The 144179-nt window shown below is 40.2% G+C and overlaps 2 protein-coding genes across 2 annotated transcripts in view; both read left to right on the plus strand.

The window, feature by feature from the left end:
• Positions 1–19468: 19468 nt before the first annotated feature.
• lamc3 (laminin, gamma 3) lies at positions 19469–114976 on the plus strand. Its single transcript, XM_056404170.1, has 28 exons — positions 19469–20050; positions 27520–27824; positions 42566–42696; positions 44479–44645; positions 59919–60107; positions 61150–61267; positions 65786–65884; positions 66777–66913; positions 67207–67326; positions 75595–75793; positions 86089–86198; positions 88772–88999; positions 99961–100149; positions 100423–100668; positions 101831–101984; positions 102094–102236; positions 102406–102584; positions 104570–104750; positions 105966–106198; positions 107209–107285; positions 107623–107757; positions 109547–109766; positions 110275–110421; positions 111173–111275; positions 111794–111996; positions 112756–112896; positions 113005–113104; positions 113653–114976. Exons 1-28 carry the CDS (start codon positions 19663–19665, stop codon positions 113913–113915), a joined length of 4905 nt encoding a protein of 1634 aa, XP_056260145.1. The 5' UTR covers positions 19469–19662; the 3' UTR covers positions 113916–114976.
• A 20854-nt stretch (positions 114977–135830) lies between these two features.
• Positions 135831–144179, plus strand: part of aif1l (allograft inflammatory factor 1-like) — a 12936-nt gene continuing 4587 nt past the window's right edge. Inside the window, exons 1-5 of the mRNA XM_056404105.1 lie at positions 135831–135984; positions 136156–136217; positions 138803–138869; positions 142906–142947; positions 144063–144179. The exon at positions 144063–144179 is cut by the window's right edge and continues 49 nt beyond it. Coding sequence (XP_056260080.1) covers positions 135960–135984; positions 136156–136217; positions 138803–138869; positions 142906–142947; positions 144063–144179 — 313 coding nt within the window. The 5' untranslated portion in view covers positions 135831–135959. The remainder of the gene's footprint in view (positions 135985–136155; positions 136218–138802; positions 138870–142905; positions 142948–144062) is intronic.

Genomic DNA, 144179 nt, shown 5'->3' on the forward strand with positions numbered 1-144179 from the left:
ATAGTAATGCTTTTAGTTTTGCAGCGTTTTCCAAAGTTTAGGGTAAATTGAAATTTTGACAGGATGATTGTAACAGAGGAAAAGTCAGGGTATCACAAAGGTTATTAGAACACATCCTGACGAAGGCATGAATTTATGTTCCAAATTTCACACCAATCCATCCAGTAAATAAGAATAAATAGATAGAAAATCAATGAGGGTGGCATTACAGGAAAGGCAGGGGATCACTAAAGTCAGTAGGGTTCATCTTCTGGGGATTATGTCTGTAAAAATAATTTTCATGGCAATCTATCCAGTAGTTAAGATATTTCAGTCTGAGCCACAGTGGCCTGCTGGCATTCTCAGAGTCATGCTGCTAGTGAAACTAAAACATACACTCTCCATAAAGAGGGCTAAAAAAAAAAGTGCATTTTGAAATTAAATTAAATTAAACCTAATACTTCATTACTTTCTGAACAAAATGAGAGTAGAGAGAGAGTGAGAGAGAGAGAGAGAGGAGAGAGAGTAATATTTCATAATGAGCCGTTATAATAATTTATTATCCAATTTATTGTTTATGGTGTATATATACACTCTATGCTTTATATTAATTAATGTTATTAATTCATTATGTCTTATAAATTATAATTAATCTTTGCACAGGTGGTATTTAATACATGGATACTGAATTAAAATGGCCCTGAAAGTCTATTTACATATATTTTAAATCATGTTCAGACTGGCGGCCAACCAAATGTAATTTTAGTCATATCTGGACCGGACATTGATATGACATCTGGATAGAAAAAACAATGTAATTCATTTTAAATGTATACAGATGTGTCTCAGCTCGAACGCTCAAATTCTTACACTGATGACACATCCAGTGTGCAGTTAGCTGTGACGGTGTATGAAACATGGCTGCTTCTCTTCTGTTTCTAATGTCATCCAGTGCAATTAATATTTCCACGGCGAAACGTACAAAAGGACGCATCATAGATAGATGTGCCTTACAGTGTTACCACAGCAACAAATGTAGATGACATGGACATTGCCTTGACACACAATTCAGCTTGATTGCTTGAAAATTACAGTGCAGACAGTCAGTCGTAAAGGTCAAATTTGAGAAACAAATTGGATTTGCCAGGAACAAATGGACACTTTATCTCATATTCATGCCACCATATAAAGAAAAAGTGTCATGTGAGCCACTGTAAAGTGTTTATTGTTATACTGCTATAATGAATCTACTAGTCAGCATGTGTTTTTGAAGCATTGCAGCAAGACCTGTAAACCTTCACCCTACAACATCAGCTTCAACATATCCAGACAGCCGCACATATAGAGCTCACTAATCAAACCTCTGATGATGAGAATGTGTAAGATTTGTTAAATATGTGGCGGTCCACATCAAGTGCATGCAACCTGGCTGTAAAGAAGACAAATTAGCTGGCAAAAGGTGATCCTGAATATCATTACCCATTTAACTTAATGGTACCTCTTTATTATTCGTGTTGTATTTACCACAGTGTGAAACTTATGTCTGACTAATCCTGTGGGCACTCTTGCTGCAATTAGGGCTGACAATATTATTTTGAAGAAGGTGTCAAATGGCCATGCATTTTCTTGCAACAGGACAGTGAGAAACATTTCATGTGTGAACTCTATCCAAATAGTCATCTATCAAAGTCATTGGGGGTGGGTGGGGGGGGGGGGCAATCACCAAAAGGGCACTTCTGTATGGATTTTGTGCAGTAATGGAAGGAAACTGGCTAATGAATCTCAATGACTTGCAATTACAGCTGCTGTAGTTACATGCCAGAATCTGCCGAGCATGTCGAGGAGAGAGGCCGGCTGCTGTTGCTGCAGCGGGACTCCTTCCCCAGGTGCTGTGCTACGCTGTGTGGGGAGGCTGTTATTGATTTCCCTGGAAACAGCTTCTTTATTAAAAAAACCACATCTCAACCATCTGGTATAAAGATCCTAGAGGTGTCCATACAAACTCAGTGAAAATTTAATCAGCAGTGTCAGTCCAAAGTGACTGCACTTACCCTCTGAATGTAACGTGTATTATTTATTCATGCATGCTCCACCGCAGTCATCCTGCTGACCTTTAAATTACTATCCCCTTGATCACTTCATGTGAATACGCTCAGCTGACACCCAAAAAATATGATTCAGCATCACACAATACTGTTACCTCATAAAGCACTGACTTAACTGTGGATGTTTATCAAGGTCATTCACTGCCAACAGAAACAAATGTGACATGTTGCTTTTATTCACTCGATACCTTATTTTTGTCACTGTAAAAGCACAAACATGCCTATACGGATTACAACATGGACCAGCAGCATTGTGATTTAAAGAAAATCCTTCAACATGCACACATTTCCATGTGCACAAACATTCACATGCCGAGGACACTGACATATCAGATGGGGTTTAAATAAGGGTTGGAGTTTATACCATATCTGCGGAAAACAGCACCTGGACTAATTATTTGGTGTGTCAATGCTACAGCCGACCACACGCTCATACATCAAAGAATGTCATCCTATACTGAGTCTCTGCTCATTAATATCCACCAAGTATGAAACAGCCAAGCCCAGCCTGGATCAGTAACGAGGCCAAAAACTGTCATTTGACCAAGACTGTGGGCGTTCTCTCGCAAAATCACAGCCATTATATTTAATCTGTAATATATATTTGCTTATGGTAAGGCAGACACACATTAAATTGGTCTGTTGCCATGGAAGCAAGTGAAGCTAAATTTTCTCACAGATGCAAGCTAAGCTGGAGGCCAAGCAAAAATGCTTCAACAATATCACCTTAAAATTAATGGTTTGAATGCTTTTCAATGCTTTTAATGTACTTAATTGATTGCATGATGAACTCTATTGATTTCATTTCATTTGAGTTGCAATTTTTATTATACACTGTTGCTCATAAAGTTGGAATAAAATATTTTTTACCTCTTTCCATGAAATGATCGTGACAATATGATTTATTCTTGACAGATAAAGTGTATATCTTCTCAAAACTTTAGTAGTCAATCTCTTCCAAACATATCACAATGAAAATGAAACCATAATGAAACCACAATTAAACAGAAAACTAAATTATTCCAACTTTATGGGCAACAGTATATATATATTATATTATATTAGGTTTATTTAATAAATCTATCTTTTTAAATTAAATCTATTTCTTTAAATTAACCAATCTCTCCTATATATCACATTAAATACAATTTATGAAAATTGCTACTATCTGTTCTGGAAAGACTGTACAGGTCAATGTCTTAACTGGGCATTGTGGGTAATGACGTTTTAATTATCACAGTAGGCTATGCAAGATAAAAAAGACTAGTAGATAGTGAACTTATTGCTGAAGCATAACGTTAGTGTCTGTGAGTGACATATGTTTCCCCGCTCTAGAGCGTAGGGTTTAACCAGCGGTCATTCACACCTGGAAACCAGAATAAATTATCAACATGTGGTTTCAAAACCACAGAATAAAAACCAAGCCAGTCAGAAAAAATCTGTAAAATAAGTTTGAACTTTATCTTGCCTCTATTTATTTACTAATGCATTTAAATAGTGACATTTATAGGTACAATCAAAGCACACATACCAACGTTTCTGTCATCGGCAGTTTGAGTTAGCCGAGCTTACAGGCAGCGAGGAACAGAGCAAAGACATAGGAAGGGTTTAGTGAAATGGAAATCCAGATAAAGCTAGTGAAATGACTGAAAAAGGTCAGAGGGAGAAGCTGAGGGAATGAGAACAAGAATGAGAGAGAGAAAAAAAGAGCAATGAAAGAAAGATTCACCAGGATCTGCACTGGCCCAGCAGCAGCTGTCACTAGACTTGTGCCACTCCCCACAGCGCCACAACTGAGCCCAACGAGGAATAATGAGCTTTAGAAATCCACAAAGGTCACTCACTGCAAAGTTCTCCCTCCTCAGTCCAGCCCAATCAGAAATGCCACCACTAGAGCTCAAAAAGAAAATTCTATAGTTAAGAGAAAAAAAATAAATAATGAAATAAAGATGGAGAAAAGCAGAGCCAAGCACTCTAAAGAAGATCTTCACCTTTATCTGACAACCTGAGAGCAGAGGAGCCGTGGGGGGGCTACAGCAGGAGATGAGAGAATTAAAGAGGCAAAGAAAGAAAGGAAGGAAAGAAAAAGGCGGAGAGGAAAGCAAAACATTAAGGATGATACGGGGAGATTGTGTACTAAAAGGAGGGCAGAAATTGTTGAACTGAGACAGTATAAGGCTTTGGTGGTGGGGCAGAGAGAGAAATGATAGGATTGGAATCATTAGAGGGAGAGCGGGGCAAGAGTGAAAATATGCTATAAAGCCTTAGTGTGTGAAAGAGAGCAATATCAGTGAGGAAACACCGAGCTTCTTTAATCCTGGGTAAGTGTTCTGTCCTTCCACTCCTTTACCTCCTCGTCCTCAGTGGGGATGGGGGAAGAAATAAGAGAGAGGAATGAATATATTATCTCTGTCCTGCAATATATCATTCAGGAACATATGGCACTTAATTGTCTCACTTGAACTTTACAACAGTTGAACTATTCAGCACTATCATAATGCACTACATTTTAAAGCCCCAATATGCAATTAATATGGAGCTGTTTCTGCCCAACTGTCAGTGGCCCACATGGCCTGAATTCCAATTGCAGCTAATGGTTCACATTTAAGTTCCTAATACCTGGGCTGCAACAGCAAAGAAAGAATGTGTGGACACATTTTCACATTTTGCATTATTAGGCGAGTTAAGGTTTGAAGAGCTAGGTGCTCCCAGAAACTCATCCGGGAATCATTTTCAAAAATGAATAAAAACTGTGGGATAAAGAGATAAATCACATGACACGTTCAACACAGCCGAAATGATCCATTCAATTCAAAGAAGTAGTTTGACATTTTGATAAATATGCATATTTGCTTCCTTGCTGAGAGTTACCACTCTCATGACTAAATACTGTAGGAAGCTACAGTCAGCAAGTATTAGCTTAGCATAAAGGCTGGAAGCAGGGGGAGGTAGCTAATCTAGTTCAGAGCTGAAACTAAAAATATGCATCTGCACTTATGCATAATTTTAAGCCTTAATGAAATTTAAACAGACTAGTAACATTAACATCCCCCTCTGACTCCACTCTTTCCGAAGCTATTGAAATTAGCCACTGTATACGTCAACTAAAGTATTATTGTTTGGGAGAAATCTGACACGTCCAAAATGACCGCCATGTTTGTGTTGATTGGAAACTCTAGGCAAAGACCAGTGACAGCCCAGTGAGCAGTGCATTTGTCCAGTCGAGTATAGGAGGGGTGCATGTTGATAACTGGACGAAGAAGAGAAATGTCAATTATCTATTGTGCTGCCCACTTGAGATGTTTGTCTCAGGATAAGTCATCCATGGCGCTGCCTTGGCACAGTGAGGGAAGCAAACATAGTAGATGGCTTTCCTCTATGAGGCTCAATACAGTACTCCACGGCAGCAATTCTTTAAACTTCTGATACTACTCATGTAGGTTAGAAAGTTGCACAATAGAGCTGCACTCCACAGTGCAACGAGTTTATTCCCACATGTATAGGCTAACTTTTCTGCATGTGTTACTTCAACATAGTAATGTTTGTTGTACCTATGATGAATCCAATGCAATTTGGCTCCCTCTCCCACACGTCTTTTATAAACTAGATGAAATGTAGACAAAGCAAATGTTACGTAATGTACACATGTAATCTCCTCATGAAGAAACTGTCTCTAAACAAACAGAACAACTGCAAGTGCCAACTGCATATTAGTGTGTAAAGGTAAAAATAGTCATAGTCACAGTGGGAGGAAGAAGAAATGTGCTGTCTCCTCACATTTGACGTCAAGTATGACATCAGCATTAGATAAGATTGGATGAGCTAACTTGCCTCAAGTGTGACTTTGCTCCTCTGCCTCCTCCTGAGAGTGTTGTACCTGGTTATCAGTTGACTCACTGTGTACATAGTTAGGGTGAGTAGTGGCTAGTAACATATTTCAATCCCACCTTGGACTGTGCAGTACGGATTTCATATTGTCCACAGTTTTTTCATTATTTAACATTTTGAACTAAATAAATAAACACGTAAAAGAGCTGCTCGGAAGAATGTGCCATATAACTCACTCAGTCAGAAGTGTCAGCACATACTGTAAATAAAGATGATTTGTTTAACATTTTTATTATGCTGCTTAATGAGACACCTGTCTGGACTTTCACTATTAAATTAATTAGCAATCTTACCAGAAGGCCAAATTAAGTAGACAAATTGGACTGTAACTAACAACAACTGATTTCATATGAAATGAATTTTTGGATCTTTTACTGTTGAAAGCATTCGCTTCATCCTCAGCACTGAAACACACAGTGTTCAGCAGTTTCTCACCATTGTCTCTGCAATTAATGGGTATCTATTACACCTTGTAAAGTTGAAGTGAGCTTAAAGTCGAGTCAATCCACAGACAGACAGCATGGCATTGGAGGGAGCCAACATCATGCAAATGTAAGTCAGATTTGAGAATGTTTTTGACAATATAAGCATTTAGGAGAGACATTCAGCATATTTTCTTCCTAGCTTGCTTATATAAATGCTAGCAAGCAGGACGCAAATAGTTTTGTGTTTGTACCAAAGATACAGTAAGTACAGCCATTGCTCTTTTGCAGGCAGAGTAGGGACAGCTGTCTTTCTGGGGGCTGCTGCGACCAAAACACTAAAGCTAGAGTATTCTTTTATGAAGAGACAGCGTCAGTGAAAGACTGGCACCACTCTTGCTTCTCCCAAGTGACGAGGACAGGATTTTCATCCAGATTTTCCATATTGTAATTTTGACATTTTGGTCAATTATGTAAATACATCATCTATTGCATATTTGTCTGTCCTGGAAAAGGGATGCCTCCTCTGTTGCTCTTCCTGAGGTTACCTTCCATTTTTTTCCCCATTAAAGGGGTCTTGGGGTCCGTTTAAATTCCCCCGAAAATTCGGTACAATAGTATCTGATTGGGCCTCAAGTGCATTGTCTGTCTCAGCATTCTGGAATTAAAAATTCTCACTTGCATATATATTTTTTGGCCTGAGAATGCAGTTGCACAAACATCTGTGCCTTCGTTTTTTGACTGAATTGATTGACACTAACTCGAATCCCTTGTGAAGGAAAAAATAATCAGTCAGTCAGTCAGTCAGTCTCAGTTTCTCCGGGGTAATGCTGGGGATGTGCTTACCATGGTCACTCTGCAATACTTTGGATGAGTAAATTACACACAGAAAAAAGACATAATTTACATAAGAGGTTAAGTCTTGAATGACAGAAAAGGTGAGGGTAAACAAGCTGATTAGTTAGAAAGAGACTGATGAAGTGAGGGAGTGGAGAGTATAGAGGGGTGGAATAATAATGAATTAGATGGCCAAGTATAAGGATGCACACTGATATATGCTGCGGCATGTACTGTCCTCCAGTTGAGTTCAGGATGACTTTTTCCTATGGTACACTGCTGCATCCCTAATGATTCAAACTACAGAAGTGCTTAGATCATCATAAGTGTGCTTTACACAACACACTCATCCAAAGTTTGCACCAGTTAAAAACACCCGCGACACCCACGACACCCACAGACTACATGAGTCGACACAATGCTGACATACAGGTTTAAAAAAGAGCCCCTTTGAGCTGGGCCGTAAAATATCAGCATATGAAATGAATAATCTAAGATATTGTCTTTATTTTTAACTTGTAGATCTTAAATAACCTAAGGCAGAAACAAGAAAGTGAGTTCTTCCTAGTAAAACAGAGAAGTGGTTGGGTTTGTGATAACTTTGCTTATAAATTATGGTTATACAAATTGGTGACAAATCTGTCTTAGTAAAAACATTATGTGCCACCAAAACAGCTTAATTTCACCTCAGTGATTCTGCATCTCTATGGGCTGGATGAACACCAGTCCAAATGATATTCCCACATTAGGTGTATGGATGATGGTGGTGGAGAGCGCTAAACCAGCTCATGGAGCTACTCCAGAGAGTTTCCCCTCAATCAATGCACTTTATTTTAATTCTTGGAGACATGTTTGCTTGTTTAAAGATTTGGGAGGTCACCATAGAGCATATGTAAATTCTGTTTCTGTGTGGGTTGCCAGGTTAAAAGTTCCTCCTTGTTGATTTTTTGTTAACCTTTATTTATTCTGGAAGTCTCCTTGAGATCAAGATCTCTTTTCCAAGAAAGACCAGGGAACGAATTATATTCCCTTCAGATCACATCCTTAGATTAGTCAGGCAGATAAAATAACTGATTAAAACTATCATAAATAAATAACATCAACAAGTACAATTTAGGAAGTGTTAAGAGCAATGAGAGCATCTGACTTCAAGATATTGAGCTTTTCATTTCACTAGTTGTATATAGTTGTATATTATTTTTTTCTGTATATAAAGGAGAAAAAACATTTGTTTTAGATGTTTATTATGACTCAGTCACAAGTCAGAATTGATGGTTTCTGCTTTTTAAACATTTAGTATTTTTGAAATTTAGAACATGTCTTAATTAGGCCATCAAAGGCAAACTGTAACCTGGAGAAGGCCTGATTTGTGCTGAAGTCATAGAAGATGGTATGATTAGCATAAACATGAACATTATAGTGCTGAAAAAACAAACAAACAAACAAATACTAGATATAGACTAAATAACACAGGAACCAATACTGATACTTGAGGGACACCTCTATCACTGTTTCTGGGGCTTTTTGAAATTGCGAGAAATCTAAATGCAGGTAAAGAGACTTTTTTTATGGATAATATGTCAGCTTCAGAAAATTCTGCTCATTAAAATGTGTGAGCTTTCATTTCGGAATAAGTGATGGTAGTGATAGTTGTGTTAATTGCTTGGTTCCTCTTCATTTTCCTAGTATTTGTGACACAAACTACCTTGATGCAGTTGCTGCTAGATTTAGCAAATTGTTTCATATTTGGTGTGGTTGAATCAGAAATCAGCCAAGACAGATTTATTCATTTTCAAACTGAGCTTGGCTGAGATGCTGTAGAGCCAGTTGAACTTAAGGTCACCTACAACTCCAAGATGCAAACGTTTACCATAAAGTTCTGATCTCTTCCAGAGAATCACTAATTGCACAGTTGGGGAAGGGATTAATACCAGTAAATGTGATGTGGGTATCCCCCACAGCACATTCGTCCAGATCATGTAGCCACATTCATTAGGCACTGAGGAAGACTACAGTAAGATACAATAAAGTAGTTCTTTACATAAATCAATGCCCCACCTTCTTTGCCTTTCCTGTCATATACGAACAACTATATTTATATCTCAGTGTAACATGGGCATTGAACCAGAGTTCTCTGAGGATTCAAATATCTTGTGCAGTTTAACACATGAACCCAGTAATTTCACACATGCATTTAAAAAAATACAATGACCCTCAGTGGTATATATTTTCTTTCAGCATCATTGATGCCATCACAGAGTGCAGGGTGAAGTCATGTGCAGTATTCAGAAGAGGTGATATCTAACTACATACAGTGCAAAACTGAATTGGAATAACATTTCTGCCAAGTGTTCCCGGGGTCAAACTAAATCACAGAGAATAAATCAGTTCTCACTATGATTGTGTGATTTTTCTTCAGTGCCCTCACAAAGTACTGTATGAATGATGCAACTGTTTTTATACTATACATGTGGAGGCTATGCTGTTACAGTGCTTGTTCCTGTCAGTTGATATGGGATAAAAGTTCTGTTTGAGCAAGAGAATACATGGAAAGGTGGAAATATATTCAGATATATTCATGTAAATGTTGGGAGCTGTGCAGGAAGGACTGGTCAGAAAAATTAGAAAAGTTTTATTTCAGTTAAATGCAAAGTGGGCCAGTTATTGCAAACACACAATTACACATCACGTATGCACGTGCACATTCCCATAGACACACACATTAGTTCAACTGTAAAAAAGGAGAGAGCAGACATGTTCAGTGAGATTACACCAGCATGCAGGAACATCTGCATGAATTATCACCTTGGAGCTATTCATCACACCCAGAGCACTTCCAAAATACACTGTATTTGTAACACAACACACAGACAAAGACACACCGCATACATAACTACACACACATTTTCTTTCCCTAAGCAGGGAGGGAAGGAAGAAGAGACTGGAGATGTGCGGAGACCAAACCATTTCAGGTCAACCATGTAGCACAAAATTTCTACATTTGAGAAAAATGGCACCGTTATGTGAAGGAAAAGAGGAAAATTAGCAAGTGGACACCACAGTGCTTAGCCTCGGGAGTGATCACAGCCACCACACTGAGATAAGCCTCAGAGAGGTCAATAAGGAAAAACCATTAGCTGACAAATGGCCACCACTGTAATGTCATTATAAACTAGGCCTATGGGAATCAGAGGGCGAATATCAACACACATGAAAAGGAGTAACAACAGCCTCAACATTAAAACGAATGCTTCTCCACTGATAATCCCATACTTTTACTCTGAAATGATCATTAAGTTGCACTACTGAGATGTAAATGGGACATTTTGGTCATTCCAGTGCTTTCATTTATGTTTCTAAGCTCTAATCCTCCACACTTTTCAGGCTCAGAGCTCAGGCATTCTCACTTAGGGGAAGGTTGGCCATTTGGATAAGGCCTGCATTAGGCAAAATGATTTCCTCCTCTCACTTTCTGTGTCTTTTTCATCTCTGGCTTATGTCATAATAGCACCAGGTGAGACACATAGAGTACTGAAAAACAACACTGCCACTTCCATGGCCTTGTTTACACATACACACATTCACCCACTTCAGTGATGGCCCTGATACAGGATTAATGTTGTCATTTGCACCTATTGTTCACACTCCCCCCGCCTCTTCTCCATCCGTATGTCCTGTCCCCCTGTGTTGCAGTTTTCTCTGTAGCCTGTGGCCTTCCACAATCCCCACCTCCTCCCACCCCGCTTCCTCCCCTCCCTCCCTCCCTCCACTGACTTTTAAATGAGCAGAACACCAATGGATATATCACTAACTCCATTAAGCACACACTGTTAGCCTTATGGTGCAGTCTAGTGTGTGAGTATGTGCCTTGTGTGTTTGTACGCACACATGTGCGTGCATGCATATTGTATATAGTGAGAAATGGGGAGAAGGAGGGAAAAGGGCAAAGACTGGAGGTAAGGAGTGTGCAATGGTGTGTTTTAACTGCGTGTGTGGGCGGGCTGCGGTCACGTACCACTGAGGTCAAATTTGCAAAGATTGAACATAAACGCCCTCATTCCTCTTTCCCATTCATCTACAGTGGAATAGCCATTAAATCAGTGACCTGGTCTCCCCGCCTGCATATGTGTATGAGCCTATATGTGTGTAAATAATGCATGTGGACATGTGGGAGCACAAACACAAATCTCAAATGATGTAAATTATTACATGAAAGACAAGCAGAGACAAAAGAGGCCCAGACAGAGATAAGCCCTATTGAATCAAATGTGCAACATATGATTTACAGAATAACTCAAAACAGCCCTAAGATCTGGCTTTTAAGCATGAATGAATCATGTTTATCTGTCACAATAGGCACTCCCCACATTTATGGTTGCGGTACTGGATGATAATCACTTTCACATGTTTTTGCTTTTTCTCCCAGGAATTCTTGCATAGCGCCTGCAGATACTTGCAGAAGAAGCTTTAACAGTGTGGATCTGCAGCAACAATGTTAAAAGTCGCACTATTCCTTCCTCGATTTCTCCATGTGTCACAAATAATTAGTGCCACCACCTGAGTCTCAGTGGTGTCTGCTGCAGTCTGATGTGATGGAGAATGCACTCTGGATAAGTGTTGCTATAGGTGGAATAGAGAGATTCAGTTCACTTACTCAGACATGATGACAGGTTTACAAGGCTCTATAGATGTATATTTTGTTTGTTGCGACTATTTTTCTCCCTTTTTAGCCCCACCTCCAAATTGAATTTTAAAATTTTTAACAAGATAATCAAACTCTTTTTGTGCAAAAAAAATCTCTTCAGACAAATTATTATTCCAACCAGAGTGTTTGTATATGACATAAATAATGTATGGAGGGGGTCTTTAAATGATGGAACAGCAACTCAATCACTCATCTTCGACTTTTCCCCTCACCCCATCCTTTCCTTTGCTCTACTCCCCTTTATCCCCTCCATACTTTCTAGGAAAATAGTTTAGTGGTAATGAGGAAGGGGAGGAAATAAGGAATATAGAAAATGAGCTTTGGGATGATGCATTAAAAGTTGTTTGTCTCCTTCTTTGTCTCCAAAACCTGTTTGGCCCCACAGCCAGTCACACAAATGCGAGGGCAGAACACTGCTTCCACTTACAAACCAACTCAAGCACAAAGCAGCTATGTCCAATAATGGGAGGTGCAAATTAAAAGTGCAAATTGCAGTGTAAAAATCTCAGAGTCAAATTTAAATGTAAAACTTGAAGCCGGGGTACGTGGAGCATTCTAATGAAGCCATTGAAGGGGATTAATATGCTGGGTAATTGCTGGATCTCTTTTTTCTCTCTAAAGCCCTTTTTTAATCAACAGCCCACTAATTACTAAACCTAGGGATGTTATGAATAAAAAGCTGTTGGTTTCAAGAAGATGGGTGGACAGAGAGATAAGAAAATATGCTCTTCCCTGCTATCCATTCTGACAATGTGTGTTTTTGATATTACAATGACGGAAGGAATCGCTGGAGGATGCGAGAGCAATGGGCGAAGCCGCAAATTCTTGGCCTCTGACAACAGCTCAGACACAATAAATATCCACAATCCCTGCTTTGTTACAGGGCCTGTGTCCTGCTCCAGGTCCCCTAAATCTCTGAAAAGATTTCTCCCCTAATGGCACCCCTGTGCAGGGGTGTCATATTACCACGTTTGCAGGTCTCATGAAACTTTGAAACAGTTTTGGAGAACAGTCTCTAAATCGATCTGTTTATTCCGCTCAGTGTTCCCAATGCTGGAATGGCAGATTCATTTCATATCAGCCTTGGACACTGACAAATCACCCTGGAAGGAAGACACAATGTGGACTAACACTATATAGAGCAGAAAGGTGCCGTGAGTTATACTGGGCAGCTCAGGAGGCCTCTCCATTATTTCCCATTGACGATGCCCTTCCAACATTTGAATGGCCACAAACTGTTCCTTGTAAATCATTAGTGCAGAAGTCTTTTTATAGAGCTCGTTAGATACACTCAGCTGTAGACAAGCTGTGTTTGAGTCAGAAAGGACAAAAATATATAAGACCAGTATACTTAAAGTAAAAGATAATTATGACTATTATAACCTGTGTGTCATGGTTTCTAAAATAACTTTCTCGTTCTACTTTTACAGCTGAACCTCAGTGGCATGAATAACAAACCACTCCTTTCATTTCAGAACCTGCTTCCCTCATCTGTGTATTCCCAACCCAAGCCCAGCGATAATCAATCACCTTTTACACCTGTAAGGTAAGTTATGTGAAAAATGTAATCAATTATTCATAACATCAGCCCACACATAACTAGAAGTGGAAGTAAGAAGTCACTTTGCTATTAAGAATAGTTTCATTGAGTTTCATGGTCACAACTTTAAGGTTTGCTCTCTTTTTCAAGGCTAAGTGATTCCATCATCTGTTAAATGCAGTGAACACGTCACCACTTTGTTTGGTGCTGATTTTCACCGTCCTCACTTCATTAGTACATTCATTCGCCAGCTGATTCATGCTGTCCCGTTTAATTCAGTACAAAACGTGCCTTTTACGATCGCTGTTTATAAGGTTAATAGCACAGCAGGCAACAGTTTATGACGCAAACCATGAAAGTTTCTGTGCCTTCTGTGGTCTTCTCATAAGCTTTCAGCAAGGAAGTAATGTAAAACTGTGCTGATCTTAGAGTCACCAGTGGTTTCTGTCACCAGTAATGTGAGCTCCACTGCTAAAAGCTACTGATTCGGACAATGATGATTCAGTTCAGTTTAAATATTTGGTGTTAAAGATTTCTCTGTGCGTGCACTGCACACGTTTACACATGTCACATGTTCTGCATTATTAAACCCTATCACACTGGAGAACAGGACATTATGGTTTGACGGCGCTTTGGAAGTATTTACCGACTGTCAACACCTAGTTTAACCTCAGCTTTTGTGACTAACCACAGCAGCTCTCCAGAGAAGTCTGTGTAAAGCTGCAGCATGCACAAAACAAAGAACATGTAAATACAATGGCACTGGAGTTGAAGGGAGTCACAATTCTTGTTACCAGGGGGAGTCACATTTCTCCTCTGTTGGTAGCTAGTCTTTCATCTCCTGTGTCAAGCTAACGCAGATAGATGAAACTGATATCAACCCTTTATCAAACTCCTGCTAGGACAGTAAATAAACAGACCCCCAGATTGTTTATGTAACAGAACATGACTGTAATGTAGGTTATTAATCCCCAATATACTGTATATACACTCCCTCAGTTTGTCTGCCCTCGGCCACATAAACTGTTCGACTCCTCTTCCTCTGTCAAATGAGTCTGCATTTGAATCCAGCTTAAGTTTTCTTGAACCACTGTCTCTTTGTCTGGTTTGTGCTAAAATGGCGATGTGATTTTTTTTTTTCACTGGAATCGCTACAGAGCTTTTAGTACCACCACTCCGTAAGCTGATCCAAGTGCTGCTCATCCCTGCACACCCAGAGGATCACCACCATCCTCACCAGTCGAATCCAAAACAGCAAATAACACAAGTCACTTCAACACTAAAATCATTCACACTGCAGTTACATTTCCTTAAACAGCAGTGACAGAAACGTTATCTGTTATAATGGTCCAATTTTAGCATTTTTTTAAGCCTGCCCACACTTGTTTACTTAGCTTGCAGCTGGTCTCCTCTCACATTCACATCATATCGGAGGAAGCAGAAGCATGGACTTCTCATTGTGACAGCTTGAAAGCATTCCTGTGTTTTGCTCATTTGAACACCCACATCAGAAATCATTTTTATGTATGAGTTTTATGTATGAAATCAAATCTAAATGAACTAGACATCTTTTGATTATTTGGCTGAGAGTGAACATGACAGATGATTGTGACTTTGCTTTGACTGCCAACGTTTTTTTGATTCCCTGTACTCCTGGTAACAGGCATCCATTATTTTTCATGCCAAACGACGTTATTCTCAAAAGTAATGTCCATTCACCCATTTGTTACAGCTTTCGTTATTAACTTCAGTTATGTGATTATGTGTGCAGTCACTGCCATATATTGAAGTTTGTGGCTTAATGGGAGTCTAGACTCGGTAGACTACGCCCGTGGCCATTACGGTCTGTGTCATCTCTGTGGTAATAATGTCGTGGGGGAAAAGTGATGACATTAGCTCATGGTGACAATATTTACTTTATGTTTCCAAAAAGATAATGGCATCAAGATAATTTACTCTCATGCAAGTTGAGTCTGGAGGAAAGATGCTTAAAATCCAGAGGTGGGGGGTGGAGGATCCAAAAAAGTCCATAAAACTTCTCCACCTGCTGGTCGACAGAAGCACCGCACCACCATTAGCTCCAAATACAGAGATTAATTATTTTTTGGTCATGTGAAAACCACGTCATTATACTTATAAACATGTACTAGATAAAATGAAAAGTCTGTATTTCATGACCAATATTGCAAACTGCGTGTTGCATAGTTTACTGTATGTTCACTGGGAAGATCTTAGCTTTGTATGTAGCAATATTTTGACCAAAAATCACACGGCATAAACAGGGTTGTTATACATAAATGTAATACGGTTTTGTCAGGCAAGAGGAGACTTTCATAAAGGAGCGTGATGGCAGGAAATTTTTGTGACGACGTGGCGGTTGTGCAGCGCTCATTAGTTTGTCAGGTAACGCGTTCCCTGTGGGGATGTGGCAGCCGCCTCCTGCATTGCTAAGTGAAGCGCTGACAGCTGTGACATCAAATCACTGTTTGAAAGCGTAACTCATCGCTACGACATTGTGTCATCATAAAAAGGAGGCCATACCTGCAAGTCTCGGTGCAACAAGCTTCACATTGTGACAGCCAGCTGCACCAATCTGCAGCATGAAAGAGGTAGGTGGCAGGTGGGGGGCTAAAGGATCTGTGGCATTGAGAGAGGGGGAGACAAGAATGAGAGGTAAGATGCACAGGGAATAGGAGCAGAGGATGTGGGAGGGCAGAGTAGAGTTTGAAGTATTACATGGAACAGGGGAATGAAGACATGAGAGGAAAGGAAAACAAAGGACAGGGGGGAAAAAAGCACTGGCAGAAACAGAAGGGGTTAAAGCGCTGAAAACAGATGGATGAGAAGAAATCTGTCTGAAGTTTGAACAGGCAGATTTCTCTAATCTCATCTATAACAAACTCCATTTGAAATTAATATTCTACCCATATTCACATTCAGTTGCAAAAATGGCGGGACCAGCATATCATGACAGTCTAACGCTTCGCCCGATCACAGGCTTCGGCAGGGATTCAAAAGGAGCTGGCTGTGATCTGGTAAACACAGATCAATGCCAAATCTCAGCTAAACCATCCAGATGGTGCCAGTGCATTGTGTTTCCTTAAATGCTCCAAACAGAGATTTATCAATTTGCACCGTGACATTGTGATGTCTACCTGCTTGGTACTGAAAAGAAAGTGACAAGAGAGTGTTTTCTAAAGCAAAACTACAAATTCCTAGGTGATACAACTGTGACACTGATTCAGAAGAAGTGCAACTACAAGATGTACTCCTCTGCTGTTATGTCCTACAGCTTGTATTTGACATGTGACTTTCAAAGAGAACACGTTTTTTATGAAGTCAGCACAGTGAATTTGACAAGCTGAGACTCATGCTCCAAGTGTGCGGTCTATCTTCTAGGAAAGCGTGTGGTTGGCTCGTCTGAATGGTTACAATACAGTAGGGGGTGTCAGGCAATACCTTTGGGTACTTTGCAGAACCCCCCCACACACACACACACCCCACCCCCGTTTCAGCACGTTCACTGCTGAGCTCATTCAGTCAAGTCAAATAATGGCCACAGTTTTGAAGTCAAGAATACAACTCCTCGTGTATACAGAACTTTTATTTAAGACTTTGATTTTCCAGTTCTCCAGCTTGTCATGTGTGTCACAAGTAAAGTCAAACACATTATTCTCTGCAGATGAATTTGAAGTATCATCCTGATTTGAAAAACCTAGACAGGCAAAATCATCTGCAGCAGTTAAAACATTGACCCACATCTCCCAGTTCCTTCAAAATGTTTCTTTGGTCAGTACATACAATGCTGTATTTGCATATTGTTCAAACATGTTGTTGCCCCATGCAACAGTTGTGTGCCCAAGTAGCACCAGAAGGTATTTTAGAACTCACACACAAAACATGGCATACAGGTGGTAAAATAACAAACCTGCTTGATGAATAAAAGTCTGTTTACAGAGGCATTAGATTCTTCATCATAATGCCTGATCCACATCCAGCCAAAGAGATTTGAAGCCAGGCCTGCTCTCATCCAAAGCCAGCAGAGGATTTCACTGCAAATTGATGTGGTCCCTTTTACAATGTCCCTTCCTGAGCACTGATAGAGCCCCAATAAATCAAGGCAATCACAAGGAGATGTTGGAAAGGCTTTGCAGTAAATCCCGCTGGGATCATAAATGTACAGCATCTAAATGTGTCTGTCCACACTACCTGTCCCTCTATTCTGCCTTCTCATCACTTTTTTGTTGTTGTTCTTTCATTTCTTCGTCTCCTCCTTGATTTCAGACACTCACATGTCAACATTGATCCTATCATTATTTTATTTCCTAATGCGCGCTATCACTTTAAATGTTCACTAGCTCGTTGGATTATTCTGCCAAACTTCTAATGGAAACCAGAAACAGCAAAGTCATTCATAGAAAGAGGATTAGAGCGCACAATATTACACATCATTGGTTCTGGCTCTCCACAACCACTTGTTGCACTTGTCACTTGTGGGACTCATTCCACTTTGACACTGCGTTTGGTGCAGTGCACAGATTTATGGAGCAAGCACATTCAAGAAGCCACGTAGCAAATCTGAGTTCACTACAGGGTGTCATTATTTTGTAAACATATGCATATCTCGTCAACTTAACTTTGCTGGCAATGGAAAAATTAGACTATTAACCACAACTGAGCCTGTATTATACATTATACATTCTGTATGTCCAGTCATCAATGTTTCGATGTGCACAGACAATACAGCCGTAGTTTGCAATGTGTTTCTCACTGAAACTGCAAAAGGTAACTGTGGAGCCTTGTACTTGTTCTCAAGAGTCCAGCACCTGGCACAAAAGGCACGCAGTGGCCTTCAGACTCAGCTTTTCATGCTCAGTTCTGCATTTTTAGATTTGACTCTACTTCTGTCAGTCTATTCAAGCTGCTAGCATAACAACTACCGTGTTACCAAGTGTATTCTGGATGCTACATCACGTCTGCTGTTGTTAATGGGAACGGTGATCATGAATGTAGTGGAGGATATGCACTTCATCTGCTGTGTATTTGTAGTATAGAGATTGCACATCCTTTATCACCTGACATGAATTTTATGTCAGGTTTATGATACAGCATCATGATGTGCATACTGCCTAAATGAAAATGAAGCTGAGACAATTTGTTAAACAATTAATCAACAGAAAAATCAATCTCTATACACTGTAATATTTGATTAAGCGTCCAAGTCATTTTCAATAGCAAAGATGCCAAAAGAGGAGTAAAGTGAAGATGTAGTTTTAGCACAAAAAGTCTGACGTTGCTAAAATTTTTAAGTTTATATTAGTGAATGCAATGACTTACAGTTACTTGTCATAGCTGTGCCATATTCAATTCATCACTGGATGAGCTACAAAGGACCCCAAGCAGTCAAGAAGAATTACAGTGACAGAGACTTTTCATGAAAAGCTGAAAAAGCAGTGCAGTTCTTTCACTGCTCTATTTTTACAAATAAATTGTTCCTTTAGATCACAGAGCTCCCCTGAGCGACACCCACTCATGGAGATGACCTGTGCCTGCTGAAATATTCCAGACAGTTTTAGCACCTCTAGCCTTCACTGTGAATCACCACAGTCAGCATTTACCAGGATGTCCTGCTGTGGGGCCAACTGCCAAGTACATTTAACACCATATCCATGATATTGTGTGTTCCTATAAGTGGGGAATGCAGGTGTTTTGGTACTCACTACCTGGATGCCCAGAGGTGTAGTGACCTCGCTGCTGCATCATTTAAACTCGTTGACGAATGTGTTTTTCCCGTCAAAGGAGATTCTTTTAACCAAGTTTGCTTCACATCTGAAGCTAATGGTGGTGCGGTGCTTCTGTCGACCAGCAGGTGGAGAAGTTTTATGGACTTTTTTGGATCCTCCACCCCCCACCCGTCCCTCCTCTGTCTGCCTCATGTTGCCCCCTGATGAAAGGAGTTCCTGCACAAACTTCATTCCACTCCACATAGGGAGAACACATGTTGGAGGCTTAACATAGGCAGAGCAGAGAGAGCAGAGGAACAAAGCTCTCAGACTGGATTTATTTTCTGTTCTTGGATTACTTCTCCCAAGTCAGGTTCTTCATGTGTTTGCATCTCTGCATCAAAGTATATGAGTGTGAGAGTTTCTGTGTGAAGTGTAAATGTGATTGTAACTGCTTGTAGACATGGATACATCCTTTGCTGTGACATCCTTTCTCCTGGCCTTTCAACTCTCTTTTCATCCGCACTGCCACCTCCTTGTTTGGGCCGCAATGGACTCCTGCTACGATGAGGAGGGTGTCCCAAGCCGTTGCATGCCCAGGTTCGAAAACGTCGCCTTCAATCGCACTGTGGAGGTATCAAATGTGTGCGGCTCCCCACCTGAGGACTACTGCATGCAGACAGGCTCAACACGCTCGTGCCACTACTGCAACACGCTGGTTCCAGAGCTGAGCCACAATGCCAGCCTACTGACAGACTTCAACAGGAATGAGGAGCCCACATGGTGGCAGAGCCAGTCCATGTACTATGGGATCCAGCACCCCAATTCTGTCAATCTCACCCTCCACCTGGGTAAGAACACAGCAGAACATCCTTAATTCAGCCCCCGGAATTCATCAGTTTGATCTCAGTCAAGTAGAGTATGTGTGTGTTCAGGGTTCAAACATGGTCTCTATTCTTATAATGTTATTATTTCTTTTTAAAGTGCAGGAAAGCTTTTCATATGCACTGCATCTGTCCAGGAATAGAATATGAATATCAGCAATAGATTCCACTGAATGCAGATGGTTTCCATGGTGGAGGAATTTAAGTGTCATCAGGTTTTCCACTTTTATTTTCTGTGACAGAATACTCTGTTTTGTGTACTGCAGGACCATTGATAGTGAAACCTTTAATGCAAAACAGATGTCCAGCTCTGAGCTGTCTTCATACAAAAAAAAGAAATCTTTTCTTTGGCCCAGACATGGCTTATGTGTGAGTGCATAGCCACAAGGGCATGTCTGAGAATTTGGTTGGATTTAGAGGGGATGAGGAGGACACACAGTTGCATCTAACATGCCCAGATAGCAAGGGAGTGATGGCCCATATTTACTTTTATGCAGCCCACATACTGCCATGGAGCAGTGGAGACAAACCCATCCAAATCTGGCTGCACAATACAGTCACAACTCCAACTGATGAGGCTTTTTTTGTTTTTTTTGGTATGATTTGTGCTGGAGCTTGACAAGAATACAGCCACAACACACAGCCATCATAGAAACCTGTCTCCAGCATGATTGATGCTACACTATGGCCACAAATCAACCTTTTATATCACATGGCAAATTCAAACATTGGTCTTTTGCTACAAGCTCAATTCACTGTTCTCTTTTCAGCAATCACAAGGTTTTACTACAACAACTACACTGTACAACTGACTTTAAATGACACAGAAGCTGCTACATATTTCCAGAGAAATTCCAGGTAATAAGCAGCCGACAACCTGCAGAAAAGCTCCAAGTTTGGCAGGAATATGTCGATGATAAGGAAAGGAGGTCCAACTGAAGTTAGTTAGACATTTACATAAAATGCATTTGGAATTTAGAAGATACAGTTATTTTACACAGTGGTAAATTTCTTTAACCCCCACAGCCAGAGTCATTTTGGCATAGCCAGGTACTTGGTCAGCAGACCTACTGTCACTTGAAATTATGCTCATCTTCCCTTCACTTAGAAGAGAGTTTTCACAGAACATTTGGAAAGAAATCCCTTGTAGTCAAACACCTTCAGTTATTACAGTTACTGTCAAAGTCAATTGTAATCAAAAAAATACAGGTGCATTTTCTAAAAGAATAAAGAGATAGCACTTGAAAGGCTTGGCCAAGTCTTACTTTTATGCAAGTAAAACATTTATGTCACCTATCCCGTGTTAAGGACAAAGACAGGTTGAGGCTGTTAAGTTCACACAACATCATTTTCAGGGAGTTAGGGGTCAGTCATAGTAAAATGAGAAAACTACCAGCTTTAAACTTCACTTGATTTGTGCTGGGAATTGAACCTCAGTCTCCACAGTTCAAAGCAATAACCATGCACCACTTTTACCACACTGCATTATTTCAAACCTAGTAAGACAATTTTAAGGATTTCCTCCTTCACACACACTTTTCCTTTGAGAAAATGCATTCGCCTCACTTTTTGTGCACTGCGTACATATTTGCATTTGAAGACATTCCTCATTTTACAAAATTTTATGAGATCAGCTTGAGCCATTAGCATCATTATCCCATTACCATGCTGTGGGAAACTGCTGAAATAACTAACAGAGCACATTTTTCACTTTAACTGAATTAAATCGTGGCGATTAATGTTACAAAGAATTAATACAAGTCTTTCTATGAAATTACCTTTTCCACTTCCATTTATTTGCTGAGCTGTGTTTGGCTGGGTATGTTCTGGTGTGTGTATGTGTGTGTTCGTAACAGAGGGTTTCTTTTCGACAAGGGGCCCCCTGCAAGACTATTGCTCTGGGACCCCTTTATTATTGAAATACATTTCATTAATATTTTTTTGTAAAGAAGTTGATGTTTAATAAATTGGATTTATTCTCAGTTTGAAGAGGCTGAAAACAGCAGTTTCCTTGCTGTTTACTCTGTCTTGTCTTTCCTTTTATCCACAGTCCTCTTCTCTGGCTTGGCAAAAGACAAATAGCATAATGTCTAAATACTGAATATAGCACCGAATCAAGACAAGTCAGCGGTGACTTTCCCGTATTGTGCCAGAGGCAGATTGCTACCAAAACAGCACACCCACAACGAATGAACCTACACAGCCAACAATTACTGCTCTATTTAATCTTATAAAAGAAATAATACATTTTAGGAAATATGCTTATTGGTTTTCTTGACAAGAATAAAATAAGATGATCGTATTGAATGATAAATTGACTGTTTTGAAAATGAATATGGAGCTAGTGATTGAGAGACATATGGTATGTAAATCAACTTCCAAAGAGTTGACACTTGCTGGAGCAGAGGTAATCCATCACAGCGAACAGTATTAACTCCTTCATTTTCTCAAAGTTATGTGACTGTGTGGTAATAGAATTGAAAGTTGGTTGATATAAATAAATCTGAAAAGTGGTGCGTTCATGTGCTGGTGGAAAACTGAAATAGGGAAACAAGCAGGAATTTTCCCCCAGCTTCTGATTAACTGCCCAATTTTGTCCATAGGTTTGAATGTGAGGGAAGATCTGTTAACACTGAGGTAGAGCGGTGACTTGTCAGGTCCCCCTGATTTCATGCAGTTTGTGCTGGAATATACTTCAATCCTCCCTGCTTCGTACGTAAGTAAGTGGATTATAAAATTAGTTGGTACATTGAGAATCTTTGTCAACCCTCTCCAGCAGTAGACATAGGCCACATCTAGGGACAAATTTAATTGCCAGCTTGTTTATAGTTTTTTTGCAGAACTCAGTTGAATTCAACACAAATGAAAAGGGTTTCAACGTTGTTTTTTTTAAGATAACCTTAACCCTGCAATAACTAGTTTTGGCCACACGGTGCAGCGAAAACGAGCTGCAAACGCAACACGGACGTATTATCGCCTTAAAAAGTTGACTTGGCGAACTTGTCAGCAAGCAGCAGACACCGGAGCAACATCGTCTTTCATTTGGAGTCAAGTTTCCGGCGACCCTGGCGGATGTAAGCCCACATTCCCCTCCTAGCTCTGTTCTGTAGCTCCAGCATCCCCCCGAGGGAAATACCTAGCTGTTAGCTGCTAAATGCTAACGCTGTGGTGATGATGGCGAGGGTGAACCAAGTTGAAAATTGAAAACGAAAACAATTAGCTTAAAGGTGCTATAAAGCTCAGCAGAGCGGAGGGAAACTTCAGAGACGAGTTATAATTCTCGGTGGGTTTGTCAGTATGAGTAATTTGATCCATTGTTATTATGAAAATATTGATTATAGCCTCTTGAACTGTGGTCAGAATTACCTTCTGTATCCTCTGTGGAAATACAGCACTTAAAGTAAAGAGAGGATGCTCTCAGTTTTATTTATCAACTTCACACATAGTGCAGCAGACAGAATCGAGTAAGTATTTGGTTTGACTACCAAATGTCAATTAATTAAAAGCTTTAAAACAGCAGCCAGTCTCCTAGTACACCTGTACATAGTTTTTCAAGGTACTTGGGAGAACTCCCCACAGTTCTTCTGTGGATTTAGTCTGTTTCAGTATCTTCTATCTCGTTGTGTAACCCCAGTCTGACTCCATGATGTTGAGATCAGGGGTCTGTGGGAGGCCAGATCATCTGCTGCAGGACTCCTTGTTCTACTTGTCACTGGAGATGGATCTGTAAGTCTCTGACTTTATGTTTGGGCCGGTTGTCCCACTGCAGAATAATTCTGGGGCCGGTCAGATGCCTCTCCTGATGGTAGTGCTATCATCTCAACAGATAAAATACCTAAAACCTTTGCTCAGTACTGTGTGTGTGTGTGTGTGTGTGTGTGTGTGTGTGTGTGTGTGTGTGTTTGACTTCCAGGAATCAGTCAAGCAAGGCAGCCCTTGCTCAAAACCAGAAATTTTCTTGACAGGTCAGATCTCCTCCCTCTTCCTCTGGTCCTCTAGGTGGATAGTGGGTGCACCCCCATCAAAAAGCCCAGCTTCAAAGGAACAAGAGGCAGGGACAAAATGATGACAGAAGTTGAAAATGTCAGCACTTTGACCACAGATGAACTGTTATATCACGTGCTATGAAAGCAGGAAGTGCCTCCGTTAAATGTAGAATATTGATTTCCAATAGCGAGCAGATGTCTGGCTGTGTTTTGAGGCTTTGTTGTTTATAATCTCCGGCGAGTTTTTTTCTCCTGGAGAAAGGTGCCAGTGATTCTGCTGCTGCTGCTGCTGCTGCAGAGGTATGTCTTGTGTTGTCTGGAGGGTTTGTTGTTCTTCCAAGAAAACCGAACACCCACAAGCCTGTCTCACTCAGACTAAATTGACCTTTGCTCCTTTTCTGCGCTACTCCTAAACACGTGTTTTTCTAAACCCTGTGCCGTCTGATTATCATACCTGGGCTTAGTATTCCTAAAAGAAGCATTGTAATGTTTTCATACCACTTCATTTCATGTAACTGAAAACCCCTAAGTGTTATATGTGTGTCATCCTTATGGTCCATATGAAAGCTCTGCGATCCATCTGGGTTGCTGGTGGGGGGTGCCTTCGACAGTACTGTTTTCTTTTGCCTCTCCAAACATAACAAGCTCTCTCTGAAGGGAATACAGGCAAATGCTGGGATGATAAACAGAGCAGTAGGATGCTGGGACACATATTGCAGCCAGGTCAGAATGGGTCTGTGGAAGAGTAGAAAGATGAGGGGGAGTCGGGCTGCTTCAAGGGGAGTAAACAAAACATAATGAGGAAGAAGGGGGAGAAAAAGAAAAAACTAGAGAATGCTGGGTGGTTTACTGGTGAGGAATTGGGGTCAGGTTTTTCCCACAAAGACTTGGTAGACAAACACACAGACACACACACATTCAAACAGCACACATTGATGTCTACAGCTGGTTCTCATTCAGCACCGTCAAAGAAAAGCAACATCCTGTCTCCGATGTAAAACAATGATAAAGTCTGCCACAGTCGGCATGACGCTCTCACAGCCGGATTATCGGTTTGCATGTGAGACACGGTTCTCTGTAAGAGAGCAAGAATTCATTTTTAAACTTTGAGACATAGTGAGATTAGAGGAGATAAATCCACTCATCTGTGTGTTTGCTGATCACAAATATCTCAGTTTGAAATAAACAGATTGTAAATATTGAGTCTACAGTCCTTGTGGTGAGTTTAGTCTGAGCCTGTCTCAGTCTGGGCGGACGAGAGCAGCTGTGTTAAGGTGACATGGATGACTCAGAGCGGGTCAGACGCTGTACTTCTGCAGCTCCCAGCCTCTTGCTCTTAAAGTGCTCCGTGTCCAAACAGTCCTTTTTTATTACCGCGTCTGTGCATGATGTGAACAGCTTTGCTTTGAGTTGTGATGTCACAAAATTCTGGCTCAGCCCTGTAAAGTCACACAGGGCTGTTTTTACTGGGTTTCCAAACTTGTCTTTAATTTTCGCAGCTCAAACAGAGACTGCCTCTTCGAACTGAGCTTTCCAAACTGTGAAAATGAATGTGTGAATTCTATCTTGAGGGCAAATTTTCTCTTTTAGGCAGGTTCTTGTTGTATGTTACTTTGCTTTGTTAAAATCTAGTAGCTGAATCCCCGTCTGTTGTTCCTATATTAAACTGTGCTCTCCTGAAAGAGAACGAGTCACGAATCATTAAACATTATGCATAAAAAACATACAAATATCTTCTGCAATTAGTCTGCAGCTCGTCACAGGGGATATCCAACAAATGTTTCATCTTCTGCTTCTTTTATGTGTTTTGCCTTAGTCTCAGCAGGGCTGAGCTCACCTCACGCAGGGAGTAAATGAAAGCTAAATGATCTTAGGGCTCCTAAAGGAAGGATACCATTAGAGTTTGCTGTAGAGACAAGAGACAGAGATGCCTGTTTCTGACTTGGCAGAGAAAAAGCAACAGATGTCATTATGGCAGTACCAGAGGATGGCATCCCTCTATGAATGTGCAGAGGGGCTGAGACTTGGTATCTAATGATGTAGAAAAAAAAAAAAAATCCCCACGAGCATTGCATTGAAGAAGCCTGTTAAAGAGAGTTTCTACATGTTACCTCTGGTATTTGCTTCTCAATATGACTTCAGTTTGTGTCTGCTCAGTTAATCCCTTTTTCAAGATGCACAACATTTGGCAGATTCTGAATGTGCGCCTGTGCTCAGGAAGTGTAACTCTGCAAGTGTCTTTGATACAGCTCCAAGATTATTGTTTGTAGTGTCCACAGTGAGTAAACAATGGGTGGAAATGACACCACTCAATCATCAAGCAGCATCAATTCTCTATTTGCCTTGAGATTAAGGAAGATGTCAACTTTCTTACAAAATCAAACCCAGATGCTCCAGTTTTCTACACAGGAAGCATTGTGTTGAAAAATCAAGCCATCTGAATATACAATCTGCCATCTTTCCTGTTCTTCTTCTCAGTTAATTTAACATGGGCAATCCTGTCTCATATTTCCCGTATAAAATGGACATATACAGCTAAATTGCAACGACAGAAATTGAGGATATTGTGTTAATTTACATAATAACAGTTAATAAATGTAGCAATTCATTAATTAGAAAAAAAATGAACATAATCCAGATGGTCATTATGTTTCCTAAAAAATGTGCGTGCACAAGTTGTATAGAAACATAATTTCTAGGAGACAGGTTTGTCCCGGGAGACTCGTGACTGCACAAAAAGTATTTTACAGACATTTCTTCTGTAACAGTGCAACACCAATTACACCACAACTTAGTCTGATCTGCTAAATCCCCCCCCAACTCCAACCCAAATGGAAATCCTCATTTGCTCCATATCCTGCAGATGCACCGATTGTGCTCTGAATCCCATTTTGCTTTTTCACAGATTGAAGTCAAATCACTGTTTTAGGGGGCACACAAATCTATGAAAAGTCTTTCTTCTCTTCCTCTCCGTTTCTCCTTGTGCCCCCAAACAGCCGATGAACCGCTAAAACCTCACCTTAGGTTGCTTTCCTATCACGCCTCAAATGTTGCATCAGCCCGTGTTTTACAGGCGCCTTTCCCTTTTGTGAGTTAATATAAGAAAAGAGACTTTTTTTGACTCTTTCCCTTTGACCTATGTTTCACTTCTGGGGTCCATTATGATCTGGATAATGAGGAAATAATCCTGGGTATTCTTCTACTCCTGCAGGAATGACATTCATTTACCCTGCATAGAGGCACAGGAAATTAAGCCTATCCCCCATTGTTTTCCTTCTTTCTATAATGCAATTATGTCAGTTTTTTTTCTTAGGCTCCTGGGCCCTCACCCCACAGTATTTGTCTCTTACATAAGCAGCCCTGATCTAACTGTAGACTACAATGGATGCAGTTCTAACAGTAATTGTTTCAGTGATTCCATTCAGAGCTAATCATGTCTGTTTTCCACAGGGAAGGCCTTTGATATAACCTATGTACGACTGAAATTCTACACCAGTCGGCCAGAGAGCTTCGCCATCTACAAGCGCACAGAGGAGGATGGGCCCTGGTTGCCGTACCAATATTACAGCGCATCTTGTAGCAAGACCTACGGGAAGGATGCTAAGGGCTACATTCGCCCAGGAGATGATGAAAGGGCTGCTTTATGCACAGATGAGTTCAGTGACATCTCCCCCCTCAGTGGCGGAAACGTAGCCTTCTCCACCCTGGAGGGACGGCCCAGCGCGTACAACTTTGACCAAAGCATGGTGCTGCAGGTGAGGCCACATTTCGTTGTGTATTTTGTGTGATTTCTTTCTTTTTTTTTTCTTTCTTTCTTTTCTGTCCACATATTAAGGTTGATGTCGTTCCACTTTCATCTGTTAAGAGACTTTGCAGAAGCTGCCACAATCTCCACTGATACAGATTTTGACTGCAAATGAAAAAAAACGTTAACAAAAAAAGAAAAGAGAAATGGAGTAAAAAAAAAAAAAAAAACATCTTAGAAGAGACAAATGTTTTATATAGATTAAAGATGAAAAAAATTGAACTGTTTACTTTTTTTTAATGCCTGTTGCTTGTGTCTTTTCTTCACGATAATCTATAATGGATGTTAGATCCTGCTAGTGTTGACCTTTTACTATATTTTTTTTTAAAAACCATCTGGAAAAGGATTGTGTCTCAGTTTGACAATGTGAAAAACTTTCTTCAAAAAACAGTGATTATATACCAATAGACACACGGGCTAATGTTTGTAAGTTTGTAACTGCATGTAATTCTTCCTGGTCAAACCCCTCGCTAACATTTTTACACAAACAAACATATTGTAGCCATACAGATATATACACATGACTTTTTCAAAGCCGCTGAAGGGAATCTAATGTTATGTTTAGCTCTGATTAACATTGATGAAGTCTTGAGAGGGCTGTGCTGAATTAATGGCAGCCTCTTGAGGGTGAGTCTGGGCACAATAAAGCATGGCTAAAACTGAGTAAATAAAGCACTTAATGCAGCCACTCCTTCCCCTTTGACAGCGCTGTGAGTAGGCACACACGCATCCGTCCATGCATGTGCTCTGCCTGCATCGCTACTTAAGCTGGAAAACTCTTCGAGACTTCACTAATTATTAATAATTACTGAGAGCGTCTTTACTGTTGTGTGTGTGTGTGTGTGTGTGTGTGTGTGTGTGTGTGTGTGTGTGTGTGTCTGTCTGTGTGTGTGTGTGTGTGTGTATATATATCTGCCATATCGGGAAATTACTTACTATATGCAGGTCTCAGTTTTGCCTACAGCATCTTTTAATGGACCAAAACTATAAACAGAACCTTGTCATGACAGTTTAGGTAGGTTGGCTAATTAGAGCAGAGATTCTACAGGACCATCTACTGAAGAAGATATGTCATGATGCAAAATACATTAATAATAAGTAATACCTCCACATCTGAGCAGATGAAACACGTGTGTATGTGGCCAGAAATAGTAGATCAGGATATGAAATTTTGATTATCCATTTTCATTGAGTGAGGAAACGTAGTTACAGCAGATTTTCAGTCACAAAACTAAATCTATATCAATATTTAGTCACTTGCTGATGCTTCATTTTCTTCACTTCAACCAAATTTGTAGGAGAGTTGAAAGATTTTATGTTTATATGCTAATTATACTAATTTGATTTGCCAAGTGCTTTTAGAAGGAAATGTAATTTCTAAGTGGATTATATTCAGTGCCACCTTTTTCTCTCTTTTTCTTTTTTTAAGGTTTTTTTTGGCGGTTTTATGCCTTTATTTGATATGGAAAGTGGTGAGAGACAGGAAATAGAGTGGGACAGACATGCAGTAGAGGTGAACCAGGGCCCTGCTGCTGAGGTCTCAGTATGCCCATATGGTATATGCCCAAACCACTCGGCCACTGGGGCCATCTGCTTGTACCACACATACCTTTTAGTGTAGAGGATGTATTGTGGGCCGCAGAGTACAGGACCTTGGCACTGGATTGGAGATTGGGGTCCACCCCTGCATGCAGTTAGGTTTAGGCAACACGGGTTAGTTAAATACTGATGGCCTGTTTTGTGCCTCACCGTGGAATTAATAATATGTAACCACAACATAAATTTTTCCTTGACCTTCACTTGAGTACTTTAAGTGCCTATACATAATCATAAAAATGCTGTTGCCATGTCGCTGTCAATCAAAGTGGTGGCAGCAGCAATAACACAGTAAAACTAGTCTTTTATAGCACCAAACATAAATGACCCCAGCAGGAGAAACGTGATGAACAGAATTCATTCAGAATCTAATTTATTGTCTCGTAGTAGAAGTCCCACACCCGCCCCCATAATCAGATCCACAGGATGTGGACAACATCCCGGCCTCCCACTGGCCCAGTGTTTTCATTCTGCATTTTTATTCTTTTCACTGTCCCTTACACTTTCTGCATCATGCTATTTTTATTCCCCTGTCTCTACAACAACAACAACAACAACAACAACAGCACAAATCCCTACCCTCTAGTGGACATACATCTTTTCCAATTATTTAAGAGGTTTATGCTGCAATGGTCAGTTCACACTTGCCATAAGCAAAATTATACAACGATAATGACAACACATTCTCCCGTCTGACCTCTCTCCTAAAATATTGTGTAGAAAAAGGTCTGGAAATGCAAGATGACTACCTCTGTAAGGGAAGCTGTCCTCCTCAACATCATTAAATTAGAGGAGTAAGGATGTCTTTTGGAGGATATGTGGAGGATATGCGGTATAACCCTGCATAACCATAACCCGCTCCCACCTCTATTAAAGAAGACATCTTCCCAAACTTAATAACATAAGAATGAGGGAATTTTTTTTTGAGAATATGCAATGCTCATTCTGCCAGTATATTTGCTGTTTAGTGTATATGACTGTTCTAAATCAATTTAAAGTCGATTTAGCTATAACAAACCCAAACCCCAATATATCTTCCCAGCTCTCTTTATGTTTTGAAACTCGTCTGTGAAACATGTTGTGTTTCAAATCTCTGAATAGGATATGCAGTGAAAAACTGCTGAAGCCTGACTCCAGCACAGAAATGGCTTTTTGTTTGCCAAGGCTGGCATTTGAATAATGTTTGATTCATTCCCCTAAAGAAAACATATTTAATTTGTGAATAAAAGGCTGTTTTTATAAAGGATAGACTGTGAAATTATTAATAAAAGTAACCTAAAGCTTCAAATAATGACTTTTTTTGAAATATAGTGTACATCAACTGATTCTAACAGTTTGTAAATGAGAAGGATTTATTTTGACTCCATCATTGTTTCGTATAACTCTTAAAGCTGATTTTCAAAGGAAACCAGTGTGATGCAACTGACAAGCCCTTACAGCTGCGTATGGTACCTCTGCCTGCACAAATACCTATACCCCACCCCCCTCCCACCCTAACACACACACGCACTCTGTGCCGGATGCTCATAAAAACCCCCCCCTCTTCAACCACAGCACTTTAAGTGGGTGACATATCTGCAACCTCCCGCAGAGCAGAAAGAGGAGGCAGCCTTCCCCAAGAGTGATCCCATTTTAAACTGGGATGGAGGATGGAGGAAAAGACAGAAGTGGTGAAGCCACATCAGCTCTCAAGCATATGCTAAGCTGCACTGAGCAGGAGGATAAAGACATTTTCTCCTCATCTCTGCTATGCGAGGTCCCCATGCATCTGCAAGCAAGTGAAAATAGAAATAAAATGCACTATTGGATTAGCTTTAGCGCTGCTGTGAGTTGGACACATTGTGTGGCAGGCTGCTGTCAGTAAGACGACATACAGCGGCATGAAAGAGGAATCTGCACGCAGGACTGGATTTGGCTCCTGAGCTCCAAGTCCAGAGATTCTTCTCCATCTGTCTCGCAAGGACAACAAAGACAGGAGAGTGAATTTGAAAAAAAACAAACCTATTTTTGTGGCTTAACAATAGCCACACACTTGAAAAAAATACCTCTCTGGAAGTCTCCACAAGCACTGAGATCTTCTCTCTCCACCCCATTATTCTCTGATTCATCCCTTTTTGTCCTGCTCAGTGTGTATTACTTTGCTTCACCTCCTGCGCTGGTGGTTCTACATTTTTTGCATGAGAGCAGTTTTAAAGTGCTTACAAGAAAAGGTAGCTACAGCCCCAGTTTTCTAGTTCAGAGATTATTCAACTCCTTTTCTGATTAATCTCTTCACACTAGCCCTTTACCGCTGTGCTATTTCAGCCCCTCTGTCTCTCTCTTATATAAATGTGGACGCTGGCAGGCTGGGACAATAGCTAGCTAGAGTCTAGGTTTGTAGGACATACCGGATTGAGCCTGGTCTGCTGAAATTTTTCTGAAGAGGAGCATTATGTTTTGTAGTTGGAAACACATGCTCCTTGCATGAACAGAGTTTTTTCTCCTCTCCATGAAAGGATTATGTGGGATTAAGGAATTAAGGCACTAAGGATTATGTGAAGGAGGCATGGCAAGAAACAGGTAGCCTGAGAGTCAACAATAACATGATCGGAAGAAAGGGCACTGTGGTCAGGATGGTCGACACTTGGCTTAATCTTTAATGACCCCGGGTTCAGTTACAATTCATGGAAGGAAAAGAGGAGAAAAAATATTCTTTTAGCAAATTTATTTTATTTTTCACGTCAAAAAACTTTCTTATCTTTATCAGTGAGTTAAACTGAAGTTTTCTTACCTGCTTTTGTTCATATGTTAATTTCGTCACTTTTCCACATCAAAACTGTTCAATTTTCAACTCAGTGGAGGGGGCATGTGATTCCTTTGTGTTCACAACACATTGATTTCATCCCATTTTTAGGCTGTGAGTTGTACAGTCTTGTGATGAGGTACAGTCACTTTGTGAGGTGCTTGTGTTTTTTTCACTCTACCTTGTAAGGTGTTAGAACACATCAGGTGTTACATTCATTTTGCAAAGAAAAAGAGCTTGTTTGAATATTCTCTGAATGTTCACCAAATTTTAGTCACACTGGTGGAGTTGCTCCACAGATGTTGGTTAGTTGTTCCACTACTTTGGTCCAGACTGAAATATCTCAATGACTATTGGACAGATGGGTGTGAAATTTTATGCAGACATTCATGGTTCCCAGATGATGTCTCCAAAGGGTTTTAGTAATCCCCTGACTTTTCTTCTAGTGCCACCATGAGGCTGGCATTTGTGTTTTAGAGTGAAATGTCTCAACTATTTGCTGAATTGTCATGAAATTTAAATGCAACCCTTGCTGGATGAATTGTATTATTGTATTGTATTGTATTGTATTAACTTAAACTTTTGCTTAAGCACCATTTTCAGGCCAAAACTTTAGCTTTTGACCAAATACCTGAAACTACCATTCATATATACTTTTGTTTAGTACTAATCACCAAAAGTTAGCATGCTGACATGCTAAACTAACACTCAACAAGTGAAACATACATATATCAGCAAGTAGTCATTGTAACAGTGGGCTTGTTAGCTACAGTGGCTGGTGACTATGGTGGCCCCTAAGGACAAAAATGAACAAGAGTGAAAGCACAAACAATAAGGGAAACCAAACTGACACATTTTCAATAGAAATAGGGAAAACACATGCAACAAGAATTGCTACACCAGAAGTGCTCTGGGACGTAAGGGGGGAGTTATGGGCTCAATTTGGATAAGCAGCAGTGTTCCAGAAAATTGTGTGTGTCCGTCGGGTTTTTTATAATCTAACCAAACCATTTATTAAGTTTGGATGTTTCTGGTGAGAAAGCAACCATTTACATTTCAAGGATGTGGTCAGTTTACCCAAATAATGTCTGTTTGGAAATTTTTTCCAATGTTGATGAAGATGTGAGCACCCTTTCAAGGCACTCAAGGACACCTTACAGTAAAAAAATTGTAGCAGTTTCTTAATTTGGAGCATGTTTCCCATAATATGATCTCCCTCTTGTTTGTTTGTGCTTTGTCCTAATCAGCCACAGTAGTAGACTCTGTAGTCTTGTTGCAGCAAGAATTACACAAGGATCCTGTACATGTGGACTCCACTGCTGAACTTTTGACCGAACAGTCTGATTTAACATAATGAAAAATAAAGTAAATAAACAATAATAAATAAATAAATTAAATAGAACATAAAAACATTGCTAAAATTAAATTAAATTGTGTTCCGATTTGAATCAAGTTATTCTTGACCCTTTATTTAATCTCACTGATAACGAGCCTCTGAGAACAGCAGTGTGTTTCCAGTAAAAACCCATATGACTAAATCTTTTGAACTGTTTTTTTTTTTTTACATTTCAAAAGACTCATCCAAAAAGTCCTCAGTCTATTTATTTGGAGAGCTTGATTCCCAGGCGCGACCGTTGTCTGTTCCTCAGTCTACATATCTGTGATCATTCCTGCTGCCTGATGTATGTGGGACCATTGTGACCAGCTGAATGGAAAAATCAATCGATTAATCCATTGTTCAGTGTGTGAGGAAAAGCTCTACAGTATTCAGTGTGGAAAAAAACCCCAACTAGGTCGGTATACATATGTCAGTCAGTTCTGGCTTATTCTACACTGTTGTGTAGGTGTTGCTTCCCTCTCCTGTAGACACCCTTTATTATCTGTCCCAGAGAAGCAAATCTTCCCTGAGAAAAATGGTAAAATAAGATTACATAAAATACTATCATGAAGTGTTAGTGAAGAAATATTTATTTTCTGTGTATGAATTAATTAAGAGCTCTATCAAAACTCCCTGTCACATTTCATACAATCAGATGTGAAAACTTGCTTTTACATGTAAAATAATTATGTATTGAGAAATAAATCAAATTTGGAGTGAAGTAAAGGTTAACACTGATGTTACATAATATAATGTTAATTATCTTGGAAAACTCATTATTATTGAATAAATGGCCTCTGCTTCGGAAACCAAATAATAAAAAAGAAAGCGTTTTACACAAAACAACAAAATAGTTGGTAAGTAAGCTATTATATAATGTTCCATCTACTGAATAAAAATAATCACATCTTCATCCTTACTGCTAAATAGTTGTTGTCACTGCAGGTGTGCAGCTTTCATTTCAACAACTAAGGCTTCTAATTGACGTGCAAAAATACACAAGCTGAGTCTTTCACTTTTTCCTTTTTTACTTACCTGTCAACATTTTGAAAACAGCTTAAATACCAGGGGATATTGTAATGTCTCATTAACCTATTGAACCTTTAGATATTTTTGTCTTCATGCAAAGGCCATGCAAAAAACATCAGGCCTTTGTAAGGGTGCGTGACTGGCCTTTATTTACATTGAAGCCTGACTACTAATGGTGCTGCTGGCTGTATTTCAGTATGTTTTGGTTGACATCGACCGACTGATTGTAAAGCTGTGGGGGATCAATATAAGCCAAGAATACATAGATTGGGTGGCAAATCTCTCAACAGAGCTGCCAAACACCCTCTCTCCTTCGCTCCACCACTCCCTCTCGGCCTTCCTCTTAAACAACAAGATGAGAAGACCCATAATTGACTGTGATCTCTTCTCCCATTAGAATAAAAGGCGGATCAATTGCACCATTTCTTTCATTAAATCTCTCATTCCCCCTCTATTTTAAGGGTGATGGGACAGATGGGTATAGTGAGCACAGACAAAAACACATCAGCCATCCTCTTTGATGCACAAAACAAAGTGAGGGGAATGCAAAAGAGTATTCGTTTTCCACACAGTGAATCTTAACAATAAACGATGAGGCATACTCTTCTTTAATGGTGACATACTAGTTCCTGCTTGAGCTACAAATACTAGAAAAACAAGAAGACAGGCAACGTGAAACAAAGCAGTGGGGATGAGAGCAGCACTCAAAAATATCATTCCCACAACAGCACTACTTATTGAATATGAGATGAAGGGGATAAAAAGGAGGGAGGGGAGGGCACCAGGGAGGAAAGTACATACCAGCTATTTGTTTTAGATAATAAAGGAACCCCTTGCATAAATCCAAAAAAAGCTTTTCCCCCTGTACTGTAAATAGTTAAGAGTTTACTTTATGTCACCAGGATAATTCTCTCAGTATCAGTGCTGCTTTTCAGGGAGTCCTGGATACACACAGTATATTAGAAACAAACAATGAAATAATAAGGCACATAAACACATCAAACAGACGGCACAGTCTGTTGATCGAGTGTACTGGTGACCACATATTAGTTTCCATTTGAAAGCCTGTAGACTAGTTTGTTCTTTTCTGTTCCTGCTTCTCCACCATCTCACCCTCTTTGCTAACCTTGTGTGACTAATAGGGGCTGGTAGCGAAGGCCACCTGAACAGTTCTGTCAGGTATAGGGGAGGCAGTGTGATACCACTGTCACTCTGTTGATCACTCACTGAACCTGATCTAACTTTATTCTTTTATTCTGCAGTAGTGTTGGGAGCCAGGCTGTTCCATGGTAATCTTAGCAAGGAGAAGTGCATTGTATAAGATGATGAGGATGATGAGGATGATTTTCTTGATTACAAGTGCCTTTGCTCTACTTATTGCAGTCAAACCAGCAACCAACTTTTTTTTGATGGACCTTGGTCTTATCTAGCTTCCACCGTAGGCAATGATCAGACATAAGTATGCAAACGAAAAGCTTGGAGATATTAATCCCATGGCTAAATGTCAAGGAGTTCCTGGTGCTTCAAAAAAAAAATTAAAAAGCCCAAAGAGCATGGATTTTGGTTTTGTGGGATTAGGAATAGCTCATTAACTTTAAACCTACACTTTCTGTATCTTGCACTAGGGTTTGCTGACATTTGTCTGTCATTTTCTCTGAGGAGTAAAGAATCAGCATACATATGGATTCTGCACTTTGTCAGTTGTGTAAATCCAAATTGTAAGCGTCCAGGCACAGTTCCTTGAGGCATGTTGGAACTGTCATGGTGCAAGGCTGGACAGGGCATTTTGAAAGTGAAAATACTGATGTCTTGTTTACTGTTTAAAAAAGTCAAGGAATAATGGAGAAGGGACTTTTTGTCTCTTTGAGGCTGATTTAATATTTTAGACCACTGAAGCAACAACAAAACTCAATATGATTATACTTCCTTATGCAGGTGGTATTGGCTGACTGTGAAGAGGCTAATATGGGATAAAGGTAATAAATGGAGGATAAGTGACACATTTTTAGCACATTCATGAATCTCTTCTACTTTCAGTCAGCCACGTGTGATGACCTCTCATTGTTGTTATTGTGAGTCAACCTTTTTTCATGTCAAACCGTGGTAAAAGAGCTGGAGAGAACACTCTGTGATACTCTGCAGAAATATAATACTAGGTGACTTGGATTGAACTCTTTTATTCCTCAGAATGCAAACCCTGAAGAGCTCTTGCACAAGCGGAAGAGAAGCCGGAAAGATTTCAGCGTTTTGATTGTAATCAGTGATTGGCTTCTATGAAAACGCAGCTATAAAACAAGCCTTAATCTCTGATATTGTGAATGCCGTTGCTTAGGCAGAAAGGTTTTTCATAAAGTTGATATAATCAGAGTAAATGCCCCAGGCACTTTCTGCACAATTTGTTTTTTCAGAGTTGTTTGTAGCAATATTGCATTTCTCTAGACATGAGCAGTGATCCAGCTAATGCAGTAAAATCATACCTCGGAGGTACATATGAGGCCTCAGTCAACCATATTTTGTGTGACTGTCAATGTTTCCTTGGGTTTTTTTTTTTCCGTCAGACCATCAGAACATTTCAACCAGTGACAGTTTATGTGACCACAGACAAGGGATGCATTTTAAATTCAACATCAGCATCAATGAATAGTCTTGAAGAAGTCTTGATGCACGTACAGTACATTATATAAAACCAACCACTTCTCTGATAAACACACGTTTGCTGCAGTGACAGATAATTGTGTTCAAAGATCACTTAAGGAAATTTTTATTTCTAGACTTCACATATCAATTGGCATTTCTTGCAGTGAGGGAAAGACTGGGCATTTGTGTCAGGGGTTAAAACCCCACTCTTTACACACAGATTGTCAACAGAGCATAAAATGATCCCTGTTCCTCTCTGTGGGATGTCAGTGTGCCATTTCCTCTGCATATGGCTCATACAGAGCTATGCATATTTTATGAGGCTTAAAACAGGAATTGCATCCTGCCTGTTTTATTAGCATTTTAATCCCTTTGCAGATTTGCTACTTGTGCCTCAGTCTGAGGAGCGCATACTTTCAATGTAGAGACTTCACACGCTTCATCTGCTGCTTTTAAAATATATCTCCTTGTCATTTTGTGAGGTCAAAGCAAAATTACATTGGAAAAAAAAAAAAAAACCCAGACAACTGGTGACACTTAAATGTGCAGGTGTTTTTGTCTCTCATGTCTATGTCATCTGCATAAATATAGTGTTCTGTGTTATACTAGTGATCTAATGCATTGTATTTTCACTGCCAAATGATTTTGATTTGGAATAAACAACAGTCACCTTGTAACGTGGCATTTGGATGTTTTCTCTAAAGTAATGGCTTACTTCAAAGAGGGCTCTGTTGTCAAGTTTGTAAAAGCTCTCTTTTTTCAATAATCAGAGAGAAGATGAAAGCTGCTGTATGAATTCAAATTTAATTTGTTCAGTCATCCATTAAAACGGTTTGTCTGTCTCCCCTGCCACCAGTCCATCCTCTCACTCTCTCTCGCTCCGTCTCTCTCTCACTTTCTCTCTAGAAATCTGTGTGGCAAATTGCAGCTCCAGCATTGAATGACAATGAGTAAAAGGGGGAAAAATACATATTGAGGGCACAGTGAACTTAAGCAATTATATTAAAAAGTTATTAACTTTGGAATGAGGGACACAGCTCTCTTTCCCGTCACTGCCTACAGCCGGAGGCTTCAGAGTTCAGGAAAACGCACTGAAACAGAGAGAGGAGAGGGGAGAAGGGAAGGAGACAGACGGGGGAAAGAGACGAGGGAGAATTTAGAGGTGAGGGTGAAGGTTTATGAGCCCCTGAGCAGAGACGACCTCTAAAACAGTGTTTGATATGATCAAAAACTTTGTCGTGTGTGACTTGATATATGTCCATGTGCGTGTGAATGCACTCATTTGATCATTTGGCCGTTATTGTCTGAAGCAAAGGACTGGCTTGTTGCCACTCTCAACGCCTCTGCCTATCCCTAAGTCAGCATCATTGTAGCATTGTGAACCCAAATTCCAAGGGAGTGAGAATCAAAGTTAATTAAGCTTTTGCTGTGGTTTGCACAAATAATAAGTAATGAGCTGACTACTAATTAACCCTAAGAAACTACTTCCTTTCAGTGCAGTAAGTGATATTTGGAACTATGTCTGCTTTTCCTTACACAATTAGCACTGTTCTACCAAGCATAACTAATAGCTGTTCCATATGATAATGGTCTTGTACTGTATGATAAATGAAAGGGAGTGTTTGCGTTTACGGCGTGTGAGAATTTTGAAATGCTAACAATGCATTTAAAACATTTTATCATCTATGTGTGTGTTAAAGCACGAGAGGTGGATGCAGTACGGCAATGCAGTACTGGTGGCCGCAAGGTCGCCTCATTAGCAGAGACATGAATCTCATGCATTTTAACTGTAATGATCGTCAGTTTGTGTTAATCATTTATTTAATAATTTAGCAAAAGGGCAGGTCATGTCCGTTATGTCCTTTACTTGTTATGTATTGAAAACATTGAATTTCAGTTTAAATTTGATCAAGTAAAAAAATGAAAAAAGTTCTGTAGCTTAGAGACAGACTATACAATAAATACATAAAATACAATAGAACACATAAAAACAAAAATATCTATTTTAAGAGCACTTTATTAACAGATGTGGCTGTTAACGTATTTATTTACGCGGCTCAAGAGATAGAAATGTCCCATTTTGGTCCAGACTGAATGAATTACCATGAATCTTTTATAAATTGCACTTTTTGTACTGAACCGCCTTGATGACGCTGCTAATTTCATTGTATGTTGCTCTGCTCTGCACGATGACAATAAACAGAATTGAATTGAATTGAACTGAATTTTCTGCAGACAGTCATGGTTCCCACAGGTTGAATCCTACTGATTTTAGGGATCCCCTGGCTTTTCCTCTTGGTGCATCCTCTTGCTTTGTTGTGACCACTACTGGAAAGTTAAATCATGATATCTTTTTCCCTCTTCATTTCCTCAACCTTGCTACCCCCCTTTTTACCATAATTTGTTACCCTGTAGCTGTGTTTCCCACCTCAAACTTCGTAGCCGCTCTCATAAACCATGGATCCTGTCACATCCAGATAGCTTAACACAAAATGAAAAAAATGAGCATCTAACTGCAGTACATCAGGGTCATTTACTGTTGTCCAAACCCCATTAGCCAGTAGACCCATGTCAAGGAGGGTCAAAGTCGATAAGCAAGTGCTAGAACAATAGCCAAGTACAGCCAACTGCACTCAATTCTGCAACACTGTAGTTACGGTAAATACAAAATAGCAGCTCTATAGCCTTCAATGGGCTGCCAAGGCACAGAACTGTCTGGAAAATCCTGAAGTGCACTTTAGCCAGAGGGAGAGTGTACAGGTAAAGCTGGCACAGAGAGAGAAAGGAAAATAAAGAGGAAAGCTATAAGTTAAAGTGAGAGGGCATTTCGAGTAAGAAGACTAAAGGTGGGATGAGTTAGAGCTGCAGAACAGACAAGATTTTGCTGAGAGAGAGCCACCAGTTGGCCTAGATAAATTGAAAAAAAAAAAATCTTTCCTTACAAAGATCTATTAATTAGATATTCCTATACACTGGGCCACTGATTGCACATTGCCCACTCTGCTCTGAAAAGTCTTCTTATTAGACTTCACCGACAAAGCTAACCAACAGGTGGCACTGAGGGCAAGTAGTCATGCTGACACTGTCCATGTAAGTGTTAAACCAATCAGGAACATGTGTAACATATTCACACCAGATGTTCCAATAAGGGGCTATGACCTCTTGATGCCCCAGCAGTATGCCTCTTGGAAGCGCAGGCACAGACCACGCAGGTGGTCTGAATCCCAAGACCCTCTCCTTTGAAACAGGAGGATGGCGGTCTTGCTGACAGATCAAAAAAGCCCCTAGGAAGCACCTCATCTTCTCCAACTAAGTTACTAACTCAGTTCTAAAGTTTTACAGCAGTGCTGCTCAGGCTATTTTAAGCAGAGTGAGATCATGTTAGGTACCTGTGAAGAAACCCTCAGAGGGCTCAGCTGTGTCATCTTTGTTATATTTCTTGCTACTAACCAATTAAGCCATTTTCCTCACTTGCCAGCAAAGAGTAAAAGTCTCTTACATGGTAACTGCAATGATGCTGAAGAATGAAAGTGGTGTTACATTTGCTCATTGGGCACTATATATATATTAGGTTATGGTACTGATCTGAAAGGACAATAGCAGCTAGCAACTTCATAAATTACAGAGGGCTACATTGTTTTCTGTCCTTTCTCTACAGTATGAAAATCAGCAGACATTTAAAACTAGTTTGAGATGTGTAATCTATTTGAAGTTTCTGCTTTAGCTGTGGTCATTGCATGATAATGCAATAGTCAGCAGGGACTGTTTTGAAAGTTTTGTGTATTGTGTTTGTCTTGTTCAGCTCTGACTCAAGAGCACAAGCTGCAAAACCATGACCTTTCTATTCATGTTTCTTGTTCTTTGTGTCTTTCTTACAACAGCCGTGTTTGTTTATTTCTTGGACATGAATAAAGCAATAAGCAAGCAAAGCAAACCAGCAGTTAATGTTGAAGTATCCCTAACTGCATCATTTCAGTTTCCCTGCTTTCAACTGCGTTTCCACTTTAACAGCAGTAACTTTTACAAAACATAAAAAGGACAATTTATTCGCTGTGATAAATTGCCTGTCTGAAGCGAGTTATCTGCCTGGACGGAGGAAAATCAGTCTGAAACAGAACTTAGTATCAGGGAATCACCAAAATCAGTAGGATTAGTCCTCTAGAGGAACATGAATGACTGAAAATGCCATCATCTTGAGCCATACCATTAACATGGCAATGATATAGTGTAGCATGTATGTTAACAAGGTAAAGTATACATGATTTGTACATTTATATTTAAATAGGCAGAAGCCAGTCTTACCCGATAGGTGGTATCTGAGCTACAAAAACAAACTATAGCGCCTGAGAAAACCACGACTGAATGAACTCATCACACATGTTTTTAGTCTGAGGCCCATCCGCTCTAGTCTCTTTCTCTCCCATTGCCACACTTCAAAGACACCTCTGGGGAGAATCTTCAAAACGTACAGCATTACAAGCTTTTGCAGGACTGCCACAGAGTCCCAAACCAGCCAAGAAACAGACAGAAAGTTTCTCTCCAGCTATTTGTTTTAAAGTTGGTTCACAGGTAAGAGATTCCTCATGTCATTTGTTCTCCCTTTACCTGGCCTCGCTTTTATCTTCCACCCACTATTGCGCTTCCCGTTTGCTTTTCCTCTGTTTGTGTTATCCCTCTTCACTTTCTTCTCCCACTTTTCATCCTGTCTTTACCTTTGCAGTGGGCTCAAACAGAGGAGCTTAAATCATATCAGGGATAGGAGCTTTGCCAAGTGCCATCCATTATACTGAAGCAGTGCTGCAGTGTTGTCTCTTTTCTCATGTTTTTTTCATATTTTGGCTTTTGTCTCCATTAATCCCCTTCTTTCCTCACCCCTCTCTCTGACATTAACTCAATTTCCTATACCATACTCATTATCTCCCCATTACATCTGCTCCCTCCCCTGCCATTACACCATCACCCCGGTCTCCTTTCCCTTGAACCACCAACTCTCCACTCCGACTTTTTCATTTCTTTGCTGTGTCAAATTTTGCCTTCTTTACAAATCCTTGCTTCTCTGGTCTCTCTTCATTAATGCCCACTTTCTGATCGCGTCCTTACTTCCTGTCTCCTTCCCTCTGTCTCCAAGAGCGACAGCAGCCAACACACTGCCCTCCTATGGTTCGCTTTCATTCCAATTTTTTAAAGTGACTGACATCAAAAGGTGTTTTCCAACATCCCTCTAACCATGTTGGTCCTTTCTTCCTCCCGACCTTTTTCTCTTTTCCAGGAATGGGTGACAGCCACTGACCTGCTCATCTCTTTGGACAGGCTCAACACCTTTGGAGACGAGTTCTTCAAGGATGCCAAAGTGTTGCGCTCGTACTTCTATGCCATCTCTGATTTCTCTGTGGGTGGCAGGTAAGAGGCTCTAGAAAATGTGACCTTCAGGGCAATGCCACCCTGCATAGGAAACAACCTTTCTGAAATGTTAAAAATGAATCATTTTAGAGTTTGACCTTGAGATTTGTCCCATGAGAATGTGGTTGAGCCGAAAAGTAAAAAGCTCAAAAGCTTTGTGGTGTCCAAGGCTACTTTTTTATGATACATTCAGTGAACATTTTGTGCTTGCAATGAATAGTTTGTGGATGCTATATATTCAAAATAAAATGTCCTTGTTTTGTTGATAGAAAACATTTTAAGGTAGGAATCGTCTTACCGTCGAAATATATTTGATAGTGAACATTTGCTCTATGTAAAAATAGTCGTTAGACAGACAGCTGTTTGCAGAACTGATAAAAAAAGCACCTTGCTTCCTGTCAGGCTGCCATCAGATAGGGTAAACGGAGATATTCCTCTGTCCTCCTTCCACTTCTTTTGGTGTATAACTCAAAGTAATGAGAGAAGACGTGGCGCCAAAGGCCAGGCTGCACCTTAGCGCTGCAGATAGAAGTGGACAATTAAGCAGTTGAGATGAAGCCTTCAGAAAGAATATAAACTTGATCTGACATCTGTCATAAACACTTAGGATCACTGCAGCGGCATGACAAATTACCCATCAATGTCACAGCACCTGGGGAAGAGACCCACATGTCAACATGTTAGCTTTGTACCAGTGCTTTCTGTGCGAGTACACATGCCTTCACACCTTAGTGCTGCATCGCACCAATTCAACCAGTCTTGGTCAATGAGGTTGTGGAAGGCTCCTTGTGATTTTCTGCAGCAAATCAATGCTACTATAACCCGAGGTGGAAATAAATGTGCTGGAGTTATGGTGACAACAATCAACACATATGAAAATTGCTGTTTATGCATCTCTTTCCTTGTGGTGTAACAAGAGGACTCAACATAATGCACATCACTATTTTTGCACTGCACATATGCTACCTGTACAGCTCAGGTCAACTCCCTCGTAACATACGGAGTTATAATTATCACTGAGCGGCTCAAGTCTACTCGAGCACGGAGAGATCTGATGCGTGGATTCAAAACTATACTAGGTTGTTGTCGTCTTGATGACAACAGAAATAACTAGGTCTGAGCCTCAGGCAAGCGGCATACATCTGGATGCGGGACAGCTGGCTAAATTTGACAGAGCCTGCCACTCAGCGTCCCTGTCCCCTGTCACTGCCACTCGACGGAGCCGGCGACACTGCCAGGAAGCAGTGCACACCCAGTGAGGCAGAGCTGCCACCGTGCTTCATAGGGAATGATAGGCTTTCCACATGCAGAGGAAAAGGAGATTAGCACTTCTCAAGAAATCTTGTTGTGAAAATGGAACTTTATAGATGTGGATACACAAAAAAGAGATTTATATCAGTAAATACGTGCCTGTATAGATTTGATACACATGCGCGTATTAATACTCATAAAGATCTTGTATATGCTTGTTGCTGCTTCTTATAGTCTGGGGCAGTGTGAGCGTATTAGCACTGACAGCACAGATGAATAGTGCAGTTGTTGAAGGGGAATGAAAACCCCACCTCATCTCAGGCCATGTTTATGTCTGTGAAAGATAATAGGAAGTGACAACTCCTTACAGTGGAAATACCTTCTCACTTTACCCTCTACTCCGCCTTCTACTCCATCCACTGTGTGCATAAGCATGTCTACAGTCGAGTCAGCGAGGAGAAGAGAGAGAGTGTATATAGGAAAAGTTGTACTTGCAGCCTTTACATAACTATCTGTCGATGTTTCCCTTAGGTGTAAGTGTCACGGTCACGCCAGCGAATGCGTTGAGGGGGAACATGGTGGCCTGGTCTGTTCATGCCAACATCACACAGTGGGAGCAGACTGCCAGAGATGTCACCCCTTTTACCAGGACAGACCCTGGGCCAGGGCCACTGGGGACTCCGCCAACGAGTGTCTGAGTGAGTAGCCTGCCTCTAGGCCGCTGTCACAAACCCATCAGGTGCAGCCTTCTATAAAATCCACAGGGCAGTGCTGAATTCAAGTGACAATCTCAGGCTGCTGAAGGTCCCGAAACATCCATCAGTGCACCACCTTTCATCAGTCCCTTAAAATTTTGATTTCCTCACGTGCAGCTTTTACATTAGCTGCATGAGTGCGTGGATTCTACACTCCCACCACTGTGGAAGAAAAGATTACAGTCTGAGAAACAGCATGGTAGTCAAGTGTTTATAGAAACTGATTCTCAATATGCTGTAAATTAAATGTTATTGTATTATGTTGAACTCTGCCTCGCACAGCATTTTAACTATTTATCACCCACCACATCTCAGTTATCCCTTTTTTAAGCAGAAACAAGCAGTAATGAAATTACCTGTGCGGCTGCACTGCAGTGTATAGCCGCTAAATATGTTCATAAGCATTGGTTATAACAGCTCACCGGGAGATGTGCGTGTGCGTGTGTGGACTGTATGTAAACCTGCTCGTATTAACATATGTTTGTGCTTCTGTATGTGTGAATTAGTATGAGCATTATCAGGTTGGGCTCATCACACTGTGCACTTTTACTGAATGCTTTCGAGGATGAAATGTAATTGGCTGAGGGATGAAAACTATAAAGGAGAGTGGCTTGCAAATTGTTTTTTTTTTTTGTTGTTTTTTTTTTTTTTTGCTGAATTCTATTAAGCAGCAAGCTTGTTTTAATTACTCTTACTCATGGTTCCAAGCAGATGGCGTCTTAAATAGAGTACTGTTCCCAGCTTAATCAATGCAGTATATTAATAAATAAATATACGCCATATAAAAGAGACACGGAATGTGGAAGCGTTAAAATGAATGCACAGTGTAATTGCACATCTCTATCTTGCATGGAGCTCATTCTGCCACACCAACCTTTTATATTTCTGCCATCATAATATTCTCCCTGTGTTTGGGTAAACCATTTTGACAAAGACATAATTTTATTTGCTGATGATTACAATCAGCAAATCTGCAAGAGGGTAATTAAATACATTCAGCATACCAAGTGGTAAAATATAAACTAAATTAAAACTTTGCATGTGTGTTGATATGTAAAATTTTAACTAAATATGTACAACTAAACAGCAGAAATGGAGTTGTTTTGATGTTTCAAAACAAACTACGGTAATAATCTATGCTTTGTTCGCCAGTCTATGTTCATGACACACAAACAGTTGTGTCCTGTCAGTTATGGCTGGTCAGTCAGCACAAAGGTTAGAAATGTTTTGATCACTTTTACCCCAACATGAGATTTTTAGACAGTTTCATGAATCAGTTTAGATAAAAGGCTTTTAGGATAACTACCTTAAAAATACTACCATAACCACAAAGGAAAAAATCTTTTAAAATCTCAAGAATTAGCTTTCTAAAATTGTCTCAAATCATCTATGTACTTAATTTGGCAAAATGATTCTTTCAAATCTTCCTTCTACTTTTAAAAAATCAAGTATTTTTGCTGCATAAAAACTGCAAACATTACATACACATTCTGTCATTTTTGTGACTACAGAGATGTGACACAATGTCAAGATGGTCCCGCCTCTTACGGAAGAGATGCCTTCATGGTAACAAATACGGGCTGAGCTGTCAGCACTAAAGTCTGTTGAAATGTTTGTGGGCTTGAAGGGGCCATCCATTAGTTGTACCAGAGCTCAAAAGTTGGGGGGCTGCAGCAGCTCCATATCCAGTGTGTGAAACTGCTTTTGCTGCGTGTAATTTCAGACTGCAATGAAATAAGGGAAAACGCATAAGGTGCGTTTTCGGAATATGCAAAATAGGCCTAATTGAATAGGAGGAACATGATATCTGGCTTTGCAGGAACTCAGGGAAAAGTTTTAAGTTTACTACATACAGCACAAACATATGTGTGTTGTATTTAATTACCTCCACCAAGGAGGTTATATTTTCACCTGTGTCTGTTTGTTTATCAGCAGGATGACACAAAAATTACTGAGCCAATTTGCAGCAAACTTGGTGGGGGGATGGGGCGTGGGCCAGGGAAGAACCTGTTACATTTTCGGGCAGATCAAGATCGTTTACTATGAATATGACCTTTTTTCGCTTAAGTCTGGTATACGTTGTTTGACACTGGCCTTGGCTGAGGTCTGCGTGCTCTGAGTGCCTTTCTAGTTGTTGATATATTTGCTTAGTTTGCTGTTTATATAGCCTATATTGTATCCACCTGCCATTGTATACTGTACTATAGCAGCTGATTTTGTTTTGTTATGATTCAGTTTTGACCCGGAAAAATCCTGGAGCCATAGAAAATAAACACAGGCAGACAGGTCTCATGTGACACATACCTCTTGTGTTTAATTATTTGGTCTGTAACCCAGCGGCTGAGGAAGACTGGTAATTGCAATTTAAAAAAAAAAAAAAAAAAAAAGAGCTTAATACTGTAGTTTTACTTGCTATGTGCTAATAATTCTAGTTTTATATATGTACATTAGTGATGGTCGCACACTTACACCATTTCTGATGCTTTTTAATCCTAGTCTATTTTTACAACACGATGCTGCTAGTCTGTCGAAGTTTTAAAATGCTTGAATTTTAACACATCAAACAATGAAATACATTGAAACACAATACAAATGCCTTTTCTTCATTTGTTTTAATTCAAGTCTTTCACACCACGTTTTACCATGTGGCTTCTCTTTCCAATCGTGCCTCCTTTCCCTGGAAATATTCAGCAGCAGTAGCAAGTAATATGTATTTATTTAGTCATTGTGATTAACTTGAGGTGATTCTTCAAGTGCTGGCAACAAGATAACACCTCATACTGTGTTTTTTTTTTTTTTTTTCATTCTCCGCTCCCCTGGTAATCTCAAAGATCAAACGCGTGAGATTAGAATTGGTGTAACAAGTATCTAGAGTGAAAAAATATATTGCTTCTCTTGTAGCATGACCTTTTGCTTTTTTATAAAGCTATGTATAAACACCATTAACACAGCTTTGAAGTACAAGAAAAAAAAAAGTAGAACTTTAGTATTACTAATGCTATGTCATTTTCTTAATGGACATGGTCAGCACGCACAGACCGTTTAAGAGTTGCACATTGACATATGGTTATCTGAGGATAGGCGGGATTTCACTTAGACACGATTTTAAAATGAGAAATCTCCAGCACACTGTGTCGCTTACTGCTGGGATTTATCTTTATGATATTGTTAGACCAGTATCCAAAAGTATGAGCATATTTTTTTTAAGTGAAGCATTCCCCATATTCGCCCTCTCCCTTCTCCTTCTCCTTCTCCTTCTCCTTCTCCTTCCCTTCTCTCTGTTCAGTATTAACTAGTGCCCAGTTAACCGGACAGTGGAGCTGAAAGCATCTTAGCGGAACATTAAAAAACAAAATGAGTCGCACTGCCGTGTCTCTCGCTGTCATGGTGTAGTGCTGCCCTCTGTTTCCATCACCCCTCTCTACGTGCATCACAGTTAGTTGTGGGAATACAGTCATTTTAAAACAAGACTCGGTGTGTAAAGTTCACAGCCTGCCAAACTGTCCTGGCTGTGAAGCAGCTAGAAAAACCAAAAAGAAAATAAAGTGCAGTGAGATGACTGAAGAAAAGCCAGTCGACTTGGGGCCTTCTTGACTGATGCATCAACTCATCGACTTTCAAATGACACCTCTAAACGTATTGATTATGGAGCTTGAAAAGTGCTAGAAGGTGCATTTTGGTACCTTTGGACAGAGCCAGCCTAGCTGTTTCAGTCAGCCAGGTGCTGACTGTAGCTTCATATTTAGCATACATGAGAGTGGTGTCAGTCGTCTCATCTAGCTCTGAAGAAAGCAAACAAGCAAATATATTCAGTAGTGATGATAAATAATTTTTTCACATAAAAATGCAGTACACAGACAAACCTAATATAACAAAAATATCAATCCTGATAAAACATAATTGTAAGCGTTATAATATTCTAAACCTTTTTACTCGAGCACAGTACAGCAGCAACAGTTGAGACAACACAACAACAACCTGACAGAGATATTCTAGTTATGTAGGCTATATGGTGCACTCATGCAAATAAGCACCTAATTCACAAACACTTTGCAGCATTGGCTCCAATCATTGTGGCGCAAAGGAGATATTTTTGAAAGACAAAACACGTGCACTGCAATTATGTTGGCTACTTATGATGACTGCTGCCACTGCTGATAGAGGCCGACAATTTCCAACAAATCTGGCAAAAATTATAATGATGACGATGTCTCTCTTTCAAGCAAATAATTATTTAGCGGGGAGAATAAACTATATCAGACTCATGACCTTTGGAGGGTTAGAAACCTCAACAATATGAAAATTAAGATAAAACCTGAACTTTACAAAATAAAAAGAAAGTGATTTATTTCTGCATTGATGTCTTTTGCTCCTTTAACTTGAGGATTGAAAACTTACTACTCAAATTAGTAGCCTTCTCTTTCACATAATTAACCCACATCATCATTTTACATACGTTCAGCTTAGAAAATCCAGCTGCAGAACACTGTTTGAAAAATGGCGTTTTATCTCAGTCAATGCAGTGTGTGTTTGAATATTTATAACTGTATGCAACTGATATGACTCAAGCATCACATTTCTCAGTTGGCGAGTGACAATCTACATCAACCAGAATGCCTGAAATAGCAGTGAACAAGCACAGCAATTCAAACATGTTGAAGGGGACTTATTATGCTTTTCTGAGTTTTCCCTTACTTATAGTCATTATATAGGTTTTTGTGCATGTAAATGGTCACCAGAGTCACGACGCTGGACACAACCCAAGTTTTTCCTTTGTATGAAGCGCCTCGTTGGAGTTCCAGACATTACTTACTGGTCCTATTGACATCAATTCATCTCTTGGTGCAGCCCACCTGCAAGCATGACATGCCCTGCAAGCTTGGCATGCCCCTATAAAGCACAGCACATAACTGCTTATAATGAAGAGTTTTCTTTAGTTTTGTATCCATGCCGAAAAGACAGTGTTCTCAATTGTCTGGAGTAAATCTACTTCATTTTTTCCACGGTTCTCCACTGCTCCAAACATTACAGCGTGAGCTCAGCACTTCGAGGAAGACAGTTAGACACTTAATTTTCACAACGAGTATTTCTTTAGTTCACACTTAATGTGGCCGAACAGGGGACTAAGGCTCACAGCCTTTCAGTCTGCATTATCGTTGTGGATCTGTGATGTTTAACCACGTTACCGCGACCTGATCACGTTAGTCAGAAGCAGCAAAGCAAAGATATACATGCCCAATCATTTGTAACTATTGACAAGCTACAGTATACCTCGTTAGCTTTGATAAATTATCCACAGTTTAACCGCTCAGTTCGTTTTTCAGTTAATCTTTTAATTAATTGAGATGTACAAGCATCCTAAACCAGTAGGAAGTGAAGCAGACTGTCTGTCTGTTCCTCCGTTATTTATATTCCTTTAGTCCGGAAGTGTCCACACATAAAAAATCAAAAAGGTTTCTCATAAAAGTATTCCAAGTAAATGATATTGTTATCTGTGAAGTCGTTGCAGACTGTCCAGCGTCTTCTTCCTTCCGGCTGCAGGACGGTGGGTCCGCTTGTTTTCTGCTCCAGCCCAGCTTGTGAAGGTGGATGAAAATGGCCATAATAGGTCCTCTTTAATGTAAAACCCACTGGTGACACTTGATGGAATATGTCAGCATAATGTCTTGTTCAATGAGGCAAATTAATATAGTCCTCCTGTATGCAGTGCTCTCTTTAAAGATAGAGAAGATGGTTCCATCATATTCTTTTACTAAATACCATCTGACAGCAACATTTTAACCATTTTCTATTATTAATGTGGAATCTTGGACTGTTTCCTGATAGACATTCAAATAAGTGGTTGGTTGACAGCAAAACAGGATATGCTTCTGTCTTCCAGATTAATTTTTTTTATAAACACCACTGATATCCCATTGAGTATCCTGGCCTTTAAAAAACAAGATGTGTCTTAATTGCAATTCTTGTAATTTAAGAAATAGCTATATATAGACTTGAAAGACTACTTCAGATTTATAGCTTATTTCAAAGAGCAAAAAGCTGTTGTGAAATGATTATAAACTTTACATGAGTTTACATGAGTGTTTTGGTGTCTGAGTGTTTTTATTTGTAATTTCCCTCAGTCAAGGTTGTTTGTCTAAACTTGATATCGGACTGCTTTGTTTGCTTGCTGTTTGCTATGTGGTCTTAAAATAGGTGTGGAGAAATATGCAAAGGGTTGAGCGGGAGTTTGCTGTTTGTGTGTGTGTGTGTGTGTGTGTGTGTGTGTGTGTGTGTGTGTGTGATGTGTGTAATGGGATGTCATTCTCATCAAGATTCTCCCCCTCTGAGACTGAAATCATTTATAGCCCGAGCAGGTTGCTGCAGGTCTTCATAATTTTTGTTGTTTGTTTGATGTTGTCATCGGCGTTGCCTGAGGCTGTTCCAGTAGGTAGACACTTTAAATCCTTTCTTGCCACTGATTTAAGGTTGAAGGCTGCAGTTGTAGATGGGAGGCTGTGATCATTTTCTTGAATATCAGTAGTACGGTTCGTAATACTGTAGATAAATCAGATACTTATCATCTAAGCCTCCTGGCAGTACTCCTACTATGACATATGATAGATATAGAAGTAGATTTAAGCCTAAAATCTGTTTAATCTCCTCTTGTGTTTGTTTGTTATGCTTCTCTGCCGGCAACAGCAAGGGCCAGAGGCGTTATTTTGTTGGGTTGTTGTCCATCCGTCTGTCTGTCTGTCCGTCAGTCCGTCCTTCCATCCCATTCCCGTGAACGCCGTGTCTCAGGAAGGTCTTAAGGGAATTTCTTCAAATTTGGCAACGTTCACTTTAGGGACGAACTGACTGAGGCCAAGGTCACTGTGACCTCACGACTGTCCTGTTGTAGAATGCCTGGAGGGAAATTCATCACATCTGGCACACACGTCCACTTGGGCTCAAGGATGAACTGAATTGAATTCAATCAAAGATCAATCAAATATCAAAGAAACATGAAAAAATTTGTGGTGACCCCCACCCCCACCATATTCATGCAAAGGTTTCCAACGTAAAGCCAGCATCTTTTTAGGAGAATATGTCTATTCAAACATGTTAATTTTAATGGATCAGTATCATTTAAGAGTCACATATCAGGAGACCATGATACAGTTACATCCGGATTAAGATTAGTTTAATCAGATTAAGTAGCGCAAACCTCAACCGAAAAAAGCCTCACATCCTTGCATTCTCAATACAAAGTGTAGCTTGTTTCAAAGGAAAAGAGGAATAAATCAAATCTTGCAGTGTATGTGGAAAAAATTTATTTTGGTATTAATGATGTGCAGTGGTCTGTAATTGCCCCATTTAGTAGTGTCCTCATTAGGTTTGGGCAACTCAGCAATTACAGCAGGATTCATGTCACTGAAAAAGATCTATGAATCATGGCTAAAAAAGCTCCACCCAAAAAGTGAGATAAAACTCTGGGGGAATCCCATACCAACCTTGCCTTTTTTTCATTCCAGCTGTAGCATTTGTCGGTTCAGTCAGAGCGATCGGTTCTCCAAGGCGCTCAGCATTCTCTTGAGTGAGAGCGTGAAGTTTTAGGCCTTGAAATACAGATTCACATTTTGCTCTATTTAATTGTATTTCAGACCTGTAGAACTCAGAACAAAATGTGCGGAACTCTGCGTTTTTAGGAGCAGTTAAGTAACTTTTGCTTTGAGCTAGTAGCTGTGATATTTTTCACATTTCTACAAACTCAGAGCAAGAGGCCGACTAGGTTTTTGATCCACGTAAAATAATCATTTCTTCCAGTCCTATGGATTTGGAATTCAGCTCTTGTTCTTGTAGGTTATTCAGGTTCACTCTGGCTGTATCGATTTCCTTGTTCCTAACATCAGTAAAACCCACCCTTCACTGATCATGCTCTAACTTTTGCAAATCATCCTCAAGTGTGTTTATTTTGCCCAGTTGTTCGATTAAGGTGAGAAGCAAAGGAAATTGTTTTGCTTCTAACAAATCCTTTAATTGCACCGCATAGGACTCAAGGATCCTCTACTGATTTGAGATAAACACTTAAAAAAAGTATTTCTGAAATTTTCACAATAATAAACATAAGTTATTGTTTTTGAGTAACACAGTGTTAAAGTTATAGCCCTGGTAGGAACATCAGCTTGAGTTAACTGTAAAATAATGACACAATGGTCAGATGAAGCATTAGGAAAAATCACAGCAGAGTGAATCTGAGGAAATAAAGTCAGCTCAGCACACTTTTTGAAGTGGAACACTATGCAACTCTAAACCCAGGTCGATCGCCTAAGCATAGATCACAGAGCATGACAGATGTTTGCAATATTAATTAAACAGCCACGGTAACAATGGCACTAGAAGCTGTCTTGCCTAAAATCAGGTTTTGTGCCAGATCATTCATCACCTTATTCTTCTGACAAGACTGCTAATTGCTAACGGCTAATTAGGTCTTGGGAGGGTCTTAGGATATTGAACATTTTCCTCTTGATACTTTTTTGGTTCGTGAAATTTATTGGCATAAAGATCTATACGTTTTTTCTGTTTCTACCCTCAGCGTGCTTAGAAATCCAAACATTTTGATCATTTCGATTTTGAAATATATCTGAAGTAGTGGACAACTTATCATTGCATTGCATTTCCACCTAAGTATGTGCAGAGCAGAGCAGAGTGGTGTAAATTGAAAATCTGCTGCTTTCCTCCCAAAATGCAAATTGACACCTGTCAACATCCTTCCACTTCATTTCCTACCGAGTCTTTTCCGCATTTCAACTGCTCTCCATGTAGTGGAGTCTGCTCTGTGTGAAGTCAGGACAGAAAAGTGTACTGTGGGAGACAAAGGCTTTATTTACTGAGTATAATCAATGATCCATTTACATGGTAAAGGGACTGCACCTATATATTCCCAGACAAAATGCTTAGCAATTTGCCTCTCATTCAAAGGTACCACCAACCCTATGACCCACTCTATGCACTGTGCCACAGCTGCTCTATTATCATTATTTACTTTATATTTAAACAATATATTGTTTGGTACTTTAGGTAGCTAATTGTGACTTTGTGACAATCTCCATAAAATAGAGCTGCAACCATAGGGAAATGTGTTTAGTAGACGAATGTGATAAGAATAGACAAAAGCATAAAAATTCTTCACTATAAAAACTCGTAGCGTACTGGACTTTATTTTTTCTATTCAGATCATTTAAATGATGAGCTGAATCAACGTCCGCTAAGCATTCATTAAATGCATCAAACCAAGTTAATTGAGAAACAGTGTCAGTGTCTTATTAGCATACTTCCCATCATGCATTGTATTTGGATTAAGATGCTCTTTCTTCCTGTTTGATCAGTGTTACATGATAGAGGGTTGTCTCTTTTTATTCTCATATTAACGATGATTTTCTCTGAAGTCACTGTGAGCAGCCAGATGTTGTATCCTTGTCACACTGGTGTGGCTTCTAACGACAGCAGAAGCTGTTGTGATTATGTAAACATATGAATAAATGACCCCGATACTCCCACAAACCTGTGCTAATGACAGTAGCTGTGTATGTAAGCATGTAGTGCCTGTCAATACGACCGAGTAGTTGCCAATCTTTTTGTTCTATTAAAGCTGGAAAAAAAACATTAAAGATCAGAAAAATATATGAAATGACAAGCCCCAGTTCTGTGTACATCACTGTCTTGCACATTCCTTCAGCATGAGTGGAGAGGAGATCGCAAGAATCATACAATTATCTGGTGTTACTCTGGTGTTGTAAACAATGTTGTTGGACAACTGAGCTGAGGTTTGCAAATGCTGGGTTTTTTGAAGACCAAAAAAAAAGATCTTAACCTAAAAGGCTGAAAAATGTGTGAGGCAGGTAGAGGTCAGATGTGTTTGTAACGCTACAATAAAGGTCGTACAGATATATGTGCAGCATAGTCCCTCATAGAATGGTTTCTTATCACTGCTGATGTTCTACTCTCCTTGCTAGTCCGACATCTCATTCGTCTGGCAAATTAGATGTAAAAATGAGAAATCATTGTGCCTGCAGGGGTTGTGCTCCCCGTCTGCAACGTGTTCTGCAACACTACTAAGAAACTATTCATATACAGGGCATAAGACAATAGGATGTTGGATTGCATCACCTCGGAGGTGAAGCAGCAAATCCGGCTTGACCTCGCAAAACCACGCCTCGCTGCTGGAAGACGCCTGATGCAGAGTTCAGTGAATTTGTCAGCATAATTCAATCAGGCAAACTTAGTGTTGCTTAATTTGTAACTGATGTTATTTTCTCTTCAATCTAACAGCTTTCATTGACCACTAAACTTGCACAGGTCCAGGCTTTTTGCTAGCTTTTTTTTTTCATTGTTACATTATTATGGACATGAACTGAATTCCATATTTTGTTGTTATTTCTGTTGTTATCTAATTTACATTATGTTCTTTTCACGTTTGACATTGTGTCATACAAGAAAGAAAGAATGTAGTCATTCAGGAAGTATTTGCATCAGAGTAGTTGATTTCCTTTGATCAAACATCTTGTAGCACTCAGTTTGATGCTGAAGGATAAGAGTTGGATAACCAAAATGTTTCGCACACAGCTGACTTGAATGTGCCTTGGGGGGATGGGGGTCTGCAATCTCAGGGTTATTATCCATCTTCAGCTAATTAAACTAGCCTGACTTTTACTGCAGGCAACAAAATATTATTGTGTTCACTCTGGGTTCGAAGCGGCTGTACGCTGTTAAAACCACTGGAGATAAAGAGGAACATGACTGTCACTGTATGCCCAGGCTAATCTTTTATAAGACAAAGCCCCAAGGAGCAATATGAGGGCAATGTCCACGCCTAAATGGGCATGGTATGCAAATGGGAAAAGTCCTCGGAAGCCCTCAGCAGGAGTCTGAAGTGCTGCAGGACCGGCCCCCCCAAGAGATGTTAGTGCCACTGGCTCATAGTCCATCCCTTTTTATGCAGGAAGTTTTTCTGTATTTGAGACATCCACTGAGAGTAAAGTTGGTCAGACTCTAATGAAGGTTTATTCATATAGTTTAAGATGGAGGCTGACCTTGGTCTTTACTTTCTTGACTTACAGTACTGGTCACTGTTACCAAATAAACCACGTGTATGGCATGAGATAATGAATTTGTGACTATTCATACCAGACAGGTTGTCACCATTAACACCAATCCTGTCTCCTAGAAATCACATTACTGATCATACAAATTTGTTTTTCCAAATATTTTATGAGAAAATCTAATTGCTGCCTGTATTATGTTCTGTGGCAGTGTCATTTTGAGAGGAGGAAATGCCACCTTGTTTTAGGCTCCTGCATGCAGGTCATAGGGATGAGGTTGGAGAGGATGGAGGGTGCACAAGGTTCTGGACTTCAATACTGGAGACCAGGGTTTGCATCTTGAGTCCCGCATGTGGTTAGGTTTGGTTAAGGTTAGGGAAAGACTGCAGTTTTGGTTAAATGTTGATGAAGTAAACAAGTCCTGTCTTGCGCTTCAAGTCACTTTTGACTTTTTCAATATTTAACCAAGCGGTTACCTCCATTGCTGAAAAATGAAGTGCCGAAAACTGCAGTTCCTTAAATGGTTACTTGAGGCTGACTCCAACAGCGAGTCAGTCCCCATAGACTCCCATGTTAAAATGCTCAACTTTTACATGAGCGTATGCTTGCCACAAACCAACATGCACCGAAGCCTCGGCTACACACACCTCCACACCCCTCTTAGCCTATTTTTTGGATTCACTGGGTGTTATGCGATCACTGCCAAGATGGCGAGAGAGGAGCAGCCCACCCTGAGATTCAAAACCGCTCTTCAATAACCTATGGGTGACGTCACAAAGGCTATTCCCATTTGTCTATTTACAGTCTTGTATTTTTCTAACCTTAACCAAGTGTTGTGAGTGCCTGTAACCATAAAAACCTTAACTATTTTGGTTCCATACAAATCACCCTTACACCATACGAGACCTTGTGTAAAGGTATGTTCTTTTTCACTTTAGCATACAGTGTAACTACAAACATGTTCCTGTGTCTTTGTAATTAAGAAACATAGCATGTATGGTTGACAAGGCTACAGCTCACCACCAGTGTACCCTTTTAGTTTTAAGTATTCTGAATCATCCAAAAATGTATTAGGCATAGTGTTTGAGGAGGCGTCTCCATCAATCACAGAAGAGAGGCCCCTCTTGAGTATTATACTGAGTGTGGAGCTAAGTCAGCCTTCTTACTTGCATGAAGCCTCCACAGTGGCAGTTATCCACAAGTTGTGTGGTCACCGGGACAGGGTCGAGGAAAGCAGCATGTGGAAGAGGTGGTTGTGGGCGGACAAACCTATAAATATGGTCAAGATGGCCGAACACGTGCTATGCAAAGCTGTGTAGTGGTCCTTGTGTTAAACCTGTTGAAATACGGCTTTAAGTGATTTGCTCTGTCTCACTTCCACTCACTGGATGTGTGCAATGCTTGTGGCAGTCTTCATCCCACATACATATACCACCTTTAAACTGCTCTGCTGCTCTTAGTAATCGCATCTTAACCGAGATGGAAAACAAGCTGCAGCACTGTAACATGCTTATGATAGTGTGTTTAATGGTTTGATGTGTTTTCATTCAAGCTAGGAGGTTGACACAAGCCAATATGGCATAAACATCAAAGGCTTGTAATGTACATCACAACCTAAAAAAAAAATGCATATCTATGTATATATTAAAAATACATATAAAACATAGTTGGGATTGATTTGTTTTTTAATTCAACCAAATTGAATACCTAAATTAAAAAAAGCTTTATAAAAGTCAGGTACTGAAACACGAGCAGCAAGTAATTAAGACATCAGCAAACATAAATTTAAACTTGCTGAGAGGGATCAGAAACCAGATGTTCAATTTGCTCTGAAGCTCATTTAAGGATGATGAACCATAATTAAACAAACTCATTTGCCCACTTCAGTTCACACATGAAGTAACTTTCGACATAACCCATTGAAAGACCCGAAGTTACAAGCATGAAACATAATTTTCAGATAATTGTTAACTTTTAGGATGGACATCATATGTTCCCTCAGGATAACAGTATACGTCATGGATTTCATCATATTTTATGAGATGTTGTAAGAATCAACATGAATTTGCACCATTAAAGGAAATGCAGAGGCTCAGGCGGTTGTTGACATTTCTGCTACCTGGCTAACAGCTAGCCTGACCAGCAGTGGCAGCACAGCTAGCTGAAATGATAAAGACAGAGTGGATGGGAGCTGAAAAGTAGAGCCGACTGGTTGTCTATGTGCTCTAGTTCCCCGCCAGTGGCGATCAGAGTCATGCTGTAGCGCCTTTCTATGTGGAGTGTCAGGTTTTGTCAGATTCTGTTGCCCCATGGGTAGAGGGACGGCAGATGTGATAACAAGGGACTCAGCATTTGTCAAATGATGCATGTTGTGTTCAGAAGGCTATTCCTAGCAGTGGCTGGTTCCTGCAGTGTATTCTCTTTTCATCCATCACACCTACAATTTCAGGATGGATGCTTAAAGTTGCACCAATCGATATTTTCATATCAGCAATGGGTCAGATTACCATGTGTAATGTGAAAGGAATTGCTCGTATTGAAAAACCCACAGGGAATCATCACACGATTCCACGGTTCTCCTAAGCTCCCCTGAGCTGTTTAGTAAATTTTAGCTCATTGTCTTAGTTTTAGGGCACATGACTTTATTGTTTTGGTTGACTCTCACTGCTCCTGTCAGCATCACATTCAGATGCAGAGTGCAGCTGTTTTCAGTGAAAAAGCGATAAACCCACTGTGCACAGTGCTCAACAAGTTACTTGAAAAATGAATTACTAATTGCAAACCACACTCTCTCACTGTGCTACCACAAAAAAGCCCTAAAAATATGCCTTAAAAAAAAAGCCTTGGATGAAAATCAATTTTTTAACATTAACATGTCCATATGGTGTTTTTTTTATATAATGCAAGACATATCATGAGTGAGATAAGCAGTCAGAGTATTTCCACCTTGGAGCTATACAGAGAGTGAGAGTTTGCATTAGCACAGCCACTAACAGCCACTGCCAGTTGCAAGCTAACAAACAAAGGATGCTAGCTGTGCTAACCCCAGTTTTTATTTCTACTTTTTATTTGGGAAAACCATGTTAAACAAAACACTGTTAATAGCAGAGTACTTTTACATGGTTGAAAACATGCCTGCAGAGGAACCTTAACCACGAACAGCTTAGTTCTGGTAACTCTTGTCGGTGTCTCATTACCGTAACATGTTACTGTTACACTGCTGCCCAGGTCCTAACGGCAGACAGAAAAAGTTAGTGACTGTCTGGTGAACACAGTGGAGCATTTAGCAGCTGAAAGGCCAGATATTTCCCTCAGAAGATGGTAGAGATCAAAAGGAGAGCTAGAAGAAAGTGAATATTGGACTTAGATTCATCAGGTTACATGATTCCATGTAAATGCTAATGCTGTTTTATGTCTGATGGATGTGCAAATAGGCAATTGTTTGCTAACGGGTTAGCCATAGGGGGAGTGTAATTACAAAGGTTGCGGAGAATGTGTGAACCCGTAATTACTCATTAGAATTTCAGTTATGCAAAATTAGTTGAAGCCAAATGAAACACATAACTCTCTTAAGATTTTCACCACCGATCTCAAGTCTGTACATTAGGTTTTAAAGCAACTGGTGATCATTTTTTATCTTTCAAATAAGGTGAACCCTGTTGAGACTCTTTATTAACAGGAAGGAATAATCATATAGTTATTGCCAGCACAGCAGACAGCTTGATTCATAATAAAATGGGCAATTTCACCTAAATCCCCCCTCAGGGTAACTGGTAAACTAAGGAGGGATTTGATGTGAGGGGTATGAGAGCTGTGATGGTGTGTTATCAGCTGAGTAATTTGCTCTTGTATAAACATGAATTACTGTTATCTAAGTGCCCCCTGACAGCCGATTGGCTCCTCATTAGGCCTGTGTGAAATGAGATTAGCAACGAGCCTCTAAATTATGATCCAATCCCAGAACGCATAATCTCTCACACATATACCCTCCCTCCGTCTCTCCCCTTTGTCTATTTCTGTCTTCTCGCTTTTTACCCCGTTGCCTCTTCTGCCTGCTTTCCCCCCACGGCTGTGCTCTTTCCTCTTTCTCCACGTCTCTCCTCACTTGACCTCTTGCTCTTTCTCTCTCTTGCTCTCCTTCCCTCGCTCATAGAGTGTAACTGCAGTGGGAGATCTGACGAGTGCGTGTTTGACATGGAGCAGTACCGCAGCACTGGCAGTGGGGGGCGCTGTGTGAGCTGCAGAGACAACACTGACGGGCCCCATTGTGAGCGCTGCAGAGAGAGCCACTACAGGAAATCTCCGGAGGAGCCCTGCCTTCCCTGCAGCTGCAACATCAATGGTAAACTGCAGACACAGAACCCTTAATTGTTTTGATAATAATTTAAGAACCCTAATTATAATCCACGCCAACGTCATTACTCACTACTTTTGTCTTCCCTGGTATGAGCAAATTTAATTATGGCTAAATTGGAATGCTGTATTGGCACAATATGGCACCATAAGCAAGATTTAGCTACAGACTAAAAAGACTCCAAAGATTAATTGTTGCAAATTTTATGGCCAAATGTTTTTAAATCATTAATAACTCTGTATTAATATTTAGTCTAACTCATCGACTACTCAACTTGCCAAACCTTGCCTAAAAGTAGAATCTTTTCTAATTCATTATTTATACAATCTTGTTCCTCTCATGTCTTGCGCATCTCATCAGATTTATCCTCGGTTTAGCTTCCCAAATGACCATTAAAGAAATCCATGACTTTACTCAGCCCCGCTGTTGTAAATTGATCCAGTTGACTCACTGAGTGTTATCAGTGAAGAGGCTCATTCTTGTTCATTAAACACAGTCTAATTTTAGGTGAAGGGACATTAAATGTTTGGCCTCCTAATTACACCATCCTCAGTGTAAAGAGAGAGAACCAGAGGGAGAAATGAACAAATATACATAGTTATCTTTTCTTCTGACTTTCCCTAAATAGTGTAAGGTGATTGCACAGAGCTGTTGGAGTCCATTATATTGATCAAAGGTTATAGCCGACTCCATCAGCCTTCCATTTTCTCTCATGTCCGCAACGCCCCAGCTGGTCTTTTCTCTCCATTAACTAAAGCTACAGTATGTCAGCTACAGTATGGTTGAAAGGTAATAAACTAAGCTTTTTCAACAGGAATCCAGTACCAGGCGTTCAGTTATTCCCGCAATGACAAATTATTAATGATATATTGACCCATTTTGTATAATTTACCAATAACACTTCATTGGTTCTGAGATTTTCCATTTTCTTGAAAATAGTCCTCCTTTTGTCCTCCTTCCCTTTGTGTACCCCTTTCATTCTCTGTTCTTCTGTCTTCCTCCTCCATGATCCATCTGCTGTCCCTTTTAGGCTCAGTGAGTCTGCAGTGTGATGTAGAGGGAAGGTGTGCGTGTCGAGTTGGCGTGACAGGGGAGAAGTGTGACACGTGTCGGGCTGGCTTTCACTCGCTTGGTCCTGGTGGCTGCAGGTGAGCAACACGCATAGTCATAAACACAGATACACAGACATGTTGACACGCAGGACACACAAAACTTAGAAAATAACAGATTTAAAAATGAACTAAATAGACAAACGAAAAGGAAAAAGATATAAGTAGTCCAGATAAACAGACAGACATTGTTGAATAAATTAGCTGTTTTGCAGTACCCATCTAACTTCCCCAAGCCTGAATTTATCAAACTACAAAGCAGCTGTAAACAAGAGGATTCTCATTTCTCAATGTGACGCCACTGTGAATTAGTGGCCTTCTTATCTGTGGGCACCAGGATGCGCCAAATACAGTATCAAACTGCTAACAACTGTTCTAACAATACAGACTGCTGTAATTTTCCACATGGAAACATGAATTGTGGGTAAATCAACATTTTTGATTTAATTAAGATTTCAGCAAACATTTCAAGCTAACTCACAACAGAGTATTTTATTTCATCTCTAAAATTCCTATATGTTGTTCTTCTCTGCTTCTTTTACACATAATGCACATATTTGCTGAGTTCTTCAGTCAATATCATCTCCTTACTTCAATTATCCATGAGATTCCTCTTATCTGACAAGATAGCAGGACAGTGTTGATGTTCACCCAATCAGATCAATCACCATTGCTCCATAACACTTTTTATTTGTATGTATTTAATGAAGCAGGCTTGATGTAATTATTTGAAGTCTTATTTATATTACGTAAATCCGTATTGTTTGCATTTAATTTCTAATGCATTCTACAGGTATAAGTGTTAAACGTTCAGGGGAATCCACGAGTTCACAATAGTAATTGGTTGGTTATGTGAAATACATATTCACGATAGCCAAATATTATATAAAGACAAAGTTAAATAAAAGTTTTAGCCATGGATCGATGACTGTGTGCTGTGTGTAATGTGAGAGGGATCGCTTGTTGTGACAAACCCACAGAGAATGTTCCCCTCAACTCGACAGAGCTTTTCTGTGCCTTTCAGCTGATTGTTTTGGTTTTATGTGTTCTAGCTCCATCCTGCTGCTGTCGTTATACCCTGCAGACAGCAGAGCGATGAGGTTAGCCACCAGGTGTACATTGTGGAGCATTTAGCAGCTAAAGAATCATTAACTTGCCTCAGGAGCTGGTAGAAAACTAAAACAGAGCTGAAAGGAGAGTGATTATTTGACTTGCATTCGTAAAGCCATTTAAAAACATGACCCCAAAGGAATCCTAATGTTGTTTGTCTCCTTGATTTGTAAATAGGCAAATGTTTGCTAGCAAGTTTGCCGTTTCAAATTTATAAGGAGCAGCCAATAAACAAAAAGTGTTCGTTTCACGGTGAACCATCTTTTGTTTGGCCAAGTTGCTGAATCTGGCCTCAAAGCCCAAGTCTTTCACAATACAAATAGTTTTTTGCATCAAACCAGTGTTTTCTAGATACAGTACATGTACATCTTTTTGCATCTTAGAGATATGGCCTCGATTTACAGCATATTTGCATTACCAAAATAGTTCCAGTTTAGTTAATCATTATATATGTGTATATATGTGTAGATGTATAACATTATAAAGTAAATCAGAACACCACTATTTATCACTCTTTATTAATCTAAAACAAAGACCGGCCTGCCACTGTCTGTTCTCAAATAACTCCAACTTTTATGAATTCCCTCCTGCTGCACATTGTGGATGTTGTGGTCATCCACCCAGCAGTCCTGACCAACAGGAGAACGAGATCTGGTGTTTGAAGATTACTTAGAACCAAGCCGGAGACCATGCAGTCTCCTCTATCTGTTACCATGGTGACTGGATCCAGCCTCGCTGCCTTCAGAAACTTCAGAGAAGAGCTTTAGCTGCAGCCAAACCCCAAGGAGAAACTTAGCCTGAACAATTTCTCCTCCACAGATAATTGAATTCTTAACGAGTTACATCTAAGGTTAGTGTTGGATACATTCCCATGTTATTCTGGTTTCTCTGACCAAAACCCAAAGTGATCTCTTTTTACTGTCACCAACTAATTATTAATGGGCTATTTATAGATGATTGATAATTTAACCTAGTAATACTTGCTAATTCCAGCCCTTCACTTCAATAATGACATTTTTGTGTAATTCCATTTATTCAAACAGATCGAGTTTGGTGTTTTCTCACAGAAACAAACTAATCACTGATTGGAAAAATATTTCGCAATTGTTCTCTATTAATCAAGTTGGTGCCCGGAATAACAACAAAGTAGTAAATCTATTGGACTATTGTTTTTCTATATTTGTACTTGGCTCTGATTTTCATCGTTTCATTATGCTACAAGAACAAGCTCGGTGGGTTAAACTGATTTTAAGATAGGCAGAGTTGCTTTTATTCCTAAGATGTGAGAGTGAATTACCTCTTGCACCTTTGCACGCTCACCTACCTGGCCTGGGTGTTTTTCTGCGTCCTTTGTTGCGGCTTGCAATGCGCTGACCTGACATATATTTTGATGATGAAAAGAAAATATCAACTCTCTCTGACCTGATCACTCTCTTACCAAGTATGTGTGCACATGAGCTGGCATTTAAATGCATATTGTAGTGCATATGTGTGTGTGCATGTGAGAAATATGTTGTAGTATTTATATTCATAAGAAGTCCACCCTGGCTCTCCCTGACCCCCTTTACCTGTCTTGGGAATGCTAAATTGTGATGGTACTGAATTGCATATCAATGACTGTTTGGTGTTAATATTATTTCTACCACCACTGACTGCTAAACAGACATTCAGTTTTAGCTTTGACAAACAATGTAGATGAAAAGGTTTTGATATTTATTCTTGTGACTTTAAAGCTGCTCTAATAAATATTTTTACATGAATAATGGATCTAATGACTACATGTAATGTGAAAGGGGTCGCTCATAGTTATGACCCCACAGACAATTACAAAACTCTGCGGTTCCCCTCAGCTCTGCAGAGCTTTTTAGCATCTCTCTGCTAATTGTTTTGATTTTACAGCCCCCAACTTTTATGTTCAGGTTCAGGTTCACTCTCACTTCTCTCGTCAAATGTTGTTTCAAGTCACAACAGCCAGCTTTTTCAGCTAATAGCTCTAAAAACCTATTGTACACTTCCTGTCCAGTAGCAAAGTTAGAGACTATCTTATGAACATAGTGGAAATATTTTGAAGCTAAAAAAAGATGTTAGCTTAAGATAAAGAGACAGATATTTTTCTCAAGGGCTGGTGGAGACCAAGCTAGAGCTAAAATGAGAGTGAATATTGGACTAACATTAGCTAAGCCGCCAAAAACACAGCTCTGAATGATTGGCAATGTTGCTCCATATCCGATGGATGTGTAAGGAATTGTTAGCTAACATCTTTGCCATATCAGCTTAATAGATAAGAATATGTAAGAGTTGTGTTTACATCTGATTTCTGCTGCCTAAAAACAACATTGATGCAAGTTTAAAGGAGGTATTTGTACATTTTACTATTGCTACACAGCTAATGTTAGCATTAGCAGCTATTTTGTCTTGTCAAGCGCCAATTACCACTACCCACTTCCAGCAAGAAACCACATTTGGTGGCAGAGAAAACTTAGAAATAGCCCCTTTAAATTGAGGTTCAGGATGAGGGCGTCTTTATTAAAAATCATTGCTGAATAAGATCCTATGTTTAGCACTTGAAACCCATTTCTTTTTTTGAGTATCACAGGTTTTAGCAATAACAAATTTATAAATCAACATGTGCAATAGTGTGTTATTAGATTATATTTGACCCTCATTTTACTATTCTCACAGCAAAAACCTTTTCTGTACACACATGTATGCATACACACATGCCAACATGTATGCACACAAACACATCTCTTTCTCTCATTCATGCAGCAAAATCAGGCTGTTGAGTTGAGGTGTGAATTACTCAGACCACTGGAGCAGAAACAAGCAGAGTCGGCTTGCCTTAGGATAATTGAATTATTTGTAATAGCACGTCATTAAAAAGTAGATTCTGTGTTACAGTTTCAAACAAAAGTAATCAATCAATGAAGGTGATCAAACACATTTTCACATAATCCGAGACCCTGCTGACCCATACACCTACTCACTTGCTTTTATCAAGGTTGTTTGCACAGCCTCTAAATTTTGCATGATGGATTGTGTGCTATCAAGCATCTCAGTTTTGATGATTTGTTACAGGAAGCCTTGTTGTGCTTTTTGAATCAGGGCAGAGATGACAAAAACACATTGCCTGGGTTGGCTTAGTTATTTTGGATGCACAGGTTCGAGCCTCAAGACAAGTATCCATGTTGTTGAAGAGTCCTTGAGCAAGACACCCCACTGGTTGCAGAGTTGCTGTTGCATAGCTGACCATCTGTGATCTGGAAGTGTGGGGGTGGGGCATGCAAATAGAGAATATTCTTATGGAAAAGTCGTCACATTAAATTGTCCTTGTCTCTAACACTCTTGGTCCTTCCCAGTCAACAATACATTTTTCCCCCAAATGTGCATGTCCACTAAGTGTAGTGGATTCAAATGTTACATTTTCACGTCACATTCTGTCTGCAGGCCGTGTGAGTGTGACCCCAGCGGGAGCGTGGGTGACTGCTCTCCTCTGGATGGACGTTGTCACTGCAAGCCAAACGTGGAGGGACAGGCCTGTGACAGGTGTGTTAAAAGCTTATTGCTTGCGTCATGTATGCGTGTACATGACCTGTGGTTACTAAGGCAACTGATGTTGCACATTGAAACAAACAAAGACATTACTAATGTTTCATCAGTTTATATACAGAAGTGTGTGACAAGTGTTTTTGATAATGATTTGATGTTTTTATTACTTTGATTATCACTCCTAGATTTAATATTAATGTAAGATTTATTTGTTTTAAAATAAAAAATTGAGTATATTAAACCCAGCAGATCGTACAGGTGCAGCAGAATGGTAAATAGAAAAGGTTTGGGAAGGTTTTTTCTAAAAATCCTCTAAGTTTTGGGGACTATCCGTCATTTTGCCTCCTTGGACAGTGAATATGACTGTTACAATATGTCAATAACCAAGTCCCTGCTTCTCCCTGTCTGTTTCTATCTGGTTCTCTCTGGGATGCAGGATCAAACAGATAAACTCACTGTGACATTAGCAATACACACAGCCCCAGGTCTCCAACTACTGAATAATTCTGTGCTCCCTGTTTGTTGACTTTTTTTGCTGATTTCATGGCTCGTTGAGCAGGCCCCTCTCCTGTGTAATGTGACTAGTGTAGTGGCTGATTTTTAGCAGTGTTCCCCTTCCCACCCATATGCCAGCCAGTGTCTGTAGGTCAGAGCTCAGGGTCTCTGCAGCTGGGCTCCATTTGGTCCATTCTTCCTTAACACCGCCGTCTGCAGCTAGCAGCATCCCCGACTGCTGCAGTCAGAACAACTTAAAGAGATTAGTAAGAATAACACCATGGCAAGGATGTGGCAAATAGCTGCAATGAAACGTGTGTGCAGGATCTGCATGTTAATAACTTTTTTTTTTTTATGCATGAGGCTGTGTGTGTGTATGTGTGTGTACCTACAGATGCAAGCCTGGCTTTTTCAACTTACAACAAGAAAACCCAGCGGGCTGCCAACCTTGTTTCTGCTTTGGTCACTCCCTGGCCTGTTCCTCCTCAGGTCACTACGCTGCTGTCAACATCACTTCTGACTTTATTGAAGGTATTGTCCCGGGCTCAGCAGCTATTAGTCAGGTCCTGTTGTTAACAAGATACCCAAATGAAATTAACAAGACCAATAATGTTTTGTTCTCTCTGAATTCTCATCCTCATAAATCAGGAGAAAACATAAATCACAGATAATAAAATCAAAACAATGTGGACATATCCCCTAGGAGAACACAAACATTTATACTCTTCCTGAACACCAGTATTTACCATATATATGCTGATGCTCTGTGATACTGAGGAGAATCGCTATGATTCATGTTTTGAAATGTCCTCTTTAACTTCCAGATCAGGACAGCTGGCTGGGAGAGTTCACTGGGGGGCAGGAGTACCCCCTACTGTGGAAGGAAGGTGAAGTCTACCTGCTGCCTCTTAGTGAGGAAGACATTGGCTTCTACAAAGCTCCCGGTGAGTCAGAAAGGAAAATAACAGAGATTTGAATTGGACAGTGGAGGACAGGTCGCTCCCTCAGGTTGGCTCAAACGGGTGGGTTACAGCCCGAGTGAAGATATTTTCGTGTTTCTGACAGTTGTGTTATTAGATAATAAATCTGCAGTTGTTGCTGTTCTAGCAAATATGTAAATTATATTAGTGTTAGTTCAGCATCTGTAACACCCATAGCTTGTTCCTGTTGTTCCTTAGTGAGATTAATCAGGGTCTTTGGCAGTGGGTCATACAGCGGTTATTCTGACACCACTTCTTCCAATCCCTTATCAGAGCCATTAGAAGATAAGGGAATAATCTGGCCCAGCTACAGGACTTAGGGCCCATTTCTATCAGCTGCCCCGGCAGCAAAGGCCTGATGGAATTGGATGTCTTGGCCATGCTGGAGAGGCAACAAAGTGAAAATTGGCTTGGTTTCTTCTTGTCCCCACTAAGTCGGTTCTAGGCATCAACTCACATCCCCTTTGGCCGCCGTGCAGTTCGCAGCCAGAAGCAAAACAGGAGCAATCTCATTAACTCCACATCCTGGAGGTTTAATGCCCAAAACGCGCACAAATCACAAAGAACGACTCCATCTGGAGGCATCTTTTTTTAGAAAGACGAATTGCTCACAGCTGAAAGAGGATGTGACAAAGCCCGGTGGTCAGGCATAATTTGCAGAATGTCATTATAATGCACAGCTAGATATAGATAGACGTTTTTGTGCATGCGTGCGTGTGTGTATGTGTGTGTATGTGCGTGTGTTCACGTGAAATGAGCATAAGTCCATAACGAATGCGCGCTTGCTCTGATGTATATATGTGTAATTATAAATGCACATAGTTAATAATGTTTTTTTTAAGTAGCTTTCTTCTTCATAGAGTCTATAGTGATGTCTCTGAAGGCCACACAGATTAGTGGCCCAACTGGCCGAGAGCAGCTTTGTGGCAGGCTGCTTATCTACTTCGCCCAGTGCTTGTTTATGTTGTTTCTCCACATAATAAATGCACAAATCTATTGCCTTGCCATCCCTATTAATGATCTCATTTTCTCTCGCCTCTTTTTTTTTTTTTGTAGTGGTGCATGTGTATAGTTACTTTAAAGATTAGACCAGAGCGGCAGAGGCTTTGGAAGTAGCTCTGGAATTCTCTCTCACACTGCCACTGCCTCTGCTCTTTTTTGCTTTTAACTTGTATTTGTTGCTGAAATCTCTCCACTGTGTTCTTCAACAAAGTAAGAGATAATTCTGAGTGACAACTCCATGTCAAACATAATACAAACTGCAATTCTGTGATTCCCATGAACGCATTTGTCACCGTAGTTTGTCTTGGGCTTAAGCTGCCACATACAGCACAGGATTCAATCATCATTTTTTTTTTTTTATTGAGCTTTTGAAGCAAGAGAGAGGAGTATTTTGGAATCCATGTAGCTCACCTGGCTCCAGAAATATTAGCCGATGCTTGGACAAGACGTCACAGATTTTTTCTCTATATTGTTTGACAAGGAGTTGTTGGACCAGACGGGGAGAGTGCCAGAATAAAAGTGAAAAGAAAAAGGGAGAGACAAAGAAGTTCATTTGACAAGCAGTCCGACGTTACGCTTACGTCTGTCAGGACCTCAGAGTTGCACCCTCTTTTTCACAGCCTGAAAACACTTCATTTTTTTAACGTCTTCGATTGTCCTCCCCTCCTATTTTCCCTTCAGCACTAGTGTGTCAAGTGATAAATCTATGTAGGGAGTTTTCAGTGAATGTGTATGTGTATGTGCATGCTCTTGGGAACATTCCTGATCCTGGACATCTGCTTGACAGTTGACACAGGCGGAGATCAAGTCCCTGTGGTGACTCAACAGACTGAACACTTGAGCGCAGCTGCCAGGAACTATCATAGACAAACATGAAGTACCTCCCTAAACAGTTGCTTTGACCTGCCTCCAACAACCGTGGTCACCACTTGAATCTGCTGGACAGTAACTGTGGCTCTCTTGGCTGAGCAGCGCTTCATGCTGAAGGGGACATCATCTAACATAAATCCTTACAGCCATCTGTTGAGAAGCTTGCAATGTTGATCCTTTTCATATCTGCAGCACAGGCCAACCTGCTAAGCCTGAAGCAGCAGGGAGACTGAAATAAAAGAGGAAAAGAAGAGAAGAAGAAGGAGAAGATAGACAGAATTTTAATGAAATAACCCTCTAGTAGAAGGCAAGAGAGCATCATATGGCTGCTCTTGTGTTCATTTGAGGAGTGGAGGAGGAAAAGAAGAGCAAAGATCCACGAGAGCAGCTCCAGGCTACCTGTCACTTCGATTCAAGCGGCAATTGCAGCTTCACACAACCTGAGCGCTACCTGCACGCAGGCCTGCATGTAATCCAGTCTGGAGGCCTTGTCAACTGGAAGAATGAGCAAAACAGAAAGGAGATGCAGTAAAGGAAAATTAGAAAATTGAGTGGGGAGAGATAGAAGTAGGGAGGGAAGGAGTATGGAGTGCGGAGGAAGAGAAGCAGGGGTAAAGTCAACTGGCTCAGAAAGTGAGTGAGTACTTAAGTGAGGCTCGAGTGGGAGAGGAAACAGTTTGGTCTGCTTGAAACAAACTCAGGTGTGCGATTTGTCGTATCACCACATTTTGAAATCAAAATGTTGATTCTCTTTCCAAATAGCCTCACTCAATGGCCTGGTGAAAAGCCTGCCATCGTAGCCCTCTTCTGGCTGCATCCCACTGCTGTCCTGACACAGTGAATCTTCCGGGTAGCCTCCTAATTCTCATTTGTGGTTGAGAAACAGAGCTTCAGAAAGAAATTCATCAGTCACCGTGTACATCTGATTGATAGATTTTCTGTTTTCGAAAGTCGACAGAAAATTGTCAGACGCTGTCCTTCCAGTTGTAAAGTCAGAAAAATGCAGGATGAATGGATTTCAGATGGGTTAGGCGATCTGTCCAGCCCTTTGATTAAAGCTGCTGGGGTTATCGTGCCAGCCCACATCACTGGAAGCATGGAGGTGCCAACACTGAACGCTCAGGCAAAATCACATGGCACGACTTGCTACAATTCAATTCAATGCAAACAAAATAGGCATTCCACAATGAACTTTATTGACCAATCAAACACAATCATACATTCCTGGTAGATTACTTAAAGGAGCTATTTGTAAGTTTTGCTATTGCTTCTTAGCCAACGTTAGCATTACCAGTCTAGAAGAAACATTGCGAGTTCAGCATCAAATTTCATTCCTTTACTTGCCACGAGCCGTCTCCAGTGGTAGAAAGCAACACCAATGTTAACTCTTGTCTCTATCACGTCTCTTCTTCTACTGAAGTTAGCACGCTAACCAGCTTAGCTACCTTTCCGATAGTGACGCACTCTAGCCTCCAATCTGCCCTGAAGACATAGCGCTGCTCAGAGGATGTATAATAACCTCTTGTCTTGATGACCAAAGCTCTTGTCAAGCGACAATCACCACCACCCACTCCCAACAAGAAACCATGTTCAGCAGCAGAGAAAACCTACAAATAGCCCCTTTATATAACATTAGTGACATATTCCTAGCACAGTATGTTTTAATTGTTGAGACAGGCTAAAACAATTGCAGCCTTAATAACTTTCTAAAAACTTTCTTCATAAGCCTCATGTATAACTGAAATTACACTTCCTGGATCCATTTCACATGCACATGTGGCAACACGCCCACACCAACAAAGCACCTTGTATTTGAACACAGCCCTTTTTAAGGTCTAAACACCCACTAATAAAAGAACAGTATGACTACCTCATTTACATTTGTGCCAAACCTCTGCGGTGTGGGTTGGATAAGAACCCTCAGAGCTGAGACAAGTCCTCAGAGTTGATCTCTGCTCCCACTCGAGCCCAGGTTCACTCTGCTCAACACTCCACTCTGGCCCCTGTTTCCTTCCAGATCAGAGATAAATCATCACTATTGGTTTTGTATGTGTCAGTCTGCATACGCATATGTAATGTATATTGCTTTGGCAGTGTCCTTGTATATGAATGAATCCTCCTTATGTGTAATGAGGTTTCGGGTCACGTATATCTTGTGACTGCAGGCAGTGCAGTTAAGTGTCTTGACAGTATTGGACCTGTTTAAAAGTTTAAAGTTTGTCCATCCAGCCTTTGCCCTCAGACTGTCTGCGTGGTGGTCGATGTTAGAGCCTCACTGGGACTTTGAGTTTGTGTGATGCGTCGGTGATTTAATTGAAATGGAGTTTATTTAATTTGGTTTGAGCAAAGTCTAAACCATCGATTGATCGTGAGCTCCTCCACCATTCCCCAAAAGTTATACAGGCATCTATCACTTGCTGTGATGGCAGCTCTGTTTCCCTGGCAGAGTGTCAACAGCAGCACAGTGGACTTCAGACCAATCTGACACACTCATAGAAACAAAATGGAAATAGAGTATGCACATGCATCATTTATTTTGACTAACCCTGGAGTGCAACACTTAACTTTTTATTGCCAATTAATCTGTTTTTAATTTTTCACTTGCAAGAGCCCAAGTTGACATCTTAAAGTAGCCTGTTTGTCCAATCAAGAGTAATGAGTACAAAAACCGAAGTTGTGGTTTTTATTGGGGATTATACACGGGACTGTTTCTTGGCTTGGTGTAGTGACTTCCTGCAGACTCCACTGGTTGCCTGGCACATAACCCTCATAAAACCACAACTTACTAATTTTTTACACTTCAATTTTTCTAAGGGTTAGACAACCAAGGTATAACACGCTAAGCAGTGACCTAAACATATACTGGTAGCCAGGTTTTTACCTTTTGACATTCATGTAACAAAGACAATGTGAATCTCAGTTGTGAGGGGAGACACAGTACATTCTCCCACAGCTTGCACGCTGTGGTATTTAGAGATTGCTAAACTTTTTAAGTCTCTCCTATTTGTCACATGAATTAAAATAATGAATATAAATCCACGGCGATACACGGACAGTAGATCAGACTTACACATGAATAATCCCTTCATTGTTTTTTATAGTGATTCATTACTTTGGAGAGAGGCCCGCCAGTGGTCCCCATTGTTGGATGGTCTATTAGGGTTGTGAGTAATTATTGCTTTGGTACCTCTGTCCTCACAGACAGAAAGAAAGAACACCCGGGAACCACACTGACGCGAATCAAACCCCAGCAGTGTAATGGCCAGCAAGCTCCACCTGAAACATAACCACTCACAACCATAAGGGAGCAGTTTAGGAGAGAATATTAGCTTAGTCACACAATAGTATTACTGGGCTCATTACCCACCGTTATGCAAGGAATGCACGGTATATATTTCCTATTAATCATTTCAAAAGTAATATCTGTTGACTCTTATTTTCTGTGAACATGAGTTTCTTGCATTATTCATTATTACAGTGCGTCACTCCCCAAATACACATAATTGCCTCTTTTCTGCGCCAAAAAAATTGTGGCTCTGCTGAGACTGTTCTCATTTATAAACTTAATGCTCAGTGATCATCTGCTGGCAGATGCTGATCTGTTGAGTGCAGCTTAAGCAACGTGTATGTGTGTGTGTCTGAGTGACTGAGTGCAGCATCTTAGAGATGAGGTTGCAGAGATGATGTCTAAGTAATTTTGCACAAAGGTTTGGCAAAGTCAAAAATATAACTGAATGCATGAATAAAGAATTCAGTTGGTTAAATAATAACAGTGGAAGAATAAATATAAAGCTTTATGTCTTTCCTTTAAATCCAGATTTGTCTATATTAAATAAATAAAAAGTTGTCTTACTCATTTCAGCAAATTTTTATCCAGTTGTTTTTTTTTTAGGTAATGTTAATCATCTTCTTTAGTCAGCGTCTTCTAAATGAATAAATGTGAATGTAATCCATACATGCATGTTACAGGAAGTAAGAAAAAGGCTTATTTGGAATTTGTCAACTCAGTCATAAAATGCAGACTCCAATCACTGCATCCTTTTGAGTCATTTACGTGTTTAGGTCTAAATTTTCCCCGGAATGAGTGCTGGCCCGTCGGAGTGCATATTGATTGGTCTTTTCATTTAGAACCCACACCCTTTCCATATTGCTTGTTTTTCCACTTGTTAAGATGTTTAGATGTGAGAGGGCTCATTGAAAGCATTCCTGTCTAAGTGGTGATGGATTTAATCTAAGCCTGTTCTCTTCATGACTGGCTGATTTTTTCTTTTTTTTTTCCTTGTCATCAATATGTATTGATTATGACACTAGACTGAGACCTGTGACAGCTCGTTTCACTTGAGAAAGTGTTTTGTCTTTCGCTGGTGATGATTGGTGGTTGTTAAGCCGCTCCCCTTGCTCCTGATTGGCTGTAATTATCTATTTCTACTGATTCTGAAGTCAAGTTAACATGAATGATGCCTTATTGGAGTAACAGAAAGTGCTATTGATTAGTCATGTAATTAAAGCCTTCCCCTTTCATCACTGGCTGGTTTTCATTTCTACAAATACTGATCCCACAGTTGAATGATGAATGTAAAGAACTCTTGTGGCTTCATTTTATTCATGTATCCTCACTGGAATTGAAATTGGTTTAAAGCTAAGAACTGTGATGGAAGCAGATTGTTTTGTTTCATGTAGTGAAACTGAAAGAAAGCTGCAACAGCTTTGACTCCTGGGTGTGCTTTCTTATATCTGAGCACTTGCAGCTTATTAGAAAGAAAAGAGACACATCACTTCATATAAAAACATTTTAATTTAAGGTCCCATATTGTATAAAGTGAGATTTACATGTCTTTTTTGATTATAAAGCAGGTCTAGGTTCTGTATTAATACTGTGAAAATATCAAAGTGCTCAGTCCACAGAGAAATGCACACAGCCCATATTCAGAAACTCAGCCTTAAAACGAGCAGTCGGGACTTGCGTAACTTTGTGATGTCACAACAAAGCAGTCACCGTGTTCAGCCATGCTCCAAGCCTTGCCTACCTGGACCCACCATCCAGCCTTGCAGGATTTGGTTCCTCAGAGTCTTGGCCTGAAATCTGCTTTGTTTTTATTCGATCACTCAGAAAACAGTCAGCCAATCAGAAGAGAGGCTCTCTTCCTGTTATGACTAGAGCTCCAGAGAGAAGCTTGAGAGAGGAGATATAAAACTACATAGAGATGGTAGCTGAAAGATATAGTAGGAATAAAAAATATAATGTATAATAAACCAAATGAACTGGTGAAGTAAGTGGTGTTATGTATTAAAGCATGAAATGCATGAAATTATGCAATGGTTTAGACTTCATTGAAATAATAATGTAATTGCTTTTTACTTTAAAAAGTAATAACTTGTTAGTTTAACACATCACTGAGTAACACATTAACAACAGCAGCCAGAAACCTCGAGGCAGACTTTCAGAAAGTAGGCCCTTACCAAAAGTGTTGCAGGTCGAGTAAAGTCATTGATTGATTTGGCCGCAGATGTCACAGTGAGAGTGGGCTGCAAAGGCACAGAGGGGCATGCAAGAGATGATAAAAAGGGGGCTGTCGGTTGAGCAGATATTAGACGCTCAGACAGTTGAACTGCTCTGAATGACGCCAGAGGCCTCTCGCAAGCAAAATCACCCACTCAAGTCCTTAGCCCTCCCAACCCCCAGAAGAGCTCAGGATGTACTTCACACACGATTACGCTCAAAAACAAGGTGGCAACCAAGCATGCAACCTGTCAGTTTTGCCCACTCACTCACCCAGAGCTGGCACAGAATGACAGCGTAGTTGTTGTTTTTTTTACAGAAATTGTTATGATTTGTTCATTTTTGGAGTCTAACTGATGCTTTCTACAATGATGTTTACATTTTTCATATTTCCCTGCAGAGGTTTGGTGAGACTCCTGCCTATTTATTCTTTTTATATCAGAAGTACAACTCGTGTGTGTTTTTCCTTTTAGACAGTTTTGGGGGTTTGGGGGGGGGGTAAGATCTTTGAAGTCCTGTTAATGTGCTGTAATGAGCCAGAGATGAGAGGGTGGGTAATTACACATAGACTCCTGCAGTGCTCTGTGTGGGCTCAAAAAGCCTGAGCCCTCTGCCCTCACAAACACACACAAACACACACACACACACACACACACACACACACAGTAAAAGAGAAAGGAGCGGGGATAGTATTTCTAAATGTGCACAAAATGAATTCATCTTCTACCACTACACACTTCCCTACATACAACTCCATTTCTGTGTTGACTACATAGATGGCAGATAGTTGGCTCAGACTTCAATAATAAAGCTGACTCCTTTCAAACACCCCCCCCCTCCTTCTTCTCATCCCCCATTAGAGAAATTCCTGGGTCACCAAGCCTACAGCTACGGCCAGCTCCTCTCCATCACCTTCACCTCTGAGACCTCCGAGCTGCTCCCCGACCGCGTCACCCTGCTCCTCCAAGGCTCTGGAATCACCCTGTCTGCCGACCTTTCACCACAACCAGTGCTTGACCATGACCCCGGCCTCTCTCCACGGCACTCCTTCATTGTCAGGTAGAAGGATTCAGGCTTCGTGAGTCTGTGCTTTTTGTTGTTGTTTTTCTACTGTTGAACTTGTGTCTCTCTGGAAAATACCAAAGCGTCTGCCTGAATGTGTGCATAAGAATGGATGTCGGGATGTTTGTTTTTCCCCTGCACCTATGAATCTCCCCGTTGCCTGACTTGTCCTTGTTACAATATATAGAGAGTCTGCAGAGTACAGACTATCCAGGACATCCATGTACTGATTACACCTCACCCACATTGACTGTGACTGTGCTGTCATGGTCCCAGCAGAATGTCGGGATGTGAGTGTAGTGATGAGCCAGCTCCCCCATGCGCTGGCTGTCATGTAGATCTGGCAAGTACAGGGCAGCAGCATTACATTTCCAGTTTTACATTTTATACGTTTAGCAGATGGTCTCACCCGGAGTGACATGAAATGTGTGCAGAAGTGGAAAGTCACCAAAACCTTAGGAAAGTGATACTAAAGCGTAGCAACAGGCAAATTTACACTCAAGTGACACGTGCTTTGTGGATAAAATGATGATCATGAAACGGTGGTGCAGTGGTTAGCACTGTAAGAAGCAAGAAGGTTCTGGGTTTGAACCTGCCACCCGGTTTGGGCCTTTCTGTGTGGAGACTGCATGTTCTCCCCGTGCCTCCGTGGGTTTCCTCTGGGTACTCCGGCTTCCTCCCACAATCCACAGACATGCAGATTAGGTTAATTGGCAACTCTAAATTGCCCGTAGGTGTAAATGTGAGCGTGAATGGTTGTTTCTCTCTATATGCCAGCTCTGTGATAGACTGGTGACCTGTCCAGGGTGATATATGTAAGTCTGATATTCTGACTGAAGTGGGGAGGTCAGGAGGCAGAGGAGGGGAGGGGTTCTGCTGGAAGGATGACCGTGTCGTAGCAAGGGAAAGGAGAGCTAAGTGGATTAGAGCGACGGCATGCAGAGCGCGAGATGGAGTGCAAGGCGGGTCCGTGGCCTGGAGGTACGGTATGCGGGGAGTGGTCCCTTTGCAGCCTAATATGCCAACACCAGGGTTTCATATTGGAAACAAGCAGCCACAGACATTCGAAACATTATTGATCTTGATGCGAAAGTAGGGCAAAGAAAAAGTAGAATGTAATACAAGCATTACGGATGTAAACAAATATGAATACTTTGGATAAGAATGTGTAACTAGCTTGTCATTTCCAACAGGTAAAACTTCTGTTTTGTTTCTGCTGTTGATTTCCACCCGGACCATTCACAGTTAAACAGTTTTTAGTTAGACTCACTTTAGATGTGTTTTTTTTTTTTTTAAAATGCGGATAATGCTTTATTATGTTATTGTTGTAGGTACATGGATAAAACACTATGCTCTTTTGTGTGTAGGTACACCTACACGTATAATGTAAATTTAAGTACAAATGGCAATAAAAAAAAAGTATGAATCTGTAATAAGAGCTAATAGAAGCTTCTATCTTTACTATCAGATACAGATAGTAGCTTTGCATTACATCTCTAATAGGCTTAAAATGCAAGAATGTGCACATATATGTAGAGTAAAGAGTGAAATCTGTTCTCATGAGTAGAAGATTTGAAGCTATAGAGGTTTGTTGTTGATGGTATTCCTTAGGGGGAATTACAGTGTGTGTGTGTGTGAGTGTGTGTGTGCGTGCGTGTGTGTGCGTGCGTGTGTGTGTGAGAGAGCGTGTGCTCTTCAGATTCTACAAAGCTCTGCAGAAATGTACCCTGCATGCATATGGCATGGACAGCTGCAGCCCACATGCCAGGATTCAGCTCGCTGAATTTTCTTACTTAATGGCAAAGTTTAGTTTGGACAAAATATTTTGTTCATTTTTTTTTTTCATTTTTTTTTTTTATCGATGACTCGATGAGTTAAAATGTCTTTGACCTACCACAGCACTTTGCTGTTAACAGCTGCAGTTTTTAATGAGTTTTCACTCACTTAGGTATTATGCACACTATAGCCTCCCACATCTAAATGTACTGTAGACGCACTTTTGTTCTTATAATAATCAAATCACATTAATACACCTCCAGTAGCAAATGCGCAGAAACATACACATATAAATATAAACTCAGAGAGCAATTTCCTGTGAATGAGTATTTTTGATTGCTTCACCGCTACGTTGTGACGAGGTCTAACAAATCTTAACATTACTTAGACCTTGCAGGTAGGTATGGATTTTATTAAGTTTTCGAGTACAACTGCACCTTTGTGACTGCTGCAGCAATCAGAGGCCTGGATATTGTCATAAAGATAGCAGCAATCAAAATCAAGCTGCGACACAGTTCCTGTCACACAGAGCTGATGGTGTTTACATCACTCGTAGCTAGCAGTCTTCTGTTTGTGTTTTCTTGGTGTGTACTGTTAGATTATATTAAGTTGGGCACGTGTCATTTGTAATAGTTTGTTTGTGTTGTAGACGGTTGATGAGCATCTCTATTTGGAAACTGAGATTAAAGAGCTGATTGAGAGTTTGCCAACCTGCATTGTGTTTTTACTGCGCTATGTCCTTGTTTTAATTGTTTTAGCTTCAGTTTTTTTTTTGTCCAACCTAACAAAAGATGCAGTTAAGTTAAAGGAAAGGTTTACATTTGTTCAACTTTTTCTCAGAATAATACCCACATGCCCTTATGTGCTGTGTATTGAAGAAGTTATCAGTCAGTGTGATTTCCCTCTGGCTATGAGGAGATCTCTTCATGTATATGACTGTAGACAAACTCCACAGCCCTCATTCTGTGTAATTATTCATTCTAAAGTTAATGTACATACATAACACATAACGAGGCTTCATCAGTATTAATTTGACAAATCAAGTACAGTGTGTCTTTTTGTTCCCCTGCCCGGTGCTCTCTCTCTCTTTCCGAGCAATGGCTGTGGCACAGTAACACAGGGAGGTCATTTCATACAGAGAAGGATGTAACTTTTGAAGATATCCGCTTGATTCGACTAACTCAGATAGCTAAAGCCTCCTACTAGCTTTGGCTTAACTTTAAGATTTTTTTTTTCTCCTGCAGAACAAGGACAGTGGATTTTGTCCTTCATCAAGTTAAGAAGTGGTCTCTTCATGGCCAGGAGAAACAATTACAGCTACCATTAAGGAACTTAGTATAGGTATATGATTATTAAGACAGACTTGGAAAAACGTATTGATGAGGTATTGTGTCAATCAGCACTTTCCTTCAGGTTGTTCAGTCTGCCTCTCCATTAAACCATAAAGACACTGTGCTAGAACATGTAGTTCCTTCCCAAATGTCAAAGCCTACTATGAGCTCTGAACATTCAGTCTTCTCACGTCAGTCCAGTTGATAATGACCCCTCAGCTAAATGTATGATTGTGCCAAAACCACTTTCTCTGCAGGAAATCCTCTACCAGATCTTTCATCTCACATGAGACTCCCAGTTGTTCTCCTTGCACCGCTTTGCTCTCAACCGACCTTTTCCCTTCTTGTCCTTCATGGTCAAGTGGTCAATCAGGAGGCGTGAGCGACTGTCAACCCTGGTGTGGCATTCTGTAGGGAAGCGGTAGTGTGAGCAGTCACATTGTTGTGGAGAGCTCTCATTAAGGCCCGTCAAACCTGGTGGAGTGGGTGCAGTTGGCCCGGTGTCCACATTGAACCTTTTTTGAAAAAAAAAAAAATAGGCTTAAGTCATTCGCTCTATTTTTGTTCTCTTCCTCCACTTGGCCGCCGTCTTGTAGCCAGTAATCCTTCTCATCCCACTCAGCACCTCCTTCATACTGTTTTGTTGCAATTTGTCTTCAGTTCTGCTGCCGTGTTTCTATCTTTAATTCTCCTTCTTCAGCGCCCGCAGACCAACTTCCTCCCTGAGGCCAGCCCTGGAAGCCCTCTTCTTCCTTAAGAAGGGATTTAATTTTCTTTGTTTTCCGGGGTTTGTTTAAAGTGAACCAAAGAAAACAACAAACTCTTTAATGCAATTTAAGGGTCCACATGGAAATTGACATGTTATCCAGCTGGGAAGCCCCTTGCATTGTCTTCTATGTGTATTCCACAGAGTATGTTCCAGTCCATTAGCTCAAAACAGTCCTGTAGAGCCTCCACGTACATCTGGGATCAAACTCCCATTGTTCGATAACAATGGGCAGTTGGCTGTTGGCTGCTGCTGAAAGGTATCTATAAAGGCGTTGATATAGTACATTTTGGAGAAGTCGGAGAGAAGGTGGGTTGCAGCGTGTTGTTGTTCATGTGGAAGTTGCAGTTTGCTGGGAGGAGAGCAGCACTAATTCCGATGGGAGATGATTAAAGAATGAGCAGAGAGCTGGCGAGAATCCTGAGTGAGGAAAGGTCTGACTTGATGAATGCTGTGAAGAGGAAGCCTGCAGATTCAGGCTGTGATTACAATGAAAGCTCCACAGAGCAGTTGGTTGTTGAGAATAATACTACGATTGTTGGGAGTTTGGGCAGGAGTCAATATACTTGTGCTTTTGTCTGTTGTGGTGGAAAACAGAATTTGACAAAGGACAGGTCAGTCTTGCTGAAATTGGTTTTTGTGTGGTGGGTAAAAGCAGCGAGTCCCATTTCAACTGGAGCATCAGGTGACTGGAAAGAGAGAGTGTGTTACTGGCAAAGCAATAGTAGTATGACAGACTAAACCGTTCTCTGCATCAGTTTTTTATCCTGCATATCATTAAGCAAATTCTACATCTACACAAATTCTCTGCGTCCTTTTTAGTTGGTATAATTCCTTTGTTGAAATTACCACGAAAGAATGAATGCCAAGACCAACGACACGCAACAGTGATCGCTTTAATTCAGACAATTTGCGGTTTTAGGGGATGTTCGGTGCCATTGAGAGTAACCATTTGTCCATTTTAAATGAATGTTTGGATGTTGATTGAAATTTGGGTGTCTGACAACTGCCTTCAAGTTAAATGCAAATAAGAGAGAAGCTATTATAATTGCTCCTGAAAATGTAATTCCAAGCATCAAGCTGTATATTGCGTCGTCAAGTGTTTGTGTTCAGCATAATCAATATAATTACATTTCTGTGTCATCTTTGACCGGTCCCTGTCTTATGATAATCATATCAGCTTCCAGTTGAAGAACATTGCTACATTGAGATCTGTAGTGACCAAGGTTGAGGTGGAGATGATTATTCATGGCTTTATTTTCTCTTGTTTAGATTAGCATTACTAACTTACTAACTTTTTTTCACCTGTTCGAAGCAAACGTCTTTGAACCATCAAACTGCCCAGAATGCATTTCACTAGAAATCCTAAGAGATCACACACTCGCTCCTCTCTGCACTGGCTTCCAGTCCACTTCCACATACTGACTTCCTTTCTTACATGGCCGATCAGGCTCTTAGTTCTGCTGAACAGACTCTCCTTCATACCCCTTATAAAAGCCGAGGTGACCCTGTTTTTCAAGCTGTTGTTTATGGAACACTCTCCCCTTATCATTGTGATCCCTAGACTCCAGTGAAATCTTCATGAGGCAGCTTTTTATTCAGAAAGGCTTTTGGTTAGCCTGTCTGAATACTCGCTCTATTTTATTTATTGCTTTTTATTTACCTATTTCCTGTCTGTGTTTGGAATTTTTGTACTTTTTTATTGATATAAAGCACTTTGAGTTTGTCTTCTATCTGTGAAAGGTGCTATACAAATAAAAAAATAAACTTACTTACCTACTTATTTCTTCATGAACAACAGCTGGGTGCAGTGACTGTGCACAGCCTCCTCAAGTCTTGTCTTCACAGTGAGGTTGCCAGGTTTGGTACCATCGGGCCTCTATACAAAAACTGTCCTGGCAAGTAACTGGCAACCTGTGCTGAACAGAAGTGCAGGTCAAATGATAAGAGCACTGTCAAGCGTTATCTATAATGGTGGATTTGTAGCTCCAATTATTTGGAAGCTGCACAGGCGCCCGTAGTGGACTGACAATGACTGTTCGAAAGCTGCTCAAAGAGTGGCAGAAAAATGCAGTTTGAACTCAAAAGCCATCCTCTGCAGCCCTGAGTATCCCATAACATGTTTTGCTGTATATTTTAATGGAGCATTCAGGCGATCCACTTTAACTCAGTCAAGAAATATCACACATTATTTATTTAGGTATTTCCACTTAGGTGGTCATCAGTTAGTAATATCTCTTGAGCTGTACAGGAAAAAAGCTACTGCAGGATGAAAATAATTGATACCAAGCACTGACTCCACTGTTTGCTGTTGCTAAAAAATATATAATAATATAAAATGCTTTAAAAAAAAAAAATCATAATTCATACTGATCATAAAAATGTCAAAGTTTTTACACTGGAATTGACACCTTGTTGACCAATTGTCTTCACCTTTATTGATGATACTTAGTTTTGGCTGAAGCTGGTTTTTGAGTTCAGAGCAGGACACCGTCTTTACACGGTCCATCAGAGGATCCAGCCCCTGGACTGGGACGGAAACTGGGACACAGCTTGTGTCTGTCTGTCCCCCTTGAATACTTCCAAGGCTCGCTCTGGTGTCTGCGCCCCAGTAATGAGTTTCCCCTCCGCACCAAGAGCACAGGCTAAAGGTGCTCTGTGGTTCCCTCACTGAAACGCACTGGAGCTTGGGGGACAGAAACTGTCATTAAATGTTCCTCTCTGGAGAAGTTCTCTGCAGATCTCATTACACTTCTCAGGTACATGCACAGATGCACCTCAGTACATGCTTTGTGTCATTCCCTCATACTCACTCTCTCTCTCTGTCTCTTTCTGCTTCTCTCTGTGTCACACACACACACACACACACACACACACACACACACACACACACACACAGACATTCACACATACTCACAAATTCAGACATGTCAAGAATGTGTGCAAGCTGTGGCCATCTGGTAGTGTGATTTGCAACAATCAAGTGAAACATATTCATTAAAAATAATCATGTTTCGAAAAAAAGGGAATAAGTGTTTCATTAAAGGCATTTTACAGTTTAAATAAGCATGAGCAGAAACGCACACACTCCACATCTTTCCTGCATCTGCATTCATAGATGGTAAATATGGTAACCTGTTAAGTGGCTGTGTGTTCCCACCTGGTGCAAAGATCATTTCAAAATCAGATGAAGGAGAAATACGTGATAGCGCTGGGATTGAAGCGGAGGGGACTGATGAGAGGAGGTGAATGGTTTATATAAGGAAGCATCCACTCTCTGATGTTTCCCCCTGTTCACTTTCTGTTCCCTTGGAACCAGTAGGCGGGGAGGTTTTATTGCCTCGCTTGTAGCTGTATGAGTTTGTCTGCGGCACGTAAGCATATTTATGCCAAAAGGCACCCCTCGGATGCTTTTTACAATCGACTGATGAACGTTCTACGCGCAGTGATTCACCAGCGATCAGCTGTTTGCTGTATAAACGGCCAAAGGAAGTGTTTGAGGAAACTGCTCGTATGAATGCCTTTAAAAGGAGCGAGCCAATTCAGCGAGAAGTCAGCAGTGCACCAGTAGTAGTGTGGGCATGTGGTCCACTTGGCACTGAGCTCATTTCTGTCATGTTTTGAAAGTTCACTGACTTTGATCATTGATCATGGCCCGCTAAATTTATTGAACAGAAACCAGACTTTGCTGCCAAAATGAAAAAAGAAAAAGTTTTGCTATAGGTGACTGAGCAAAGCAAGGAGAAACATGGATTTACTATGTGCTTGCAGGAAACCTGTGGTTTATTTATGATTAAGTAACCCTTACAATGCCAGGCCAAAAGCTCCATACCTTTTCCAAGATAACCAGAGCTTTTGAATATATATCATATATGCATATATACCGTATATGTAGAAAATGTCTGTCGCTCAGTCCAACTAATTATTGAAATCTGTCGTGTTTTTGGTGTAAGTTGAAGCCTCATACCAATCAATACAAAACTGATCAAGCACCACAACAAACCATTGCTCAACGTAACTTTCACTCAGGTTTTCATAAAGTTTAACCATTTCACTAATGATTAATGTACGATTACTTTGGTGCTTCTCAGTCTCTTTCTTTTGAGTCATGCACTCTTCATATTCACCAATGTGACTGTGCTCCAAGTGACAAGTTGGTGATACCTTGGATAGATGCCTTTGGTCGCTATCCATGTTGCATTCACCACTGTCTGCTAGTCGTGACTGATAAGACCCAATCAGGAGGCGAGGCGGGTGTCTGCTTCCCCGTTTATCATCATCCGGACTAAAATGCAACCCTGGAGTTTTCAAACTAAAATGGGGCCAGCAGCGTTTCTAGAAGTCTACACTTTAGGGGCTCCACAACGTCAGAGTAGAGACGTATGTGATGCACTCTAAAACTAAAACATATCAGTGTGGACGTTGCCTGAGGCTCAGTGTTTGTGCTCGTGTCATCCATATCGTCAGCTTCACTGACCTTAGTTGGACGGCGGGAGGCACGTGCCTAAACACGGGGTAGTTTTTTTTAATTCCCTTTCAAGGGGAGAATTAATGAATGCACTCATCAGGGAAAGCATTTACCAAATTAACCGACATGAGCAAGACTGAGTCGATGAGAGGCTCTACATGTCGGTTTTGATACTTTTTCCTGTTAATTGCTCTGTCCCTGTACATGTTTTATTTGTGTAACTCATCTGTATTTTTCAATTTTACAATCGCTTACACGCTTACTTACCCTCCCACTACCTTATCATTTCCTTTTTATTTTCTCCTTCTCCGTCTTTCACACACCATTTATGTCTTGCTTTCTTGCTCACCTTGTATCTTTATCTCTGTTCTCCCTCTAAAGGTACTTGCGTGTGTGTGTGTGTGCTTGTGTGGTTGTTTGTGTTTGTGTGGGTGTGTGTGTCCAGTATTCTTGTGGGCTTTTCTCTCCTGATGATCTCCACTCATCCTCCGCGGAGCAGGCTTAATTACAGTGTGGCTCTCTGCGCTCTGCTTGGTGCTGATTAAAAGGGACACTGATGCTCCATAGGGAAAGCATGACTGGGAGTTTGTTCACTTTCATGCACACTCTGCTTATCGCTGTCTGACCAGCTCCATTACCATGGCTTTGAGGCCCAGTTTGTAATTGCCTCTCTTTATTACTGTGCCTACATGTCAGGCCAGGGAACAAGGACCCATCGCTTCAATGGAGAGTCTGTGTGGCAAGCCAGGAATGCACACACACACACACGCACACACACACACACACACAAACATATGCGCTGATATACAGAGTGCAAATGTGAATATAAGACAGAGGCTATGCACGAATTAAAGCGTTCTGAAAACGAGTCGGTGTCATGCTGAGAACAACTGACCTAATAAAATAGAGGCCATTGAACACTCATATCTCATCAGGACATAAAAAGAATTAAATGTTTTAAGTTTGTCGACTATATTAGACAAAGTCAGGCTTTTCCTAATATGGTCAACAAATTTAAAACACTTCAGTCTTTTTACATCCTTGCCCATATTTACAAGGTTCATATAGTGTAATTGGATACCACTTTCAAATAAGTCCTTTATGAATTCTGTTGTAACAGTGAAGCTAAGGGGAAAAGCTGTTGATCTGGTTTGGCTGAAAGTAATACACAATTGTCTTATAGATACATTACAACCCATCTAACCGTGTAGAAAAGAGCAGCAGAGCATTTGGACCAAAATCCATTTATGAACACCTAATTAACAAATGTAACTGCAGACTTATTAGAAATTCAGATATTCATGGAAACCTAATTGTGGTTTGCCACCATTTTTTTTTTTAAAGATGTTAGTGTAGAGTGTTACCTGTAGTTGTGTTTTCTACAACCGTACATGAAAATTATGTGAATACTATTCGTCATGCTGCTGCTCGTCACCCCTGGGACCGTCGCACAATAGTGGAGGAAAATCTTATAACACAACATCACCTGTGTGACGCTGACTCAGCACCTGTCATCAAGATGGAAAGAGTACATGATGTCTGGAGTAAAACAGGCAGATGTCAGCTGTACAGCCTGGCTTTGCAGAACATCCTTCAGCAGACGGCAGAGCTCAGTGATCAAGACCCTGAATATGTGTTGAAGTCAGCACATCTATTTTTTTTTTTTTCTGATAGACTGTATGTGTCTGCTCTTGATAGCCACCCATAGAAAGTCAAGCACATGTGTGGCAGAGCATTTCATATCTTCTTAATTACCAGTGGAGAGGAATTAAACTGCTTTGAAAAAAAACACTCCAATTGTTCATAAATTCAGCACACAAGCAAATTTACCATTTGGATTTTTGCGCCTTCATAATGTGATGTTTTCAGTGTTTAATCACAGTTTATTTGCATTTGAATGTGCCACACAAATACATTGCAAATGATGTGTTTCTTTCTTCTTGTTTCACAGGCTCCATGAAAATGAGATGAGATTTAAACCTCAGCTGTCTGCCTTTGAGTTCCAACGTCTCCTTTACAACCTGACCGCTGTCAGAATCAGCAACGCTGGAGGACACAACTGTAAGTGTGTGTTTGTGTGTTCCTGTGTGTCGCTATTAAAGTGTGCAACACAATTAGCTTGGGATCTGTTGTGGTTGTTATTTTAAGAATGTCTGTCTTTTAACCTGAATATCACATTATTTATATGTTGCAATGCACTGACAGCTCACAGACGTAGCCAATGCATTATTGTTGACATTTATACACGCTGTTACAGACCTCAGGAACATGGTTGTGTGTAAATATATACTGTGTCAGTAGCACATTTGTTAGAAAAACAAATATTATGTTATATTATAGCTGAATGCATGGCCATTTACAAATGATACCAGTTAAAGTGCAACAGAAAAATTCATTTTCAACACACAGTACACAAAGTTGCATCAAACATACTTGCAAAAACAATGTCAGTGCTTGTATTCAGGGAATAGTTCAACGGTTCCAAATCTGGCTTAGCTGAAAACGGGACATTTATTCCCAGATGTTGATAACAACTTCTTTAAATCCTCCTCTTATTTTTTATCATGTTCTTCCTCCCCTTGCTATCTGATAGTCTGCATAGTAAACTACAGGCAGGATCTGAGAGGCATTACGGCGGATTAGAGCACCAAGAAGACAGAACAGCTGGCCAAAATCACCAGCTCTCTCACACTTACTTACACCATTTTAATTAGTTGCAGGCAGTGCAGGCAATGAGACACGCACACACATTTGTGTAGTTCCACGGCGTGCACTTGTGCGTGGAGAAAGGGACTGGCACAGAAGTTTGCAGAAGCACAGTCATGCATATTCCATCAAACTGTTTCCAGTAACCACCCACCCACATGACCGTGCAAACAGAGTCAAACACACACAGTTTACACTGAATCCATTGCACATCACAGGGGAGAAAGTCTTAATGATTTGTGTAAGGTCTCAAACTCATTCTCAAACAGCGTTAGACGTGCTTTATCGCTGCAGGCTGCGTGGCAAACTTTAATATCAAAATCCCATAAAGCTGTCCTCTCATCTTTCTCGTCTCTCCCTCGCACATTCTCCTTTACTCCTCAAATTTCTCTCTGCACCGCAGAGAGTCTATTATAACAGAAGTGTATTATTTTAATGACAGTATTGTCTTTAGACTATAAAGGCATTTGCAGCAGGCACACTAAAGGCCTTTCATTTTCTCCGCCACAAAAATTGAATGTTGAACAGCGAGCATAGCCATATTGGAAATTTAAGAGGAAGCTGTGGCTTAATGACTTAATGTACAGGTAGAGACCTAAATTGTCAGCAGGGCAGCAGTGAACCATTAAAGGGAAATAAAATCTCAACTGGTCTGACAAGGTTTCTCGGAGAAAAGGATTGATGGCGAGAACTTGCACAGCGTGACTTAAAGTGAAATGTTTTTAATTAACTGAAATATGGGTTCAGTGTCTGAAAACTGTTTTAATTGCACATTTTCCCCCCGTTGAATGAGCTAATAGAATTCAGGAGGTAGAGGAGAGTAAAGGGTAGAGGCCAAGGCGAGTCTTGGAGAGGGAAGAGGACAGGCTTGCCTACTGATTATCCCTCAGAGGTGCAAATGAACTGGGTTTCATCACCGCTGAAGGAATGCCTGGATCATGACTTGTTAGAAGTCAAGGTCCATCCTCTCCTCTGGTTCTTCCACTCAGATTTCCCTCATTATGCAGCTGCTCATTCACACTTGGTTTATTTCTTATCTGACAAAGCTACATAGTAAAACATATACAGCATATTCTATCTATCTATCTATCTATCTATCTATCTATCTATCTATCTGTCTATCTATCTATCTATCTATCTATCTATCTATCTATCTATCTATCTATCTATCTATCTATCTGTCTATCTGTCTATCTGTCTATTTATCTATTTATCCATCCAACCATTTGTCCATCTTGTGCTCTCAAGGAGCAGGAACAAAAGTAATTTTGTGTTCAGTGGCTGCGGGTTAGGGTGAAAGGGATTTGGTGGTTCAGGATGGCCTGTCCCCATCACTATTCATGAGAGGAGAGAGGGATCTCGAATCCTCACAGGAACTGCACGTCTGACATACCTCCACCGAGTCTCCTGTCTCCTTTTCTTCTCGTCTTGCTCTGCTGCAGTGATTTATTCATTTGCTATATCAAAGATTCCCTGGGTGACGAGTGCAGGTGTGTGGGCGCATGCCAGCGCACGTGCGTGTGCAAGTGAGCATTAAGTGTGGCATTTACGAGCATGTGGGTGGATGAATCTGTTATTGTGTGTGTGTGTGTGTGTGTGTGTGTGTGTGTGTGTGTGTGTGTGAGAGACTGTAAACACAGGCCAGAACCTCTAATGAGACAGGGAGGGAGGGACAGCACTACAACAAATGCTAATAACCCACTGCTTACACGCACACACATCCACACACACACACACACACACACACACACACACACACACACACACACACACACACATACCCCTCCCCTCTCCCTCCAGAGAAAAGCAGGTGCCTCTTCACTTCAACAGGCCTCTGAGGCAACAATTATCAGTTTACCAGTGACCTCTGTAAGCGTCCGTTTTATGACAAAGCACTCGTCTCGTCTTCTCCCTTCCTTCCTCTCCAGACACATCACAGCTCGCAGATGTAACCCTGACCTCAGCTTTAATCTCCTCTGGTCCAGCCAGCCCTCCTGCTCCGTGGGTGGAATCTTGTTCCTGTCCCCCGGGTTTCACAGGCCAGTTCTGCGAGCGGTGCGCCCCAGGATTCACCTGGGAAGTCCCCGGGAGAGGCCCCCTCTCCACATGTGTACCCTGCAACTGCCACCATCATGGAACCTGCCATCCGGAGACGGGTAATAAGTGAAACATTTACAATATATTTGACTTGTACACAACTGTATTTGAATAATAAATCTGGAAAATGTCAGGTAGCCATGATGACTTTGGTGCCACTTCACTGACAACCAATCAGCAGCGTTTCTGTTTCAGCGACTCCTGCTGAAGTAGAAAAAACTAAAAAAGCCTGAAAAAATGTTAATTCATAAATCAGTTGCAGAACATTTTATAATTTGAGGGGAACTAGTGTATTCTGTGGCCTTGGAGGAGCTTTGTTAAGTCGGGGAGGGTCTAATGCTGCGATCATGTCAGAAAGGAGTTAGTTTTCAACTTGTAAACAGCACGTCAACGTCCAAGTCATAATTCCAACTGACATATTATAAGCAGAAAGATTTATCTTCTCACAGTATGGAAATGCCTGAGAACCAAACAAGCCTCAAGTCCGATAAAGTCTGTTGCTCAAAGTATCAAACCCCAGAGTGAACAGATTACTGGTCAACGCACAGTATGTGTAACCATCACACTGAACATAATGAAAGATGCAGATCAAAGTGGCATTATGGGAAATGTAGGATCCAGCTTTTGTAGAAAACTAAGAGTCAGGATAACGTAGCCACAGCTGCATCGACTTTGACCGTTCTTTTCTCTTGCATGTCGCTGTTTTTATGGAAGAAAATAAATGGTAAATGGACTGCACTTATATAGCGTTTTTCTGCTCTCATCGACCACTCAAAGCACATTACAATACTTTCCACATTCACTTATTCGCTCACACATTCATACATCACACTCTTACACTGATGGAACAGCCATTAGGGCGCAACATGATGTTCAGTATCTTGCCCGAGGGCACCGACTTGTGGCCTTCTGATTAGTGGACGAGCACAGGAGTTGATGTGCTGGAGTAATAACCGTTTGAATTGAATGAAAGTGAATTAGAACCATCCCAGTGTGACCCAAGTTTTAAAGAAACTTCACAGAGTGATTCAAAAGCCCACCATTTGGTATGTCACTGCTCAATGCTGCTGCTCTTGGCACTGGCCATGACAACATGCTTTGCTTATTGTTAACAGAGCAATTTAGAATAGTACTATGGCGTTATAGGGCATGCAACAGATCTAAGCTGGTAGTTAGGCAATAAAGCCATCTTTGTGAAGCGTTCAGCCAGTGTAACATGAGATGAGGGATCATTGTTGAGACAATGTTTTCTGTCACTGTGCCTCTGAGAGAGCAGAGGGAACAGAAAGAGATGCAGGCTGTTTGACTGAAGCATTTTTCTGTCTTTCCAGAATTGACATTCAGTCATCATCGCTTCAAGGGAACATAACTCAGTCATCCCTCAGGGGCATTGGCAAGCTATCACTCAAAGTGAGAACTGGATGGGCTGTACTAATACAGTGATATCCTCATCTCACACGGCTAATCTTTATAATAACAGTTGAAACTACGCGTGTGCGTTGAATGCACCTGACGGTGTTAATGGGAGATAAAAACAGCAGCTGCAGTATTCTTTCAGCTTCATATCCTAAACACAACGTCCCGTCAACGACAGAAGTAAAACAGCAGCTGTTGGGTGTGTAAACAGGTGAACCTCTATGCGGTTATTTAGAGTGCGTGGATGTGTACTGTATGCACTCTGTCTTTTTCTCCCCAAGTCTTTTCCACGCTATCTCACTCTCGCAGCTTTTAAACAAGTCTCTCTCCGTCTCACCAAGAGCAGACAACGATTCCCATTCAAAGTCCCAACCTCCATCTTTTATCTTTCCTCAATCTCTCTCCCTCTCTATCTCCCTCTCCTACCCTCCGACTTAAAGTCTCTGAGATCTGACCTAGTTAGGAGATGCCTGAAGCTTTGGCTGAGAGTGTGAGTTATGTTTGTGACTCTGTGTGTGTTTATATGAATGTGTGTGTGTGCGTGTGTGTGCGTCTGCGGTCCGGAAGCAAGTCTGGTATCACTGCCTGCCTGCCTCCCCCCTAATTAGACTTGTTAACCGCCTCTTGGCTAATGATGTCTAATTTGCTTGCAGATTTCCTGTGTCTCTTATGTCTCTTCTCAATCTGGATGTCTCTCTCTGTCTCATGCACATACACACACAAACACACACACTCTCTGCCTCCTCTTGTTCCCCAGCCTCTCTAGCCAGCCTCTTGGTGTCTTCTGCTTCCTCCTTCCTCAGCTTGGATTGCACCTGCTCTCCCCAGTCACCTTGACTTTGTTTATAGCATCCTTGACTCCCTTCTGTGCAGACACCTCTCCAGTTTCCACACCCTGCATATCCTCCTGACTTTCATAGGTGTATTTCCTTTGTATTAATATAGTACCCAGCAGTTATACAGTTGGATTTCTGCGATGTTTGATGTAGTTATTTAGCAGGATTTAGTGTCAACAATAACCTCAATCTTTGAGAGCAGATGTGAGAAGAGAAGTGATGAGACCTAGATAAAAAAATAAAATAAAAAAGAAATCTGTTTATTTTTTGTGTGTGTTCTCTGCAAAGATTGAAAGTGTGAGAAGACAGGGCGACAGTTTTCTGGGCGGCTTGAACACAAATGTGCTTGTGTTCTGAGCTGTGAGAAGAAAAACTCCCATTATTTATTAATGAACTTGTTTAACTGTTTAACATCAAAGTAGCTTTGGTTTACACTCAGCAGGTCGAGCTTTGCAGCATTTAGCATCTTAACAGAGTTCACACCTGACAAGTCCCCACAGGCTGTGACGATTCTTTTTCAGTACACACACACACACACACACACACACACGCTTTTCAGGATGTTTTAAAAATATTTATGGTGCCATGCAAAAGATGAATGAGTGTTAAATATGGAACACGATGTGTCCTCTGAGTCACAGATCGAAAATTCCTCGTGCGCTGTGTCCTTTGGCACCACAACTCTTTGGGTTGAACAGCATTAGCCGTCTATCAGTAAAAGAAGCTAGTTAAAATTAGCCTTTGTTTTTCAAATGGATGATGGCATGTCATCTTCTGAAGGCCTGCTGGCTTCTCTTTAATAAAAAAGGAAGCAAACAAACAGCAGAAGCTCTCCATAAATCCATAAGTTCAGGTCAAGGGGAACTATCAAAGTGAGTCGATTAGAGACACCCTGTTCATCATTTGTCACCGGGAGGGCGGACCAACCTGCTGTTTCTCCTATCAGAATCTTAATTGCTGTATAATTACCTAACGATTTGTATCATCATGCAGGGTGTGCCCACAGACAGAATTGGGATGGAGTTTATTCACTGGCTGTCGAGGGAAGCTGCAGCCAATGGTGCTTCATAATCATGATTTATTAACACTCTCTGAGTCGTGCCGCTTCTATTTGCTGTAGCGCAACACAACAGATTGGAAATGTTAATATTTGTGGTGGAACAAGCAAATTGCGATTACTGCAGAGCGCTGTTGCTGCAGGGCTGATGAAGTCAAACATATGTCCTTTTGGATGCAAAAAAAAAAAAAAATGTGTGTGTAGCACATGTGTTTCCACAGTTTGTGGACATAACTTTCATTTCAGTGTACCACTGGACTGGATATGCTTCTATAGAGTGTGTACACTGTGTTAATTGCATACACACCAACCATAAAAATGGACAGAGGCCATAATTTATAAGCTCAAGGGAAGGTGTTGAGGAAGAAGAGAGATGATTGTAATGTATAGATAAAACGGAGACACTCAATTTTCTCTGCGTCCCACACTGTAGGCGAGTGCTCATTAATCACCTAAACAAATGAAACACATGATGCTCTTGATACTGTACTCTCTGCTGGATATTGTGCATCAGAGCTCCTCTGTTGGCCCTGCATCCTAATAGACCTGTGTTAGTCCTCCGTGGTGCACCACACTTAGACTTCATCTATCTTCAGAGAGCTGTGCCATGTGGGGGAGGTTGCCTGTTACACCTGATATGAGTCCAAGAAACGAATATAATGCAGCTCACCTCAAAGTCTGATCACTAGTCATCGGAAGCGCTGTTCAACCTGTAAAAAAAATGGTTGTATAATGTGTTTTTGTGGATATAGAGGGAGCGTTCCTAAATCTTAGAAATGTATTCAAGTGATATTATTGAGTTTCAAACTGGGGGCATGGAGTCTGAAAAACGTGGGTGTTTACCAGGCTGCTCTGATGAAAAAACTGTGTGCAGTGGCGTTATGAGGAGTGTACGATCCAGTGTTTTTCTGAGCGAGATGTCAGGATTTGTCGGCCTCTGCGTTTGACCATTCCTTTGTAGCCATGCTAGTGGCGTGGCTTTAGGAAATGCAACGTCATTCTTTCGGTTCGTCCACCATTAATCCAAATGACTCCAGTGATCCCCTTATTTTTCCTCTAGTGCCTCCATGAGGTTGACATTTGTGATTTTCAGTGACATATCTATTTAACTCAGTCTTGGTCAAAGCATTCATGTCCCCTTCAGGACAAATTGTAACAATTCTGGTGCGTCTTTAACTTTTTATCTAGCGCCATCATCGGGTCAACAATACTTTTTACAAAACATATTTGCAGTGTCATTGTGAACATGTCAGCATGCTCAGCTTGCAGCACCACTGTCCCAATCACAGCCTCGCAGAGCAGCTGTCATGGTTCTGAGTCTTGTTCAGTCGATCTCCTAACTTTAGGAAAGTGCAGTATATTGCAGGAGTCTCTCTTTAATTGTATAATATCTTAAATATACATTTTTTTAAAATCATATATTACTCTTCTCTTTAACATTAGATATAACCACGATACACAGAGTGTACTTTAGCTTTTTTCTAGAGGTTTTCTTATCTTACCTGCTGTTCTTAGACGGGGGAAACTTCCTCACTTCTCATTCATTTTGGCAATGCACCAGGTTGGTTGTGCTAAATTATTCTTGTCTAAACTAATTTCACCCAGGGAAAGGTTGAAACCTTTTCAAATCAGCCGTCTCTGACAGTGTGGCTAGAAACCAAGGCGGGCAGACAGAGTGTGCACATTGTCTATCTTTGTGTTTATTTTTGTGTAAAATAAATGCACTGGTTGTGAGGAGATAAGTAAAGCATACTGAATAGGATCAGCAGGAGAAATTACATGGTAAGATTCATTCTAACTGACTACATCTGTCTTTTTTGCTCCTTCTCACTTCCCTCTTCCCCTCACTGTCGCTCCTCATATCCCATCACGCTGATACAGGCCAGACATCTCAGGGCTTAGCCTGCAACAAATACAGCCCACCAGAGAGATTAGGGGGTTGAATAAGCCAGCACTAGAGCCAGCTTCACTCCCCATCAGTTTGTCTGCCTCAACTTTCTCCCATAGATTTTTCTAACTAATGACCTTAGAGAGCTGAAGATGGCATTTAAGCAGGCATTTGGGAAATGCACGCCCTGGCTTCCTCTGTCTCATTCTGAAGCGGCCCTTTGTTGGTAAACACTGACTCACAGTATCCTCCATTTTACCCCAGCATTCTAATGAGTATTGTAATGAGCAGCATGTTTGGTCATTTCTTCATCTGTATCCTAATTGATGCAAAGAGACAGGTACTCTGGGTGATGGCCTTTATTAGGCCGACTTCAATGTATTTCGCTGCAGGAGCCCCTGGTGGTCCGTTCCCCTTCACAGACCAACACCAAAAAAAGCCTCCATTTCTCGACCTCCTCCGCCAGACTGCAGTGGGCGTGACATTTAGCTATGCAAAACCACTGTGCATTATTCAAAAAGTTGGCCCCGCACAAATGTCAAAGTGAGAAACAAGCATATGCTGTTATGAAACAGAACAGAAAGACCTTATTTATACTAGGATTTGTGGAGCAGATGCACATGCAGCATTCAGGTACTTGTAGTCAGCACAATGCAGCTCACTACTATATGGATAAGCTTCGTCATAGCCGCAAGGTTTTAGCTAGATCTAAAGTGAGTGGTTTAACTTAACATCTATATATTGAGTGAATGGTCCCACTGCAGTCTGTCTGTGCATCACTTAGATCCACATCGATCTGCATCTTCATATCTTTAATGCTTTCAAGCGCGTCACATCATAGGGCTGCATAATGGCTTTTGAGCAGGAGATATATTGAAAAAAAGTGGGATGTGTGGTTAAAGCGCTTTTAACCTAATTAATATGTGGTTGCTCATTAATAATGTGTCATTGATAAGCAGAGGAGGAAATTAATCAAATGATTCCCTTGGTTTGGTTCACTGAAACAGAACAGAAAGTGTTGCTTTTGATTGCGTGTGGCTTTTCAAAATCAAAAAATATTAAATTACAGTTTTGTGCCAAATTAGCCTACTATTGTGTACGCTAATTATACCCCATTGCATTATGTAGCAGTGCTTATGGTTGAAGATAATGTCGAAAGGCATTGAGACCGAAACAGAGAGTCTCTCTACAATGAGCATTGTATCTTCAAGAATAGGCTGAATTCAGATTCTTTTGACCCACTTACAGCAGTATTGACACTGATTTGAAAGAGTCAATGACCATGCTAGTGGCTCTGTGATTATGCGCAGTGGTGCTTCGAGCTAAATGCTAACATGAGTATCGTAATATCCTCGCAGTGACAATGTAAACATGCTGATGTTTAGCAGTTATAATATTTACTTGCATGCTAATTCGGCCACAAGGCTACACACTCAAAAGTACAGGCTTTAAACTTTTACAGGCATTTTGTCACAAATCAGATTGAAATCATAAATTTAATTTTGACCAGGTGATGGCGCTAAATAAGAAGTGAATCACCAAAGTTACCAGAGTTCATCCTGAGGGCAACATGAATGTCTGTACCAAATTTCACGGTAAAACATCCAGTTATCAAAATATTTCACTCAACAAAGACAAATGTCAACCTCATGATGGCGCTATAGGAAAGTTCAGGGGCTCATCGAAATTATTAGGATACATCTGTGATCCATGAGTGTCTGCACAAAAATTTGTGCCAATCCATGCAGTAGATGTTGAGATATTTCACAGGATATGTGACAAATGTGACCTGCTGCTGACAGTGGATGAAAAGTTAGGTCATCGCCAAAGTGAGGAGGACTCCTCTAGCCACCATAACTTGTGTCATGACAGATCCACGGGCATGGCTAAAAAGAGCAGAAAGGGAAAAGGATTTTTGTCTCCACCTAATGCTATGACACCTGTCACAAGTGCAATTTCAACTTCCAGGGAAAGTCTCACCCTGGTTGTTAAATGAACCGAATAAAGGTGTAAAATATTCAAACACAATCAATCAATTCAGCAGGTTGCTGCATCAATTTCATGAGTGCATTGACATTTGATCAGAGTAAAATACACAGTAACTGGTTTATAGAGCTCCTCTATAGCATTTCAGTGACCCAGAACTGTGGCAAGACAACATGAGCTACGGCCTCTGCTGCTAGAGTTCCCATCCCTGATACCCGAGGGCCTTGGCCATAACAATTTGGCTGACAGCCTCTGTACACAAAACAGGAATTGATGCATTTATTTTCCACAGTCAGAGTATGACAAAACATATTTCCCCAGTCATCTGTATTGTGCACATTATGTATGGGGGTGGACAGAATATACAGCCCCTCCTCTTTTCTTTCAACATCCTCCCTCTCTCCTCTGCTGCAGTAGTCCTCTCGTTCAGACCCCACTGACAAGCCACATCTGCAGCAGCCGGCGCTGGCAGCGTATCTGTGTTAAATTAGAGAGTAACATCACCATCAAACAGTCCTGCAGCAGATTTACCCCAACTTCTACCCTCGAGGCCTCAGAGCTGCAGACAAAATTTTCTCTGTCTGTCTCTCTCTTTCTGTCTTGTTTCCTCCTCTCCTTCATTAAAACAGGGTGTTCACATGCATTAGTAAATAGAGTTCCTTAGCCTCAAGCTTTTTAATGTTCCAGTGGGCTAAAGAGACAAGCCTCTTGGAAAATATGGAGGTCTTGAAAAGCTCATGTTTTCTGACATCACATCCTCGTTGTAATTTTGCTTACGTTATGCAGAGATGTTCAAGCTTAGTCTAGACTTATTTCGTTGCAGTTTTTCAAGCATCACTTGAAAGGCATTTGTGCCTGTTGTGTGCAGAGGCGGAAGTAGCACATACAGTCACATACTGTAGCTGATGCAGCCACATGTTGCTTTGAACTCGTGTGGCTTTATTTTACGAGTATCTCTGGGCATACGCATCATCAAAGACCTTCTCCTTCAGAAAGACCTCCCAAGATGGTGCCGAATGACATGCGGCGATCTTTAGAAACTCAATTTGGTCAGTAAATAAATCTGGAGAGTTTGAGGGCAAGAATGTAATAACAGGAGAGAGAAGCGTGCTCTGATCTTCTCCTTCTAAACAAAAACATATTTATTTAAAATCCATTTCTCCGTGGATTTTCTATCCCACTTTTCTATCCGCATCTGGTGTTAAAGCTATTACAGGCTTCTGAAAACAATGTTATCCACTATCTTTGGAAGAGGCAGTCTTCACACTTGCTGGAGAGGAACACTGTGTGATGCAGTATTAACACACTGAATAAGAATGTAGAAAAAGGTGGACTGTAAAAGCACCAGTCTTTTCATTCTTTCTGTAGTGCCTGTCCGTGCCTCTGCAGCTATCATAGACTGATGTATTCCAATGTATTCCTATCCTCCACAAGTGGCTACCTTAATGAAGTGCATTAGTCCTGAACGTGTGTGTGTTTCTGTGGAGAGAGTACAATGAGGAGCACAGCGGAGGGACGAGGTACAGGTAGAATGAGCGCTGGTAAAAAGGAGCTCTTTGGAGAGTGATGTGTATATGATAGACTCAGACTGCTTGTTTCCCGTACAGAAATACTGCTTTGGCATCACAGAACAGACGAGCAGGGTTCAGGCAGAGAGCGACGAGCTGAAGTGTAGAGCCCCATGTGGCTGGAAGTTGAGGAGTAACCGGGGAAAGGGGGGGGGGGGTTGAATAGTGGGATTGTGTGGATTTGTCACAAAAGTGTGCAACTCCAGTAGGAGCTTGAAAGAAATCCCAATTCATTAAGGCTGAATGAACGGCCATTGATTCATTGATAAAATTATTCCGGGCGGGTGTTATGAAATAATGATGATTAGCGTGACGATGAGGAATACCATGTGCGCAGCGGTCCCGCCATTCAGCGGCGGGTTTGTGATGCATGCCGTTAGCTTTTCCGAGGAGCCGATGGAATGATAATAGTGTCAAGGAGGCCCTCAGTGACTCTACTGCCTCATATCACGCTCAGTCATCTTCACACTCAGTAAAGTCAGCACATTTCTGCTGCCATTAAATTTACTATGGCTCATTGGGGATTGACACTGCACACCATCAGTGTCATTGTAATGCCTTGTGAGATTCAAGAAAGATTCACTTCTTTATGCGAGGAACAATCATTATTACCAAATACTCATATAGTGCTCAATAGTCATGTATTATTCACCTCAGCTCGACAAAGAACTAATGATTTTTATGCAGAAGTCTATACTTCATCAGGCAATGGGATAATTGTTCCCACTAATGGCTGTGTGATCAATTTATCTCAGCAGCCGTTACTTTATCTCATATACTTAACTTACAGGTCCGAAGTTAACAGGGCTTCATTTAGTGATGGGAGACACTGGTTGTCAGTGATCCCATAACAACAGGCAGGAATTTTCTTTACACCAGCATTCAGTGGTGTGAGTTGGTTTAAAAAGGCACAGGGGAAGCTTCTCACTGAATCACACCGTAGGCTATGAGGGAGGGATCGGAAATTTTAATGAGGACTGTAAAACCGCACGCCGGGGGATTATTTGCTATGCATCGAGATCTTATTGGTGTTCTCTAGAAAATTTGCGCAGTTATTGTTACCAACGGATTCTGAAGTCATTTAAGAAAGTTTGAGATGTAAAAGAAAAAAAAAAGATTCAAATTAGTGTAAGCCGTCTGATATGGAGGCGCTCGGTGAATACCAAGAGCAAAAACATCATGCAGTGCAACAGGAATGCTAAATATCTTCTTGCAGTTACACACCGCAGAACAACAGCAGCTATTATTTTGTTACGGATTAAAATGCATAAATGGTGATTAAAAATTGAATGAATATCTGCTCATTCTGATCTTATGATAGATTTAACTTTGTGAGCATCTGAGCAGCAGAGTTGCTTTTTTTTTTTCTTTGTGGTTGTCCAAGAATGTTAACACTTATTACTTTGTGGTGCTCTGTAAGCTTTAGTCAGTCAGTTATTAAATTAGAATGCCACATTGTATTATGTCACATTCTGACTGTTTCATATCAGAGGTTGCTGTTGCATAAATTCAGCCAGCACCAGAGGAGGTTTTGAGGGTGTATGTGGGTCCTATCATCTCGACTTGTGACGTTGGTCACTGACCTCCAGCAGGAGATGGGGCTGTTTTAATCTAAATCTTTTTGCTATTTTTATAGTCATACTATCCACTTAGACATTATATCAGTTTCTTCACCACTGTGGGTATTTTCTCTGATTATCATATTATATTATTTAGCACTGCCTGTAGCTTACTGGATTTGAAATATGGCACACTGAGGACTGAAAATCTGCTCAATAAACTGAGCAGAATGCATCCGGGATTTGGTGCATGTACGTGTATATCAACACATGTTGCATGTGAACAAATCTTGCAAGTTGTTTTTCTAAGGCTTTCAAAACAACGCATTCTTTTGAGGACATCACAGAATTGGTAATCTCTCCCACTTGGTGGGGGAATTGCTTTACTTCTTGAAGGTCTTTCGGACTGCATTTGGCTCCTATGTTTCCCCAAGCAATTATAGTCAGGGTGAATTTAGTTGTCTTCTGCTCACCATGGTGGGCTGTGGGGAGTGTTTTCTTGCCGGGCTGGGCTGTGGAGTGGAGTGTTTCTGTGGAGGGGCTGCAGTTATGGTCAGAGGCACAGCGCACTCTGCTGGAGATGAGGAAAATGCCACCCACTGCAGTCTGTTTGTGTCAGAACCAAAGTGTGAAAAACAAAAAACGTACATAAACAGGTGTGTGTGTAGTCGCAGCAGCGTGTAATTGTTACACTCCTCTCTCTGTTTCAGGTGTGTGCGAGTGCTCAGACTTCACCACTGGGATGACCTGTGAACACTGCCTGGACGGTTACTATGGCAACGCCTTGATTGGCACACCTGGTGATTGTCAGCCTTGCCCTTGCCCGGACCGTACCAGCTGTGCCCAAATTGCAGAGACAGGACAGGTGGTCTGTACCAACTGCCCTCCTAGACAGACAGGTGAGATTAACTGCTGACAGTTCAAAATCATTTTTCTCACACCACACAGTAAATAATGAGTTTTACTCCTCGATGCTGAAGCGACTGCGGCTTTAAAGCAGCTCGTTTGCAGGGACTGTCATCACACAGTGCAACCTGACATTCAACCACATCTGATATCAGTTTGTAATGTAATTATAACAGACTCTAAGGTGACATGAGACTGACCGCTGACAGTGTCCCAGCTCATCCATCTAATTCCTGCCCATCTCTATCAACTTTCCCCTTGTGTAGGGATGCGCTGTCAGATGTGTGAAGACGGTTACTATGGTGACCCACTGGGACAATCTGGGGCAGTTCGACCATGTGTGAGATGCGACTGCAATGGCAACGTGGACTATAACGCTTTGGGAATATGTGACCATGTCACAGGGCGATGCCTGAAGTGCCTGGGACACACAGAGGGCGACCACTGCCAACGCTGCCAGCCGGGTTTCTATGGCGACGCCCTGAACCAGACAGCTGGCCAGAAGTGCAAGTGTGAGTAACTGAGGAGGGACTCGGACGGAACATTGGTCACTTCATTTAATATTATTTTTATAATTTATTGAGAAGAATGGATAAAAGAAGAAAGAGATTTTTATATCTGCAAAACAATGTTTAAGACATCTTCTCTCAAAAAATATGTTTTGATGTTTGTTACTTTTGGACCTTCACTGTGCAGGATGATGCAGTGTATGTGCAACTGCATGTGCAAAGTTTGACACTGGAAGAGAGAGAAGAAAGTTTCTCTGTGCTAAAGATCTGTAAATATAAACAGGATTTTATGACTAGTTTAAACATGAAACCTCCAGTGCAGAGACACTGAGAGTAAAACAACTTTTGACATTTACAATAATGTTTTTTATATTAAAATAAGGGAGAAGGAGCATTTTTAGCATGGTAATTTAACTTTATTATAGAAATCCCATATCAGACACAAATGATTAGGAGTAGAGTATTTTTATATATGTTTTACAACATGTAAATGAAGGGGGTTTTTAAGAATTCTCGAATGCTCTCGCAACACGATGAAGTGCCATCAGGAATCCTGTTAGGATTCAGATTGATCTGTTTTCTACGGAATAGGTAGAGTCGTACTGATAGTCTGAAGAATATTCAGGACAAATTCCACGGAGGACCGCATGGCCCCGGGTTCAGCTTTCAAATGAACACAGAGAGCAAAGCATTGAAATGGACTTGACTAATCAATTCAGGAGTTCAGATTCGACAGGTGTAGCACTCTTGAGTGATGAAAGAGCAAAAGTTGAAAACGGGGCGAGCAAATGGTAGTGAGTCAGAAAGATAGCGACAAAGGAAGAAAAGGAAGGCGCGAATCATTGGGTTGGGTGAAAGCCTAAGTGAATGAAACTCAGATAAAGTTATAAAAAGCAGACAGAGACCCAAAGAGTAATGGCAGTGATGTGTTCATCCTTTGATTTTCTTACTATACTTCAGTTCCACCTGCGAGCCCCAGGATGTACTTTACTGAACAATGTGAGGGAGTGATCCACGAGCCTCCCTGGTACTGTCTGTCATTTCCCTCCCATTTTCCCTCAAACACTTAAATCAATAAAAAAAGGTCCTCAAGCCTACTGGGTAAAATCTAAGATATTAACAATGTTTGTTTTAATTATGGAACTGTTTTATTTGCTTTCTCTAGCTTGCAGCTGCAATCCTGCTGGAACCTCTGGGCATGTAAATGAATGCCACCCTCAGACAGGAAATTGCCAGTGTCTCAGTCATGTGACCGGACGGGATTGCAGTTATTGTGAAGTTGGCTTCTTCAACCTCCAGCCAGGTGTAGGATGTGAAAGGTACACGCATCCCCAGTGCATTTCAAGGGGGGGTCGGTATGAATAGATGTGACAACTGAGCTCACAAACTGAATCTATTATTGAGAAATTGTTTTCCTGTCCTCCTTAGGTGTAAGTGTAATCCAATTGGCTCATCGTCCGCCTCGTGCCATCCAATCACAGGGCAGTGTGTGTGTCGTGCAGGAGTGGAGGGGACACTGTGTGATTTTTGCCGCGTGGGTTTCTTTGGATTCTCGTCACAAGGTTGCAGAGGTGCAGGACTTTACTTCAGCATCACAACTGCACAATGTACCATCCTCTAATCCTCCAATACAGATCACACATGAAGGCATTTTTAACTCTTTAAATCTTTATCTCTGCCCCTCCGCTCTTCTCCCGTCTCCTTGGGGGTCCCATCCCGCTGTCCTTTGTCCTCTCCCAGCCTGTAACTGTGACCCTATGGGCTCCGTTTCCATGCAATGTCACAGGAACGGCACCTGCCACTGCCGCCAGGGCTTTGTTGGTTACAAATGTGACAAATGCGAGTTGAACTATTTCCACAACAGAGCCACACACCAGTGTGAGGAATGCCCCATTTGCTACGGCCTTGTCAAGAAACAGGTGAGTTTATGGCTTGTGGTTTTTTTCTGTGTTTGTGTGAAGGCCAAATATCATTTTAGACATAAAAACTTTAAACCTGGAATATTTTTGGGGAAATTCTTAACAAACTATTTCCTTGCAAGTGCTAGGCAAGTTACTTGAAATAACACATTACATATTACTCATTGCAAAAGTAATTACATTACATCACATTACATAAAAAATCTTCAAGTCCGAGAAGGCGATGTCAGTGAATGTTTTTCTTTGATAAATGTCTTAAACGATAAATCAATTAGCAAAATTGTTGATTAATTTTCTGTTGATCAACTAACTGATTCATTATTTTAAGCACTAATCTTTTCAATCTCATTATGCGATGGCATAAGTAACAACAGCTGTCAGATTCCCTTTGAAATGTAACGGGGAAAAAAGGTACACGTTCAACAGCTACATTCAAGTGAAGCGTGAGAATAGAAATTGTGAGTACACTGTGAGTACATTGTGATTAAATGTGCTGATGTCCCTGCTCTCAATCTTTATCCTCTATGTCCCTCTGTAGGGTTGTTAATGTGGTTGTGCTGCACATATTGTTGCACGTGTCCATATAAATGTTTTGCAAACCTACATCAAGTATGGATTGTGTCTTGGCTCTCGCTATTATGAGGTGCAGTTTGTTCTTGAAATAGCACATTCCCCCAGCACATCCTGCCTTTGTGGACCCTTGTGACAGCCATATGGCTCCTTTGTATTTGTAGATTGCAAGTAAACAGTGGATGTGCAGTGAAACAGAAAGAGACATTTGCCCTAATGATCTCCTGTGCAGCTTCTTTCTGTCCCTTTAGATTTGTTGCAGCCCACATCCGTATGCTAAGGTGCCGTGTCCCGGGATTCGCCTTCTGAGGCCAATCCAATACCATGTTCTGTCTTTTCTCTGTATATATTCTTGTTCCAGGTGAAGTGGCAGTGTGATCTCTCCGGACCAGCTTGTAGCTGTGTGAATGCACGCTGTGATTTCCACAGTGTTAGCAATTCAGTGAACATCCCGAGCCTTGTCTGCTCTGAACACCTGCAATTACTCTCACTGTCCTCAGTCTCCCCCAAGCTCTCCCTCTCTACCTCTCCCACTCTCTCTATCTTCCTGCTCACATTTTCCTCTGGCTTAGGCACAGGAAGCAAAAAGGCTAACAAGCACAAAAAGGGGAAGGTTGAAAAAGACAGAGATGTGTGATCGATGATCAAGAAAGATATTAAAAAGAAACCGGGAAGCAGCAAAATAAAGAATGGGGTAAAATAATGAAAAAGATACATGGTGCTTGTTCAAAGGCAAGAATGAATCACTGCAGAGAGGGACAGTGTTTTTTATAAATCATATGTTGTACCTTGTGTTAGAATGACTGGACTGAAGATGTTAGCTCATTAACACCTTGTTTGTTAACTAATGAGATCACCAATGGCAGATATTCCTGCTAACAGAAAACACACACCATAAACAAACACATGTGCGTCACGTGCAACATGGCTCCCACTTTGAAAAAGAGGTGTGATCACAGCGAGATTGCAGGCTCCTTTTATAGGGTCTGGACCATTTAAGTGCCAGGGTCAACAAATTGGTGCGAATCACAGCACCTTGATTCCATTTTGAGACCTGGACCTCCGTTCTCTAAGAAGTCTAATCTAGTTATCTGCTGAAAAGCCTTCCTTGGCCGCATGCTATGCAGAGAAAAGAGTGAGTGGATGCGGATATGAAAACCGTATTCTATCCTTATCCTGTTGTTGATATTCATTTATTCATTGCTTTTGTTGAAATACTACATTTTGATGTTACGGTGTACCAAGAATCAGCGTCCTATCTCAATCCCCATGTCTGAATAAATAAATACATATCTGGGTAGATTTTTTTTTTTTTTTTTTTTGTGGTATTTGTTGTTGAAGCCCTGTGTGTTGCAAAAAAAAAAAATCTGTATTCTCATTGACGCCGTCAGTGATAAATCTTGGTGCTATTACAGGCGGAAAAGCTGAGGACTCGCCTGCAGGATTTGGAGAAGCTCCTGGCTCACTTTGATTGCCGAGGTAGATTTGGGAAGCAACAGCACCTGCTGAAGTATCACATGGCCAGGCTTTATGAGCATGAGCACCAGAGGGAGGATACTCTGCCCAATGCTCTGGAGGATTTTCTGGCCTTCCAAGGTAACAGCAGCCAGAAGCCAAGATAATTCCACTTGGCCTGTCACTCCTTTTAATGTTTCCTATGTGGTCATGACATCTGAGGAGGCACTTGGCAGCCTGTGCTTTGTGAAACATGAAGCTCTTTTATGTGCCATTGTAACTACTCTGTCACATTTTGGCTGCCAGATGATAACATGCCATATCAGTACATACAAAGACCAGCAAGCATGGCTAAGAAATTTGACGTGAAACCGCCCCCGGTGTTGTGCAAAATGGGCTGCTGCTGTGCCTGTGTCTCCTCGGTGTGACGCTGTTACAGATACAGCACAACAAAGCGATTAAATCAGGAAGCAGGCAACAATACAAACCTCTTCCAATTACTTTAACACAATGCTGATATATCGTCATTATCTTTGGAGGGGAAAGGGCTTACAGGCTCAGCTGCACAGGCCAAATGGAGACAAATCATAACAATATAGAACAAGGCGCCGTGTGACCAACTTAATCCCTATTTATATGACAGGCATCGCATCTCTAATCCCTGGTTTATTATGATTATAGTTGCAATCACGATAACAGTTGTCTAACAACACCCCTCCCAATACCCACATACCTATACACACACCCACCCACCCACCCATAGCGGGCCATGCTCTTTAAGGCACTGGGTGGCCAAATAATGATTTAATGAGTATGTGAGAGTGACAGGGCTCTCTCACACACACACACACACACACACACACACACACACACACACACACACACACACACACACACACACACACACACACACACACACACACACACACACACACACACACACACACACACACACACACACACACACACACTTACACTTGTTATCTTTCATTTTATAAGACACAAAGACAGAGAGAGAAGAAAAGTATGTAAATGGAGCAGCAAACATCCAGACATATTGTGCTAATTGTATCAGCTCCACACCGGCTGTGCAGCCAGTTAGAGTCAAAAAGCTCATAACACAAAGTGAGACTGTGACAAAAGTGTTAACATCTGGACAGAATTCCACTTGGTTTTGGGTTTTTTTTTCTAACTCCAAACACCCAAATGGGAAGGATAAGAGTCTGAATTCATGCAGTAACTTGAGAGGGATGCAAAGAAATGCAGCTTACTAGCTGGAAGAATAATATTCTCTGTGAAATAGTCCGTGAAGGTCTTAATGTGGTTTTATTTGCTTTGTGCTCTTTGTTCTTTCAGAGGCACGAGAGGCCTTCATAAAACAATTTTCCCTGCTGGAAGCTTCCACAGGCGCACTCCTAGCCCAGCTGCATGGCATTACGTCTACTTTGAACTGCAGCATCAGCATGACAGAGAAAGAGGGGAAGGACGAAGGGAGCAGGGGTGTGTGTCAGACCTTCGAAGACACTGTGCTGATGATCAGAGCATCTCAGAAGCAGCTAAATCAGGCAACACTTGACCTGGACAATGTGGTAGGAAAAATAAAACACACTGAATCCTCAATTTTGTGTTAATTGTTCACACAGTTAGCATATATTCCAGGTGTTTCATTGCATTTTGTATGCTCTGGATAGTTCCAAAAGCACACTGATTTTGTTTCTCATGAGGAGCTACACTTTACTATTGGGGCTCCTTTGTGTAGATCGACAAAGATCCCCCAAAGCCAAACAATGTTTCTTACCCACCTTCACACCAGCGCCCTCCTCCCTCTGAGTGGCAAAGTCAAACCAACGTTTGATGGACGCTAAAATTAACAACTTGTTCTTCACCCACCGCGAGGCTTTCCACTGTCTCTCCTCGACGCTCGCAGGAATCTATTATGGATACCGCTGCCATGTTATTTAGGTTCGAGGAGATGAGAGAACTTGTTTTGCCAGTATATAGCTCTCTATTTCTGATTGTGTGTCTGTGCGTGTGTGTGTGTGTGCACGCAATACCTCTGTAGCTGTTATCACTTGGGTAAGCCTGAAGCAGTAGCAATTTAATTCCATATTAATAAGAAGTGTAGCCCCCCCCCTCAAAAAAAATGAAGAAAAAATGCTACTGTGTCAATTGCTGATTTAGTTTTCCCATTTTTATTTGCATTTTCTCAAATTAAATGTCACTCGGGGACGGATTCTGCATTCGACTGTGTACTCATTACATTTATCAGGACCAAACTTCAGGGGATTTATTTAGAGGGAGTTTTTACCGTATGCCCATGCTTTGAACACTTTTTGATTACATATATTTAAATGGTGAGGTGCATTAGATGAGTTTTTATTGTTTGTTAGCAAAACCCACACCAGCTTTTTGAGGCAGACCCATGACTCCTTTTCTGGACTGCACCCAGTGGAATTTTCTGATTAAACAGCGCTGAAAAAGAAAAAAATCCATTCAGCTGAAGTGTGAAAAATGATTAGATGGAGACTTTAGTTCACATGATTTAATTAAACATGTCAAAACAGTTTGAAGTCTCTTCCCCTCTCTACCTTTTTCATAGATCATTCCTTTTGAGATGGTGTCAGGACCCAACAAATGGAACATCATGGTCAATGACTCACATGTCCTAATGGAAAGGTAAGTTAGGTCAATGGACTTTTAGTGGGCAATTTTAAGCAAAGACCACAGTAGTAATGTGTGGGATCTCATCTCTCCTGGCTTCCTCCCTTTGAGCTCGTCATGTACATTGTGCTCAGGCCACTGTGAATCGATGCTCTCGGCTGCTCAAAGTATGCAGCGTTATTATGTGGTAGTTACAGAAATCTGGAGTGGAGAGTCGGCAAGGGGAAGTCATCGATGCTGAAATCCATTTCATCTCTCCTTAGGCAGTTGTAATGGTCTGTTATGTTCCTCACTTTCTCCCGTTTTCCCCTTCCTTTCACTTTGTCTTCCTTTTTTTTTTCCTCCCCTCCAGTCACAGGGAAGCAGCAGACCACATTGAGGCCGTAGCCAGCAGGGCAGTAAGAGCTTCAAAGCAGACCTTCGGTTTCCTGATGGATCTACTGCAGGACAACTCCACCGAGGAGTACATCAGGAGCCTAACGGAGCAGTGAGCGCAAAAAAAAACAACCTAAACACACGCCCACACAGACAAGCACAAGCAGAAAGAATGTTTCTCATTCTCATAAAGCATCCTTTATTGCAAAATCCCAACAAGCTGCATGACTCCCCGGATTATAGTGCTTTCGCAGTATATTTCTAACAAAGTGCACCTATCCCTGTATTACAGCTGAAGGTCCTCTTCTCCACAGCAGCCTCTTAAAGCACATTGGAGTTTAGGAGTAAGACATTTAGCCACAGGGGGACGGCTTCTCTCCACTGTAAGCCTATTGCTTTCTTGGATTTGCCGCACGCTCGCTGCATCTCCTAGCGTGTGATTGCTCTGAGGATTATCCTGAATGCTAGACTGAATGATGCAAAAAGCCCTCCGGTGGCCATGATGAGAGCAAGAAGCGAGGAACTCAAAATTGATTACCCCCCTTCTAACAGTAGTCAGCTTGGTTCAGGACAGTTCTGTTAATCTTCGGAGCACTGCTGTACGACAGTGTATGCACGTGTGTGTGTGTGTGTGTGTGTGTGTGTGTGTGTGTTTGTGTCACTTTAGAGGATGTGAATTGAGCACTTAATGCGCAGATGGGTGGCATAAAATTGCATTTACCACACATACTGTATTTCACCATGTGGTGGTACTTAAGAAGATCAATTGCACTTTATAGACAGGACAGCTATCCAATCAGCAAAATGACAACAGTATTGAAGAAGTCACCCAAGCATCTTTAACAATAACAACTAAGTTTCACACCAGAAATTCTTATTTGATGGAACAGTTCCGATAACCTCTGTTTACTTTTTACTAACAATCAATCCAGGGTATATTCAGTAGCAGCAAAGGCATAAGTAGTGTGACATTATACAATCACTTAAGTCAAAAAAATGTATACACATTTCTGTAGCAGATCCTTTAGAGGGGAATTGGCCCCTAAGCTGGGAACCACTGGACTAAACTGTTTATAAATTAGTTCAAACTAGTCCCAGATTCAAACATGTGGCTAAGTCTGTTTCCTCTAACGCTAACTATCCTGATACGCACTGCTCTTTCACGTGTCAACTTAGCACAAGCAGTGGTGGTGGGCGGGGAACAAGGCATGATCCAGAATATCTCAGTGAGGAAGTAAGTGTAGATGTTCTTCCAGCGAAAAAGAAATAAGAAATAATCATAGCAGAATATTATCATAGAGAAACTTTCACCAAAGATTTTGAGTTGCCTGTACTTAACCAGACCTTAACCATATGGGTTGTTTTGAAAGGCACTCACAGACGTTCTGTTTGTTATTCATGAATGTGCCTTTTTGCAATAGCCAAGTTTCAAGCACAAAAAAATACTTCAAAGCACAATATTGCAGCATCCTAGTATTCTACCAAACACGTTAAATTAATTATTGTTAAAATGAATTATTTTTAGTGACCCAAGAGAGCTGCATGTGCTTGTTGTGCGCACAGCATTCGAAGTGACACATACTGTGATTTTTGGAGGAGCTGCTCTGTTGCGGTAAAACAGAATGGATATCATTACAGCTGTGGAGGTGATAGAAATGACACTTTAACATCTCCTGCACTGCTCCTAACACCTTTCATGACTTCATGAAAGGTGTGAGAGGTTCTGTTGTGTTGTTTCAAAGCAGTCTAACCGAAGATATGAAAATGAATGTGCTGAATAAGATGAAATGTATGTGAGGCTAATGAGTCTGCAGCATAGTGTAATGGACATCCTGATATTAACACAAACACTATTTATAAAAAGTAGCTGTTACATTATTCGTTCTCTTCTTTCATCTCAGAATTACACAAATGCAGCAGCAGAAGGAGAATCTGACAGCACAGGTGAACGATACTGCGGGCAAACAGCTGGCCCTGGAGGAGGAAGCTGCTGGTTTAAAGCTTGCCCTGGGTAACATCACATCATCCTTACATCAGCTGGCTCTGACAGATGCCAGCCCATCACCAGAGCCTGACCAAACACAGCTCAACCAAACACATCCAACTAACCACACAACAGAGGTCAGTTTGGACAGCACCTGCAGGGTACAAATGGAATCTGAAACATTATTATCTCACATTGCGGGCCAATTCAACTGAACCATTTAGTCTAATTAGAGCTTGTGTGATAGCTCCACATTTTATATAAGAAACCACTTCGGGTCATTCAACTAGGCTCATGCAGAGATACAAGCGTCTCTCATTTGGTAAGAGTGGGCAGTTAACTCCACTTTATTTTTTCCTTGATTTAACATTTGGAAAGCATGCCTTCAGAGGGGGACACTGAGTTGGCACTGGAGAAAAGATTCTGGCAGGGTCTGCTGCTCATGGGGGTACATGTTGTTCCAGAGGAGGGCGATTAACCACTGCAGCATCTCCGGGCAGACAACACACTGTAAAATGGCACAGACACATGCTAATGTGCCCCCTCAAAATGGCAGCATAAAGGTTTTGGAAAACTGATAGAGAAAGCAAACTGAGGCAGTTTTAACCAAAGCACTGAATTTGTGTATTCCTGCTTCCTGTTTAGTGGGGTGAGGACCTGCGGAAACAGACAAAAGAGCTGGACCGTCGAATTCAGGCCAAAGATGATCTCATCAGTAAGATCAGCGATGGGATGGAGCCGCTAAAACAGACTATCAATAAGAGCCTGGAGGTGGTGGATGGCATCAGTCAGGTGATTACATTCACTAATATATTAATAATAATGTAAAGGTTTTTGTTACTAGATGGATTGCTATGAAAATTTGCACAAACATTCATGGTCCCCAGAGGAGGAACTATGTGAATGTGATATCTCAGTAACACCTTGAGAGAATTTCTTCAGATTTTGCATAAACCTGAACTCAAGGATGAACTGATTAAACTGTCATGGTCAGAGGTCAAAGGTCAAGGTTACTGTTCTTGGCTGTAACTCAAGAATGCATACGCTAATTATGACACAATTTGATGCAGAAGTCTAATTGGATACAAAATGTCATCACTTCATCATTTTATCCTAACAGTCAAAGGTCATCTTCACTGTGACATCATAATACACTGCAAAAATACCTCTGGCCACGAGTTGTAATAACCTTGACAAATACCTGCGAAATTAATGACATTCCCATCAGCCTCAGGTGTACTTTGTTTTTATTGCTAACTATCAAATGTTAGCATGCTAACACACTAAACTAAGATTGTCGTGGTAAACATTATACATGCTAAACATGAGCATTAACACTGTGAACATGTTAGCATTTAGCTCAAAGCACAGCTGTGACCAAGTCCAGCTTCTCAGCCACTTGCATGACTAGAATTTCCATTGACTCTTTGAATCCTCCCTCCAGTTTACACTACATTAAAGATTCAAATACTTGTTGTTACAAGCTTTGAATATACTTGGCTGCACTGAGGTCCTGTCTCACTCTTCATGTCTCTTTCTAAAGCTTCAAGCCCAAGCTCAAGGGGCAAAGGTCGTGGCTTTATCGGCCGTGGTGTCAGGGAAAGAGGTGGAATCAGAAGCCATTGCCCTTCACAGAGAACTAGGAAGTGAGTCTGCATCCAGCTTGTTTATCCTCTTTACTCTCCTCACTGTCTGTCTAACATTATTGTTTTTGTTGAATGTCCAACTGAATTATTCTACTCAAATTGAAATGTCAAGCACTGAGACTGAAAACAAACAGGGCTATACACTCAAGTATCACTATGATAAATTTACCATCGCTATTGCAATGTTTTGACCTACTTGTCATGTATTGAATGCAGCAGCAGCTTATGTGGAAAATGTAATGGAGTGGAATGTTTTGAGAATTTTTACACCATAAACTTCATGAATGAAATGTTGGTTGTTTATGACACATGAAGAGAAGTAGTTTGTTTGCTCAGACTTCCAATGAAACAGTAAAGCTGAGAGTTAAACTTAATGAGCAGATGTTAGATAATCAAAATATTTAATTCAGCAAGTAAAATAACAATCATCTATCTGGATCTAATTTTTTTTAAATTCTGTACAACCATAGTTCTCTCTCTTATTTCCACTACCTGCTTTCCTCCCAATCTCTACTCAGACATGGTGAGGGAATGGCCCCGTAGACAGGCCCAGACCAAGGCAGCAGTGAAGAAGGAGAAACCCCTGGAGGAAAAAGTCTTAGCTGATGTCAGGAAAAGAGTTTCACAGATTGAGAAGATGCTAAAACCAGCTCTGGAAAACTCCAGCCTGTCCAGCAACACCACAAAGGAGGCGGAACGAGCAGCACATGCTTTAGCAAAGGTATGAGTCTTTGCTTTTGGGGATTGGCATTGTCATTTTGTAGGTCAGTCAGTCACTTTGACTGAAATATCTCAACAAATGTTTGATGGATTGATTTGAAATTTTGTTCTGACATGAATCGTCCCCGGAGGAAGAACCCTAGTGGCTTTAGTGATTTAGTAACTTTCCCACTAGTGCCACTGTGAGGTTTACCTTTAGGTTTTTGTGTGAGCTGTTTTGACAGCTATTGGATGGATTGCAGTGAAGTTTAGCACAGACATTTATGGTCCCAAGAAGATGAATCATAATGACTTTGGTGATCTTTTCATGCAACACCACTTGCAGGTCAAATTTCCATTTATCCAATGAAATATCATCGCCATAGATTGTCATGACATTTCAGTCATTCATGTCCCCTCAGGATGAATTGTTTTAAGTGAACGCTGGTAATTGCTTAACTTTTCATTTAGCACATCATCAAGTCAAGCTTGTCTAGTCATTTGTTTTATAACCAAATACCTTCAAACTAAGGACATTCCCATCAGCCTCAGCTTTACTTTGTGTTTAGTGCTAATTAGCAAATGTTAGCATGAAAATGGCAAACATTATACCTGCTAAACATCAGCATGTAAGCATTTAGCTCAAAATACTGTGTCTGAGTACAGCCTCAGAGAGCTGCTAGCATCACAGTAGATTCTTAGACTTGTTCTGTAAGTAATTGATACAGTATATCTCCAATAGTCAGATGCCCTCTATCTTTCCTCCTTTCTTTGTGTGCAGGAATCCAAGGTCATTCTAACCCAGGCCAAACATACAAGGACTGCATCAGCTCACCTCAGCTCCCATATAGACTCTGCTTTACAACAGCTGGCTGAACACGAGATGCTAACTGACGCAGCAAACTCCGAAATCACCTCAGAGGTACAGCCATATACACGTTTGAAAGGCAGAATCTATGAATATTGATTTGTACTTCCTCTGTGCAGCTTAAAAGACAGTTCCTAGACTGTGTCTTCTTCTTATTCCCAGCCTGAGGTGTCCCTGACCAACATAAAGCAAGACATGGAAGCAGCCAAGCTCCAATTAGAGGTCTATTCTGTCGCACTAACTGACCTAATCAGTAAGATTGGTAAGTCACTCTCTTCTAGATAATTTTCACTATGGCTACTTTTTAGTCTTGTGTCTATAAAAACTCATAAATCATCATTATACCTTAAATGTCAGATCACTGAAGAGCTCTGTGCTTTTTAACGCCTCATTTAACAGGAAATATTTCCCAGATTTTTATCCCCATGATAAAGCAAGAATAACTTGTTCATAGGGCCCAGCAGCATTTTCTTGTGGGTAAATTCCAATGTATTAAATTTAACCAGTTGTAAATCTCTGACCTATTATTATCTGGCCTATTCATTCCAATGCATTTCCTGTATAATGTCTTGTACAATATTTAGTATTAACTTGAAAGCCAGAGATCTGGTACTTGCAGCCAGTATGTTAACATCAGACATCAGGGATAATGACCAAATCACTATAATTAGGTCATCATGGAGGTTGATGTACCATTTGAATCACTGATGTAAGACTGCTTTTTACAGAACGTAATCTGAAAAACAAAAACTCTTGAAGCCTCTGTCTTTTCTGTCTCCATCTGTCCTCTCTCTTGCATGTTCGGACCAGATGGGAATGTGCCGCTGGAGCGTTTTGACCGGATCTTGAACGAGACAGCGCATCGTCTGAGCATGCTTCACGGGAGTGTGGAGAGCCCGGCGCTGGGCTCTAAGATCCAGAAGCTGCAGTCAGCTGCTAAGGAGCAACAGAGCCAGCTGGTCCTCATCGAACAGGACTTACAGGAGATCAGAGAGGAGAGAGACAGTCTCAGAGACATTACCTTAAACTTGCCTCAGTCCTGCCCCCAGGCCACAGGTACAGGTAAGGGCTAGATACTGTAGATGACGGGGATTCAGTCATTGATAAGACAGCTGAACATCAGAAAGGTCTTGGAGGATTCTGTTAATAAAGGGTGTGTGGTCATTTTTTACTCAGCTTCAAAAAAGTCAGTGATATCCTCTTTATATTCTTTCCTCTTTCCACCTTTTGCCTGAAGGTACAATTTACCACCACAGTGCATTGACACACACATTTCCACCAAAAGCCACAGATTTCTACCCTGTCTGCCATGATTTATACCTTCTCTTCCTTCTCCTCCTTTTTGTTTTGTTTTCTTTCTTTTTTTTAGCTTCATTTTTTCTTTTCAACAACAACATCCAAACTTTAATTTCATCATGAATAATACCCAGCCGTTCTGAACTGCTGGAGTGAACTGTCAAGTTTAAAATAATGCTGATTTTCCTTTGTGGGGGTAAAAGGTGTGTCTGAGTGCTCCTCCATACTGACACATTCATTTACACTTGAGCTCTTTTTCATCAGCCTGGCTTAATTAACAATTAGTCCTCTTGGCCTCAATGGGGTTCAGGTCAGGCTTCAACAGCACACAACCTGTGTTCAGGATTCTTACAGTGCCTACCTCTCTGTTTTTGTAGTTTCTCCATGTTTCTGTCTGTCACTATCATATGCTCAACCATCCCTTGTCTTGGGGGTCATGGTTGGTCACACTGTCTGGATCCAGGTGACCAAAATGTAAAAGCAAATGATCAATGTTTTGCAAATATTTTAATGACAGGACTTGTGAAGTGATGATACCTAAATTATGTAAGATATGCATTTTTCTGTTCTTACAAATGCTGAATAACTGATCAGGGATCAGACTACAGACTGCAAGTTACACATCTACATCTACTTATAGGAATTATAACCATATTTGGAGTATTTTAGGCCTTCACATAGAAACCATTACACAATAAAGTATACTTGAAAGGGTCATTTTGCATACCAAATGTAATTGTTAGTGCACACTATTGAAATTAAAATTGTAGTAGTTGGTGGTTCAAGGAACACTCAGAAAAACAAAAACAATAAAATAAGTATTCAGTCCTTGGAAAAACATGCTTGTTGTTTGTGAACTTTTCAAAACTGAATTTGGCATCAGAGTTTGAGTTTGCATCTGTTAACGCTCATCTTGTCTCTTGTATCATTTCCTTTAAGTACAGAATGGTAAAGTACGTTACTCTCTTGCTGCCAAAATAGTGCACTGTCAGCTTTTGTTTAATATTATATCTCATTAAACAGCAAAAAATAACTTATTCATTTGTGAGCTTAAGAGGTACTGGTAAGTGAAGTGTTTTAAATTTGGTTAAAGGCGATATTTGTAAGTTTTGCTATAGCCACGTAGCCAACGTTAGCATTAACAGCTATTTACTTACCAGTCTAGAAGAAACATGCAGCATCAAACTTCATTCCTTTACTCACCAAGATCTTTCTCCAGCGGTAGAAAGAAACGCCAATGTTAATTCGTCTTTATTACCTCTTTTCTTCTACTGAAGTTAGCATGCTAACCGGCTAGCCCTGGCCTAGCATGGCCATACAGACTCACTGTAGCCTCCAATCTGTCCTGAAGATGTAGCGCCGCTCACAAGGCGTATAATAACCTCCTGTTTGGAAATGGAATTAGATGGCAGAGAAAACTCACAAATAGCCCCTTTCAGTTAACAGACAAATATGAGTGTTATCAATCATTTTATCTAACTCTTGACAAGAAAGCAAATAAGCATATTTCCCAAAAATGTCAAACTATTCCTGTAACTCCACTGAGCAGGCAAATCATTGTGAAGTCAATATGCTCTCTCTGTAATGTGCTGTCCTTATTATCAAGTAAATTGCAATAGCACTACAAAATGCTGTCCCAGCTGTTGCTTCACCCAATAATTGTCAAGTTCTACTCAGATTGAATATTTTGTTACATTTGTAGTCTGCCTTTTAACAACAGCATTGACAAGTGCACATCCTGTAAATGTGATTTTTCATCTCTTTGATTAATTTAATGCAGATGTACCGAATGTCGTACAAGAAACAGAAGAGCCTCTGTGTAACCCTAAGACAAGATAATCTATTTTGTAATTTTGGCAAAAAAAAACACTATTACAAATGTAGACCAATTTTCAGGAGAGCATTCATGGAAATCCATCATGTAGATAAATGAAGCTCAAAGTTTTAGGAATTAGTAGTAATTTTCACTCAGTTTAGCAGCTCAGTAGAGATAAGTGTCATTACCATATGAAAATGAAATCAAAATTCATGACTGTTGAGAGCATGGAGATAGAGAATACCACAGAGTCCTTAAAGTCATTACTTTATGAGAATATTCATGCTTCATATTAGTGGTGAATATTGCAACATTATTTCTGAATGGGTAAAATAATAGCTATGTTCAGGTAAATTGTAATACAACTTATTTCTGAATATCTATCAAACAATCAGATAATATATAATGTCATATATTGTTTCATATCAGATCTGATATTGCCTAGGTTTTTTGATCATTTCATGACCACTGGTGCAGCAAAGGAGTTCACAGCAGGAGTAATATTCAAGTCTGAATCTGCTCTCATCCACATTAAAGGCAGCTGGGTCCGCCGCATTCCAGTGTTGTCTGCATGCAGTAATATGCATATGCAACAGTTGAACAGTATGTTGGCCAACAATGGGCATTTACTGAGGATGGGTGTCACATTTTTCCCCATGACTCCACCATTCCTCTGACATTTTGAATGTATAGACTTTTTTTTTTTTTCACCAGTACAGCTGTCTAAGCTGTACTGGTGAATGTTTGAACAAATATGAATCATTAATTAGATAATAAAAAATTACACCGGAGAAAGAGTTTTTTTTTTTTTTTTTCATATTTTTACACCAGATCTGTTAGTTGCAGTTCTCAGTGAAGGTGTTAAAAAGGTGAAAAAAACATGAATCCAGCCAAAGAACTCTTTGAAACAAATGTGTTTGTCTGTTTGTCTGATTAGAGAAGAGACTTTGGTCTTGTTTCTGGGAGTGTGAGAAGAAAGACCGGCACATGAGAGGAACACTCACTTCAGTGTGATCTCACTTTTTTTTTCCTGTTATTGAAGAGCTCCCCTCCCTCAACCCTCTCCTCCACCTGTAATGTGTGGCTTCCTGTTGATTTTAAACCGTATCTTTCACCTTTCTCCTTTAATGAGGAAGGCTTTGTGATTCCACTGTCGACACCAGCAGCTTCATTGTCGTGTCAGTGCTGAAGATGGGGAATTCCTAAATGCTGATAATAATAAGACACAAGACTGTAGAAATTTACAGTATGTTTTGTCAAATGTCAGTGTCCCTGACAACCAAACAAAGTGTATGTTGAAATAAGAGAAGGTGAAGAAGGAAAATACTATAAGCTTTAGCCTGGGTAGCTCCTTGCAAAATGAAATGTATACTTTCATATATATACTGTATAAAGGCATCTGGTCAAAATTTTATTGGGGATTCCTTTGTCACGGTCAATGTTACACATGGTTGAATTAATAAGAATGAAACAATATACAGTACATTTAAATATTTTTTATATAACATATTTTCCATGTCTTATTTTTTCGTTCATAGACGATTTTATTTGGTTGTTTCGTAATGACTAAAGCAGATATTATCCAAGCCTGCCTCATGTTAAGTCTCATCAACCTCCTGTTTCATAGTTTCAGTTAAAAGAAAGGAAAATTAAGTAGCTAAATATGTCCCACGAAATGTAGCTATATAATATTTATTAATTATATTGTGATTCTGCAGCTGACTGTTTGCTCAGCCCCATCCCCTTACTGATGCAAGGCCTGTCGAGATCTCTCTTCTTGCATGGTGCAGTTTACAATGATAAGGGCACCAGATTTAGCCAAACTACTAAACGATTTTGAAACGAGTCCTTGTTTTCAGATGAAAGCAGTTATTTCTAATTGGCAACCAATGATTTGTCTTGGTCACTGCTGGATTTGAGCAGCTTTAGCTAGCTAGCAAAAGAAAGCTCATGTTAGTTCCATGTGTCAGTTAAAGATGCATTCTGCCAGTGACTTTAAAGTTTCCAGTTAACTCTAGAGCCCTTTAAAATTCATCTGAACATGCATTTGATGGCTACATAAATGACATCATGCTAAATTAGGTTAAAGCTACATTTCCCAGGCAAAAAGTCAGTATCCTCACCAGTTGATTATTCATACAAAGACATGGGACTTACATACTTTCCACTTTTTACATTACAAGGAAAGGCTTTTAGTTTGAGGACAAGCTCGACGTTACGCTCTCCCCGAGGGGTTGTGCTGAGGGTAGATTATCAGAATAAATAACAATGTACCTTATTAACTCCTTCCCAAGAAAAAAAACATATCAGTGTCAAATTAGCTGCGTTAAAATCCACAAAAAGCTAGTAAATCCACAAAAATATAGTACAGCCTGACATGGTCTGAGCAGGCAACACAAGTGCAAATCCTTAACATCAAAGATAGTTGCTGACACACCCCCTACTGGGCCTCTTGTCCCATTTCACAGCTTGTCTTCAAATGAGTTCAGGAAAGGAAACTAAATATGTTTGTGCCCCCCCAAAATATCCTCACTTTTTCTCTGCAAACCCTGCCATGCCCCATGCACTACTTTGTCAGGAAAGTAGAATCCAAGAGCTGCTATCTTCCTCGTCTGTTCACTTCCTTTGCTATCAAGCTATCACACAGGAGCCGGGAACCTGAGCATGCTGTTAGTGCGATGTATAGATTAAACAGGTTCATAGCAAGGGAGAAAAATAGATGTCAGATAACTCATAAATCTGTAAGAGACCTCATGTTTATAAAAAAAAAAAAAAAAAAAAAAAACCCTGCAGACATGAGGCATTTGTACTATCTGGTACACACCTTTTGAAATCACTTAAACGTATGCAAAGACAGTAAATGCTTTTCAGTTGGCAGTAAATTGTGATGTGTGTATATATTTAAGAATGGTGTTGGGTATATTTTTGATTCTTGCAGCACCTTTTCCTACTCATTACACCGTTTTGTCAAAATAGTAAAAATACTACAATCTGCCCCATTTTTTATTAAACTGCACAGCATCTGTGCTCAACACACTACAGAAAATCACCTGTGATATTATCATCTGCTGCACAAAAGCTCTTCTAAAATGTTTCTATACATGTGTTTGAACTGAAGCAGTTAGAAACCGGCCCCTTAAAAACATGGCTATTGTTACTATAAACATAATAATTCAGTGTTCAAGTTGTCCCATTGTTTTAGTAAAGGAGAAGTCAGAGTGGTGTGACGGGACTGAAAATGAATCTGCTTCCAGCGTTGCAACAAGTGGAATCATTCAAGTTAAAACTATAAAGAAAAAGGTTTTTGCATGATGAAATAATTGTAAGCTCATTTACAATCACACCTCATGCCTCAAATGCTGTTGCATTTCCCACTGTTGAAGAACACACTGTGGGTCCTGTTGGGAACTGTTCAGCTTTAACAGAACCCAAATTAATTATGAAAGCTATGTTTATGTTGAAAGCCGATGTCTGTCTTCAATGGAGTCAAGATGCTAAAAAGAACTGGCAGATGAAACAGGGTTAAGATCAGAATATTAAAGACAAAAACAAACTCTTTTGTGGTAAACAACTTACATATGGCGCCAAATTGATTCCACAGGGAAGTCTAGAAAACAGAGGCTACCGATGGTATACATGGGTGATTGATGGGTGAAAAATAAAAATAAAAAAACATGTTTTTTTACCTCAGCTTATACACCTAAACCTACATTCATTGATTTCTTGTCCACTTGTAGACATGTCAACAAACTGTAATCACAACAATGACATAATATCACCTCATGAAATTCATATGGCAACCATGTTAGCTTACAGTTTACACATTATTATTCACGTGTGATAGTTCATTATTGAGTTTTCCTTTTTGTAACATTGTGGTCTCCTCCAACTCTGAGAAATATCTGACTCTTTAGTTATGAATCTCAAGTATTTTGAAAAGCTAGTTGCTAACTTCAATCAATCAATCAATCTTTATTTTGTATAACACCTTTCATACAAGTTTGCAATTCAAAGCGCTTTACAGATGACTGATAAACTGTTAATAGTACAGAATACATGTGAACAGTAAAATAACTAGTAAAATAAATGTAATGTAATATGTTGTTTGCCTGGTTCTTAGCAATTAACACAATGTGTTTAGCTTCGCTTTTTTTTTTTTTGCTGAAAACAGCTGCCGGTCACACATGGCAATGCAGCAGATGCAACAGAACACACAGTCATTTGATTTGTTGTAAATATAACAATAATTTAATTAGCACAGCTTTAAGATTAGCTATTCAAAACAAGCTAGTAATGACTGAGCAAGATAAAAAAAGTTGTAAGATATAAAACCTTTAAAGACAAGTATAACTGTTAACAGGGAGAAGGTATTATAAGAGTCTTCAAAGCACAAAAGTGGGGATGATTATGCACTTACAAGGCAATTACGTGGACTTTTCTCTACCTGTTTTGGCCTGAGACCATTTTAGGTCCCAAGATTGTCTTGTGCTGTCAAACTGTCATGTGAATCTGATTCTGACATGCTTTTATTCTTGGCTAGAGCTTATTTGTGAAATAGATATGGTTTTAAATGTTGTTTGAAGAAAACCGGCTCAGGCCAGGCTGACTGATGTGTAATAATTACCCTCTAACAGGCAGGTTGACGATAAGGCAAAGGTATAGACTCTCCTCTTGCTCTTATCACATATTTTCTCATTTATTTTTTATCAATTTAAATGGATTTCATTTTTAGCTCTGTAGGGTCACTGCCCCAAATGTAAGGGATATCATGGTTGTCACTAAAAGAAAAGGATTTTTTTTCTCTCCTTTGTAAGCAGTCATGCAAATATAATTGCACTTGGGAAAAATATATTCACTTGCGTGATAGTGACTGGAAGTTTGCGAAATCTCAGAGGTAGCACAGCTTTTTTTAGTTGTTGCTCAACCCACTCTGTTGGAGGTGCTGTGCTCTAAAATACATTTGAAGGTGTCTTGGAAACTCAAGCACCTGCTGGGGAAAGATGACTCAGAGCTGAAGGATAATTACAATAATCATCATTTGTAATGTCTATGGATATATTTCTTAAGTAAGAATCATAATTTGTATTAAATCAATAATTTAGATGTTCACTTGGTGAATTTATCAGTAAAGTTATCCAAACAATAGAACATATGTTTTTTAAAATAAATTTGAGTCTTATACTGGATTATGATCTGTTCAAAGGAGCTACTTGTAAGTTTAGCTATTGCTACATAGCCAACGTTAGCATTAACAGCTGTTTACTTACCAGTCTAAAAGAAACGCTGCGAGTTCAGCATCAAACTTCATTCATTTACTCGCCAAGAGCTGTCTCCAGTGGAGGTGCTGGAGGCAGCACCAATGTTAACTCTTGTCTCTATCTCGTCTAGCATGCTAACTAGCTAGCCCCGACCTGTCTGTAGCTCCCTGCCCTGTAGAAGTATCAATGCTCAGATGGCACATTATAACCTTTTGTCTTGTAAACGCAACAGTGGCTGAAGCTCTTGTCAAGCGACAATCAACCCCACCCCTCAGCAGAGAAAACGTACAAATTTGCCCCTTTAAAGTGAAAAACACGAACACAAAGAGGCACAAGACATTCAACATAAAAACTAAACTATAATCCTAAAATCCAAAACATATTACCATAATTTGAAAATAAAAAGTAATAAAATTTCCACATTTAAAAAAAAAAGGACAGCTAAAGTAACAGTATCAGTATAAATCTGGTATGCTGTTCTATAAAAAAGTTCTAACCTGACTTCTATAAGCTCCTTTCATATTTAAAAGGTGGATGTGTAGCGGAAAGGTGTTCTACAACATGGTACCTTCTGGCTGCGTTATTCACTGGAACCACTTCACCTGAACACAGACTAGCCCGCAATTATAGTCATGCTGAGTATGGACCATTGTTATCTGAGAACACAAGTACTGAGGGACATACCCATTGATAACATTGAATATATGATGCAGCATCCATTGTTCCCATACCCTTCTGAATTCACCACTACGAACATGAGTTTGAGGGGATGCATTTAATAAGTACTGGATAATATTATTTTGCATCACCTGCAATTTGTTCCTATAATTAGCTGTCAAACCCCTGTACCAAGCAGTACATGCGTAATCGAAATGACACTGTATCAATGGTGACACAAGAAGTTTCTTAACAGAAAAGTTTGAAAGCTTTGTTCTGTGAAACAGGGAGTTAAGTTTGCTGGCACACTTAGATAATGTTTTTGCAGCAATAGATTCACAGGAGAGGGATTGGTCCAATATTATTCCTAGATATGAGACGCTTGTCTGAGATACAATTGCAGCTCCATTGCAAAGAGACTTTAAACTTATTTGTTCTCAACAGCTTCTTCTTATTTCCAGACAGGATTGACTCTAGAACATTTTGAACAGGACTGCATTTAGAGGAAAAACTGTTCATAAACACATCGGCCAACACAAGTTGCAATATTGATACTGAATGTATCAGCAAAACATGCACCCTATCCCATATGTTTTCCATACAGTATTCACTTTTGCAATACAGTGGCCCCTATTAATGCATTATTAAACTTTTTACATTTGGACACTAACTCACAGCATTTGGTCAAAAGATCTTTTTGGCCTGGTGGTGGAATATGGGCAGAGCATGTTGCATATGTAAACTGGAGCCGTACCATGTATTGATTTAAAATTTTTATTTTATTTTTCTAAAATCTTGACTGTTAGTCAGTGAACAGAGGTCTGTATCAAAGATGTGTTCGCTCCTCAATCAGCAGCCTTGAGGTGTGATTTGACTGCAGGAGCGACAGGGCTGACCAAAACCAACTTCTGTGTTAAGAAAGTAGCAAAAAGTGAATTTCCTGAAAGTTTTGTTCTGTTTCAAATAAGACGACAGCTGTGCATTCTCGGTAAATGATGAGTAATGTTAATGTTTTTGGAGAAATGAACCCAGTGGAAGCATATGAAAAATGAACTCTGTCCTAAAGTGAGGTCATGTGCTGCTCCACAGGAGAGTGGACAAAGAGAGATGACAAAAGCTCCCAGTTCTAACAAGAAATGATCTGTCTTATAAATAGGAGGATACACACTTGTGGCACAGCATGAGAAAAGTGCGTTGCCATGTGTCAAAGGTGGCAAGAGTGGTCAAGCACAATGAAATGGCTCAATTACCAGAATCCACAGAAATCAGTTATTAGACACCCTGAGGAGAGGACATGAGTCATGCTGGGCCTTGACTGGAGTTTGCCCACAATATATATACATTATTTTAATTTACCTCAATCTTTTTTCAATAATTCCTACTGATATCTAGCAATGCAATGGAGATGAAATAAGATAAATAATTATCCTCTCACCTCACTATGGACACTTTTCGCTGGGACTATTTCGAAATGGTGTGATTTTTACATTAAGCTGAGTGTATTTTTCTGGGTCATAAAATTGCCACCACCTTTAGACAGGCTCAGCAAACCACCCCAAGGACTGGTGTGTAATGCAAAATATGATGGAGCAGCGTTAAGTTCTGACTCCCAAAATAATATCTCCATTATGCCTTGCAAATTGCCAGTGATGGAGTCAGGTCATAAACAACATTTCTGGAGTTTCTGTCGAAAGAGGAAGAAACCTGAGAGGGATAGAAGGAATGAAAACCAAAGCCGAGTTGTTTTTCTGCCAGGCAGGTAAGTGCAGCTTACGTTATCAAGCATTTATTGCTATCAGGGGAACTTATATAGCCACAATAACTCCACTTTGAGAAAAACAGTCCATGAAGCACCGTGAAGGTCTGAGCCTTAAAAAGACAAAAGCCCAACTGGTTCATTATGTGTTTTAAACAGCTAATGGGTATGATTGTAGCACTGCTTCATTGTGATCGAAGACTTTTTGCATGCATGCTTCTTTATTTAATTCTGTAAATACATTACACAGAGCACAAATATCATTTACTATATTTAGGTAGAAATAGAAATCCCTCTGTTATTCATGAGGCTGCAATGAACTTTAATCATTCAAATTTAGGAATGCTGTGTAGCTGCGCAGGATGCTACTTTGAGTTAAGGCAGTTATGTGTGATCTGATGGCACCTGTGAATAAATCATTTTAAAGGCTTTGACAAAGAAGCTAAATTTGCCTTCTACCACCTTCCTACTGGCTCTGGTCAGTCGTCCCCACTCCATGGATCAAATAGGGATAAACCCTCAGAGAAGTACCTCCTGTTTCAGCCTATTTTAGCAAATTGTTTTGGCTCACTCTCACTGGGCTCATCACTGTTGTTTTTGGCAACAGCCAGAAGCATTTTTCAGCGAGAAAGCTCTAAAAACGAACCGTACATTGTCTGCTTAGCAGCAAACCACAGATAGACAGCAATTAGCTGGTGAACAGAGCGGAGCATAGCGGCTGAGGAGCCAGAGATTTCCCTCAAGAGTTAGTGGAAACCAATGTAAAGTTAAAAAGAGAATATTGGACGAGATGCACGATTCCAAATGAATGCAAATGTTGCTTCATGTCTGCCTGCTTATCAACTAAAACTGTGGTAATGTACCATTGTAGTGTTGACGGCTTCTTGACAGCTTCTTTCCGTTGCCCCCTGGACGCAGGTTCTAAATTGTCCAGTAACATTTAATGCCAGATAGTGGCAAGTAAATAGAGTTAACCTCTAAGTAAATATACAGCCCTCTTGTACTGTACAAAACAACAAATTCACCTACAATATGGAAATTGAATTGTCTGTATATTTCATTATACAGTCAGAATAAGAATGCTTCTACTTGGCCCTCCTCTCTCCCACTGCTGTGCCCGGCACGCCACTCTCTCCAGCTGCTTGGGTGCGCCAGGCAAATAAAGAAAAGATACACATGAGGTGAATAAAAATGGTAATACCCACTTCAAACACCTCTTCCCACTAATCCCTACATGCTCTCAACCTTCACACAGTGAAAGTATACCGCTGACACCTGGGCACTGACACTACCCACTCAGTCAGGCTTTCCGGAACAGACTGAGGAGTAGCAAGAGACTGGGAAGGGAGGTGATAATCCACTCAGGAAAGAAAAAAAAAAGACGAGACCCTGCATCTGTCTGCACTTTTGCACAGCATATGTCCTTTTCCACAGATAAAAGTACTTTATAAAAGCAGCCTCCCATCAATCTGGTAGTATTGTTGCCTGCTGTCATCACCTGCCAAATGTTCTACAAATGATCCAACCTTGTGCATCCCTTGCTACTGAAAGTGGTCTATTTGCATGCACAGGATACACAGGAGATAACACGTGACTGTAACTGTCATTTCTCCATTTCTACGTTGTCAGGAGAAAAACCTTTGAATTTGATAACAATGCATTTTTGTGGCATTATTTTATAAGCTGATCTATGAACGTGGAGGCTTGGTTGGGAGACATGCACATGCAGATTAGTGCTGCCCAGAGAGGGAAAAAAATCAAACAACTTAATGTGAGCAAGGAAATGTCATCACAGAACTTGCTGAATGCATTGTAGTGTATCATGTAAAGACATTCATACAGTAAAAGATGATACTGGGCTGCAGGAGGATGTGTGAAATGTACATCTAGTTCAAACACTTTATCTGGCCAGTGGTCAGTGTTTATTTTTTGACTGAATTTTTCATCAAGTGAAATGGTTTAAAGATAAATGTATTTCTTAGGAATGATTACATTTGACATTGTAGATCTTTCCTTGAGGAAAGCACAATTAATGGACCTCCCATACTGTTACCATCCTGTCAAGCTTTATGTGTCCCCACATATGTAGTTACTAATGACAGTAGTGGCAGATTATTTCCATTTGAAATTCTGAATAATTTTCTTGATTTCAGACAGAGGTGGAAAATGCACACTTTTTATGCTCCATTTTCTAGAAAATGGCTATCATGTTTGACAGATGACACAATGTCTGTTTTTAATGTTTCCAGCTGCCACGTTTTGGAATAATAAGGATCCATAAATATGCACTTGATGGCTTTATTCATAATATCTTGCTAAAGCAAAACACATCTTGGTATTATGAGCATGATATTACATTGATTCCTGCGTAAGCTAACAGCTAACAAGTATGTAAGCTGCCAAACTACATACGGTATCCTGATGTGCTACTTGGCCTTGGAAGTAACACTCGGTTACTACTGTTTGTAAGCTAGCTAGTTAGCTAACACACTATGAAATCCATTGCTAGCACTTTTGCTCTTGTGAATTTGTTTTCTGAAAGGATAAAACAGTATGAAAAAGTATAAAATAAGTATAACTCTTTCTTTATAAATAACTCTTTCAACCTTGAGGGTGGCAAAACAGGTGGCAGGTGTTTGGGGGACCTTGTCTCAGTAGGTCTATTGTGTGTCAGGCCTCTCAAGCGATTTGTTCATTTATGGGAACTGTAATGGTTTGCTGGGGCAATGGTACAGGGACAGGAAAGCAGCAGTGACGCTAGCTGGAGTCCAGAGGCATTATGTTCTTCCGTCCGTCCCATTCTCATGAACACGACATCTCCATAACGCCTCGATGGAATTTCTTCAAATTTAGCACCAATGTTTGCATCGACTGAGAGATGAACTGTTAAGAATTCGGTGGTCAAATTTCAAGGTCACTGTGACCTCACAGTGTAAAAACAACCCATCATCAACTTTTCAGTCTTTAATGCATTGGTCAGTGATTGTATTCTGTGCTTTACATGCTGAACTTGCGTTTGCAAGAGAATTGTTGAATAAATTCATATAAGCACATACAAGGTCAGCTGGGCTGTTGCACTGATGTAGATTGTGCCAGCCCACACCTGGATGGCACATTACAATGGTAACATTAGCAAAGAGTGTATAATCAAGGTCACAAATTGGACAAATACATTGATCTGAGCGTGACTCACAATTAAGGATGAAAGGTAATACAGAAAACGCTCCAGTGTCTCATAAAGCTTCAGGGGTCACCAGCCTCAGAAAGAGCACCATTCCCCAGCCTGGCTCCAAAAAGGGGCCCTGGTGTGTTTATTCTGGGCATGATTCTTTTTACTGACTTCTCATCTGATACCAGTTCGCCTTAGGTGTCCCGAACAGGGGCTCATGTTCCTGAAAACATTGCTCCCAGGGTCACTGTGGCACACACTCCCGCTCCACCGCAATAAGGTTGCAATTCAAGAAGCAACTGAACAAAAAGGTGGTTTATTCACAAGCAATGGCTAGAAGGATCACAGAACTGACCTCAGTTAAGGGCATTGGCTGCAGTAATACAGACTTTGTATGGGACCATTGGGGTTGCACAGAGAGCTGAGGCACAAAGTAAAACACTTGGTTTACAGGTCAGTCTTAAGTCTGACACTCACCTGGAGTCACAAGCTTTCAGAAGCAACCAAAAGATTGTTCACATAAGCAAGAAAAAGAAGATTCTTCAAGGAGTTGATTGATTTCACTGCTTGACAGAGTGAATGGTTCGGTCATACAGAAAGACATTGGGTCCAGCTGTTGTTTCATCACACTGGTCCTCGTTTATCAATATGTTCATAAAAGTGTCTTACTAGCTAACATTTGCCTTGTATTTATCAAATATTCGGTGATGTTTCCATCATACATGTGTTGAACACCCACGAACACATTCCCATTTGGGAAATCCTGTCAAGGCAGAAAAATGAGTTCTCTGAGGCGAAGATGACTGTGAACCAGGATAAACAATTATTATTTAGCAGCTGACATAATGAGGTTTTCAGGGCTGTCCCACTTTTGCCATTGTTGCTTTTACCTGGACAAACATTAAAAAAAAAATGGATGGATGGATGGATAGATTGATGATGGCACATTTGCCATTGGTAATAATAGAATTAGTAAGATCATCATTTTTTCATGCTTGGATCATTTAAAATGATTATATGATACTTTAAAGATAAAGTTAAATAATGTTGTTAATAATAATAACTTTTTAAGCAGTGCATCAGTCATTGTTAAATAGCTAATGGCAATCTAAAAGACAACAACGCTTATTTATTAATTTCCTGCATTATTTACTGACATTGAATTATTAAATGTAAATTATGACTAATTTTCAATAATGTGATAAGTAATAAGTAAATTAGCCTAATTGTCTGCTTTGTATTTATGCTACCTGTGAGGCATATTAGAGCAATCAGTTAGAAATTAAGACTAAACACGTGACCTAAAATATACAGGTTCGGTGGGATGAAGATTACCTTCTGAAAGTTAGTTTTTTTCTTCTGTTAATTTTTTCACACTATGATAGGCTTGATGTGTTGTGATTCAGGGAAGAATTAACTGTGTTTTCTGACATTCATCTTTGTAAGCTCAGCAGCTCAGTGGGAAACTTAGTGAACTAAGTCCCTTACTCTCTCTCTCAAGTATAAAGTATATGCTTAGACTATTAGCTGACTACTGCAGATTTGGCTGGCCTTTATACTCCGTATGATTAACTCTGCTTTTGTGATGCCAATACCACTGACTTTTATTCCTCCCTTGTATTCAGCATCCTGCATATATAATTACACCTTAATCTACCAGGGTGCCACCTATAGACACCTATGATAGATAAGGGGATGAAGCTTGGGCGAGTCTTGTATGTTTAAGTCAGTATCAGTCTTGTTTTCACATTGAAATAGGTTTAAAATGCTCATCTGTATTCCTCTGTCTCATCATGATTTCTGTTTTCTTTAATGTTGGGATCCTTTAATATTTGCAATAATTTTTGTGTCTGATTTCCTTTTACCTTCTGAATTTGAAAGAAAGTGATGCATGGAATATAAACATGGTCCCACTTTCACAGAGGCAGCAGCGGTGTGAATCAACGCTGCCCTCATGTGGTGTGTGAGACTATCAGCAAAAGCATTGGCTTTGTTTCACATTGTTTCCATCTGCCAGTGGGTCACTGAGACTTGATATGCTTGGTTGGGGTGTTTTGCTTATGTAGCTTCTCCTGTAATGATGGTATAATTACCAAAGATTAGCAACAAATTCACAGTGTTCAGTATTTTCTTCAATCTGTGACGATTATGATTGGCATTCATTAATGTTAATAATACCAATTTCCTCCAAGTCCAATTGTAGCTTATTACCAAAATTTTCTATGGATTTTCTGACTCTTCCCAGGAATTCCCAATGTTGTTCGAGCAGGTATTGTGTTGGTGATGTTTCACTGTGTCTTTTTATTCTCATCAAGTATCATTCAAATTTTTTTTATCATCCGATTTCCAAGGGCATCCCTCCCATGTCTAGCAGTAAGGCAGGTATAAGAGTAGTGCAAAATGCCCCACTATATATTCTCAGGGCTTTAGCTTAATCATTGTAGGAGCTGCTGATCCATACGCCCTGCATCCATAATCAATAACTGATCTAATCGTTGCTCTATAAATCATTATCGTTGTCCTGCCACCTAAGAACACTGCACAACCTTAGAAAATAGAAACTTAGGCATCATAGATGCTCTCTAACACTTAAACAAATAGCTCCACACCCCTGCTGTAACCGTTCAACCTCTTCTCTGTTCACCGAGGAATGTGCCTCCACTTTCCACCTCCTTTTACATCCAGTAATTCTGAATTAACATCGCTTTCTCTTCAGTTGCCCTAAAAACTCATTTCTACCATCATACCCGCTGCCTGCCCTCCCAGCCGTCTCCCATCCCCCCGCTGTCACATCATCAAGTCTGATTCCCCTAAATGTGTCTGACATCAAGTTGCAAAACGTTTTTCACCCTCTACTTCTTTTCAAACATTTGAACGTACCACAACAAAACAACTTTCCCATTTCTCCTCACACAAACGCCTGTCAGATCCAATATGTCTGTTCCACTGAAACGCAAGTCTCTGCTGTCTCTTCACACTGCTGGAGCTCTTTCATTCTGCATGGCCCTCACCCGCCGTTACCTCTGACACTTTGAACCACCAGATGTTCATTGTTGACCTGGGGATCTCAGGGGACTTTCAAAGAACAACAACAAAGGGCATGTGAAATTCACAAGTGGTGGAACTAGTCACACTGTGAACTGTGGCAGGCAAAATCTTTACGTCCTAAGCTGACATATTTGTTTGTATATGTGTTTCTCTTATAGTCAACAAATCTGATGCAAAGACCAGGAACAACAATGCATTAGTCCATCTCTGGACACATAATTCCCTGCATCGTCTGTAGTGCTCAGACAATCCAAATGCATTTGTTCCAACTAAAGATGTAAATCTTGAAAATATACTGTTTAATTTGCAACAAAACAGCTGGGCACTGTAGTTTTTTAGTGCTAACTTGCAAATGTTAACATGCTAAGATGCTACATTAAGATGATGAATGCGGCAAATAATGTCTGCTTGACGTCAGCATGTAGGCATTGTGAACATATTAGCATGCTGATGTTATTATTTAGCTCAGCACTTCCTCACAGAGCCAGTGGCATTGTTGTAGACTAAGGCGAGTCCCACATTGATCCTACATACTCTTTCTATATAGAAAGCTCTAGTCTATACTAAATTAGCATACTTTTACCCGTTACTGCTAACACGAAATGATATAATATGTGAAGAATCAGCTGTCAATCAAATAGTGACTTTGGAATCCAAATGATTTTTTAAACTTCACGAAGAACTAAATGTCAGAAAAAATGTCTTTTATATATAATACTCTTTTTTTCAAGGATCTTTCTTGAGCTTTCTCACCATCAACCACAATTTTCCCAGCTGTGAGCAGCTCCTCCATTTACCTTTGTGCATTGCATCGTGGAAGAATACTGTCCACCAGTAGCACACTCCAAAATTGGCATTATATAGTTACCTCTTTGTAGGTTTATTGTAATGGTGAGGAAGTTGTTGTCAAACCTCCTGTTTGTCTGACATCACTTGTATTATACATTGTATTAAAATATTAAGAATTAAGACTAGCATAGCGTCCTATTGCCCATTTATTTAAATCCAGTCATTTCTCTTCTGAGCTAGAATATCTCAAAGCCATCTACAAATAAATAGGGAGAATTTTTAATTTTGCAACCTCACTGTTTTAATATTTCAGCAAATGCTCCTAATTTCCTGACACTAGATTAATTTCATCTAATCGTATGCAGACCATTGTAACTCAGACTGTAACTTCCTTACAGTTAAAGGTTCTTGCTTCGACATTGCCAGCAACTACCTCAGACAAATCTGGTCCAGGGTCTCAGTCAGATCAGTTTTTCTCTTCCAGTAGAGAAAAGTTTCAGCAAAACACTACAGAGATACTTGTTCAATGAGTCAATGTGTCAGCAACATGTACTACAAAACATTCAAGGAGAATACAGATGTAGGTCACCCATCTCTGAACATCAACAAAAATATGAGATAACTTGAAAATCACTGGGAGGGCAACATATTATAATTTGAAAGTGCTTTGCAGTCTGTTCAATTTCATCCCAGACTGTGGTCTTGCCAAGGTCATAATTTATTTAAAACCAAGCATCCCTATGATCAGAATTAATGAATGTAAAAAAACAGTAGATAAGATCCCAGTGTAGTGTCTCGTAGATTAATAGGATGCAGTCTAGTCTCTCTAGCTGTTATAAAAGAAGACCAGTAGACCTTGTCATGTAAATCAGGCTGGTGAAGTGAAGTGTCTCCTGTAATAAAATTCAAGGCGCTGTGGTAAACTCAATAAACTGACTTTTATACTCCCATAAAACACTCTAAACATGTTTTGTCATTTTTGGCGTTGGGCTGAACAGCCACAGTTACAAAACATACAACTCTGTGCATCAGTATAAAATGTAGCATGTGAATAAAAATGTTGTCATAATCACAGATGCGACACCATATTTTTCTGTTGGCCCTGTGAACACAGTATCTCAGGAAATCCTCAAGGGAATCACTTCAAAGTTGGCACAAATGTCCATTTCCACTATGACCTCACAAAACACGTGTTTGGCCTTTTGAATGTGATATATCAAGACCACCTTGAGGGAATTTCTTCAGATCCAGCATTAACATTCGACTGGACTCTAAGATTAACAGATTCGAATTTGGTGGTCAAAGGTCATTGTGACCTCTGAATTCATACACTAATTATTACACAATAAAACACAAATCTCTAATAGGATAAAATGATGAAGTGATGAGATTTTATATCCGGTTTGTATAAGGTCAAAGGTCAACTTCACTGTGACATTATCATGTTCTGTAAAGATCTCTGGCCATTATTCACTGTACTGTAACTCAAGAAAAGGAGGTTTTGACCATATTTCCAGCAACTTGGCTGCTTGGTGGAGGCCAATAACTACAAGACAGTAATTCTAGTTTTGACTGAAGAATTAAGAAAAATACTGATTCCTGAGAAAGTCCTTGCCCTCAGCTAGCTTTTTATTGTGTGTGTGTATTCACAGAAGCAGAAATCCTTTTCTCTGGCTGTTAAAATTCAATATTGATTTTGTTACATGCCGGGTCTAATATTACTTCTGAATTATCATATGTAAATTATTTGCCATCTAATTAATGAGGTGAGACTGTGCCACTCCTTAAAAAAATAACACGCATGCCCTGAAACTGTGAATTAGCAGCAACAAGTCAAGCTTATCTGAAAAAGGCTAATAGGGCAGAAGCGCCCACAGTTACACTCTAAAAGGCTTTCACAATGCTTACATTATTAAACAATTAATGAACATGACACCCCCAAAGACACTGGGAGCTTAGAGCCATTAGGAAAAAAATCCAATAAACCTAAAAAAAAAAGAAAAGTCTGCTCAGACAAGAGTTCCTACCAGACTTGTGTGCAGTGGTTTCTTTGTGTCTCTTGTGACTGAAAGCTAAAGTTACACTGAGATAGACGTATCTGATAATGATGTTGAATGCTTTGTACATAGCTGTTTTCTTCTTGTGTCTTTTGCTTGTGTTATGATAGTGTTGTTTCCTTAATGAGCATAGTCTTTGTGTGTTTCTGTTTTACAGTGTTAGTGTTTCTCATACTTGTGACGCCGCTATAACATTGTTTATCTCATCAATTAATTGTGTTCACCGAGACTTTGAAGCTAACATGTGGCTAATATGTCCTATTTTTTCACACTTTCATTTAGAGTTTTCACCAACAATTATTTCCATTATTGATTAATCTGCCAAATATTTTTTTGATTAATCAATTGATAGTTTAATCTGTGAAAAATTAATAAAAAATAAAAATAAAATGCCCAACATAACTTTGAAACAATTCATCAAAAATGGTTAGCAATTATTTTTCTGTCTGTTTTCCCTTATTTTTCTGATTAACGTGTGATGCTTTTCTAATGATGCACATATTGTCCCACATTAAGAGGCATACAGCCTCTTCTGGGCCAATATGGGGCATAATGATTCAAATCCAATTATAATCAAATAGAGAGTGAAATATTTATGAGACTGAAGGCTCTGGACAAAAAGAACAAGTCATTATCAAAACACATTATGAGGATCATTTTCAGTCCAGCTGCATGTGACATCGAATCACAGTGGTTCATAGAACTATTATAAATGTTAATGTGATTTTCCTGATTATCAGTGACATTTTCTGTGTTCCTTGAAATTCCAACCTTTGAATGTCAGTATAGCAGCATATTTGCCAATCTGTCAGTAAAAAGTGAAATTGACTGAGCATTTATTCCATATTTATGGATTGACTGAACATTAATTCAACCATTAATTCAACCCACAATCAAGTGATAATTTAGAATAATTCATTTTCTGTGTTTGTTTAATGTTCCAGTATCATAGTCTTGTGAAGAACTGAGGCGCGAATAGGTTTTAATTTAATGATCCTAATAAAACAAACTGTTAAACTGAAACAGAGTCAACCAGTGTGGAAAATGTGCTACACTCACATTCCAACTGCAGAATTAATTACAATTTTTACACAGTATAGAAATGCAGTGAACACAAGTATATTATACATGTCAGTGGCTCCATAAAGATAAACAGCACTGCATCTTGTAGTGGTTAGCAAGTGAAACAAACAACAAACTAAAGCAAATAAGTGATTATTTTTGGCTGACCTCTGCAGCCAGCACATTTTTAATAACATGTTAGATTTTGAATTCAAGAGAGAAGAATTCAACTGTCAAACAATCAAAAACAACACAAATTTAGTATTATTATCTTTATAAAAGTGTCACAAACTTAATACTACATCTGTGCAGTTTTTACAGGCATGTGCAACCCGAATTTAACCAAACAAGGATGATGACCTGTATGTAATTTCCAGTCACCATGCAACTAAAGTTTTCTTAATTGACCACAAGGAGGTGACAGACTACCATTAATGATACTCACACAACTTGACTACACTTTCCTGGTAAATAACTGGTTCAATAACAATATTGAAGCCTGAGTACTTGTAATGGTGTAATGGAGTTTATACTGAGGATGGAGTTTTAACTGCATTTTTAATTTCTTTTCTGCATTTTCTGAAAATATTTACAGCTTAATATATTTTCTAAAGATTGGAATGGGAGGAGAAAAACAACTTGGATAGATAAAAGCACCATAGTTTGATTATAGTCAATATATTATTTATTCATGAACTGAGTTAGACACACAGTGTATTAATTGGCATAAAATTGTGCATAAATGGAGATTTCTTTTTTTTGTTTGGGTCATGTTTGTTTATATTAGTATTTAGATAAAGCTGTGTGTCTCTATTTATTTAAATTCCATTGCTGGGTATCTCCTGGGGCACAATATGTCGGCTGTTGTAAGTTTTTAAGAGACCAGTGTGTTATGTTTTTAGATGCCGGTGGGTATATTGAAGATTTTTAATTCATTTTTGATTAATGTGTCTGCATAATCATGTGAGGGATGGGCCATGTAAATGACCAGACACCAAATAAAATGATTAATTTACTCATTCATGAAGTGTTTCAGTACATTACAGTGTTAGTACATAAAACAAAAAGCATCACCAATTTGTTTTGTTTAATGAGTTCTTATTGAGCTGAAATTAGATGAACACATCACAAGAGGCATACAGCATAGTTAGAAGTTTAATGACTTCAGAGCCAATCATAAGCAGAAAGGAATAATTATTAGACTGAAGGATTTGGACGAATAGAGGATGAATTATCTACATGAAATATGAGGATTTATTTCAGCTGTTATAGCTTTATTGTTTTTGAAATGTATTTCTGCACTGTGGGGTGGCTTAAATGCATAGAAATGAACTTCTGTTAGGTCCATCCTTCTCCTCTCTGTGTTGTCTGGGTCACATCCTCATTATGTGCAGTTTCCTAATACGCCACATGATGGTAAACGCCAGTAAAAAGCGTCCTAGTTTACTCCACGAGCATCATTCCCTGATGAGGATAGTGTATTTTCAAAATGCTACAGGAAATTGGATGTTTCTACCTTCACAATAAGAGCTTAAAATGTATAATTGGAAGAAGACAGCAATTGTTTGTGTACATTGCTGCAGCCAGTTATCTCCAATGTGCATGTATATATTGATATTGATATATGGCAATGAAAAGGTGAGGCAAAAATATTGGTAGCACTGTGGTGCTTTACAACATACTGGGTTGTGACTTGATAAAGCACTTAAATTAATATAATATAATAATATGGAAAGTAATATAACCAAGCCGTATTAATGGGATAGAGGCATTGAAAACAACAGAAATTAACAGATAATTAGCTCACGTAAAATGTCATTAATAATGCTTCACCTTATCCACATAAGCTCTGGCCTGACAAGCCCCTCTGAGAGTCTCTTATTTTTTGTTTAGGGCTAAAACAATCACTCGTTAATAACCATAATAATCGAGTAATTGTTAAAGTAACTTATCAAGGGCACATTCAAAATATTCTTATCAAATTTAAAAAAGGATCAGTTCTGCACGATCAAGAAAAAAAAATTACTTTGAAAAGCTTGACCGGATGTTCCCCTCCTGATTGTGTCCGTCTTGACACCGGTGCTGAGTGGACCGCTGAGCCCAATCTCCAACGGAGAATAGGAGTATCGCCCCGGCGGACTGTTGCGGCAGCCTTCTGGCTCTGATAATTTTCATTTTCTGGATTTATACATCACAGATAAATTCCGGGATGCCTTCAAATCAAAATGTCCAAGGTAATGAATAAAACAATAGCGGACTGCCTTGTGTATTTTATGTCTATCGCTAGCTAAAGCTTTGAATCTGTACAATAGAGCATCAAGCAGGCCGACCGGCTACCGTCCAAGCTAAGCCTGTGTCGATATTAACTAGCTAGCTATTAAAATAACTTGATTTTTCTTTTGCAGGAGGGAAAGCCTTTGGACTGTTAAAGGAGCAGCAAAGGCAAAAACTGGAAGAAATAAACAAGGTACGCATGTTCTCTTTATTTGCTTCCAGCGTCTCTAACGGCACCTCGGGGAATTTGAATTTAATTAGCTAGCGTTCGTACACTTGACTTGGCATTGGCCTTGTTTTTGGACTCCACATTGATGGTTCAAGGCAGTCAGATTAAAGTGACTGAGTAGTGCTGCGAATAATGAATTTCTCCAATGCCACACAGGTTTATTGTAGCTGACCATCGCTATGCTGCTGTTGATGCATTTTATTGATTTTCCCCTGCAGTCTCGTGGCACTACTTGTTGAATGGCTCCATGCTGTCACACATCTCTGTGTTGAGGGGCTACGAGTGTTTCCCTCTGACGTGATCAAATCGACTCGTTGGTCACCAGCAAAAAAAAAAAAAAGAAAAAGCATTTTTAAGCGTGTTTTTGTGGCCATCCCATATTATCTGTGGCTGCTGGACTGTGTGTCTCGCCGGGGAAACAGGTGTCTGAATGAGCTCTTTGTCTAACATTAGGCCTCGTTTCGTCAGACAACTGTAGTAGTTCCCACAGATTAACTAGATGTCTGTTTAATCTCTGTTTCCCTCCTTTACTTTGGCTGGCCGCCTGTCATCAGCTGCTGCCTGTGGCCACATGAAAACCAGGTCGCGGCAAGAGGGCAGCCGGGAGCGCCTGAGACATTTCTGTGCAAACACTCCCCGCTCCCTCATGGAGATGTATCTAGTGTTTTGATATCCTTCATTAGTCATCAGAGAAAGGGGAAGAGAAATGACCGCATACTCCTAAGCGACTGGGTCTAAGAATAACACTTGTACTGTGATTAAATACAGGGGTTTCATACACACTGTCATCCATTTCATTATATTATATCAACATGGAGACACTTGCACCACTGCAATCCTTTGGGAATGAAACTTCAGATCCTAGCACTGTTAAACATCTGGAAGGGGTTATTCAGCAATCAATATAACATCTGATAAATACCTCAGAGCTGATACAATTGGCCACTGATTATTCGATTGACAGATAATTAATCAGCTAAAATTCTGGTTTCAGCTTTTTAATGAGAATATGTCACTGTTTGTAGATTTCATATAATGTTAAACTGAATATCTCTGGGTTTTCTACTGTTAGTGCAAGACAGTCTAAGACATCTGCTTGGGCTCTGAGTGGCTGTGGACGACACAGTTCACTATTTTGTGGACCAAACAATGAATCAATTAACTGAGAAAATAATTGGTTGATAATTTAATAATGAAACAATTAAAGCTGACCAATATTTTGGTCACTGCAGACGCATCGTGTCAGCGTACATGTCAGCCAATAAGTGACAAGAAATTCAAGTACTAAAATGCAAAAGATTTGTTTTGAAACAGTGTCAACAAAGAGCAGTAACAAGTCTATTTTTCACCTGTAAAATGTCCTGACTATTTTTGGTTGCAGTTGTGTTTAAGGGAACCTTATTGAAAATGTGTGGTATGGGTTGTAGACCTGTGACTTCAAAAAGACCTTAAAAATCCTGTGTCTGTGGGGCCACAGAATTACAACTACAGCTGCACTGATAAGTAGATCTGCGGAAAATGAATCAGCAACTGTTATGATAATCGATTAATCATTATAAACATTTTTCAAGCAAAAAAAGCAGAATATTCTTTATTGTCAGTTTCTTAAATGTTGAGATTTTGCCTTTTTATGTGTTCAATATGATTGTAAACTGAATCATCTTTGGATTTGGACTGATGAAACAAGACATCTGAAGATGTTGCTGTGAACAATGAAAATTAATCATTATATTTTGACACTTTACAGACAAAACGATGGATTCAGATTAATCAATAATGAAGCCCTGAAATACATATGGAGTGTGACTTTTCAGCTAAGGGGGATACAGTCTACTCTGTTTGACCTCGGTATTGTGAAACATTCTCTGTAGATACTGCCAGCGATTTCTTGCCTTGTAATACTGGCACTGCACTTGTTCAAATATACTTGCATACTTGTCAGAGACACTGTGACTGTGAGAGGACATTCCTGTGTATGTGGAGGCTGCAGGAGTGATTCAGCACAGCTGAGTCAGGTGTCCCTGATAAACATCCAGTTGTGGTGTTTATCCTTTTCACCCTTAATTACAGGCTTGACAGGCACAGGGAGGTCACCGCAGAGAACAAGCTCACTCTCTGTCTATCCTGCGCTCTCTTCTTTCCGTGCAGATTGAAGCTGACTCCCACATGGCAGATTGCGTCATTATAATTTCATTAGAAAAGCTCCCTCCAGGCTCTTTTCCTTTACACCCTTGTGAGGTGCTCCACTTAACAAACACAGTGATAAGTAATGACAATCCAGGGGGGAAGAACATCTTAAGATTGTGAATCATCACTTTCAAGTTGAAGGTTTTTTGACACATTTGACAGAACACAATCAGCTTAAGGTGCTCAGTGCTCTAAATTGTTTGAGGGCTTCTTCTTCTCTTTGATTGTGTATTATATAACATTGCCGGAATTTCTTAGGAGATGGGCTCAGGAATGATTAAAGGGGTTTCAGTTTCAATTAAAGCCTGTAAAACTTGTTTCACCTCCAGTTTGTTCACCACCCCTCTCCCTCCCCTTCTCAGGAATACCTGGAAGACCAGAAATACAGGGATGAAGAAGACCTGGCTGAAAAATTGGAAAGTCTGAAAAGTAAGCAATTGCACTCCTCCCCTCAGCTGTGTTAGTATCTGCTTTTATTTGGTTGTCTTTGTGAGGGTGTGACCGTTTTTTCCAGGCTTTTGTCTTACTCTCAGTGTTTGTTTATTTGTTGATAGTCTGCACACACACGCATATAAGTCTTCAGCATTTTGTTTTTCTCTGTGGGAAAGACAGACTGCTGTGAATTGTAAGAGGTTTGCAAGGCCAAGTCCTCGGTGGCCTTGGAGGAATGTGCTGGGGCGTTCCTCTGCTTGTTGTTACAATATTCAGAACTTTGCTGTGTAAACTCATTCCTCCTGGGAACAGAACAAACACTCCTGCTGGAGCTAATTACGAGAATAAAATTACATGATTTACCAAAAATCTCCTCCCAACCTCCTCAGATATTACACATGCATGCTTTGGGTGCATGTAGACTGTTTTGTTTCCTTTTTCTGTTGATGTGAGGTTTTTTTTTTTTTTTATTACCTGCAGTTTTCCAGCCAGAATAAAATAAGGCTGTTTATTCTAATAGCGGGCGCAAGTCTTGAAATGATAAATACGCTCCACTGTCCTACTTACTATCTATGCTTGCTGGAGGAAATGGAGCAGTAATGTATAAACAGAAAGGGGACCCAACACCCAGGTCCTGGGAGGATTGCAGTATCTAAACATGGCGTTCAACCACCAATCAAATCACATCACTGCAGCTCATGACCAGAAAACTCTTCAACATGTCCTCCTTTAAAGTTTGCATGAAGCCTGCAGCAAGTTTTTGGCTAATTTGATTCTTCTAATAATACATTTCTTTGTTTTATTAGATATTACAAGACTGATGCTTGTCTTTTGAAAAAGGTCATTTAAAGAGTAATTTCATTTAACTTTGCAAACTTTCACAGCTGTTGTGGGACTTATTACAACAAAACCACAGCGTGTTATTGTAGAATTACCCAACCTTACCTGAAATAAGAAGAGCCTCCAGTAACAGAGGAAATTAAGACATTTTTATGAGAGGAGCATAAAAGCTAAATATCCTAAATTGGCTTTCTTTTGTCATGTCACTATACTCAGTTACCAGTTTATTAGGTTCAACTTGCTAAAATGAATATTATCTAATTCAACAGTCAGTAAAATCTACCTTTTATGAAGGTTTTAACATTTAGTTGTTTTTTAAAAAAATTGTTTTAAAGAGGTGTTGATTCAACTTTATGGACATTTTAGAGGATGTAGTTTGCAGTGCTGTTAAACTGTGGTGCTTTAAACTGAATGGTATTACTCTACCCTTATTGCAGTGGACTAAATATTAGAAACACTTGTCAATACAATTCAGTATAATTCAACAGCACAATAACTGTAGCTGCGAAAATGATGACAAAGTGTATAGTGCCTGTTTTTAAATGAGCTACAAGAGCCACACGTAAACAGTTTCTCCTCATAATTACATTCTGGACCATATAATGTGAATGTGGCAGAAGTTTCAGAGAAAAGAGCAGGGATGCTAAATCTCACAGCGAATGAATGAGGCTGTTGTTCAAATAATCGACAGTAACTGCATTGATTACGCAACATGATGTGTCAGGATGTGTCTAATTCAGCTCAGCGGGTGATTTGTTGATCGATCATATCGTACGTTCAGTTTGCAGTAATTAATTATTGGATCAAGTCACGTCAGGGAGAAAAGAAGGTTTTTACAGGTTGGTAAAAGTAGAGACAAACAGCTCAGGCAGTCACAAAAAGGTGCTTATGTGGCTGTTACCACCATCGGTGCTGCTGACAACCTGCACTAGCCAGTTTCCTTAGCAAAACCATTGAGAAAAGAAAAATGAGACCATTTCAGTTCCATCATGTGCTGCTTCCTTTGTGTTGTTTGTATTTCGGCCTGGGGCAGGTGTAGCCAGCTAGCTCTGCAGCTCACTCTGTCTGTCTCATGTTTTCAAAGAGAAAGACAATTCTGAAACATTTGCAGATAATACTGAGTATGAGTTTGCATTTGGTTAATGTGTTTGATGGCTCAGTAATCACTACACAGGATTACACAACTTCTTTTTTTGTTTTCAATTTTCATCTGAAGACAGATGGGAGAGAGAACGGAAATCAAGTTGTTTTTAGAAATGAACAGAAGCCTGCAGTGAAGCTTTTATCTGCCCTCAGGGCCAGTGTTCTCTACAATGGCAGGGAAATTCCTTGCTTATCTCCGGCCAAAGTGGCAGACGAAGTAATCACCCACTTCAACTATTTTATCAGTAAGTTTCTTTTTTTACAATGGAAAAGCCCCTTCAGATGATACTGTAGCTGCCAGAATGGTTGGTGGACAAACTCAACTATCAGACAAGTCAAATCAAAATGAAATCACTGTCCTCCTTATGACCGCCAAAGAGAAGTAAAATAAATAAATAAATAAATCATAATGGAGAAAATGGCCGGCGGTTGATAAGTTGATGGCACTGTCAGTTGATGAAGGAATGTAGGTCAGGAGGAAACGCCTAAGACTTCAGTTTTGTTCAGTTGAGGCATTTTCTGTGGCTGCAGATGATCAACAGGCTGCACTATGACAAGTGGCCCACTCAAGAACTTGTGTGTGTGTGTGTGTGTGTGTGTGTGTGGAGGCCCACTCCTCAGAGTTTACGAACAGGGTTAGCATTGTCCTGTCCCACTCCCCATGGGTTCACACAGTTAACACAGTTCCCTCTCTCTCTCTCTCTCTCTCTCTCTCCTTCCCAATACACACACAGAGCTTCCATTGTGGGACAGAAATAGCAAGTGTAATCTGACTAAAGTGGTCTTCTAGAGAAAAGAGAGTGGTGAAATTTGGGGAGATGCGGCAAAAATGTCTGCTTTTGGTATTTGGTAGCAGCAGCCACTTAAGCAGAGTGTAAATTATGGGCTTTTGTAAGGGAAAGAAAGTAGAGTGGTTAATACTTACTGTTTAAATGTGAATCTGCCTGTGATTTTAAAACTACAAGATCAGACAAAATGCTATAGGAAATCTTTTGGACTCTTCCCACTTGTACAAATGAGATCTAAAAGGAAAATAACAATAGGGGTTCAATAGTTGAACATGATATCAAATCTACTTATTAAAATGAAAGCTTTTCAGCTCACTTGTTAAATGTATGTATTTAGTTTTAGCTTTAAACAGTTTGAAGTAAAGCTATAAATAACATATATGCCATTAAAACAATAACTGATACTACTCCAACATCTCTCCGGCTATGATTTTTTTTTTTGGACAGAGCCCAGCTAGCTGTTTCCCCATGCTTTAGATCTTAATGCTAAGCTAACGGTTTCCTGGATCCAGCTCTGTATTTAGCAGCTAAATACATTTCTCTGCAAGAAAGCAAATGTGTGTATTTCTTAAAATGTGGAACTGTCTCTTAATGCTAAATGACTCTGCATGTTTTGTAAATGTATACACAAAACTGCTGAGTGAGGTGCACAAGAAGTACAAGACAAATACAAATAAAGCTGGAAGTATTAAAGTACTTGTAGGACAGAGTTAAGGACTCGTGTAAAACTTTCTAATTGCTCTTCAATCTTTTAACAAATTACTTGCGTCCATTTGACTGTCATTAAAGTGGGTTTTAAGACTAAAAGAATCTGAGAGAATTTGAGTGAGTGACTCTGTATCTGAGCTTCACAATGCTAAGCCCAAGTTTCTTTGTTTTCCTTCCTGACTGCTGTGTTTGAACTTTAAGTCCTCTTTTAACTTCCTGACCCACTCTTAATCTGTCTCGCATGTCTGCCCCACTCAGCTGCCCTTTGCCTGCTTTCCACTAACAGACAGGCAAAACACACACACACACACACACACACACATACATATACACAAACACACCTGTCATTATCATCTGCTTGTGTCTTTCCTCTTGCCAGCCCAGCTGTCAGCAGATTGTAAGACAGTGAGATCAACGGACAATGTGTGTTTTAACTGTTTTATCGACTTGTATGAGGTCAGCTGGGGTTACAGAACTAGCTGTGGTGTTTGTGTGAGAGATGAGAGTGAATTACCACTGTTAGTAATCATCTCTCTTGTGTATTTGTTTTGCAGATAAATATTCTGAGTTTGACCTGAATGACCAAGGAGAGATTGGTGAGTAACAACCAGCACTAAAACACCAACTGCACAACAGATAACGACTGTCAGCTGACCCCATGTGCTGTGTTGACATGAGGGAGCAGTAATTAATACTGTGTTTGCATTGTCTGGGCAGACTGAGCACAGGGTTTGAACAGGCTCATGTGTCGTGTTTGTGTCCTGTATGTAAAGTGAGACCATACAGTGCACCAGTGTGAAAAGCCTTTAGTTTTTGAGCAGATGTTAGATGAACTGTAGTGTAGGAGTCAGACAGGAGATAAGGCTTCTGTCTGCAGGTCCTAAAAGAAGCTGATAAATGTACAATTTGATTTCTTTCTCTTTTCTTCAGTCTAGCAGCATGGCTGTAGGGATGGCAGTGTTGGTTGTTAGAACAGTTTATTAAGGAAATGCATTAAATTTGGTGCAGATATCCACGGTGCCCAGAGGATGAATTCTGAAATATCTCAACATTTGTTGGATGGGTTGCCATGGAATGTGGTACAAACACTTTTGATCCCCACAGGATGAATTGTAATAACTTTGGTTATCCCTTAACTTTTCATCAGATAAAACTTTTTAATATGACAATTCCTTGTTTTATGATCAAAAACCATCAAAACTAATGACATTCCCATCAGCCTCACCTGTGCTCTGTCTTTAGTGCTAATTAGAAAATGTTTGCATGCTAACACGGATGCTAACATGTGAACATGGTAAATATTATACCTGCTAAACATGAGCATATTAGCATTGTCACTTTGAGCATGTTAGTGTGCTGATGTCAAAGCAACACAGTGCTTTGCAACACAGAGCCTCATAGAGCTCCTATCGTGACTGGAAACTCTGTCTTGTTTTGCTAGTTATTTTTTATTTTTAACTATAAAGCTCTTTTGAACCATACGACAAACTCCCATCAGTTGTTATGGATGGTTCTTCAGTGACTTTGTGTTACACTTCCGTAATGTGGGGGGAAAAAACACTGGTCAAAATAAAGCAGCAGAAGCTGAGATATCCTGATTTTATAAGTCAGGCTCCGAATGCACCTAAGCCTACATTTCCCATAATGCAACTCAGAAGCATCTTTCATTCATAATCACAGATCTGATTGTTAACCTTGTACTTTGTCTCAGACATGATGGGTCTGAAGCGCATGATGGAGAAGCTGGGTGTGCCCAAGACCCACTTGGAGTTGAAAAAAATGATTGTGGAGGTGACGGGCGGCAGCAGCAGCAACACAATCAACTACA

This window comes from Seriola aureovittata, chromosome 18, assembly GCF_021018895.1.
Source record: "Seriola aureovittata isolate HTS-2021-v1 ecotype China chromosome 18, ASM2101889v1, whole genome shotgun sequence".
Lineage (NCBI taxonomy): Eukaryota > Metazoa > Chordata > Actinopteri > Carangiformes > Carangidae > Seriola > Seriola aureovittata.

Bases quoted from the DNA above. Each gene is read 5' to 3' on its own strand.
- lamc3 (XM_056404170.1), top strand. From the start codon at position 19,663: ATGGATACATCCTTTGCTGTGACATCCTTTCTCCTGGCCTTTCAACTC. The intron at 106,199-107,208 runs GTAGGAAAAATA...CCTTTTTCATAG, and splicing joins CACTTGACCTGGACAATGTG to ATCATTCCTTTTGAGATGGT. The intron at 112,897-113,004 runs GTACAGCCATAT...TCTTATTCCCAG, and splicing joins ACTCCGAAATCACCTCAGAG to CCTGAGGTGTCCCTGACCAA.